This window comes from Rhea pennata, chromosome 3 (assembly GCF_028389875.1).
Source record: "Rhea pennata isolate bPtePen1 chromosome 3, bPtePen1.pri, whole genome shotgun sequence".
Lineage (NCBI taxonomy): Eukaryota > Metazoa > Chordata > Aves > Rheiformes > Rheidae > Rhea > Rhea pennata.
In genome coordinates this window covers 126,880,873-127,023,316 of record NC_084665.1, presented here as the reverse complement: position 1 = coordinate 127,023,316, position 142,444 = coordinate 126,880,873, and the positions used below count along the sequence as shown (strand labels likewise).

The window sequence follows — 142,444 nt, the reverse complement described above, 5'->3', positions numbered from 1 at the left end:
ACAGTAAAAATTAGATCATTTTTAAAGGGCACTTTACTCCCATGCAATCTGTGAAATCCCACGACTTCAGAGGCCTTTGTTGTTTGACCCATATTGTATTGAATTATATATTTATTTATTTACACAGGAAATTCCATTTAAACATAAGAAAGAACTTTTTTGCTGTGAAGGTGGTCAAACACAGGTTGCCCAAAGAGGTTGTTGAGTCTCCATCCTAGGAGATATTCAAAGCCTGACTGGATTTTGGGTTTGAATATGGTATCTGGAGCAACCAGCTCTGGGAGACCCTGCTTTGAGCAGGGGGAGGGCATTGCACGACAGCTCTTGATGTCCCTTCCGGCCTTGACAATACCATAATCCTGTGATTTTTTGTAAGATGGGGCTGTTATTTTCACACGGACATCAGATAGCCTGAGGAATATTGTGCTGGGATTCAGAAATTATAAGGCAGGTATTTCCATCTGCCTTAGCTGTCGCAACAGGTGGAGAGAAATAAATGCCATTAGGGTGGGAAGTGATTCATTCCAAATCAGGCATCTGATACAGGTCAATGAATCACACCTTAAAGGTGTCCCTTTCTCTCCATTGACTGGAAAGAGAGACTAGGCACAATCTATCTCAAATGCCAACATCTACAAAACTAAACTCTTACTCCTATTTTTATGCCAGGAGTTATGTAAAGCTTTGCATCCAGTGCCTGGCCCATTATCCCATATGGGTGAATGTTACCTGAAATGTTGCCTTGAATGTCACCTTAAATGTTTTTGGTGTTTTCTTTTAGAGTAGAGGAGAAAGAAAGGAGAAAAATCAGGTTATGCCATGTCTGCCAACCCTGCGTCTTAGATCCCTTGTGTAACTCCAAAGGCTCTAGATACCTAACCTTAGACAAACAAATCTGTCCTTTGGCATCAACACAGAGGGAGATGAATCACTCTAGGCTCCACTGAGAGGACTAACTAGATCTTTGTGGGCTATGTGATGATGGCAATGATGTGGATGATGGCACACGAGTAGACACGTTTGCGTAGACACCAAAATGAGTTTACTTATTCTTGCACTGAATCCTTCCATTAGCTCATATGTAGTCAGTAAGAATTAAGTGTCCTCATTTGCAAGCTGAAACTGAATACTTAGTAATTTCAAAAATATTCTAGTCTGTTGTAAGTCAGAACTTAAATGGAGGCAAATGAAGTGTTTGTGACAAAGATCTTTGAGGAAGTTTAGGAAAATCTACGAGCAAGGTTTCTTTGGATTGCTCAACACTTTGCTCAGGCTCCATTCAAGCCCTCCTTTGAGTTCCCCCTGTGTAATAGTTCTATCGTATGAACTTATGGACAGGACTGTCCACAGTTCAAGGCAGCTCAAAATTTAGACATCAAATCCACTAAGTAAAATATACAGGGAAGCGATCTGTAGTAGTTTGCGCTCATGGGTTGAAATAGGCTCCTGCTAAAGTTTCAGTGCAGAATACCCGAAAATGAAAAGGTTCTCAGTCCTCCTGTAAAGCCTGATCGAGATTCCACTGGAACCAAAGGAAAGAAATTTGTTGACCTCTATAGACTTGGCATCAGGAACCAAGAAAATTAGGGAAGCTGTGAGTGAAGGTTTGGACCAGAAAGCAGAAAACTTGATCTCTGTACTTGTCTCTCTTGAATTGTCTTTGTTCATATCACTCAGCTTCTAGTCCACAAACCACTGCGGTGCCTTAAAGATCAGGTGCTGCCATGTGAAAAATGTTGCTAGTTGCTGTGCTTTAAACTTACATGCACAGACTATTCCAAGTAAATGCCACCTTTGTCTTTATTTTTTATTAAAATGTTTGTACTTGTGACAAAAAGATTGTGAGTCTGCAAAGCAGTAAACTTTTGTTTACTTGTATACTTCATTTTTCCCCATATCACAGGAACTCCCTGTCACAGTGGGATATAGATCATGTACGGATTGGTTCAAAATAATGAGGTGTTCCTTCAATTAAAAATGGCTCGTACACATTCCTCTAAGCCCTATGTGTGGAGACCACCATGTGTGAGGTGGAAATAAAAGGACATCCTCTCTTCTGAACCATGACTTTTCTGTCAATTTGGTTGCTATGCAGTTTGGAGGATGGATTGTCTCCTTGAATGTTACTGTAGATTACCTAGCACGACAGGGCTGTGATCTCAGCAAGGACCTCTAGGTGCTACTGCAACACAATTAATACTGTAATTGTCATCTCTACCTAACTGGAAGAAAGACAAACATAAAAGCTCTAAAATAAGGAATCTGTTGCTTGTTGCAGAGAACATGCTATCTTCAGGTTCTTCCCAGAATACACAGAAGCTGTACTCGGAAGCTGAATACACATACCAGTGTCTGATGAGGTTAAAACACAGGGAAATACTCTTTGCTTTTCCTCTGCTGGCTACTGGCCAACCAAAGAAATTTGAAAGAGAAAGACAGAAAGGAGAACTAATGCAAGATATAGTTGAGATCACAAGTCTATAAGCTGATCTGCCTTCCAAAGGAGTGCTGAGATGCGAGGGAGAAACAGGAAAAGCTTGTAATAGACACGTTCAAGAAAGGCTAACGGGCTGAGTTCATCGCCTGCCATGCTGACTCATATTGCCTTGTTTCCTTGTGCTCTTTCATCTGTTCTCTTTTGTCTTTCATTCAGATTTACAACTCTCTGGAGTGTGCACAGCCCTTTTACTATGTAATTGTACCACACTGAGCACAGAGGGATCCAGGCTCTGAGCTGGGCTATCCCAGTTTAACAGCAATAAAAATTGCATTTCATTTATGTAAGGAATCCATTTTCCCTTCCTCCCTAGATTTAGAGGGAATTAGAGAGTGGTTCTTATGGGGAGTGGCTTTTTAAAGTTATGCTAATCTGTTGGTCAGAGGGTGAATCACGGGGTGTAGCCACTCCATGCCCACATACATATTAGCAAATTAGTGGAAGAAAGGAAGGCGGAAGGTAAAGGTTGCTTGACCTCGCTTTCGCTAACATGAGCATGGGCAACCCCCCCCCCCCCAACACACACCCTACGAAAATGAAACGCCCCATTTCTGCCTGTGGAGAGAATGGATCTGATCTCCAAATTGTAGCACCCAGCTAATTAGTTCAGAAAAGTCTACACAACATCCTTTCCTCTCCCATGCTGGAGCTCATCTAATCTCTAACACCTCAAATCAAATCTAAGGCCCCAAAATTCACAAGCAGGAAGCAGGACAGATGACAATGTTCTAGGCTCCTGCGAGAGCAGAGAACCTACTAAGTGTAAATGACATGTTGTTACCACTCTTGTTAATTATATCATTGAAACATGAGCCAATCCATTGCTCCAGATTCTGTGCTGTAGCTGAAATACAGCAATATAAGACGATTTGTCATACCAGCACCTCTCAAAACATCAGTCTCTACTAGAACTGTTCAGACATGGGCTACAGGAAAACTTTTCCTACAAGCCTGTCTAGATTTCTGTTTTGGCCACTGTGTAAACTTGCATGAAAAATGATAGCTTTGGGATCTGCGATTTGGAAATCAGGCCATGTAGCACTCAAGCAGATAAGTAAAATCTGCGAAAGGTAGAGTACTAATGCACTGTACTTCTTTCTTAGTCAAACACTGGCAAAGATTATGTTTACCTATTACACTGCTGTCAGCTTTTCCTGGAGTACTCACAGACACCTTTCTCCTCTATATGACACTTTACACATACATAAAATAAATGTTCTGCATTTGGCCCTGGAAGTGGTCTGGATGAACCTGTCCTTCAGCAGTCCGTGAGAAACACTGCAATCAGAAGGTTTAATGGCCACTGGAAATCATTTGGGTAGCAGCAGAAGATAAACACTGCAAGGAAAATGGGAAGGAAGAAGAAAGACTTTTTTTTTTTTTTAAGGATTGTGAAAAAATCACAACAGTTTCTGAGAAACAGGTGAGGAGGACAAAGAAAAGGGAAAGGAAACAGACTGACAGCACAGGTCAGCTTGGAGGACAGGCTGGTAGGACCATGTGAGGGTTGCCATGGTTACTATTTCTGCAGATGATGAGACCATGGATCTCTTTCTGAGATGCCTGCTGAGCACTGGGTTGAGCTGGTGCTGACTCCACATCAAACTGACTTCATATGCAAGCTTTTGATGGCCTTTTGCTTGCCAACCCACCCCATCAGCTCAATATGAAGTCTGTCACTAAAGACTTTTAAAATTGTGAATCTGCAAGACAAACAGTCTCAAATTTGCTATTAAGTGCACAGATTTTAACATCCCAAAGAGGAAGGTATTTATTGGAAAATTTCTGTCACAGATTTTCCATCTTCTGACATGTTGAAATTTCTTGCTAGAATCTGAGGCCACCAGCCGCACCTTTGGCATCAGGTCCATCCAACATCAGCATTTGAAAATCATGAGTCAGGCTAATATTCACCCCACCCCAAGTACCTGTCCTCATCCTCTCTGAGTGCAGGATTAGCTTAAAAATTGACAAATCTTTGAAAAATGCTAAGCGTTCAGTTCTGATAAGCTTTGTGGTGACTGAGTCAGCAGGAATGATGAGTTCAAGTTTTACTCTGTGACCAGAAGTTCTCAAAACTTACTCTTTTTATATAGAAACTAAAGGTGTATCTACACCATGTATAAGAAGTTACTCTAGCTGGAAGCTGATAGGGGGAGCACAACCTAGAGGTAACAGTAGTGTGAATGCACCACAACCAAGTATGTAAATCCTACTGCTCTTAGATCCAGCTTATAAATCCATATGGCATTGCACCACAAGCATCTTCCAGCTTGAACATCTGTGCATTATGCTTCATTGAGCACTATGGATACAGGCTAGGATGCTCAGATAATCATCTGATTAAAGAATCTCAGAGCATGAAGAGAAACAAATCAAGTTGGAAACCTTAGCTTAACTGGGGGTTTTTTTCTTACTGAGGTCAAAGTTTTCCCCCCAATATTGTTTATAGCACAAATGTGAGAGCTTGCAACATAGTGAAAGTAGCTCCCCTGACTGTAATTGAATTTGTTTCAGAAAAGGTGTGTCAAAAGAGAACCAGAACTAACTTACTAAGTTGCATCAGAGACTTTTGCATTCTTCATTCTGAGCCCTAAAGAAAAAGCAAACTGATGAAAATACAGAAATGTTATCTTCTCCTTTCCCATTATTGGTAAAAATGTCAAAAACTACCTTTGGAAAACTAGAATTCCCCATGAAAAAGCTCTGCTTTTCCAATGGAAATCATTTGCAGAAACAACGATTTTTATTTAAAGAAAATTCATTTTCTTTTCCAGGAGAGGGTGAAATTTTTCTGTTCTTGGTACCCGCAGTAAATGAACAAGTTAGAATCATCATATTCACAATTACTATTGTATATATTCAATAGTATTATTAGAAAAGTCTTCGATCTGGATTCAATTCAAAAGAATTAGAATGTAATTACACTTTACCACATTAGTACTGAGAGAACAAAATCTCCTCAGGCTAAGGGAGTCATTTGCATTTGGTATAAGTTAGATAAGAAAGTATCAGATTTGGTATAAGTTAGATAAGAAAGTGACTAGCACAGAGTCCTTTTAGCTACATCTTGTAAGGCAGTAGGCCAGATGATTTCAGGACATCTCAAAGGTTCATAAAATACACCTGGATATGAGTCTTCTTATGGATCAGGTTCATGGAAAGTTTTGCTGAGGTTTACAGATCGCTTGTGTAAATCTTGTTGGAGTCATTGTGGTTTTGGCACAGAACCAGAGAATATTGAATCTGAAACCTGTGGTTTGTTTTTAGACTATGAGTCACATGCACATGGTGGGTGGAAAGTTGTACAGCTCACTTGATAACAATGGTTTGAACCAAATGAGGGTCTGAACTTAGCAGTTCTTCATACCTGAAAAAGAGGACGAGACCAAGCATCACAGTGAAAATTTCAAATGGGCATGAGAAAATTAACTATCCCAAGGAAGGAAATTACCATTTCTCTTATCTTATTACTTAAATGTACACTACATTTTAAATGGGCATATTTGCCTCCATATATACCATTTCCCTCTTCCAGTTCCATCAGGGTCTCAGTGACACCAGCCATAAAGACAGGCAATTTCGTGGACAGCCCAGACATGAGCAGCCTAGACGATGCCTGCGGGCAATCTACAGATGTCCTAGAAATGGCTAAATGGCTATTTAAATCTCAGTCAGGAAATATGTCAGACAAGCCTGTTTCCTGGCCTTGCACCTAAGGTCACTGTAGATGCAACCATTATTAAGGATGATTTAGTACTAATAGTTTGTCCAACAGCTTTACTAATAACTAAAAATAAAGGTTCTGTATTTGCTAGTAAATTATGCAATGCCAGATTCGAGGCACTGGAATAGTTTTCCATATTGTTAAATTGTTAGAATAGTCTTTGGTGCATTTAAGGCCTGGATCAACTGTCCTTCTCCCAAGCGATTCCTAGGCAGAGCTGGGAATTAGCACAAGTGAGGGACCTTTCTCAGCAAGAAGTTTGGACGTGGCTGCCCGGTTTTAAAGGCTGCGAGAATTAGACTCTGTTTTGGAGACAACACAGTAGGGATACGACCAGATCCTGCCGTTTGGTCTCAGGGCCAGAGAAAGACACAGAACAAAATCAGGGTCCATACCCTAAGGAGTTTATACTAGCTGATCTTTTACATTCTCAGGCTAGTGGTGCCTGAAGAAGCATTCCGTAATTCACGATTGCCCTCCAGATTAGCTCACACAGTAATTCAATGATCCCTTGAGGAAATTTTGTTGTGTATAGTACTCGTTCTGCAGTGTTTTCTCTTGTACAGTTTAAAGGAATAAAGGGCCTTTCTGGTCATCTGCTCTGCCTTTCTGCATAACAGACTAGATCAGTCTATCTATCATCAAATATAATAACTTATGGTCAAACTTGAGTGCGCCTAAGCAAAAAACATCCAAGTCTTGGCCTGACACCAACAAACATAAAACTGGCCGCAGCCCTTGGAAAACTCTTCTGCTAGGTTGATAAATCCCATTGGAGAAACTCATGACAATTGCTACCAGTAGCTGTAAACTATGTAGACTATTTGCCATAACACAGTGTGGTTTCAAACACTGTACAAGAAAGAGTATTGGATTTTAAGGAAGAGTTGGCTTTTGTTTTTATTTAAGATAGTCAGCAAATGGATGAGCTTGTGATTCAAGAGCAAATGCAAGAGCCAGGACAGCAGGGGCTGGTGTGCTGGCCTCCTATGGTTTAAAGAAGTCCTAATGATCTTCTGTGATTTCTTTTTTGACACAAAACTGATGTCTCTAGTAGAAACTAGATAAGCTGCAATTTTCAACTATCTCATCAGCAAGAAGATCTTCAGTTGTAGAGTCCCATGTCTTACGTTTGCTGATATTTAAATATCTGTAGCACTTTAGGAAAGTGTACAAAAACTTGAGATATATTAATTTCTCCTAATTTCAGTTGACTAGTCTGAGTCAGTCTTCTTGTCTCTCTCTATAGTCAATAAAAAGAGGCAATCACCTCCCACAGGCAAGGGGAATGTCTTAAATGTCTAATAAGCCGATCAGATTTGGATGAAATGAATACAGGCCTATCTGCCCCTCAGTGTGCAAACTTACTTGCACAAATAAAAAGTTTCATTGGCAAGTTAATGGTAAGTCAATGTTAACCTAACTAACAGATACTGAAAACCAGTGCTTGTCCTGTTTGTAAGCTGGAATCACAGAAGCTAACACTCTGACCTGAAAACAGCAACATATTTAAGCTGAAAATTTAACTGCTGTTTTCTAAATTAAAAGCTTTAAAACTTTCTTTGCAATGCCATATTCATCAAATGACTAGTTGGATTTAGAAACTGACAACAAAAATCATTTTTATGTTGGGAAGAGGGATTTTTGACACTACTGAAATCAGTGTCCAAAAACTCAAGCTCCTACTCACTTCTGTCGGTTTAGCTCTTCATTCCTAGTAGGCATTCTGCCTGACGAAAAAAAAGTACAAAAAAACAGTCTTTTGCTTTCATTGGCACAAAAATCAGTCTGCATGCAATATCAGTTTCACCTGATTCAAAGCTTCAGGAATTAGAATAAAATTAGAATAAAAATTCAAATGTGCAGATTCCAACAGTACTACTCTGCATTCCACTAACATTGGAATCAGAATCTTTCAAATAATATTTCTACTGACTTGAGTTTTGCCTAATTATTATTCATTAATTCTGAATTCATAGCACTGAAAGAGTCTTTGTGGCTGAACAGAAATCAAGGCCCCATAATACTAGGCACTGAAGAAATAACCAACGAAGAGAATGACCTTTCCACAGGAAGCTCATGAAGTACAATTTTGAAAATATGCAAGAGGTGAATAAGCAGACAAGTGGGAGCAAGAAAAGACAGAGTAACAGTAAAATAAGCATGGTCAGTGGACCATTGACCTACAATAAGACCCTTCAGCTTGCTATCAGCTATCTGTCTTGAGATTCTACCTAGCTGCCCATGACCTTCTTCTGACTTTTTCAATGAAAAAAAGAAGAGATAAAATATTCAGCTCTTCACTGGCTTCATAAAAACACTAGCATTTCTTCCTTTTTAGGTAAAATCTTAGGGTAAAGATAACTGGGGGAAAAAAGTAAAAAAAAAAAAAAAAAAAAAAAAAAGGAAATGAAAAAATGAAATCTACTAAAATAAATGAGACAAGATTTTTTTCCAAAGAATAAAAAGTACTGATGTGCAAAAACCTATGAGACTTTTGGTCCAAATGTGTATTTCTCTGTGAATTACAATTAAATCAACCTAAAAGTTTAGTGGAAACATTTGTGGATGAGGTGATCTAATAAAAGGAAAAAAAACCTTTTCTTCTCTGCTTTTTTCAAATTATTAGCATATGAAGAGTGTACAAAACAACAAATCTGTTCTACAAGTGTCTCAATTTACACCTACATAAGGGTATAATGAGAAACCAAAGTCTTGTAATTTTGAAGGGTTCTGGGTGTATCAAAAAAAGTTACAGATTTAAAATTGAGGTGCTGGGACAATATATACCAACCATATTTTCAGTCTCACAGATGATTTATCTTATCTTAATATTCAAGTTTAGATCTTGAGATATACTAGAAGAACAAAACAAAAGGAGATTGGAGGGGCAGCACTCCCAGGCCTGCAAACAATACTTTCATCTGCTGAAGAAGAGATGGATTCATCTGTAGTACAGGAAATTTTCCTTTTTACTGTTCAGTTTTCAAGAGATCAAGTTAAAACTAGCAACAAAAAAAAATGTGATTCTGCTATTAAATGCTGTGACTCACATTCTAAGACAGACAATTATAAAGTCAATCAAGCAGTAGTCCAGATATACAAGCTATTACATCGCTATTCAGTAAATCTGTCAAATCATGGGAACGAACGTCAAAAGTCATCATCTACAATTCTACCTCTTCCTTGTCCCCTGAGCCCAGCAATAGTGGCCTCTGTGTCAAGAAGGCTTGTGACAGTACACGTAAACAATGATAACAGAAGATAGCAATACTTTAGATAGCAATAAATTATTATTCAAATAGAATAGTATCAGAAACAGGGAAATACTCGAGAAATATAAAGCATCCAAACACCTTTGAGCAATCATGGAAGAACAAAAACATGATTTCATTTTTACCAATAGAAAAAGTGCAGATGTACCTGTGAAGACAAGACGTAGTCAAAATTAATGTTCAGCACCAGCTGAAGGAGGTTACTTCAGGAAATCCTCCAGACTGCAGTAAATTCACAACATTCAGAAAAATCTGGTAAAAACTCTGGGACACAAGCACTATTGCATAAGGAACTATTCACAAAGATTTTGAAGATGAAGTATAATAAAAATTTGACAGAAACAGCGTAGAAGATCCTTAAGAAAGTAAAAGCCTGGAAAAAAATCCAAGACCAAATGACATTTTTTTGTTTGTTTGTTTTAATGTTTTGCAACTGAGACTATTCAGGAAGTTCTAACAGGAATGACCACTGCATAAGCAGTGAAGAACAGTTAAACTGCAAGAACTAAGTGATTAAAACTAAGGGAGGCAAAAAATCACTCTGAAAGAGTCTCCAGTAAAGATATGAACTATCATGCATTTTCTAGCTGCATGGAAGCTGATAATGTTGATGAGACTGGACTTACAGTCACCTAGTAAGAAATAGACATTCCACATAGAAGTGAAAAGAGTACAAATAAAATTAATAAGGCATTGAAGATGAAGTATTGATCAACAAGATTATTATAAAAAAATTCAGATTTAAAAAAAAAAAAGAAATTGCAAGGAAATATGGATAGATTACCTCATGGTGCTTGATTCGCCCCTGCTTTTCTGGATATGAAAAACATGGAGAAAAACAAAATCTTGGAAATGGTCTCTAGGGGAGCCCTAGAACTCACTGTGGAAAGCATTACCCTCAGTCAAATCTTATATGTAGATAATTTTAACCTATATGGTCTGTCAGAGAGATAATATAGCTGCAACAACAATCATCAACACCTTTTTGAGTGACATTCATGCACAGCAGGGACAGAACCATTTGCATCAGCAAAGGTCACATCGCGGGTGTGGATAACATGCTCTAGGTGACCCTGCTGAGCAGGGAGGTTGGACTAGATGGTCTCCAGAGGTCCCTTCCAACCTTACTGATTCTATGATGAGATCGAAGCAATAATGGGCAAAGCTATTGACATTGTATCTCCTGAAGAGAGCTATGTAGCTTGGCTCTTAAAGTGGGGCCCCACTGTCAGCAAAGATGTTGGCATGCAAAGCACAGCAGGTACCATCAAGTTCAAACACTTCACAGTGAACACTTCTAGTCATTTATTAGCTATGACATACCGGTTGTCTTGTCAAGTTTTGACATGTTAGAATGGCATATTGGACTCTGGAAGAATAGAGATCTTTTTAGACAGGATGACCAGGAAGCAATTCAACACTGCAGAGCTGAAAATGCAAAAAATAACTGTATGTCTTGATGGAAAGAAAAATGGATGTTGAAGGATACTGAAGATATTCTGTTTAGGGAGTGTGTATTTATTGTATATCTCAGGTAAAATATTACTCTTTGCAATGAGTAGAAGGAAAAGGAAAAGGCTTGGTGATGACAGCTGTCAATGGAAAATTGTGGAAAACTCAAGAGTCTGAAGGAGAACATTAGGACTGCATTAAGAAATAAAGGGTGAAACCCTTCTTGGAAATGTGGGTGCAGATTCTCCAAAATGGAAGTGAAGAGGTAGTTACTAAGTTATACGAGATTATTGTCTCCATACAGCCTGGACAGGACTCCGAGTCTTGAAAATCAGAAATATCACTGACTAAATGAACTACTTATCCCTAGATTATAACATATCTTGGTCACAAGGTTGTGCTTTTTTTCTCTAACTCAAGCTGGCTACCTTTGTACTGCTGAACTAAGTAGGGGCCAGAGCCCATTCTTCAGCGTAGAGGTCAGCTGGTGCAGTCTGGCCACTCTGACATTGAGTGGCAGCATCCAAATTGCCTACAGGAAATGGTCCCAAGCCCTAACTCTCAAACTGTGTCTAGGAATTGTTTGGGATACTACTTCTCTGAGCCAAGACCGAACCAGGGAGGATGTTAACAATTTATCAGCGTGAAGGAGAGAGCACTAGCGCCCTGGTCTGACACTTTTTAATTTAGCAGTGTAACTGTAGCTGTAGAAGGCATAATCTAAAACCTACCATCCTGTAAAAACCTTTCAGGACTTCACTTTGCAAATAACAAGACTGATGGAAGCTAGAAGACCAGAACCTAAATGACTCCGAAGGTCTCTAAGGCAGACACTTACCTCTGACTAGCTCCAACTTCAACTGACTGTGTTGGCTAAGCCTCAACAGTTCTATGGGAACTTGGACACATACCTTGTTTATAGGCACTGACATTTAAACACTGAAGCTTAGATATCCGAATCTGGAGTGAATCCAAGCCTATTAAGTTACAGTCATTTAGAAAGCTACCTAGAAATTGTCTATTTCTTTCCATTGACTTTTGAAATACCCTAGGACATGGATTCCTCTTCCCTACACTACACTTGTCTACATGTGAGCCATTTCTTCTACTCTCCCATTATAGTCCACAGAGAACTCATCAACAGGGTCAAAAAGTTTAGTAAGCAGTCCAGCTCACGCTAAGGTAGGCACCTACAGCTGATGAGCAGCTCATTCACTAGCATTCACTGTTTTGGGTGCTTAGATGACCTGCTCACCTAGGAATACACAGACTTTAGACACTTGCACTTAGAAAATCCCACATGATGGAGACCAGTTTAATCATCTCGGACTTAGAAAACTGGCCTTTAGGCAATTAAGTTAGAGGCTGTGAATTCTCTTCCGTTTTGTTTATCCCAGGCCATATTCGGGCTGCCTGCAGCTAACCTTCTTGTTTTGTTCCTGGGCCTTTTCTAAATCCGCAGTTTCTGTGGGATTTCTCAACTTCTCGCTCAGTAACGCTCAGTGACATTTCAGTTTCACTTGTCTGGCACATGTGGAGTGGAACCACCACTCTCTTAGTCTCTAAACCAATAGGGTTAGGAGAGCTGTAGCAATAGGATGCTTGGGAAGAACATTTTCCTCGGATCCTCCAGCTGAGAACAGAGCCTCTTTGCAGAGTGATGGGGATGGCAGAGAGCACTGGGATATGACACATTGCCTCCAGAAGGAAAGCCGGCTTAAGACACCATTATCCCCTCCCTCTCTCCTTCTTAGTTGCACACTCTTGTCCCTGCGCCAGGTCAAAATGATCTGGGTTAAAAATAATCCTGCATTTTTTTTTCTCTCCTAGAGAATGGGTTATTCGAACCCAAGTCATTTCAGTGATCTGGTTCAGTGTGTGATGCTACAAATGACTGGAAAAATCACCTCTGAGGAGATGGCACAACGCATTGTAAAGAAGGGAAATATGGCAAGCAGCAGGGGCAGGATGGTAACTGCTCCACTTGGCTGCATTGCCAGAGACAAGGCTGGCTAAAGGTGAGACCTCTTCAAAAGAAATGGAAGCACAGGTTACTGTACAGGTTACAAGGAGATGGAGAAGGAAAAAGGAGAGTGTCAGCTTTATCAGGAAATCCTTCTGGGAACAGAAAAGCGTTCTGTATATGTTCTGTTTTTACTATAAGCGTCCACCACAGTCAGCACTTTCATCAAATCATCTACAGAAATGTATCTTCTGATCCCATTCATACTCTAATCATTTATGCATTTATTAGTTATGTTATCATAGTGCTGAGAATCCCACATCATGAGCAAGACCCCATTCTGTTAGGAATGTGCCACTGGAGGACGTGACCTAAGGACTGTCTTATTTGGTGGCTTCTCTGTTGTTAGGTACAGAAAAGTTAAGTCAATGTTGGAACATAACTGCCTGGGAGAGGGTAGAAACTCCATTACTGAAAGTTTGTAAAAGCAAGTTGAGCAAACATCTAATTGAAACAATGGAGAGGGAGTCAATCTTACCTAGAGGCAGGAAAATAAATTAGATGACCTGTGAGAATCTCTTTGCATGATTTCTTTCATATATTTTCCATGAATCTCTAGCCAGGTTGTGCTAGATGGTGATATCAGTACAAAGGACATTTGCATTTCCTTGTCCAGCTGGAGTAATTAATACAGTCATAATCACTGCACCTTCCCAAACCACAGCTTTGGCAGCGTGAATGTGCTCTGGAGGTATATTTTAGGAAGCTCTGGGAACCACTGGCGTGCTGTTCATCAAGGAATTGCAGCTCTATACTCCCCTTCTTCAGGACTGTACAGAGATGAAACAAGTCATCACCCACCCATGCAGCAGAACGAGTTTTGCTGTGTTCTCACTCGGGTGATCAGATCTGGGTTATATACCCACCTGCAAAAAATTTGAGCCTTTGGACTTCTGTCAGAGGTTGCCCCCTGTTGACCCAAATCAGTGTCTGATGCAAGAAACTCTCGGATGGCTGGACATGATCCTTTTACACCACCCCTCGGTGTGACATGGAAGTAACTAACGCAACATTAGCTGCACAAGCCCAAAGGGTCAAGGTAGAGTAAGTAAATTACTAGCACTGAGAGCTACAGAATTTGCATCACAGGGAATGCAAACAGTGATGTGATAATACCTGTTTGACCAGCGGACCAGCACCAGGTATCAGAGATACTTGCCTTCTTTCCATCAACAGTGTAGAGCTTCTTCACTGGGAATTGCAGGATTTCTGAAATCTCATCCAAGAGTGTTTTGAAGCTCCTGGCATTCCTGCGGTTCAAGATAATGGAGCGCCGGAAACCAATTTCTCCATTCTTAAGCAGGGTGATTTTCTTGGGTATTCTGGAGCCATGCTGAGTGAAGGGTGTGGAATAATCTTCAAGCTTTCCCTCCTGAGCTGCTCTCCTCAAAGTGCTGGAAGGACGGCCATTTCGTGGAGGGCCTGGCCTCTGTCCAGCAGAACTAATGCTAATAGGCTTGACATATTTCTTGTCAGAGCAAAGGTAGCATCCTCCATCCTCCAGCTGGTCTAGCTCACTGATGCAATGTATTCCTCGTGGGGTGGTGATGGTTCGTACTCCAAACGGCAGTGGGACCCGATGGGAGAGGTCATCCATGAGTGCATTGAAGCTCTTGAAGCTTCGCTGATTGATGGCCATCTTCACTCCCCCAAACTGAGGATCTCCACTCTTGAAGAAGGTTATTTTTTTGGCTGGGGGAACCTGGGTGATGGTACTTGTCCGAGCTACGGATGGAAGGGCTGGCTCATAGTTGTAGGAGCTGGTGGTGGACAGGTAGTCAGCAGGCACCTGAGTCATCCTGCTTGCTTAAAGGTAACTGCGAGAGAGAAGCAAAAATAGAGTAGGGTTTCTTTGAGTCATGCAGAATCAATGCCTTATTAGCATGGGAGTAGAGTTTGTTTTCATAACACAAATTTTACTGAGTATGCTTAAGCAAGAGTAGATTTTCACACACAGAGTTGTGAATGTGCTAGCTCAGGTAGATAAATGCAGCAGCGAGAGCAGTCATAACCCTGCTCCTCACAGTTAAAGTGGCCTTTGACAGCAAGAGTTCGGTCAGCCTCAGTAGCCCTTAAAGCACAAAAAGGATGAGTCAGACCTCAAGCAAAACCCACAAAAACTGATATTTGTGTATTTTTGTCCTTTTGAACTTTGTGTCTCCCTTGTTTATATTTTTGGGGTTTTCTCTGAAAATATCAGAGACAATGATTACTTTGCTTTTATTTTTACAAGCAGGGAGCTGAGATGCTCAAGTAACTCTTTAGCCCTGTGAACTGGAGCAGAATAAAAAAATGTTAAATTTATTCATGAAATGGTTGCACATTGCAGCACACAACCACTCCTGAGTGATGGTTGCACTGAGAGGGCAGAGTACCCTGATTTTAGAACAGATGCACGTGGCTGTGCTGTAGTGTATTGAGGCAAAATCTGGATGAAAATCCATGTCAGTTATGCTAGCAAATACGGCAAGAAATATTTCAAGATGACAAATAGAACTGCAAAAACTGGGCTTACAAAACAGTTGGAAAATTTGAATTTGGACAGCTAGGGATAGATATGAAGAGAATAATATGTCTAGTTTGTATGGGAGTTGCTGGCGTCTTGTGTTTTTAATGATGATTTGGCTTACATATTTGGATCTGAAGGCTGAAGTCCAGATTTTGGAACCCCACTGTAAGAAAACTGTTAATATCTTTACCATTATGGAAAAAAAGCGGAAAAGAGACTGGGCTCTACTCTTTCTTGCTTGGTCTTCTCAAATGCATGTCTTTTAAATCAATGAATAATAATAAAAAAAAATCATACACCACATTGAATGAACAACGAGGGCAAAGCATAAATTGCTTTCTTTTTGACATGGAAAGAAAAAAGAACACTGCTTACAACTGCTAAGACATTGGTTATAGTGAACATGGCAAATATCAAGAAAGACAGGACAGTAGGATCATTAAAAAAAGAAGAGTGAACCTACTTCAGTTTGAGTTAATTACACTAATTTAAATAGATTCTGAAACTGCATTTAGAGACTTCAACTTCTGATCAGAAGTTACTGCTCACATAGGGGCAACAAAACATTTGAATTATTAGTAGGGAATACAGCAGGTTTTCCTGTAGCTGGCAGAAGGCTCTGGCCACAAGCGTCTACATGCAATTTATTTTCCAAATTATATTCTTAGTTGATAGCAGTTTTCTATGGCAACTTTGAAAAAGTCTCCTAGAAGAAGGAAATTCTTCAGTGTTTCAAATGAGTTAGAAGGCAATAAATATATTGCTAATAACACATTTCCTTCGGTTCATTCCTGGTTACAGTTCTTGCAACAGCTGAATGAGGTCTTAGCTTCAAGAAAATAGTCATGCAGCTCACAAATTACATTTTGGAGGACTAGTTCTTTGACCACTGTAATTAATGGGAATTTTGTCACTGATTTTCAGAGGTGCAGCATTCATAAAGCAGTAAATTTTATCTGATTTTATCTACATTTTAGAGCAAAACTATTATTTTCTTACTATGCTACTCTCAAGTGAAATATTTGTGCACTTTGTAATATGGCAAATTCATTTCTGCAATAATTAAAAGTTTAACCTGCGCTAGGTGAGAAAAGACATTAGGGACCATTTGGAAGATGATTATTTTGACAGATCTCTCTTTTTTGATATCCTCACACACTGACACAGATTTTAGTATGATTTATTCTTTCCATGTAAATATTTTGCCAAGCGATTATTCACTTATATATTTTCCAGTTAAAGGTCAATTCATCACTCTATCTTCCAGGAGAAAAATATCTCATTTCTCTGTTTTTCAACAGCATTCAAAAGCGTGGCCCTAGCTTTGTCTCCATGAGTCCCACATTAGCACTTTTAGACACTAGCAGCATACTTTCCAAACAAACCCATTATCCAGACAAATTGTGGTCTCTGGACCAATGGTGGTGTACGAAATGCTGGCTCTGTTCCCAGAAAGCTAACTGCTTCCTAGTGATTTATTCTACTTTTCTAAGTTGTTAAATCACATTAAAAGAAGTATGAAAAGTTAAAATGTGGGGCAAATCATAAAATAGTTTCCTAATAACCGTTTTCTTTAGGAATAATTACACAAGGCTATTAAGGGATCGACTGATACACAGGAACATTGTCCCTTAAGTCTTGGGTGATAGAGCTGGTTACTCACCCAAGCCTAGATGCTCTATCAGCCTTTTCATGAAGCACCATTTAGTGGGAGGAAAGAGCCTTGCAAGAAAACATTGCACAAAATATGAACAGCTCCCACAGGGAGAAGTGCAGTACAGTCAGTTTCAAGGGTTGAGATGGGAAGGAGATTCTACTGAATATCTGGCAAGGCAACAAAAATAGTCTTTTTGCACAAGTATACCTTTTTACAGATACCTTACACCGAGAAGCTTCAATGCATATTTTTTGTACTTACATTGAAATACTTCATGTCTTGTGCGCAAGATGACTTTTTCTTAGAGAATAACCAGTAGATAAAAAGAAAAAGAAAACAACAACAACAAAAAAACCCCAAGAAAACACCAACACAACCAGCCAACCACCTCCGGGATCTAGTGCAATGGACAATGCAGGGGAAAGCATTAGCATTAACACGCTGTCAATCAAACTGTCCTCAAAATGACTGACCATGGCTTGGAGGGTTAATCAGGACTGTGTTGCTAAGGATAGAAAGAAAAGCTAACTAATCTGCTGGAGAAGGCTCTCAAATCCACTGGGGCTTTAAGCACAGTTTGCCCAATCCTTCTCTTGCTTGTACGCATGTAACATGGGTGTAAATCTCACTCAGTGACATTCCTTTTAAGTCATACCAGTATAAGTGAGAATGGAATCAAGGCTAAAGAGGTAATGCTTTCCACTTGTATAAAGGCCTGTAGAGCTCTGGTTAACTTCCATGAGCCGTCCACTCATCATATACCTTGGAATCTGATTTGTCTTTTAGGTAACTCCAGAGAAATCAAAGGAATGATGGTAAGGATGAACATAGTTCCTGAAGATCCTTAGTTACTTCTTAGTTGGCATTAGTCACCTAGCCAGGATATGGATGGCTGAGATAGGTGACAGTTTTTAAACAAAATATTATCTTCTCAGGAAAGTCTAGATCTAGAGTCCTGATCAAAACAGTTTCAAGTTCAGAGCAGACACCAAATTGAAAATTCTCAGGTGAACGCCCAACAAAGCATCATTAATATTTGCGGGTGAAATAAGGAAAGAGATGCAATCTTTTAATGACAAGTACTGCAAAATGATGTATTCTTTCATAATTCACCTATGAGGCACTCCTGCTTTCTCTTATGTTTCCTTTCTTCACAAATTAAAAAAAAAAGGAAAAAAAAACAATCAATGAATTGGACTCAAACATCAAATCAGTGAGAAACCCCAGTTTTTCTTCTTGTTTTCCAGCAATATTTATTCATTCCTTACATAACCATTACACCTGTGCACCAATATCACTTAGAGCACTAAACACCTTCTTTTCTAGAAAGCGATTACTTATAGAGAGACCAAAGTCATAAAGGGCTTTTATTGGAAGAGCAGGGATTTGAGAAGCTTTGGGATCCTTGACTCAGAGAAGCAAGGTCACATCTCTGCAAGCTTGTGTTTCCTATCAGAGGTCAGCACGTCTGCTAGAGAGTTTATAGGAGAATTTATAGAATTTATACCAGAAAGACTGAACCTTCTCTTGGAGACCTTCTACTCTGTTAGTACTGTGCCAGGCAGGCAGGCTCTATTTTTCAATTTCCCACTACAGTTCAAAAAGACAAAACCATAGCAGGCAGGCAAGGAAGTCATACGCTTCCAAATCCTGTCAAACCTCTGCTCAACCTCCAGTGCTCTCCTGCCCCTCTCTCAGCTCCTTCCTTACCACCCCCCTGCTCCTCCCGGGTTCTCTCCTCATCTTGCCAGACTGAAGAGATATAACCATGTCCCAGGTGGTAGGATGGTGGGATGTGCTCAGCAAGAAGCTAAGCATCATGTGCGACCATGCAGTTAGGCACCCGTTATGCAAGCCCTTAGCCAAAATCTCCCGAAGCTTCCCGTACATCAGCAGCATGTCTCCTCGCTTCAGCCTTCACCTTCTGTTCCTTCACACAAGGCTTAGCACCCAGGAAGTTTTTGCAACTTTCTTTCTGCTGGGGACATACAAGAAGGAAAGATATCCAGGCACGTCTCCAAAAAATGCTTGAGTTCAGGCAGGGGAACTGTCAAAAGACTTTACTGATTGCATTTAGCATCAGACCCATACCTTCTATTTGAGATATGAGAAGCCATTTAGGAGAAGCATCCAGACTTGACTTAAATACTTTAAATTATCAAGGGTCTTCTTTGTCCATAGGCAACTGTTCCAATAGTTAATCCCACATACCGCTAAATGTCTGTGCCTTTTCTGTAGTCTGAAAATGCCTAGTTTCCATTTTTTATGTTTTTGTTGTTAAATTACTGTGCAGTCTTTTACTGGAAGCTTCTCTTCCCACACAAGTAACCATAGCTGCCATTTTTAGACAGTCATTTCTTCCAGAAAGAACTGTTTCCAGGCCACCATTAACATTTAGAATGGGGCTAGCTGAAAAAATGCAGGTGTGCATTCTTGGGAAATCATGAACAAGATTATTGCATTTGAAAATTTTCCCATAGAAGGTGGGAGTTGCTGGCCAGAGAGATGAATCATTGTTTCATAAGAGCTAACCATTTTTTTTAAAAAAAGGAACCAAGGGGATGGCTCATTTCATTTTCCTTTGTGCTCTTTAGGAGAGAGAAATATTTTTAAATAGCAAAATTATGTTATTTATAGAGAATATTTAGGATCTGACCAAGTCAAATTATTGAATGGAAAGAAGACAAAAGTTAAAACATTTAATTTATAAAGCAGAAAAACATTGAATTAGAAGGGAGTGCATCCATTTGCCTGTGACTGTATAATAGATTTTCTGGGAAAAAATAGGGCAAATTATGTATTTCCCCCCCAATTTATTTGCTATGTGAAATTACTGACAAGTTTTACTAATCTCTCTCTCTAGGGCTTGAAGTGTTTCATCGTCTGGAAGAAGGGTTTTCTGATAGCCCACATAGTCATTCTGCTCCATGGCTGAATGAGCTTAAAAATATACTGTTCCTCATGAAACAAGTCCTCATTAGAGCTGGCCTTAAACATGTGCAAATCCATCTCCTTGTAGGAGCAGTGCATCAGGAACCACGGCCATTGCGACCGTCCCCTGAACCACAGCAGCAGTAAGCTGGAAGACATGCTCGAGATACAAACTTCTCTGTGTTGAAAGTAACCTGGATTGGATGACACTGGCACAACTTGTACCATTTCTCTCTACCGTTCTCAGACAGGAAAATGCACCCATTCGCCTAAGAAACTTGGGATTCATTGCATCTAAGACCATTTATTTCTCCCCCTTTTCTTCCAGGACTGAGTAGGGAATTTCCCATATGAAGATCTCCTCTACTCCAGTTACACTGTGTCCATGCCCCATTCCACATCCTGTCCTTACAGGTAAGGATAGTTACAGTCCGGAGCAGAAACAAACATAATGCTAACTCTTCTTAAGTCCTTTTCTGGGACACGCATTTATCCAAGCTCTCATGTTGGTGCCCATGCCTGTGATCGGGATGTTTTCTTATTCAAAGGAATAGTGCAAAAATCTTTTTTTTTTTTTTTTTTTTTTTTTTTTTTCCAGAACAAAAATACCCCTGCAGATGGACCAGCAAGGACAAGCCAGGCCTTGAGGTAGCTTGTCAGAAATCCTCATTAGTGACCTGGATGGTGGACAGAGTGCACCCTCAGCAAGTTCGCTGGTGATACCAAACTGCCGGGAGGAGCCAACAGGCTGGAGGGCAGGACTGGGGTTTGGAGGGAACTCAGCAGGCTGGAGAAATGGACCGACAGGACCCTCAGGAAAGACAAATGCAAAGCATGCATCAGGAACAGAAAAACCCCATGCTGCAACGCAGGCTCGGGCTGACTAACAGAGAACAGCTTTTCAGAAATGGATGTGGGGGTCCTGGTGAGCAAGAAGTTGAACAGGAGTCAGTGTTGTGCCTTCGTGGCAAAGAACTGCACTGCAATAGTAAGTAAGTGTAGTAAGCAGGCCAAGAGAAGTCGTTATTGCCTTCTAACCAGCACCTCTGAGATCACATCTGGACACTACATCCAGGTTTGGGCTTGCTAATGCAAGAAAGATGTTGGTGTACTGGAGTCTAGCTACGGCCATCAAGATGATAGGGCATGATAGGAGCACATTATGTACAGCAGAAGGGTGAGAGCTGGATTTATTCAGTCTGGAGAAGAGATGACTTGGAGGGATACGTATCACTGTTTATAACAATCTAGTGCATGGCTGTGGAGAAGAGCAGACCAGACTCTTCTCAGAGGTGCCCAGTAAAACAGTAAGATGGAGCAAATCAAGTGACAGAATGTAAAATGCCATTTAGATATCAGAACATACATCTTCATGAGGGTGCTTAAAGACTGGGACTAGAGAGGTGGTGGAATATCCATCTCTGGAGATATTAATAACGCAACTGGATAAAGCCCTGGGAAACCTAATCTGGTGGGCCCAGTTGTGAGCATGTGGTTGGACCAGACACATCCAGAGTCCATTCCAGCCTAGATAATTCTGTGATTCAGTGATGTCAAGGCAACCTGTCCAAAGCTTTCTGCACTCTACTTTGCTCGGGCTAGTGTGGTATTTAAGATCCAATCAAGTGCCAATTTAATCTGATACATCCTTTATAGCACTCTGAAACATGCCATCCTCAGATGAATTCTGTGAGCTAGTGGAATATTTTCCACTTCTAATTAATTTTGTTTATCAGTTCTTCCTTTTCATGATTACACGATTTACTTCCAAGAAATTTAAATATTCATTTATAAAGGTAAGGCAGATCCTAGTAGATGCATTTTTTTCTTAAACAAACAAATTCAACGATTGCTTTTTCTTTACTTTGTTCCATATTCACTTGAAACAATTCAATCTTCAAAGCACCAAACTCCAAATTTTATTTCCAGCTACAGTCTTCAGTGTAAAGGATTACATTGCACTTAACCTAGGTAATCAAGAAGCTCAGCTTTTTGAGGGATATAAATCAGCATAGTTCCAGTGATTAGATTCACCTACTGTAAATCTCCTTTCAACTCTAGATGCATTATCTAATTAATTTTCCAGAAACAAATCAGAAGTATGAAGAAAGAAAATCCTCAAACTGCTAAAATTAAACAATAATTAATTCTTACTTTATAAAGGCATTTATTCTGTAGAAAACATCTCTACAGTTGATCCATCAGTCTTCATTGACATAAATGAAGAACTTGAGTGCCCTCAATGTGAAATACACAGTCTTGCCAAGAGTGACCCTCATCATGTGATTAACAGATCTTTTGCTGAAACAGAACCAGGGGTTTAAAAAACAAACAGCAGAAAAGACAGTTCTGCTGTGTTGCCATATACTGTTTAACAGCTTGCTGTGCCCTGCCAAAGCAACGGCTCTGTGATACAACCCTGATTACGTGCATCTCTGTGATGGGCTTGGATAGCGGCATTCATATCTGGGTGTTTCAGGCTGCAGATAGTTCGGGAATGCTCAGATCCACCAACAGTTCATAAATATCAGTATAAGACACATTTTTTTTTTTTAAGGGCTGTTTCTAGTGCTGTAGCACTGGAATATTGCTGTTTTAAAAATCCAGGTTTTTAGATGATCTCCACTGCACTTACATTTCTGGGAATTCTGAGGAGAGTAACTTTGCTTTTCCATTTGAGGTAGGCTTGAGGCTGCGTGTCCAAGCTGATCCGCATATTTGTTCCAGGAGGCTAGTAAATAGATGTTTTATCACAGACAGATGTAGCAGCTCAGCAGGATTTGAGCAGCTCTCCAAATTCTGGGCTAGAAGTCTAAAACTACCACAACTGACTGCATGAAACCAGCCAGAACCCAGAACCACACCTGCAGCACAAGGACCAAGTATGGGTTTACCAGGGTGCTAGCAGTTGAGAGGCAACTGATTTTTTTCTGTCATAGTGTATTTATTTATTAATCCATTCGCCTTCTGTCTATAATTCTTCTGTCCTACAGCTGTGTACTTACCTTCTCCCTCAAAGTTTGTCTAATGATATTAGAAGACACAATCTGTCACCTGAAATGACTCCCTTTTTGTTTACTTTTGTTTTGAGCTATTATCCAAGTCTTTTCTTCATTATTTGTCCCAGTTCATATCAGTTGTCTTTGGGGAACCATGCAATTTGTGTCTAAGTTTATTTTTTAAAGTCCAACAGACCAACGTGATTAGCCCAGCTGATCTGCGTGCTTTTCATTTTTTTCAAATATTCCTCTACTTATTCTTTATCAATAGGTTCTTTTGTACAGTGATTTCCTACCTCACTTAAAATCCTGTCCAAACTGCTTTCCTATAGTTTTTCTTCTTTAGAAGAGATTTTTTTTTTTTAAGAGGAGTTCAATAACTCAGCCAATTTTGAGTTGTTGTCCTCCTTTTTAATTTATTAATGAACCTGCTTTTTCCTGCTACTTCTGCTTTACCCTGAAGAGTTACAGCCTTTCAATTTTCCTTATTCGTAATTTTAATTCACACCAGTGGACCTTTGGCCTTTAATCAAGGGTAGCACTGCTAATATTGGTACCTTGGCCAAAGTGTAAATTTGTTGATTTCTGCAACTTATACTTGCCTACACTTTTGACACAATAAGCTGTTCTTTATTTTCCCGTGTATTGAACCTCAGTGCCAGATTCTCAGGTAGGATAAGTCAGTAGGACTCCATTGAGCTCACATGATCTCTTGAGATTAGCACTTGCTGAACATGTGGTCCTGCTGGGCACTGTGCAGGAGCAGAATGGACAATACTTTCCCTCCAGCATCAGCTGCAGCTTCACTGGCAGGTATTTTCTATACATACACTCCTTAGATATGTTGGGGCTATTCTGGAGGAGGAACACAGTGTTGTGGTGGGATACTTGCCTAGGTAGCTTCATGACCCAGAGAGATCTAGAGAGATCACGTGTGACAATATCACGGGTGGAGACTAGGATCAGCCAAGGCCTGTGTGCTGTGGGACAAACTATCTGGGCAGGATACTTTGGACTGGATGTGGATGTCTGATGTCCAGACCCGAGATAGTCACTCCACGCTCCCTTTGGAGTCATCAGAAAGATACCAACTTTTCTCAGCTAATCCTGAACAGGATGTCTCAGATGAAGTGTATCTTAAAACTATTATTTCTCTCCTATTCATTAAGTTAAATGAAAATTTTTCCTTCATCTATTTCTTTTCCTCTTTTAAACCAACTGAGAGAATGTTTTAGTGGAAGAAAAGCAATTTAACATTAAAGCTTTCAAAATTTCATAAGCAGAATGGTTTAGGATTTTTTTTAAGCTCATCAAAAAAATAATCAGAAGGGATGAAATATTTAACAGACTCCAAGTTTGAACCTGGTTAAAAAGAAAAAAAAAACACTTATAAAAAACCATCTCCTGTTCTTATTAAGATCCCTCTGCTACTTGAGCTGCAGCTGAGACCCAGTTCTTCTCCATACTAATGGACACCTAGTTTGTAGCCTTAGTCTACTATGTGAGAGGCTAGCTATCTTTGTTGTCTTCCTTCTGCACCTTCTCTAGATGCTCCAGTGCTGCTGCTTCATCCTTATTGTCTCCTCTGCTGACATTGTGCTCCCCTGTGCTGTCACCCTCTCTCATGACATCCTTCTCCACCGTCATGGTAACTGGGAGCAAGAGTAATGCTCTCCTTTTTGGGCCTTCTTTATTCTTCCTCTTCCTCTGAGCTCTTTCCTGGCTGTTGGCATGTCAACACTTTTCTGCGGTTGAAGAACACCTCCTTATCTTCACCATAAACTGTTCCCACCCTCAGCTCTCCTCACTGCAAATAAGCAGTATGACACTCAAGCTCACAATCTCTGTGTCATGTGCAACACCTACCTCTCCTTCACACCAAACACTCACATCTGGATCATTGCCAGATCCTGCAGATTCTTGGCTGCAATCTCTCCAAAATTTCATCCCAACTCCTACCATCCCTTCCTGCTAAAATATCAGTCTTTTTTTTTTCCTGAGTTAGACTATTTCAACCTTTATAAACTTTTCTCTGGATGTGCCAACTTCCACAATATTATCCCAGGTCCATTCAAAATCCTGCCTACAAAATTCTTCTCTTGTGGAATCTGCTTTTTTATCTGTGGTTCCCCATGTTTTTACATTCATCCTTACAAGCTTTTGCTGTTCTGATCATCTTGACCTTCCACTAGCTTGCTCCTTTCTCTCTTGAAGATTGCCACGCTTGGATGATTCAAATCACAGCTCAGTTGCAGAGGAGGAAGCTTCCAGATACTGTGGTGATAGGAACTTGTGAAAGTGAAGGGGGAGATACAGTCCTCCTTGCTGCTGTGCACCTCATATCTCTGACCTCACCCTCATAACATAGATCTTCTAAAATACGTAGGAGTCAATGCAAAGCTTGTATAATAGCGCAGTCATCACAACTCCTCGTCACCACCATTTCCCAGTCTACATCTGATCTTGACCTGGATTCAGATGTGAACAGTCCCATTTGTCCTGTCTCTCACTCAAAGGCAGATGTGATAAGAAATAGCAAGATTATTTATTAAGAGGCTTTGTGTATCTTTCAGGAAGCTTAATATGATAGGGTGTTGAAATGGGCAAATGAACCCTGAACAGAAAGGGAATAGATGTGGAAGACAACTGCAAAACATACCCCGGATTATTTGTGCTAAATTCTTCATGGATTGGCCTCGTGCCATGTTTATCTGACTTTGGTGTTCACTTTGCCTGAATAGTCATACAGCTGAACTTTAATTGCAAGGGCATTTGCCAAATGTGTGCTCGCAAAGGTGCTCCGGGAGTACAAGTCAGAACCTACTCCCTGCAAGACCTCACATCCAGATCCTAGTGGCTTGTGCAGTCGAACAAAGACAACAATAGGTGACTTGATGACTAAGCCTGGCCCACTAACTCAGAGGAATTTTGACTGAAAATATCAAGAAAACAATCCACTGAGCAGAGGAAATCTGTGAGCAGTTTGTATGGGATAATTTCAAATAACAAACTTTGATGCTGCAGCGAATGTTCCCTCAAATAGGACAAAGGGAAATTCTGCCAAATTGTTATAATTTCTTGAACGAACTCTGGCGGCTGACAGTTACCTTTTATATTTTAGGAAGTATCTCATTATTTTAAAATACAATTTTAGTACTGAAAGTTACTGTAAATGTGAGTGTTTCTTCCTTATAACTTTAGATCAAATATTCTAAATTTATAAGTCTGTAGGTTATTTTTATTACCTTCCAGAACCTGATTGCTTTTTCTGGGTTCTGGAAGACATACTCTGTTCTTCTACCTCTCCCAGTGTTACCCAGTGCCATCTCAGCAACTGGAATTGAGAAATGTATGTATTTCTCCATAAGGCTGCAGAGAATCCAGACTTTGCTCTCAGTTTCATTGACTGCATCAGGCTAACTATGTCTAAAAACACAAATTTGTTTAAAGAATAGAACTGACACAATATAGCTCTGGGACACACATTGTGTTTGTCGAATAGGAAGATACCATTTCTACAGATTTATTGCTTTTTTTGGATTCCAGCAGTGCTCCAAGGCTGCTGCTGAGACGTCTGACGGTAAATGCACATGTTGGGACATCCACGCTGCCAGTCAGGGTGCTGTCAGGAACAGACCTGCCCACCAGTGTACCATGATCAGGCATGCGTGCACAAAGAGGTCACCTCAGCTGTCTGGATGGTGCAGCATAAGCCAGGATCTCTTTGCTGAGGGAGGCTGGGCAATGTCAAGCTGCTTCTGGGCATGTCATGACCAGGCTGTCAGTAGATACCCAACTCTGGCTCCATTCAACCACATTGTGAATAGTAAGTCCCAGCTGGAGCCTGGCACACAGCCCAGAGGTAGGTAGAAAGCAAGCAGGGCAGGGAGCCTGGAGAGCTCGAAGTCTCTCCCACTCTCAAGACCTGTGTGGACACAAACGTGAGTGACACAAACATGAGTGACAGTCACATGCCCAGATACGTAATGCAGATAAAGGCTTTATATATATATGTATATATGTGTGTATATACATGTGTGTGTGTGTGTGTTGAGGTACTGACAAATCAAGTGCCTTGTCCAATATATTGGATAGCACTGGCAGCACTAGGGATCTTCATCTCCTTGATCCTGCTACAGCGATTTACTCTGTCTCACCAAAGTGAGTAGAAAAATAGGGTTGGTTTCTGGCAGAATTGCGTTGTTTTCAAGCGAGCTGCTCTGAAACAAGCATGGAGGAAGTGGCAGTGCTATCTGAATAGCCCTTCCCTCCTGCTAAGCCTCGAAGCATGTGCACGACACCGCTCACGCAATCCAGGCCACCAACGTCAGCAGTAACACCTTTGAAAGCAACACAGCAAACAACTTCCATGCCCTGCAGGATGAGGAATATCAAGCCTAATGTTGGGCAGCTACAAGCCTGCAGGACACTGACAATTTTGAGAAGTTTTTGAGAAAAACAGCAAGATAATTAGGCTGTTGGTTAGACAAGAAAAGATTGAAAGCACTAAATACACATTCTTTGGCCAACCAATGCCTGAAGGAAAATAAAAGAGCTGGCAGGAGGGAATGTAGAGCCAAGGAAGAACTAGGATCTCCTTTATTAAGAGCACTCACCCCTTGTAAATGAGTTCAAACTGCAAGCCAGGAGGTAAGCTAGGCAGTGCTACAAAGCTGAGGGGAAGGTGGAGTGTAGGCATTAACACAAATGGTTGAACTCAAGGCTCCTTCTGAACCAATGTGGGTTTTGGCACTGGCTGCAGCTGGGTCATGCTTTTGTCCTGTGCTTCTCATTCTCTACATGGTCTAAACAATAAGGTGCTAATTCTTCTCAGGCACACAGAGGAATAGCTCAACATTGGGGTGGGGGCCCTGGAAAAAAGGGATACAGAGAAAGCAGAATTACTGAATGCTGCCTTTGCTTCAGTCGTCACTGCTAAGGGCAGCCCTCAGGAATCCCAGAGCCTGGAGACAAAGGAGAAAGTCTGGAGAAGGGATGATTTTCCTTTGGTTGAGGAGGAAAGGATTAGAGACCTTCCAGACAGGCTAGACATCCACAAATCCATGGGCCTGGATGGGATGCACCCATGGGTACTGAGGGAGCTGGCAGATGTTGTTGCCAGCCCGCTCTCCATCATCTTTGAAAGGTCCTGGAGAACTGGAGAGGTGCCTGAGGACTGGAAGAAAGCCAATGTCACTCCAGTCTTCAAGAAGGGCAAGGAGGAGGACCCAGGCAACTATAGGCCCGTCAGCTTCACCTCCATCCCTGGAAAGGGGATGGAACAGCTCATTCTGGATGTGATCTCCAGACATATGGAGGAAAAGAAGGTGATCAGGAGTACCCAGCATGGATTCATCAAGGGGAAATCCTGCTAAACCAACCTGATAGCCTTCTCTGATGGAGTGACTGGTTGGGTACATGAAGGCAGAGCTGTGGACGTTGTGTACCTTGACCTCAGCAAGGCTTTTGACACTGTCTCCCAGAACATCCTCCTAGAGAAGCTCAGGAAGTGTGGGTTAGACGAGTGGACAGTGAGGTGGATTGAGAACTGGTTGAAAGGCAGAGCTCAGAGGGTCGTCATCAGTGGTGTGGAGTCTAGCTGGAGGCCTGTGGCTAGTGGTGTCCCCCAGGGTTCAGTACTGGGTCCCATCCTGTTCAACTTTTTCATCAGTGACCTGGATGAGGGGACGGAGTGCCTCCTCAGCAAGTTTGCTGATGATTCCAAGCTGGGAGGAGTGGGTGACACACCTGAGGGCTGTGCTGCCATTCAGAGAGACCTGGAGAGGCTGGAGAGCTGGGCAGAGAGGAACCTCCTGAGGTTCAACAAGGGCAAGTGCAGAGTCCTGCACCTAGGGAGAAATAACCCCAGGCACCAGTACAAGCTGGGGGCTAACCTGCTGGAGAGCAGCTCTGCGGAAAAGGACCTGGGAGTGCTGGTGGATGACAAGCTGACCATGAGCCAGCAATGTGCCCGTGTGGCCAAGAAGGCCAATGGTCTCCTAGGGTGCATTGGGAAGAGTGTTGCCAGCAGGTGGAGGGAGGTGATCCTGCCCCTCTGCTCAGCCCTGGGGAGGCCTCATCTCGAGTACTGTGTCCAGTTCTGGGCTCCCCAGTCCAAGAGAGACATGGAGCTACTGGAGAGAGTCCAGCGTAGGGCTACGAGGATGATCCGAGGGCTGGAGCACCTGCCCTGTGAGGAACGGCTGCGAGAGCTGGGCCTGTTCAGCCTGGGGAAGAGCAGACTGAGGGGGGATCTGATCAATGTGAACAAGTACCTGAAGGGAGGGTGTCAAGGGGATGGGGCCAAACTCTTTTCAGTTGTCCCATGTGACAGGACAAGAGGCAATGGGCAGAAATTGAAGCACAGGAAGTTCTGCCTGAGTATGAGGGGGAATTTCTTCACTGTGAGAGCCCTGGCACAGGTTGCCCCGAGAGGTTGTGGAGTCTCCTTCCCTGGAGATATTCAGGGCCTGCCTGGATGTAACCCTGTCTACCATGCTCTAGGTGACCCTGCTGAGCGCAGAGGCTGGACTAGATGATCTCCAGAGGTCCCTTCCAACCTTACTGATTCTATGAGTCTATGAACATAGTGCAAAAGAATATAAATAGATGTAATGAGATAAAACTGGGAAAAGGGGAATCAAGGTCATTTAGATTGGAATAATCCACAAGTGAAGTATTGGAAGCCCCTTCTCACAGGTTGCTTAAAATTAGACTGGAGGAAAACAGACATTTTTAAAGGCAGAATAGGCTTCAGGAGAGAATTTTTGCACTTTCAAGAGAAGAGAGGAATGAGGGTATACTTGAGCATACATTCGTTCCTCGTTTACATGTCATGGGCACAAATTAATAATAACAAAGTTTGTAAGTTTGTAGTAAGAAAACTCACCTATCTGGCGAAATGATTCGGGTTTCCCCTGAATAATCGTAACCATGTTTAGAAGGACATAAAACAAGAGATGAAAGAAGTCTGATTAAAGCTCCGAAAGCCACAAGAAAGAAGGAAGATCTAATGAAGTAGGAAAATGCAGCAAGAGATAGAAAGGCTATCTTGTGCCTTCAGCTGCTCTAAAGAGCTATTTTCGGAGGAGGTGACAACTGTTAATTAATAATCAATCACCATCACAACCAATAATTCATAGTGATTAGAGATACACCAAATACACTGCAATGTTCTCAAGTTTTTGAAAGCAAATACAGGTGTTTGCCACAACCCTACAGGAAGAGTTGCCACGAAGCAATATTCCTCTAAAGCAGAAAGATGAAATCAGGTGGGTTTTGAGCAAAAGCTAACTGAGCATTGCTGCAGCCCTTACTTCAATGGTTCAGTGAGCTGCTGATCTATGTCTTGTTGTAAATTTATACCAGTACTTTTCCTCCCTTACCTACTTCTGAGCAGTTAATCAATCCCTAAAGATGTGGGGCCCTGGCATCATGAATTTCGTAACACGACGTATAAAGACAGTAAATGCAAGACCAGAAGTTGGAGAATGACATTCAGTGCACTGTACTATTTAAGAGGTCAGATTTGATGATCTAAATGATCCTCCTGATATTAATTGCAGGAATCTACATTCAGCCTAAGAAATGAATTCATTTTCTAATTATAATTCACTCAAAAACAGTCAAGGGTTAATGACCTGAGGCCTGAATCAGCCAAAAACCACAAGGCCTCCTTCTTGGCTTGTATTTAGAATTACTAAGGGAAAAAAAGAAAAAAAAAAAAAGCCTTAAGAGCTATTTAGACCATACAGAAGAAAATCAGAGCAGAAGTTTTGGTTCAGCTCCCAGCAGGGACAGTTGTGAAAGTCACAACAGCCTTCCCATAAAGGACCAGTGTCAGTGCAAGCCTGCAATCAGCCTGGCTCCCTGCCTGGGCAACACTGCTTAATACAGGAGTCCCCTCTCCGTGCTCAGGAGCCTATATATCTTCTTATGGGCTTCATCCACCCTTAATCTTCTGCTATCCCCAAGTAGCAGGAAAGACTTTAATTGACAGCACCAAGTTATTTCAGGAAAAACAGAATCCAGCTCTTGGCAGAAAGGGCACCTGTTTACTTGGGGAATACCTTGCTAAGAATTAGATTTGGAGCCCACTGATTCCAGTGCAAAGCTTCCCAGGGAAAACAACAGCCTCAAAATTCTCCAGTAATATCAGCATTGCTCAACAGAACAAAATACCGCCATGCTATGGCTTGATCATATCAACAGCCTTCCCCCATAAGCATAGACTTCATTCAATGTGGGCACCTACTTCTGCCACACCAACCTCAACGTATCTTGCTTTCCTAGTGGGAAACAAAGGATGGCAAAAGAGAGGACAACAGAGCCACTGAAGAAGGCAATCAATATCAACTTTAAATCTCCTGTGGCTTCCTGCTTTCCATCTATCCAGCATCTTCCTTATTAGCTCCTCTCCCCTGCATTGATTCAGAGCATGAGAAGCCTTAATAATAAGCAGCACATAATTCACACGTGTCTACAAACATACACATAGGAACACAGAGAGAGAAAGACTCAACTCACCACACTGAAGGTAATCCAGGAGCATCACTTTGCTCAGGTCAATAATCCGTATCAGGCCCGGCCTCCCCTGAGCGTGCACAGACAAAGCCAAAAGCCAAGCAGAAAGACCTCCTTGTTTAATTCTGCCAGCCCCTACGAACAAAAGATGGAGCACATCGGCTCCCTCGCTGCCTGTTCAGGGGGACAAGCCCCAATCACCCTTCCTAAGACTTTACATCGCTCCCCTCCTGCAGCTCTCCCTGCAGCCTTCTGCTCCTGTGCTAAACCACATCTCCAGCTAAAGAAACAAGTGGGCTATTCTACCACTTTGAATTGGATTAAGATGAGTGGAAAGGAGCTTACAGCTGGGGACCATCTGCAGCAGTGGTAATTACCTAATGAGGTTATAAAGATGTTTTTCTTGTTCCTTGCACAGATCTGTTTACTGAGAAATTTGCACCAGCACATGTATTGTGGTCTCTGCTACCCCATAACCCTGACTCAGTGCCTCCTTCTACTCCGTATGCATGTATTCCAGCCACAAGCTTGAGCACAGGGAAAAGGCAGGCTTCTTTGCCTGAAATACCGGGTGGCAAAAGCTTTCTTGCATTTTTGTAATCACAAAGCTCATATTTAATTCTCTGGCCTATGATACGCAGTAAACAGATGAAATGATTGCAAAAGCCCCTCCCAGTCTGAAAAACCTCTCTGAATGGCAAAACTAAGAAAAGAAAAACTCAGTCCAGGACAAACTTTCTTATATTCCATAAGAGGATCTTAAAGAGCACCTAAAGAATGGAAGAATCACAACTCCAGAGAAGTGGGGGAAAACATTATTCCTCATTCACCAGTGAGAAAAGCGTTATAGACTAGCTCAGGGATTTTTTCCACAGACCCCAAATGTCCTGACATCTAGCTCAATCAGTTCTCACTCGGACCATGCTTCCTTGCCAAAATACTGTCTTATATTTCTTACATAAAACCATTCTTCTCTGCTATTTTGTGTTCCTGTTAAAGAGAAGCTCCATTCTGCTCTCACAGCAGCTACCTTTAATTGGGGGTAGTGGGAAGGAAATAAAACCTTCCTTCAGTGCCCCATTCCCACTTAAATCATGAATAAATCCTCAAAGATCAATTATGGAAGGCAAGTCCCTGATGTCAGCGGCTGTTTTAGATAGCCTTCTTGGTTTCAAGTGCGATTGCTTGGTTTTTAATTCAGCTTAGATAGATTGTATATGTGAATCATTGCAGAATACCTAGTATTCCTACACATTATTTCTGCAATCAGTCAGAATACAGGACTGACCACTGCTGCGTGCATTGGACTGTACCATTCTCATACTGGGCACAATTTCTAATCTGTCCTTTCCTGACTCCCTCCTCCTACTTTCAGAGGAAAGCAATCTAAGCCAACATTTTTCATTTGGGAGCATTACCTAGTGGCTGCAACACACTGACCTAGGAGACCCCAGAGGATGGTGGTTTTATCTGACCTACAAGGCTGGTGTGCTCTGCAGTGTCTGGTGGCGTAAGCTGAAGCTCCCTTCCACCTTCCTTACCTGGGCTTCCTTTCTGTTGGACCAACAGAAGAAGACGCATGACTGAGTTTCATCCCTACATTGCACTGAGATACAACACAGCTAGAAGCTACCTGTGAATAAATATTTAGAAATAAATGACCTGACTGAACATGAATGTCTGCACTACAGACCCTCTCAGTTAGCAGCCTGCACTCCCTACTAATCACGCTCTGTAGGCACAATTCATCACACGTTACGGTTGACATCAATAATAGTTCAGATGCTGCAGCCCCAAGCATGCCTACTTTTCTCCAGGGAATCAGGAAGGAATAACTCAGATATAGACCTCTACCTCATAGACATCTAGAGTTAAGTGAGATGGATTCCCATTATCAGCCTTTTCAGCCCTAAGGTAGAAGTAAGGGTAAACATTTCAAAAACTTTTTCATATCCTAGAGTGAAATTTATTAGCTAACTGCAATTCTGAATAATTATTATCCACTAATTGATACTACTATTTTGGTGGCAGCCAGGAGTCTGAATTGCAAATCACAGCCTCTGTTATGCTTTACCTACAAAAACTTTGGCAATACCCGTCTTTTTCTCAGAAGTATGATGTATTCTTTTATTTTAACAACGTCAGATGCCTCCTACCCTCACCTTACCTGCAGATCAGCTTATGCCTAGTGACATCAGGCTGGCAAATCTCAAAGAGGCAATCAATGCCCTAATTACAATAGAGCCCAGAGAGACTCCAGTCACCAGTGAAGTAACTTGGATTTGTGCCGAAGTACAAAGAAATAGCATAGTTCCCCTTGGAGCTTTTATTATTATTATTATTATTATTTTTATTTCTATTTGGGGAGAAGGGGAATAAAATGCAAATCTTGCAATTTTATCTGGAGGAAGGCAGACACCTCCAGGCCATCTACGTTAAGGTGAGCTGAACTATACTCCAGGCACTGTTGACCAGATCTCTACCTGCCGCTAAGGAGATCAAACACAAATCATATGCAAGACAAATACTGTAAAAGCATAAAGAATTCAAAGTCTGAACTTACACAATGAATCCCACCCTTACTCCATGGGAACTGCAGCCCTAAATAAGTAGTCCCATTAGTTACTGCCTAATTTCAGGTGCTTCTATTTCTTCTCCATCAAAGGAGATCAAAGGCAAGTTCTCAGTCAGGTCTGAATTACCCTTAAAGGTGATTAGTGCCCCACTGATTACAGATCAGAAGCTGCTTGCAATGTATCCTTCAAGGGACATAATCTGAGCAGATTCTGTGTAAATTGCCTAAAATAACACTCCAAAAGAACAGACCAAAAGGGTAAAAAAAAAAAAAAAAAAAGAGAGAGAATTTCCTTTTGTGTATTATGCCTCAGCTTCTCTCCTCACTCTGCCCTCTCTGAAACTTCAGTTGCATCTACCGTGATGTTCAGGAGGACAGCTGAGGAGCAGAGGTCATGCCAGACATGTGTGAGGACTCCACATGGTGCATGCAGCATGTAACTTTAGACCGGTGTCACGTTCAGTCTCTTGAGGGATTGATGCTGTTTGTCATCGGAATGAGGGGACTCTCTCGAGCTTTAGCCTGTGCGAAGGAATGGCTTTGCAAGATAAAGCTGCACAAGATCAGCTTTACCTTATGCTGCAGCAGTTCTTTGGGTTTTTTCCAAAAGAAGATTACATGCCAAGTTGCTCAGAGTGGGGATTTCCAGCTTTTTTCTCCTCTGAGAGTATTGTAAAAATTAATCATTTATTATCATTAATTGCACTTTGGTAGTCTCCTGGGCCTATTTTACCTGTAAATCTCCAAGCAGCTTCAATACATTAATGAAAATGGACTCATCCCCAGAGGAGGCAGAGAATTTTTTGATTAATTTTTGGGGAGAACATTTGGGAGGGAAAGGGATTTTGGAAAATATGTTAGATTCGAGGAAGCATCTGCTGGAGAAGTTTCTCAAATTCAGGATTGAGCCTCAGTTAAACCTATAGAGAAGAGAAAACACCGCCTGTAGACAACTGTTAACCCAGATTCAAGCCTTTTTTTCTGAATTACGAATCACCTTGTAGGTCCCTGTTCCACACTCACAGACTGCCCTGACCATGTTCCCTCTCTGGCTAAACAGTCCTATAAAATCCCAGCTTGACATGAGCCCCAAAACACAGCCACAGATTATTTTAGTATGTTTTTCCACTAGCTGTACTGACAGCAGCACCATAAGACTAATCAGCAACATCTTCCCTGCTTCATCTACACCGTGAGCAAAAAGGACATGAAATAACCTACTAAATACGACAGAGCAGCAAGTCATGTAGCAAACCCAGAAGTCCTTATTTCCCATCCTTAGTGTCTATTAATAAACACTCCTTGCCATACCATGAAATTAGGCTCTTTTCTCCAGAAGACTGCAGAAATTTGCTGACTGAGAGCTATAGACTAAGCTCTTTGACTCTCATAAAACCTTCCTTACATTTAGATATTATTAGCACTTGTTTCTAATCCATTATTTAAAGATTTAACACCTTACAACTGAAATTGCTGAAGGCCTTAGGTCTCACTCAGAAAAAGGGAGTACAATTGGGATTATATTGAGGAAATCACTTGTTCTCTGTTCATAGAGGAGTATGAGCCAGCACTCTTCATTTCCAGCAGATGCTTAGCACCTTCTTAGGTCCTCCACTGAATACGGCCTCGATTTCTCTGTATAGCCCTGTTTTTTATAAAGTGGAAGAATATTGTTTCCAGCCTCTCAAACGTATTCATCAAGAGACAGTTGTGCTGCCCAGTCTGCAGAGCAGAAGGGAATGAATATAGATCTTCCTGATTTTCTCAGCAGTCATTTACTGATCTCTACCAAAGTAATTTTCAGAACTAATAATGCTCATTGGCTACACACATCTATGGCCACATATCAATATTGTATAATATTAGGTAGACTATACTTAAGGTGCCGTTTACTCAGATGCTCCCAAATGTGGATAATTAACTTCATCTAGGAGTACTATGAAGCCTAGACATTATTAAGAATATATGAGGACCTCCAGAGAGTCTAGAAAATTGGGAAATCCAACTGCAGGTAGATCTCTGCCCTAGTTCCAGCAGATCCCTCTTTCTAATTGACACTAAATTTATTTCCTTGCCAAATCTCCCCTCTTTCCTTACCAAACATACATTCTGCTTTAATATTGCAGGGTCACTTCAAACAGCTTTTTAATCTTTTCTTGTGTTGTTGTTGTTTTATATAAAAATAGAAGCACCTGAAAAACAAACAACCTAGGAAGTTGCAGTTTGTCCTGAAATGGAGCTGTATAAATGCACTGAGCTATCAGTGAGTGAGAGTGAAACGAAGTCACTTAGTGGCCCTCTGCAGACTTTCATGAAAGAGCTCTGGATTTTCACTGCTGAGGGTCAAGGAAGAATTTAAGCCTTCGGTATTTGAACGGATTGTCAGGTGGTTAATTCAAGCAAGAGCTAGAACAACAAATTAAATTGCTCCAGTGGCATAGATAGAATCAAGCACATCAAGTGGAAGTGCAAACGCAAACAAGGGTGTCGCTACCTCCAGAGTAGGAAGCACGGGGCAGCTTTCTGAACCCGGACAGTCTGCTTTTCTGAGCTGGGCCACAAGCAAACGTTGTGCTGTCTCCTCTCCCTGGTAGACCAAAATAGACACTGCAAGGTGTGCAGTGCAGAGCCCAAAACCACAGGGCTCTGCCTGAGGCCCTGCATTTCAAAACACCAATTGCGTTTGAATCACAGGGCTGCGAGAGCACCTCGCTTTTGTCCGTTATAGAGATAAGTGGTGGCTGTGAGATGCTCATGCATCTCCCCAGACTTCACCTGCTGCCCAGGCACCTTTCTAAGAGCAGCCCCAGCCTCGCAGGGGCCCATTGACCACAGTAGGGGACCTCAGCAGAACCCTCGGTGATCAGAGGCTCTCCTGGGTGAACCGAAAGGAGAGCTGTAGCTTTGCCAGGCTTTACTGTGCTTATCTTATCTCCACTGGAAGCCAGCCTCTTGCGTGTCTGCACAGGTTCCTCTCGAGTGTGATGACACCTCCAGGCAGAGCCTATGGGCAGATGCTCAGGGTGATATCGCTGCCTCAGCTGAATACCCCCAGCTCGCTGCTCTGTGCGTGTGTGTGTGTGGTGGGCTCTGAGATAGGGATCTTGGGTTGCTGTCAGGCAGCAGCTGAAGTACCACAAACCTCATTTCTCTGAGAGGAAGGCCTTAGGCTTTCATTCAGTTGCACCTTCAATAGATAATGCTCAAGTTTTTTTTTTTTTTTTTTGTTTGTTTGTTTGTTTTTTTCAGGGCTGGGTTTTTTACACTCCAGGGTGCTCTGTCTTGTGCTGGAGCAGTGTGTGCAATGCACAGAGTGATGGGAGCAATGCAGAATGCAAGGGCGAGAGATGATAGCCCTTCCCTACTAATCTCCTTGCACCCAGAATCTGTATGAGAGAGAACTGCCTTACATGCTAAAGCATTAATGTATTAGTGCTAAGAGCATTAGGGACTCAATTAGTTCTGTAACCTCCACACCCACCACATGACCATGTTTTAAAGGGCTCCATCCCTGCCTGTAATTATTCATCATCTTATGCAGCTATAAGAACACACAACCATATGTCAGCAACAGGACTGATGTCTCCAGCTCTTCCTGCATGACACAAGCTTCTTGCAGGAATCAGATGCTTTGCAAGTGCTCGTGGCTGATTCCTATGGCCCTACCAGAACAATTCCACCTTGAGATCTTATCTTCAGACCCAAGGTAGTCTCTGCAAAGCAGAGCTTTGCATGGCTAGGTTGTTTCCACAGTCTTTTCACCTGCTTTTATCTGCGTAAGCCTGAATCCATCCCACCAACCGTTAGGCATGTAAGGAATAGAGATGGACATTCCTTAAGGAAGGTTTGGTGGGATGAATTCAAGCCATGTAGAAAGGTGGAAGTGGAGTATCCCGTGTGAGGAAGGCTCCTCTATTCTGAGGAGTGATACAGCCTGAACTGGAGATGGCCTTTGACCCATGCTATCCTCCAGTCTGGGCCTGAGACTTACTTGGTCTGGACCAAAACCAGACCTGGGACTGTGCCAGCCATGTAACAGTGTAGGCAGATCAGTCCCCTCCCATTGTTTGTGCCCTGGTGTTGTTTAATTCAGTAGTCTCAGCCTAAACACTTTACTGGATTCAGAGAAAAGAAGAGGAAAAAGCTGGAAGCTAAGAATGAAGAAGGAGCTAGAGGTTGTTGAACCTTGGGGAAGAGAAAAGCTGACTAAGATTAGGCTTTGAACTGCCCAAAGGGGTGAAAAATATTACAGAAACACTTTCCTGAGGAGCTGTGACTGCATCCCACCTGGGAAATCCCAGTTTACCTGGAGATGGGGCTCGCAGATGGTCATACTGGACATGCACTGCCTATTGCCACAGACATTGATGGAGCTGGTGTTCTTCCTCCCTGGAGCTGACACAGCCAGCTCCTCCTGTGCAGTGGAGGTCTCTGCATCCATCTGAGCCCTAAAACTTTCCAGATAGGGAGAACTGCATCCTTGCCCACCTCACTCCCAAACTTTTACCTTCTTGGAAAAAACCTTTTCAGGCAGAAATTTATTCACAGCTCTGGGGCTTGGGATATTCAATGGCAAACTTTAAGGGAGTGACTAGGCTGGGAAAGGGACTTGCTCTGGCTGCAAGGGAAGGCTGGATTGCCTCCATAAACATTGCTGGGAGTAGAACCATGGTGCCATGGTGCTGGGGAGACGGGCTGTGCTACCTAGCAACCCACTCTGGTAAGGATGGTGCTCTTATCAGCTGTAGGAGTGAGGGCAGTTGTCCAGCTTCAGGTAAAAGTAGTCTTTATTCATACAGATATTCTAAAATAGCCTTGGAATATCAGGAAGTAGATGGCCGGGGGACATGTAACATTGCTGAAGCCAGGGGAAGTGACCTGAGTTTCTTCTGGCCTCACCAAAAAGGGAAATGACTTTAAACTCCCTGACAGGGCAACAGGCAGCATCCACCATGTGTCCTTATGGGATTTAAAATTCATCCTCTCAGCTGATTTGCTGAAACTCTGCTGAAACTCCAGACCTTTCTCTTGTTTTTTTCTTTTCATTTGGCTTTCCGCTTTCAGGGAGTTGTATGGTATGTATATTTTTTACCCCTGGAAACAGTAGCAGTGTTTTCTAATTGGGATATGGATCTTGGCTCTAGCTTCCCACTGCCTCCCTGCAATGCCAAAAGCCCCCTCATAACCACAGAAGAAGCCATTGCAAAGGGACATGACAAGCCTCCAAGGCATTGGTGTCTGTGACACGGTGGATATCCATGCTGGGAGTTGGCATGGTGGCAGCTGGCATGGTGGCAACCACGTGCATGGAGCCAGACTAAACTGCCTATTATTGCCTGCTAAAATGGAGCCAGAAAGATGATCTGCCAATGCTTTTCTACCTATCATGCTCCATGCCCTCAGGATTAGGATGAGGATTATCCTGTCCCCTTATTGCACTTTTCCACAAAGGAAGTGTGGCCTGATGACCTCCAGTAGGCCACAAGGAAGGAGACAGGACTGAGATCCACCTTCCTCTCCTACAAAAGCTGGGGTGAGCAGGGGCAGCCCTAGAGTGGAGTGTTTGGCTTTCAGCAACCCCAAGCCCTGAGGCTTGCATAGCCCCATGAATAAAGTCAATGTTTACCTTGTCTGTCCCTGGGAATCTCCGGGACACCGTGAAGCAGCTCCTCAGGGAGTCTCATCTGACATGTGGTGTAGGCTTTGGAGGCCCAAGCATGCTGCTCTGCTGTGCTCACTTTCTTCCTTGGTGCTAGCGGGAGGAAGGGCGCCAGCTTCTGCGGGAACTCCTGGGATGGGAGCCTTTCGACGAAGTCTGGGACCTGCGGCGAAGCATCCGGCTGGACATCCTCTACAACAGCATCATGTTTGCCGCAAGGAAAGGCCTCTCCTGGGCAGCAGTGGCAGCAGTGGGGAAGATCGCGGAGGAGCTCCTTGAGGAGATGAAAGGTGAAGGAGGGCTGAGCTAGTATGACCCAGGCTGAGCTTTCTGTCTCTTCTGTTTGCTGGAGGAGGGGGAAAGCTGAGAGACTAGCATCCTGAGATCATTAGTAGAAGAAATAATCCAAAATGCATCTTCCTTTTGTTCTGAGCACTCAGTACTTTGGCTGCACCTACAGCATGGTGTGTAGCATGCTGGATCCAGCCCTTAGGATGGCCTCATCCCATTTGGATAAGGAAAGGGGTATGACTTCAGGCTAGCATGTGAAACCCAGAGGTGTGTAGCAAACTTTGGATCTTCCCAGCCACTGGAGAGGAAAAGATGCCTGCAGAGGGGTTTTGATGTAGAGAGTGTAGGATGGCTAGCACAAATTCCAAGCTGTAGCAGGCAGACATTGTTTCAGAGAGGGAGTACAATTTGCATTATGTAAATAAAGGCAGAAAAATCCATGGCAGTTTGATAGCTGCCCCAGCTTGGGAACAGCCCTGTGAGAGAAGGGTTTATTCAGAGCTGTGGTTACTGGGGACACCAGAAACAGTCATGTTCTGCTTCGCTCTGGGCTAAACGTCTGGGAGCGCAGCCCAGCAGAACAAGTCGGGTAGGGTTGCTGGCGTATTCATACTGGTGTGATTGGTATGAAATCATGCCCTCACCCTACCTCCCAGTGAGCTGCTGAAGAGCTTCCCTGTTTTGTAATAATGATGACAACATCCATCCATCCCCTGCCAAATGCGGATTTGAGTGCAGCGGGTAAACATACTGCACTCCTCTGTGCAGCTGGCCAAGGGCAGACTGGCAGCAAGGGGTCTGCTCCCAGCTCTATGTGTGCCTGTGGTTCACAGAAGCGACTTGACTCAACATACACAAACACCCAGTACTGAGGTGTATGACAACCTGCTCCTTTGGAAAGCTTATCAGTAGACATTTTCCTTCTATAGAGAGGATATTCAGCCTGGAGGATAACATGTTACTGTTCCTGCTAGCTCAAGGGGCTACTCCTTAGCTCAAAAAAATGAAGCTTTGTGCTTTGGTCTCAGGTTCCGTCTAGACACTTTCCTCTATCTTTGTCTCTACCTTTTCAAAGTATACCTAAACTGTAGCAGAAGAGAGAAGTCAAGTCAAAGACTAAGACTTCTGTCGCTTGTATGGCAGCAAAGAACATTATTTCTGGTTTTACTTACATCTTACATTGTTTTAGACTTACATACTTTCTTGGATATCAGGTCTAGATACATATTCTCCATTAAAAAAGGGGTAAATCTAGAATAATGATATTAAAGCTGAAGGAGCTACTAGAATTTTATGCCACCAAAATGAACCCGGAATTCAGCCCCTCACTTGCCTGTAGATGTTATAACCATGTTCAGACATAATGGTCTGGCTAAGAGTAAGAAATTGGCTCTATTGTATGGAGGTTTGTGGATACCTGGCTATGATACTGCTGCAAATCTCAGTGGAGATGGGTTACTCTTGGTGAACAGGTATATCCTTTACCAGGGATGTGAATATATGGGGATCTTGAGGGCTTTACCCTGCAAGAACCTCAGTTTGCATTGTTTTAGAGGTTTCAGAGTGGGTAGAATCACTCAGTAGTTTAGTACTTCAGAATATCTGCACTGTTGTGGCCATTTATAACCATCATCAGGCTGTTTGTTTCTTTCCCCCACTAGCTGCCAAGAAATAAATTAGAGTTAATACTTTGCTTGTTTGCTTATGAGATAATAGTCACTTCACACCATTGGGTGTGTCTGGTGTGTGCTCAGCACAGCTCTGAGCAGTGATGGGTAGTCACCTTTTATTGTGGAGCTTGGTGTGAACTTCCTTAAAGTTTCCTTTACAGGCAGTGTTGGCAGAGAAAGCCTGCAATTTGGGACTTGTCCTAGGCTCTTGACAGAATTGCAGAGTGCTATAGTTTGGAAGGGACCTCTGGAGGTCTCCGGCCCAACCCTCTCATTCAGAGCAGAGTGACTTTAAAGTTAAATCCAACTTCAAAGTTATAACATATTGCTGAGGGTCATGCCCTGCCATATTTTGAATATCTCCAAAGACAGAAATCCCACTGCCTCTCTGGTACCTCTTAAAATTTTTGACTGTCATCATGGTGCCTTTTTTTTTGCCCCCTAATATCTAATGGGGATTTCTGCTGTTGCAGTTGGCGTCCATCGATTCTTGTCCTTTCTCTATGGACATCCAAGAGTCTGGCTCCACCTTCTCTATACCCTCCCATTAGGTGGTTGAAGACAGAAATGAGATTTCTCCTCAGATGTTTCCAATTAGGACTCAACAAGCTCAGCTCACTCAGTATCTCCTTGTAAATCCTGTGCTCTAGCCTCCTAGCTGTCTTGGTAACCCTCTGCCGGATTCTTTTCAATTTGTCAATGTCTTTCTTGCGCTGGGAAGCCCAAAACCAGAGACAACATTCCAGATGCAGTTTCACATGTGCCAAATACTTCCATACAAGGGAGAATAAGTCTCTGCTGTTTGTTACACTTCAGAAGGTGTGAAAAGGCTGATTTTCCTTGTGGGCTGTTTTTCCATCCATCTCCTTGTCATTTTGAAATTCCTTCTTACTTGAACTGATTCAGGCAGGAATCTGACCTAAACTAAGCTAACAGAGAAAGATGTTAGATCCTTTTATCCTTCATTCTCCTACTGAGAATGAGAAGGATGGAGTAGGTAATGAGAGAAAGCAGTAGCAAAACCACATCAACACAGCTCAGCAGGAGATGCCCACATAACAGATGAGTGAGATCTTCTTATCTTCTGTCCAGGACGGAAAGAGAACAGGGAACGGTACTATCTCCAGGTACGAAGTTTTGCGTGACATGCATCTCACTCATCTTTTGGAGGTGGTCCATGTCCACCACACTGGCAAAGAGAGATAATAGAGCTTCATGCTGATGCTTGGGTAAGCCTGCTTGCCCCTGGGGTTTTTAGTGTACCTATGGAATGAAACTAAGATGTTGCTAATGCAAAATTCATCAGAGAGCTGGTGCATCTGGCTGAAGGGCACTTGGAGCCCACGGGACCTAAGCACCATATTGAAGGTGCAGAACTGAAGCGAATGCCCTAATCTGCCCTGGATTAGACCCGACATAGGGAAGTTTGGCAGATTTGGTCTTCTGACACTCATGGAGCTGTTTACTCATATGATAATGCCGGACCTGTTCACACAAATTACGGTTGGCCACATTTGCATAATGCTGATTTCAGAGGTGAATTATCGTCACAGTCAACTTGTTTCTACCACAGACTTTATCCATTCAGCACATTTGATATGGGATGAGAGCTCAGCTTGACGAATTTGCTGCAGAGTGGATTTTGAGGGGAAGGAAAAAGGAAAAGGGAAGCACAGCTGGAGAAGTAGCTGAGCATTACTGTGTAATTGCTTCTGGATTGCTAGATTTAGACAGAATTTAGCAAAGGGTTAATAATGGAGGTGGAGATTTTTGCTGCCTGCTGACTCTTTTGATTAAAGGATGAGTTTAATAATAATTCATTACTTATTTGTTTTGGCAAATAATACAACTTCAGCCATGGATCAAACAACCCCCAAACCTCACTGTGCTTCCTAACCCAGAGGTCTCACAATTTGGCTATCCTCCTTACAGAAATGTAGCCTTTCATTACTTTCGTGACACTATACAGGATCAGGGCAGTATTTTTTTAGCTTTCTCTTTGAAATAAAAATCTATTCAGGACATCCACTTCTTCTTAACAATTAGATTAAATTTTAATTAAACATCACCAAGAAATTAAATTTCCCTGTGCAATGAGCTGGGTCAGGAAGGGCCATGGGGTGTTCTGACAAAGTTGCAAGCTTTTCTCAACTTTCAAAGGGGAGGGATCGATGCTGATTCGTTCATAATCAGCCCACTGAATAATGCATGTGACACTAATGATAGCGTGAAGTCCTGAGAAGAGCCAGAGTATACCTCCACAACCAATTTTTTTGAGGGGAGAAATGGAAAAAAACTTTCAGTTTAAGATGACAGGATGGAAAGTACAACTTTGAGGATTTAGTGAGTGCCTGACAAATGTCTGGAGTGCATTTTCATGGATAATTCAGGAATAGCCTTCTGTGCTCTCACTGTATTACTGCATTTTCTCCTGTCTCTCCCCCTTGCAGAAGTACTAATAGAAAATAAGCCCTGAGACAACTTGTGCTCTCACTGAATCCAAACAAAATCAGAGACCAGCAAAGGAGGAAATCAGAGGTGCAGGTTACTGGAACAGAAAAAGGAGGCTGTGGGGGATCAGAAGCAGTGAGACCCTGCGAGATGTGGGGCTCTAAAGAGAAATTCCTCTCATATTGCCCCTACAGGCCTAGAGATTTTCTCTGATTAACCCCTGCTTAGCTGCATTTTTAAACAGAGACCCTGAGGTTAATGGCTGCAACCACAGCATATGCCTTTGGTTAAGCTATAATTTTAAGCCAGGCTAAACTACTCAATATTCGAAGTGAAGGAAGGTTTTTCCTGCCTTGCCCCGTCTTACAGGATGTCTCCAGGGTGAGGGACATTTCTGAGCTGGAGGAGCAAAGCCAGCTAAGGTGGCTGCAGCACAGAAAGGGCTATGCCTGGCAGCAGCCAATGTTGAGATGAGATGAGATGAGATGAGATGAGATGAGATGAGATGAGATGAGATGAAAAATCAAGTTTCTGAGTAGTGGAAACACAGCTTTTCTGGTTCATTCTCTGACCTTGCTCCTTGCTTTGCTGGAGGCCGAGGCCAAGATTATATCTCAGGGATGAAGCCTATTTTAACTGGCAGTTTGAAGAAAGAGATGGAAATGTGGGTTTAGGGGCAGACTGTGCTTTCCTCCTCCCCCTATCCCAAACTTGGGAGCAGCAAGTGGAGGCGGTCGATTGTGCAGAGTGGAGGGGCTCTAAGGTACTGAGCGAACAGAGGCAAGAGCAGAGGTCTGCGCTGTGTACAGCCATAACGCGGAGGAAGAGGGAGCTGAGATGAGACCCACAAAAGTCCACGAGGGTCATTTGCTTAACAGTGAAAGTCTGATGAGGGAGCAATGGGCTCAGATACGGCCCATTAGGGAAAGGACTTGGAGGAGTGCAGGAGGGATTGAGGGAAATCAGGAGTGTGGGAAAGAGAAGGGTGGTTGCAATTGTATGGTCAAGAGGGACCTACCACAAACTTCAGAAGTGGTTTGGATGGGGCAACCTGATTTTAGAGGCTGAATGAATACAGACATGCAGATGCTGCCAGCTGGCCTGGAGGTCAGACAGTCAGTTACTGTTGCAGCTTCGCTTCCTACTACTAGCAGAGCCAAGGATGTGTCCCAGCCCAGGACGCAGCCTGTAGAGGTATGGCCACGTATTGCTGCAGCCACTCAGTAGCTCCCTGTAGCTCTTCCTTAATCTCAGTCCATAGCTGAAATGACAGGAGTGGCACCAGTTAATTCCATACAGCTTTGTCTCTCTCCTGAGAGCTACAGTCCTGCTTTTCAAGATGTGAATAGGAATTGTCCATTCCCACCTAGCTTCCTACATGATTTCAGCTCCTCCAAGGCTTCCTGCAATTCCCTGCTGCTCAATGACTTTTCCCTACTCTTCCCACATCTGGGGCATGGTTCCCAATCACATCCATCCATATCATGCCACAGCTGTTCCCTATGCAGTGTGGTACTGTACTATAGGCCATGAGTAGATTTAAATACCAGAGGGATCAGCTTCCCTCACCCTCTTCCCATACCTAAGCAATTTCATCGATGTCCATCCACTCTGAGTTTACACTACTACATTAGGATTGGCTTCTGGCTCCACACCTTTGCTAATAAATGGGCTGTGGAGCAGATGCCAGCGTGGATGTTATCCTGGGAATCAAATACCAGACTCCACCTTGGAAGTGTCAAAACACATCAGCACCGCATAACTTCAGGCTCATGGGAGGTTATACTGAAAGAACATTAAAAGTGTATTAAATATAAGCTCTTTGTGCCTTAGTGAGAGGAATGAATGTACCAGAAAGCAGAATTTGGATCTTAGCAGACCTATAGGCTGTGCTCTGTCTTCTCAGTTGCTCTTGCATAGCCGTGCAGAGAGGCCCATGTCCCTTGCAGATAGCTGCCCATAACTAGTGTGACCACAACCTGACCTGCCTAAGCATTAACTTCAACAGCTTCAGGGAGCTCAGGGCCTTCAGAATCGGCTTGAGATCTCTTTCTGCTACAGCTATCCTTTTCATTCAGCATAGATGTGCTACTAATTCTTTGTGCTACGTGTAACTTTCCTGTGCACTTCCCTATGTCAGGAATGTCGATGTCTCTTCTGCCTGCTCCTTTCCGGCAGGTCTCAGGGCACAATCACAGCACCTCATTCCATTCTGTGTAACGCAGCTGTAAATCCAGGGGAACTCTTTGTGCTTCGGTGGATCTACCTCACATGGCTGTAGTGTGATTAAGTGTTAAGGGAGGTACAATAAAGGGGTGGAATAAGCTACAGCTGGTGGGCCAGAGTTTACTTACAGTGAAGTAAGTAAGAAGTTCCACTGAATCTTAGGGGGTTACACTCAGTGAAACCTGCATGTGGTTGCAGTGAGGCCATATCCCAACATATGTTGACTCAGTGTTACCAGCCTGCTGGATCCTCAGTTTGTGAGGATAAAGGGCTTCCTTTTTGCTCTTGGTACAGAAGCTGGCGTGTGGCATTGCTGGACCTTGGCTGAAGTCCTCTGGCAGTTCAGTGAAAATAACAATATTTACACACGAAGTAAAACAACAAGGGTGAATCATCAAATCTGGGTCTTGTTGTCCACCCTGCTCTGGGCTCTTTATGTGATATTGGGATTCATTTAACCTAGCTTAAACATTGTCTAAGTCCAACCATGCTACTCTAGCCTCCTTTTATATGTTATGTAGAATACCCTAAAGACTGGAGAATGAATGAAAGATGCTCTTCCAAAGGACAAGTTGTCTCATTTTAAGGCATCCAGACCACCTCTGAAGTGACTCAGTCCTCCGCTTTGGCTAGGAAGAGCTTAAGGAAATCGGCTCAGGCTTGGATTTTTAGGTTGGGGAGTCCCATGGCACCAGCACTGGTACAGCATCATTCACACTTAAATAGCTAGCGCAGATCTCGGCATAGTTTTTGCTTGGGCCAGCTAGCACTGACAGAGGCAATTCCTGCGCAGTTTGGGAGTTAGCACCGACCAAGGACTTTCCTAGTAGGCAATGTGGGTGTGCCATCCTGACAGGGAGTTTAACAGCATGGCTGAAGTGAGATCATAGCAACTTGGCCAGGGAACGGGCTTGGCAGTATTTAGGTGGCTAACAGATGTAACCCTAAGTGGCTAAATATAGATGGAATAAATAGCATCCCAAATTTCTTTGTGATGCTATGATTGATGTTGAGGCTTTTCCTACCACTTTCACCACCTGAACATCTGCCAGCACTGTGAATGGAGCTGTAGTGTAAATTTGAGGGAGTATTCTCTTGCCTTCAGTTCCTCAGGTATAATATTAGCAGTCATGATAATAAACAGTAGTGATGAATTCTTTCTCCACTTGCATCGCGAGCTGTTGTGCCGATTGCAGAGCCAAGTGCTGCAGAGACAGGCTTATATTGAACTGTGCACCTTGAACGAAGACTGTCCCTGAGCCTGGCTGACACTTGTGTGTCACTATGATAAGGATTTTGTCTCTTCCTTGTTGTCCTGCTGAGAAATGTGTGCAAAACTGCTGAATTTTGGGAGTTATTTATTGCAGAGTTTCTCCTGATACATGCACAATGGATGTAGGCTCCTCCTCTGTGTATGAACTCATATTTGCAGAAGGTTGGTGGGATATTCAGATGCTTTGCTCAGTAATAACCCATTCTTGTTCATCTGACGGGGTCACAGAAGGATTTGCATGCTTGGGCAGACTAAGGTGCACACAGTCAGCTCCTCACCGTCACTCCCCTAACACCATTCCTGTGACGTGACTCATTCGTGGACATCAAGCCTGAAGAAAGCCAGGGAGATGTGCCTCCAAATGAGAACGCTGGATGTCAGGCCCCCAATCCTCTTGAAATTCAGGTCTTTCAGACATTTCCCATCAAAAAGCGTCAAGGGAATAGTGCACTTAATCACCACATCAGTTTATTCAACACGGCTTCTCTTCCATTCCCCAACAGGCTTGGTTGTGCTTTTGCCATGTGTTACTGGAAGGACTGTGGATCTTTCTCAATAGTCAAACATCTTCATGCCAATAACTTCATCTCCCAAGGCTCAACCTATTACTACAGACATTCCTCCAAAAAGGCACCAATCTCTCTCCAACTCATTATTGTCAAATTGGAGGAAAATGTAATAACAACGTGCATTCACCCAGCTCTTTAGGATTTTGTGGAGTATAACGGATGCTAAATAATTAAGCTTCCCTGTTCCCTTAAGGGAAAAATTACCATTCCTGTACAGCAGACATGTTAACCAGCATCCAGGGAGGTTAAGGGACTTGTCAAAGGGTATGTAGTGATTTGGGGGCAGAAGCAAGACTGTAAATGTCCTGTAAAAAGTCCTGACTCATTCCATGGGTAATTACTGTCTGCCATTAACGTAACTCAGCCTGCAATGTTAGGAAAGAGATCACTATTTCCTACTATCTCCAAACGTATGTAGTCTCCACACCCGAGTTTTAGTATATGCCGATTCTGTAAATGTCATTTGATGACTTGGATGAAATCAATAACCAATTAGACAATCTGAATTGCTCTCTCAGTTTAGAGTATCATAATTCTTCCTTTGATAAAAAGTAGCCTTTCAAAAAACATTCTCATAAATTTTTCATTTTTGTGAAAAACATCTCTTCTCTGATCCAGTTCTGTTATGTTTAATTGAAAGCAGTAGTCTATCAGTCTTATGTATTTATTGAAACCTTGTATTTTCAGTCAGTAAGAAAAATTGTTCCCCAATCGAAGTCAGAGTTCTTTAGCAGGCTTTATAATATTGTCAATACATTTTAATAATCTGTAAGGAATATACTTAAAAACAATGAAATGAGGAGAAGGACAGCTTTCTGTTTGGAAATACTGCAAAATGACAGTGTGGTGGGAATCTCGAAATTTCCTCACAAGGCTTCACTGGCTGGTGTTGCCTCCAGTGAACTCTGCACAGACTGGGAAAGGACTATGTGATGGAAACCCTATCTCTACCTCTACTGATGTTATATTGAGTCTCTAAATACTACCAAACTGCAAGGTTAGGTGTAATAATTTAAATTCCCTTTCACTTCCCCTCAAATACTTCCCCTTCAGACTGCGTGCGTTAGGAACTGTTTCCAATATTAGAAGAGGCTCCCATCAGAAACCTTAGGGTGATGTAGGAGCTTTAGCTCCCAGACAATTTCTGAGAAACACACCCCAGCAATTCCCTTTTCTCTCTTGACTATAAAGGCAATCTGGTTCTCAAGCTGATGTCTGCTTTATAGACATTAGAGGTGGAATTCAGCTCACCTGCTTTTAGGTGTTTCCATTGAGTTTGACTCCTACTCCTGAACTTGAGTACACAAATATCCCATCTGTCCAGGTTCTTCCCTTTCTCCCTGCCAAATAACCCAATCCTTTAATCTTATAAGACACCTCAGTGCTGAAAGCATCCTCAGTTTTACAGGATGAGAAATTAGGATGAGAAAGATGTGGCGATTTGCCTAGAGTCATGTAGCAGGTTATGGCATGACCAAGAATTGACGCCTGGGAGCCTGGCCAGTCCTGAGTAATTGTGCGTCATGGAAATGTCATCCTGTGAGGAGCTCATCTCAAATCTTGTCTTGCAGATGAGGCACTGCTCATAGAGTTGGCTTGTGTAGATTCTCTGATGGCTAGTAATAGAGTTGAGCGTGTGCTGTGGCCCTATGCTCAGAGGGCAAAGTGTCTGAATTCTGCCCAGATGTATTCAGATGAAATTATCTGAGCTTCACATCATCAGGACTTCTTCCACTTTCTCAAATTGGATTGAAACTGGCCAAAAGATTTAAAAGTAATGGGGGAGGATGGAATAGACATGGATAAATAGTGAGATTGCAGAAGCCACATTTCCATAGGAAACCAAGTTATAAATATCCTTCTTCACATACGTACAGTAAAAGCAGTTCCAAAGGAATCTTAACAGAATGTTATCTCTAAAATTAAGTTCTTATGGCTTGATCTATTTTTTTTTAAGGCTGAGAGTGTTTGCTAAACAAGAAAGGTTCAGGGTTGGGCATTTTATATTTTCACTATGTTCTCTTTAAACTACAAAGACTAAATTGTCCTCAAAACTGATACATCTGAGTAGTAAAATGAATTTTAACTTGGCGAAGATACTCTTAATTGCAGCTAATGAAAAGAGATAAGAATAGTGCATGAAAACTATCAAATTTTCCATTTTCTATTAATGTTCTGCAGGAGTCTGGGTTTTGCTATGAAATATGTTACGTTTAAAAAAGAAATATGCATCATTTCTTAAAAAATTCAAACAACCTCACTCTGACAGGTCGATCATCATTTAAGTTTTCGTTTATGTATGTGGGTCATTAAACAGGAGAGTAAAGTGAAAAAGTTCTATAAAATCCGTTTTCTCTTGAAGCATGTTTAAGGAGAACTAAGCTAAACCTGGAATTTTCTTTAAGTTTCTTTTTCTTTTGCTTAGAAGGATGTTTTCTGCACGGAAATCATCAACGGAAAATGTTTGACCAGCTGTACTCTTATCTTTATATCTGGAAACACATCCAATACATGGAAATCCCCACCTCACTTGAAGTTTCGAGGAGGTGACTGGATTTTGTGCTCATGCTTATTTCAATATGAGTAAGTGTTTTAGCATTTGCTTTTGTTTGCTATCCATCCATTCCAGTAGAAGGAAAAATACAGGAGAATTTCCACTTTTCCCATGACAGTGCACAGTCACTCTGCAAGGACCAGATATGTCTCTGCCTGTAAATCTTTGCAGTTCCTCAGCCTTAGCTCCTTCTTCTGACTTCAGGGAATTTTAATCTGGAAATTAACTTCCAGCTAGCAGGAAAGAGCAGAGGCCTTCTGGATACATCTATTCATCAGAGTCAAGACATGGGCTGGCCACCAGAGCTTCATCATTCACATTGTTGTTAACATAGTCCTTGGATTGACTTTGACCTGAGCCCATTGACACAGGCCCTAAGAGTCCCCAACCATGGGTCAGGAATTAGCATGGGCCAGGGGCCATTCCCAGAAGGTTGCTCAGATGAATCCACCTTGTTCTGAAGAAGGTTTAGTTGGCCAGACCAGGCCAGTTCACCACAGAGGCAAAGCATGTTTTGTGAGAAATTATCTGGGTTCATCCTGGAGTGGTTTTCTTTCTCCTGAAGATAATGATTCAGGTACACCTTCATACCATGCAGTAAAGTAGTAGAAGGGAGTTGTCCTTGGGTGAATGTTGAGCTACCAAAATGCAGGTCCAACTACTTTCCAAGTACTTTACTACTCATATGCCTCTAGGCAGAGATTTCTGGGTTATTGTGGAGAATCTGTAAACAAGAATTGGTTTAACAGTTCTTTGGAAATAGCAGCCTCCCACCTTCTGCCCAGCCCAGATAGAAATTGCAGGAAACGAAAATAATAATAATAAAGGGGAGGAGGAAGTTAAGCTACTTTTTCCCATGCTGTTTCACAGAATTGGTAAGGTTGGCAGGGACCTCTGGAGCTCATCTAGTCCAACACCCCTGCTCAAGCAAGGTCACCTAGAGCATGTTAGACAGGGTTGCATCCAGGCAGGCCTTGAAGATCTCCAGACAAGGAGATTCCACAACCTTTCTGGGCAACCTGCTCCAGTGCTCTGTCACTCTCACAGGGAAGAAATTCTCCCTCACGCTCAGGTGCAACTTCCTGTGCTTCAGTTTCTGCCCGTTGCCTCTTGTCCTGTCACACGGGGCGACTGGAAAGACTTTGTCCCCGTCCCCTTGACACCCTCCCTTCAGGTACTTGTACACACTGATCAGATCCCCCCTCAGTCTGCTCTTCCCCAGGCTGAACAGGCCCAGCTCTCGCAGCCGTTCCTCACAGGGCAGGTGCTCCAGCCCTCGGATCATCTTTGTAGCCCTACGCTGGACTCTCTCCAGGAGCTCCATGTCTCTCTTGTCCTGGGGAGCCCAGGACTGGACACAGTACTCGAGATGAGGCCTCCCCAGGGCTGAGTAGAGGGGCAGGATCACCTCCCTCCACCTGCTGGCAACAATTCCTAATGCACCCCAGAAGACCATTGGCCTTGGCCACAATTGCTGGCACAATTGACACATTGCTGGCTCATAGTCAATTTGTCATCCACCAGCACTTCTCTGCAGAGCTGGCTGCGTCATTTCAAAGAGAGAGTACCAAAATAGTGCATGTTGATAGCTGCATGGCTCTTGAAAGCTCATTTAGGCTTGCATTCACTCACCTTTATGCACATACAAAGTCTCTAAATTAGCTGTGTGGTTTCTCTCAGGAGTCCATGGAAAGAGCTGACCACCTCTGAAGAGTTAATAAGATCTTAAAGCAGGAGACTCACTCCTGGAAGAACCTCTCTCTTTTCATTAGGCTGAACCCAGGTCTCAGGAGCTGTTTTAATCTCTTTCCAGGTCTAACCATTTCCCAGGCCCTCCAAGTCTTCCAGGACAAAGTCTCAGCATGTGAGCCGAAGTTGAGGCCACTCAAGCCGGGCATTTTGTGTGATTACTTTCTCAACACGTACTTCAAACATTTCCACCTCTACCAGTTCCTGCTGTGCCACAAGAGAGCAGTGCAGCAGAGCTATGCCACCCTGGAGGTTTGTGTGCCCCCACATCCCCTTCCACTGGAGGCTGGCATGGATGTAGAGGTTGAAAAACACCAGCAGCAAATTGCTGCCTTGTCAGCGGCCGAGACCCAAAAACGTACCAATGTGTTGCACCTCCGAAAGATGCTGAAGGCGGAGAAGGATACCATCCTGGAGAAAGTGTACAAAAAGCTGGAAGACCCAAGTGAGAAGCTAGACAGAGAGGTAAAACCCCCTTTTAAACTGAGAGTGATACAGTTGGATGCAGCACTTAAAGCAGGCCGAAAAGGTTGGGGGTGGCTCTAAGCCTCTGCCATCAATTCGCTCTCTGACTCGGAGAAAATCACTTGAACTTTATATCTCCTTATTTTCCAATATTTCATATATGAGGCTGAAGGAGAAGATGAGACATGCCCAGTGGAGCTTGTCTTTGATATATAAAAATTAATTTATTTCTTTTGCCATCCCATACTGTTGAGTATGGTTTTCCTCTATGTTTTATATTTAATTTAATTTGATTTAATTTTATCTAATTTTATTTATTTTAATTTTTTGCCAAGCTTTGACTGTAGAAACTAATCTATCTGAGGATAACTCTTCTAATTCCTCATTACAGCAACTCCTGCTTATGTCCCACAAAGAGACTATGGTGCAAGATCCTGCCATTCTTCAAAGAGACCAGTGATATCAGTAGGAGTAATGGGTGCATAAAATCTATAGTATTTGGCTTTTTTTTCATGCAGTCTGGACTATATTGACACTTCTGGTTTTAGCTCATGCCTCAGCCACGAAGCATTGATAACAATTTTTTTTAAAAGCAAAAAAACAACAAAAAACCCCATGTGCTCAGAAAAGAAATAAAACCAAAAAAACGGATGCACATACACACACACACAAATACACACACAGACCTGCTTCAGCTTGCTTTACAGGTTCTCAGCCTGGGAGCAAATCACTTGGGAAATTTAATTAAACTTTAATGAGATACTTTGATTGTTGGGCTGTATGCCTGGTGGAATTAATGTACAATGAAGGGGCGCCTCGTCATGCTGCTGGCAGTAGCTGGCAAGTTCATGTAGAGCAGAGCATGTCATCCTAAATCACCTTTTGAACTCAGGAAAGCAGCAGGGAAGAACAACCAGGAAGCTCTAATGGGTTTTTTAATTACGGCAAGTCCCTTACATGTCAGTCCCATACATTGAAAAAAGGAATTCTCTCTAAGTTGCTTTGGGGGCTTTCAGGAGGCTGGAGAAGGCAGGGCTTGCAGGGTGCTGTTGGTGGTGCCCTGGGTTGAGGGTTTTCTTTTCTTCCTCTGGAGTCAGTAGGGAAGGGCTGGTTCATAATGTAATGCTGGTTTGGAAAGGACCATGCAGCCTCATGAGATTCATGCAACCAATTCCCACTTCTCAAAGCTGGGCATCTGCCTTGAAAGAAGATGCATCATGGATTTGCTCCCTCCCCCGGATCCCAGAAGTCCCTTCCAACCTTAATGGTTCTGTGAAAAGCTGTTGCAACAGGTTGGACCTGTGACTGCCACCCACCAAGCAAATGGGGTTCCAAAGAAACAGGGGCATTGCACACTCACCATGGTGTTCTGCCGCACAGGACTCCTTATGGAGAGGATACTTGTTTGAAAGAGACATCCCCCTTTTCAGTATCTCGGGGGGTGAGTCCCACATGCTGGAAGAGAAGAAAGCTGGAGGGTTTACAAAGGAGAATCATAGGACAATTCAGGTTGGAAGGGACTTCTGGAGAGCTCTATCCCAACTCCTACCCTTTGCTTAAAGCAGTGCCGACTTAGAGCAGGACCGTGTTGAGCTAAGTTTTGAATAATCTCCAGGGGTGGAGATCCCATGGTCACTCTGGGACCTTGTCCCCACACTGTACTTCCAGAATTTCACTTGCTTCAACTTATGTCTGTTGCATTTTATTCTTTCGCTGTGCATCTCTAATGCACAGAGATACTGCTTCTGTCCTCTCTACAGCCTCCCATTAGGTACTCGGGCCTTCTTTTCTCCAAACCGAGCTCTCTCAGCCTCTCCTTACATATCACGTGTTTCAGGAGAATTTTAGCCATTCTGGTAAACTGGACTCGTTCCTGTTTGCCAGTAAGAAGCACCTTAAAAGGAAAAATCCCAACCTTCTGGTGTTTCCATTTGCTCCTTTAGAGACTGGAGACCTTAGTAGAAGAGGTGATCAGAATCGAGGCAGAAACCACACGTGAGATCTTCCAGGCTGAGATCCAAGCCACCTTTGAAATCCTGGAGCTGAGACTCCAGAAGAAGATACTGGCCTTGAAGTCACCTGTTCCTAATCTTCCACCTCTTGTCCCTGCTGTCCAAACCAAGAAGGCACCTAAACCTCGTGAAAGGAAGAAGAAGAAATGAGGATGTGTCGGTTTGTGTGGCACCTGGTGGAAATTCTCCAGAAATACTCTGTGGCCATGGTTCATTCTTTTTGGGTCTCTGAGTTGACTTTTGGGGCACCCCATAAACACCATGCTGCTTTATTCTCACCAGATTAAATAAAGTTTAGAGAGCCAAAACCAAATTAGTACAGCAGATAAACCTTGGTGGAGGCCGACGGTGGGGATGGAGGGACGAGACTTATTGTGAATTCAGCTCCAGGAGCTACTTTTTAATTTCCTCAAAATTTCCCCAGGCAACAGCTAGGCTGGCCCCAAACTAGTAACAGAGCAGGACAAGCCCTCTTTAACATTTTATAGTGTCCAACCCAAGGCAGCCCTAGAGATCCAAGTTTGGAAATATAGTGCCGCTCTGCACTCACTCATGTCAGCACTGCATTGAACAGACACAGCAGGGGAACTGGGCAATAGTGCCTTGCTGATGGGAAAGATGTTTTCCAGCTCCAGGCCTCACTTCTAGCCTTCACCAGCAGTTCTCACTGAGGGTAGCTCCTGGGAGGACACTGTGATTATTTGGAGGCCCAAATGTGAAAGTTTCACAAAGGACTTGTTATTCCTTACTTTATCAGAAACCTCCAGTCTGGGGCATACTCCAGTCAGGCTACTGGTGTCATGCCCAAACTCCTGGCCAAGTCAGAATTAAGTCAACTCCATCTCCTCCTGACTCTCAGCTACCACAGGGACATGGAGTCATTGGCATGTCTTAGGGCTGTGAAACTGTAATGAAATGCCCTAATCTGCTCTGCAGACCCACCCGGACCTGCTGTGGTAGGTTGTAGGTTGTAGGTTGGTCATCCACAGTACCCAGACAAGATCCTTTCCCTTCTTCTAGTCTTTTTACTCCATATAAATGAGCTGGGGCAGTGCTGGGAGCAAGTCCTCGGAATGGTTGTTTAACTCAAAGCACAGCATGAGCTCCTGAAGTCTAACTTAGCCAGCCAGATTGAGGCACAACACAAAGTTATGCCTGCACATGAACAGATATCATGTACTATATTCTTGGAAATCAGGAGGTCACTGAGCCAACATTACATTAATATAATGTCATTCACCCACGGTCTTACAAAACTGAAACTTCAATGCACTGACGTGGTGTCGCTGTGAGGGACAAGCCATTCTATGTCCTCTGTTGTTCTTTCAAAGACCTGTCCATTCCTGCCCCCTCTCTCCGGCAGCGAGGGTAATCCAACTTCTCCACTGTTAAGGATGTGTGACTCCAGCATAGTTAGGATCTTGCTGTGCCAGGTGCTGGATGAACACAGAACTTAAAGTGTCTGCCCAAACTTTGTTTCTTTTCATGGTGCCAGTGCTTTATGATGCAGCCTTTTACTACCTGTCACTCCCATTCAGTGTCCAAACCAGGACTGCTCCACTGGATGGACCAGATATGTGTAATGAAGGAGGACATTTTCTCCAGGACCCCTGCCTTGTTGATTGAAGACACAAGAAAGTATGAGGTGCATGAAGTTGGAAGAGTACTGATGTCCTTTCTCAGTGTTCAGACAGGCACAGGCTGCCCTGAAGAACCAGTTCTCTCTTTACCTCTGCTATTCAGACTCACCATAAGGGTTGGTAGGGGCGAGTTTGCTGGAGTCACTGGCAATAGGTCTTTTATTTCTGGATGCTCATCTAGTGACCTAGGTTGCTGGGCAGAGGATGGATCGGTAGGCATCCGCATCCTGCACTCACTGACAGTTCCTCTATGTCTCCCTAGCTTTTCTGTGAAGCAGGGAATAAACCAACACCTTACTTCACGGTGTCCAAGGAAATGGCTAGGTTGGTGAAGCACCAAGGTACTGGTGGGGTAAACATTAGGGAGATATCCCCACCCAAATCCTCTGCTTTTGCAGCAGGGCAAAAAGAGTAAGCAAAAAATAAGGCTGGAAGTTGAGCAGTAGATGAAGAAAGAAAAAAGTCCATCAGTCCAGCTCATTACCTCAGGGCTGTGGTCTAGGTTTAGGCATTCAAATAACAACTCTGATATGGTGTTTTAAGTTGGGAGATCTCTTATCAGAGTAAGCTGGGCATGTCCAAGAAGTAAATCTCACCTTAACGCCCTTATCGGACTTATCCAAATCTCTGCAATCACTGGCGAGAGACTCGGAAAACTCAATTAAATGTTAAACATAGAGTGGCTGCATCCAAATTTGTCTGTGAGCTGAGAAGGGCAGTGGTCCCAGGGAAAAGAAAAAAAGAAAAAGAGTTCACACATGATCCTGCAATGTGATCGTGCAACGAATGCCTTTCACTGCATGATCACATCACGAGATCTCATGTAACTCCAGCTCTCCTGGCATCTGGAAGGAGCAAGGAGGTTGCACAAACATGCTTGAGCCTGGCATTTCCTAATACTGAAGCACTCAGCTTTGCAACTGCAATACACTTCAGCTACAGTGTGCATGGGGGGAGGAAAATGGGAAGGTTTTTAAGGTTATAAAGACCTTAACAGACAAATCCACCCAGATCCTGTCCTGCGACATTGTCCAATAGCCCTAGTCTGCATCTATACTCATAAACCAGTAGGCCAGGATCTCTTCTGCACACATGCCTTTCCAATTGCCTTCCATTTATTTATAGCACACTCTCCGGCATAATTTTGGCCCAAGCCAAGTAGCACTGACCCAAGCAATGTCTGGTAAGGTTCTGATGAGAGTCATTCCCAGCTGGCACTCTGGATGCTATTATCCTCTTTTGGAGGTTGAGAGAGTTTAACACTAAGGATGGACCAGCTGGGCTCAGGCCTTAGTAAGAGGCCCTGGCCTGCTTATTTACTAGCATAGACGTATCAGTGTGAGCCACCAGGACCTCAGGGATGGTTGTGTCACCTGGGCAGCAGTAGGAGGTTGTCACCTCCTGTGGACCAGCTCTGTAGGAGACAAGTGGGACATGCACTCTGCTGAGGCCTTCACCAGTCTGTTTTGACAGCTGCAAAAAGGGAAACCGGGGACCCTACTTTTCATAAGCAGCATTTGGTCTGCCCACTCCTCTGGCTTGGCCTCTCGTGGGCAGGCAGATCCCTTCTCCATCCTGTGTGATCTGTCCCCATCCTGCCTTTTTTCTATTAACAGTCCTGGGCCATACTGTAAGGTCTGTCATCTTCCTATTGTCCCATAGATCCCAGACTCGCTCCCTTCCCTTTCCCAGACCAGTCTGCACTCCAGAAGCTCCTTTCCACTAGTCCAATCTTTCTTCCCTCTATCTTCCTTCTTATCTAATATGTCTCCTTTTGAACATACTCTATTTCTTCACAGTCTCCCAGCCCTAGTCTTCACTGCCAGATCATGGTTGCTTACACCTACTCTCTCCTTCCATGGCTGCTTTCCTCAGGCTCTTTCACCAGCTAGTCCTGCTCCTGCCTCTGGCACCCCAATTTCTTGTCTCCCATCTCCCAGACCCCACCCAGTGTCCCTCAGTGTCTCCTCCACCCGCTCTCTTCCTACATAATGATAGTTAGATAAAGCTGTTGAAACTTATAATGCCTAAGTCTTCAGTACCTTTCCCGAGTGCTTGACAACTGTTCCTGGAGTGAATAATGAACAAATCAAGCCTCAGTGCTTCTGAGGTAAACTAGCACCCAAAGAGGAAGACTGAAGCTCTTCAGGCTGGAAAATAAATGACTATGGGGGTGGATATGATTTATGGTTACAAAGTCATGAGTAACCTGGATAAGGTAAATAGGGAATAATGTAACTTGATAAAAAAGGCATGAAAGGAGTGTGACAAATGGGAAGATCAAGGATCCTCACCCCATGGAGTGAGGATCTCATGGGTACTAAAATTTTGAACCCACAACCAGGCAAATGTGTGGAGGAAAAAATCTCACCAAAAGTGATTCAATACAGAGATCCGATGTCTGCACTACAAAGTCCAGAGCTGAAAGATGTCTGAAATGGGAGAGTTTCTGGGGTGAATTGCTTCTTTGCTCCATTCTTATGCTCATCTTCAGATGCACATTCCTTACCACCATCGAAACAACGTCATGGGGCTGCACTGGCCTTGGGTCTGGCCTGATATGACCTTTTTATGTGTATCATCCCTCCTGCAAATGAGAAGAGCAGAGCTGAGAATACTGTCCTCTTTGGGCCAAAGCCCATGGTGCTCCTACGTTCAGCCACAACTAGCTCTCAGTTCTTCTCTACTCTAAAGGGTGCTGAGTTGTGATAACCTTTGTGTGATGCCCAAGAAAACAAGTCTGTCACTGACAACAGAGAATTAAATAGCTAGTCCCAGTTCAGGCGTGTTGAGGAGCCTGTTTTAAATTTAGTTCTTCATTGGCTTGCCTGGATTTTGGCTGATGCCCACATGGGCAGCATGGAGGCTCTTCATGCGACTCTTTCTAGGGAAGCCAATCCAGCCTTTTTTTGCTCAATCCATAGAAAAACAGTAGCAGCATTTTGTTTACTGATGCAAAAAGATAGGATAAAGGAGTGATTTTGATGTTAAAATAAAGCCACACTAGGTAAGGAGCAGTCCCCAAAGTCAGGAGCAGTCCTCAAAGTGGCTGGCCTGGGAAGCTGAACCCCGCTCCCTGCCAGGCAGCAGCGGAGCTGGGACCTGCCGTTCTCTTGGTGCCTGGTGTCGGCCAGCAGTTGCTGTGCTCCCTGGGATGCTGGGGCAAGGAACAACCGGGATCGTGACTCAGCCCATCACGTGAGCGCCTTTCCTTCCTGCACCGCCAGCCTGGGCTTCTGATGTTTTGTTCATTGTGAAGCTCTGGGGGCCAAGCGCTGCGGCAGGCACAGGAGCTCCTGGAAATCAAAGGCAAAGAGTAGCATCTTGGGTCTAGGGAGCCTGGAAGTGTCCTGGCTGGCTGGGGAGATGGGGGAGGCTTTGGGGTGCGAGTAGAAGAGAGTGCAAAGGAGGTGGGAGAGCTGGTGGGAGGGCACAGGTCAGGTCTCTAGCATGGTCCTTTGTAATTCTAAGCACTCCCTGCATGCAAAAGCAGCATGGCTCCTCTGGTGCCCTTCACATCAGCAGGTCCCTCTTCCCACCCCGCAGTGGTGCTGGGGCATGCTGGATTCCCAGGCTTCTGAGGAGGAGGAAGGGAAGGGCTTTTCCCCTCCCCGTCTTTATTTTCAGAGTCTCTTTGACTCCTCTCTCTCTCCCACAGGGAGAGCAGCTGGAGCAGCTGACCCCCAGCTGTCCTTCTTGCGTTGAAATAGAAGTAAACAGTGGTGGGGAGGCCCCTGAGGGACTTTGCTCTTGCAACCCATCCTGGACAGGGAATTCTCAGATCTTCTCTATTGTTAGATTTTTCTCCTCTGATGCCTAAAACAAAACTCTCAGTGACACTGGCAGGTCAGAATTTCTCCCTCTTCCCTGCAGAAGCATTGCCTTGGGCACTGTCTCTGTGATGGGGTCACCTCCTGGTTCTGAAAACCCCTTGAGTGAGAGACCTTGGAGATTCAACTCAGCTCAGGGTCCATGGCTTGCGAAGACAGAGTAGTTCCCGGTCTGTGGTCCTCAGGGTAACAGCTCATTACTGGAGGCTGACCTTCATCCAGGTGGATACCAGTGGGGCAGGGGCAAGTGACCCTCTGGGACTGGCCAAGCGGACTGACAGTGCAGCGACTTCAGATTGACGTTGATCCTGAGAGTGCAGAACCAAGCCTGCAACAGCTCTGGGCTCATTCCACCAGCTCCTTCTGCCTTTACCTTGGCACCTTCCCATCCTGGCCCTGAAAGGGAGGGAGAAGCACCCCAGTCTGCCCACAGACCTCCTACCTGGTGGTTAAGACCTTCTCCTGCAACACCCTGTGCCTTTGCCCCTGTTTTCCCATTCCCCGTGTTTATTCTCTTGCACGAAGCCCTGGGGGAGCCATAGGATTGTTTGAGGGGAGAAGTTATTTTTCCTTGACATAAACAGCCAGGCCTTTCCTCGGCCCCTTTACTTGAAACGTGGAGGTAGGACCTGGACTCATAACATCCGGCAGGAGGGGCTGGCCTTATCTGCCAGGAAACACTCAGCTCCGGATACATCCTCCCCTGCTCCCGACACCAGAAGCGGCTCCCATTGGCAGTGCAGGGCAGGAAACCACTCAGCAGCTTGTCTCATTCCCTCCTCTGGAGGGCCAGGAGGGAGGGCCTGATCCTGCCCTCCAAGCACTGAGGAAAGCACTTGCCAACGGGAACAGACGTAGCTCCCCACGGAGTGCAGTGGGGTGTGGGAGCGGGAGGAGGCAAGGAGAGACCAAGGGAGAAGGTGCACACGCATGAGCAGAAGGTCACTGTCAGGGGCAAAAGGGAGTTTGGGGGAAGTTGAGAGCATTTGGGGGCCCTTCTGGGTTCTGTCACCGATTCGTCTCTTCACCCCCTTTCCTGCCACCGTTTTGCTTCCTGGGTATTTGTCTCCTGGTTTGAACCAAATTAGCAGCAGCATCTCGAGTCCTCCCACGGGATAAAGAGCCGTCATGCTGGGGCTGCAGAAACACTGGCTGAAAGACAGCTCATGTCCCAACCTCTGAACCAAGCAGGCTCTCTCACAGCTTTCCCACCAGCCTGGACCCTCTCTCTCTGTCCTGGCAAGGGATAGGGACACTGTTTCCCTTGCCGGCGGCTCTGCCAGCCCCCCATGTCCCGAGAGCGTGCCCTTGGAAGTGCCCATCCTGTCGGCAAACGAGCTGGCACCAAGCACTGGCCCTAGTGCATGGTCCTTGCTCTTGCTACATCCAATGTTGCTCTCTGCAACAGGCAAATCCCTGGTTAAACCACCTCCTCCCAGGATTTCCCCCTCCCCCCCGCCATCTCACTGCCAGGGCAATATGGGGCCAGATGTTGGGGTGAAGAGGCCCTTGTGGACAAACCGTTCCCATCAGGCGTTAGAACAAAATTTTGGCTTCGCTGCCTCCGGGGCTCAGTGCTGACGGCGAAGAGGCACCACCTGCTCCTTGGACTCAAAGGAAATCACCCATCCCAGGAGGGCTAATGCATGACAACACGCAGCAGCGCCCGGCTGGCCCGGACCACAGCGCTATCCGGGAAGGTGACCTCATCCCAGCTCCTGACGGCCAGCGCCGCGACCTGGGCTCTGCGCCAGCCCTGTGGGGCCAGGGCTGGGGCCGGGACAGGCCAGATGCAGGGGGATGGAGGGCTTGACTCCTGGCCACCTCTTGGCCCAGAGAAGTCCTGGCCTTAGCCCGAATCTGGCAGGAGCCTGACCACAGCTCGAGATCATTTCAGCTCATCCTGCAGCCCTAGTTTGGTCTGCTGTGATTTTCCTGCTGGTTCCCAGCCTGTCCTGGAGAGCACAGCCCACAAACCACAGGACTCTCCAGCCTGTGCAGATACCACCTTGGGCTCGTGGTTTTGGGGAACTAAGGGGAAAGTGCTCCCAGGACTGACACCGCATGAGCCCCACTGCAGCCAGAGACGTCCCCGTGCCAATAAACTATCATGGTTACCAGCTCTCTGATAGAGGACAGCTGATTTCCAAGAAAAAAAAAATAAATAAAAAAATGAAATGCTCCTTCCCACCTCTGCTGGACACTTACTATGATTTTGACAACAATATTTCTCTTCCCAGCTCCCTGCTCAGCTGGGGTCCGGTGGGCAAGGCAGGGCACAGACACCGTCCTGCTCACCCCGCTACCATCCCTGCGTGGAGAGTACTTTCGGGATGCCCTTTGAGTTTGCCCTTCTCATGCTGCTCCTAAAGCATTGGATTAAATAAATAAGTAAATAAATAAATAAATTTTATATATTATATATGTATATATATTATTCTGACTTGTACCAAGCTGGGGAGAAGTCCACGCTGTTGCGTTGGCCAGTGTGCCAGAGAAGGGGTGGCAGGCTCCACTGCCAAATCTCAGCTCTGCTCCCAGTGTCCCACCAGCCGTGGGGAGGCGGGACCCGACTGCTCCCGACACTGGGTGTGTTGCCGGATCCGGCTGGCGAGTCCTGGCTCCCAGGGAGCCGCACCTCGCCTTGGCTTCGGCTCCGAACGCCCTGCGGGGCCCCGGCTCCCGGTCGGGGCGTGCAGCCGTTGCTGCCGTGCCGAGCGCGGGGTGACACGTTCTCGCCTCACCTCCCGTGGCTCCGGTCTGGACAAGTGGGGACAGATCCCCCTCTCAGGAGTCACACGGGGTTGCAGGGAGGAAGGGGGGGGGCGGCGAGCTGGTGCCTGGCATGCAATGTGGCTCTGGAGCTTTCTGACACCAGCAGGATGCTCTGAGAGTGGGCTGCACATAAAAACCCTTTTCCCTGGGAAACTAGACTCCAGACTTCTACTTGTCTTCCCTGCACATGTGGCGTGCCCCGGGGTGCAAGTTGCACAGGGACTTTGGCATGTCTGTTCCCCAGCTTCATGGGAACCTCCATATCATAGCTATGGGCTGTTGCAATCCCCCAGGCTGAGCTGGGCTGCTGCTGAGAGCAGTTGCAGCCAGCGCTGGGGCAGGAAGATCCCGTAGGAGGCTGCAAATGCGATAGCCAGACTCCAGCACTGCGCTGCCCTTGTCGGGGGGGCACTGGTAGATGAGCTCTCTTCCTCCTCCCTAGGGCAATTTAAAGGCTTTTTGCTGTGCTCTCAGCTGCCAGGAGATTCCCTGGTGTGTCCCTGCACGGCCTTCATGCAGTAGCAGCTGAGGAGCTCTCATTCTCCACACGGGCTCCTCTAGCAATGAGCTGCAACCAGCCCTGTCCATCACAGCCATCAGGATCTCTGTTGCTTTAGATCTGGATGCATAGCTCCTTGGCTATTAAACAGCTTTTAAAAATCCCCAGTGGCAGAGGAGACACCCTCGTGCAGTGGCTCAGGTGCTGTGAGCATCCCTTGGCTCCGGGACACCACCAAGACCTGTGGATGGAGCAACAGTCGGGAACAGCAGGATTTCTCCAGTCCTACACCTGCATGTTCCTGTGTGAGCTGCTTAACATCAAGATGTAAAATGAGTCCACCTCTGCAGCAGAGCCAAACATTGCGCCCCTGGCTCCAGTCCCAGGCAGTGGTGCTGGTCTGACACCATGCAGGTGCAAGGGCCATCACAGTCTGGGAAACACAGACGCACCCGTTTAACAGCAGGACCTACAGAGGGATCCCAGCTGCACATGGCTAAGTGTGGATTTGGGTGTCTGACTGACGGACAGTCAGCGAAGGAGGTGGTGCGAGTTCTGGGAGGGCTAGCTCCACGGGAAGGGGCAAGAGCACAGGACCGGTGCCTGTGTCCATGACTCCCCGTATAGTCACCTGCTTCCCATGTTTGGTGACCACAGGCTCCTGGAGTCAGAAATAAGTGATTTCTTTTCTGTGGAGGTAACCCAGACCTTTGGGTGGACAGTATGGTTGGGTTGGGTAACCTGCAGAGCCCCCTTCCAGCCAATGCACTCAGACACTCATCACAAGGTGCCTTAGGAAGCTCACTCCTCGACTTTTTCCAGGCCAAGTTGGCTGGGAGGATACAGCCTTTGCAGTTGCTTGTGGGTCAATGGCTCAGCCTCAAGGACTGCAGGGACAAAACTAAATCTACCATCTGATAACATCAGGTTGTGAAGTTGGTCCACAAGAAGGACCACAAGAAGCTTTTCTCCCAGTATTTAGGAGGCCAGCTCTACCCGTGCAGCTCTTTGCTAGCTCTGCCTGAAGGCACCAGCTAGCATCCACTCGCTCTCCGGACCGCCAGCCTCCCAGCTCCTGAATTTCACTTTTCTCAAGACACACAGCCTTGACTTGCATTTGCAGCAAGGACCCTTCATGCGGTCCTGGCACCGCAAAGCGATCTTAAAAGGGGCACCAGCACGTACCATGGCACACAGCCCTAACTAGTGAGTTAAAAAAAAAAAAAAATCATGCTCCAGAGACTGGCACTCTCTCCACAAAACAAGCAATATCATTTGTGTCCGTGGGCACACTAAAGGCAAATCCCATATTAACCTCATGGTGCACATCTACATAGCATCCAGCTTTAAAAAGCCCCGTGACGAGATGACGGAAGCAGGGCCCAGCCCATTGAAGTGATTTGCTACCCCTCAGACGCGCCGTGAAAAGTAAAGGTATGCTCAGCTCACACCTTAAGCCAGCTCATTAGAAAACAGTCCACAATTTGTAAAGATAACCACAGATCTTTTTTTATTAAAAAAAAAAAAAAGGAAGTAGAAAAGTTTGGCTGAAAACACCAACAAAAAAAATAAAAAAATAGCACTCGCACAAGAAATGTTTCTCCTTTGAAAACTTTGTCAATAGCTACAGCAATTTAAAATCATAAAACAATCATTGTATAAAAACACATTTATTTAAATTAAATATTTTATGGAAACTCGTATCCACACTCATTCAAAATGCATAGAGTCACACACACAAAAAGATAGACTGTATTAGCTTAAAACCTGTGAAGTTGTGGGTTTTTCTTTTTTTTTCTTTTTTAAGTATTATTTACAATTATTATTAATACACATTCAGGACTGAAACCAGGGGAAAAAAAAAAATCATAGCCACGCTGCTAACTAATCATTACCAAGTGCCATAGAGTAAACACTAAGATTAATCATGTCATATAACTGATTTAAAATAAAGCTTCGTCTTTATGAAAAGAAAGGGAACTCTAGCAATACAAAATCCGCGGGGGAAAAATAATGGAACGTATAAATCAATGTACAGCTTTATTACACGTGATAATAGGCCGAAGTTAGAGGGGGCGTTGGGCCCCGCGTCGCTGAACAGCAAGTGTTCGCCTTCAGACGGTGTTTGAGAAGAAACGCGCCTGCTACATTATCGCCTCTTTTCCAAAGTGCTCATCCCGATAAATTTTCCCAGCTGGGGAGGGAGGTGGGGGGGAGGCCGAGACACGGACTGAAGCTCGCGGCGGTGCCTTGTCTCTAGTTATTTATTTATTTTTTAGCGCGCCGGGCGAGACTCGCTCGTCCCCGCACCGGCCCCCCCCCCCCCCCCCAACCCCGTCCGCCCCGTCCGCCGCTTCCCGCTCGGTTCCCGGCGGGGGAAGTCGACGGCGAGCGGGTCCCTCTCCCTCGCCCCGACGGCAGAGCGTCGCGGCGGCCCGGAGACCCCCCGCGGCCCCTCGCGGGTGGGCGATGTCCTCCCTCCCCCCCTACCCCCCGGGGGGTTGTCCCTCGTAATACTGCCGGGTCTTCCCGCCGGCCCGCCGGCCTAGGAGACGCTGTAGTTATTGTAGTAGGTGGCCGTGGCGTCCGCCAGGACGGAGATGAGGCTGGTCTCGGAGGCGTGGGAGCCACCGGCCGGCGCCAGGGCCGCCGGCGCGTGTCCGTTGAGCAGGGCGCCGCCGTGCTCAGCGTGCCCGGGGGTGTTGAGATACTGGTCGAACTCGTCGCGGTCCATCTCACCCAGGAGCTCCGCTTGGCTCAGCTGGTCCAGGCTGTCGAAGCCGTGGTGCTCGGGCGGCGGCGAGAGCTGGCCCAGGTGGGCATGGAGGTTTTGGGGGTGGACGGGGTGGAAAGCAGGCGCATAGTAGCTGGGAGGAGGAGGAGGGAGGGGAGGGCAGCCGGAGGCCGGAGAGATCATGCACGGGCCAAGAGTGTGGTGGTTGCACGGGAGCGAAGCGGCCCCGTACTCCGGGGAGAAGGTGGCTCCGGCCAGGTGGGAGCGGTGATGGTCCTCGGGGCAGGGCGAGGAGAAGAAGCTCTGCTCGGGGTCTATGGCGTCCAAAGGAGACATCTCCGGCGGGGTGGGCAGCCCATAGGGGTAGGTGTCCACACTGGTGTTGCTGCCACCTCCAGCACCCGCCGGGGCCTCCCGGTATCCCCGGGCAGGCGGCAGCCCCGGGCGAGGCGGGTACTCGCTCGGCCCCTCTTTCTCGCCCGCCGCCCTGCCGCAGGGCCGCTTCTCCGGCACGGCGTTCTGGTCCCGCGCCAGGCTGCCCAGCAAAAAACCCGGGTCCACCCGTTTACAGATCCGCTTGACCTGCTTCTTCCGCCGGGGTCGGTATTTGTAGTTGGGGTAATCTTGCATGTGCTTCACCCGCAGCCGTTCGGCCTCCTCCACGTAAGGCCGCTTCTGCGCGAGGCTCAGCGCCTTCCAGGATTTGCCTGCAACGGAGAAGGAAACTCCCCTTAGTGCCTGCGGCAGCGGTGGTGGCGGCGGGAGGAAGGGGGCTGCCTGCCGGGACACGTAGCTGAGAGCCGAGGAGATGTCCCATGGCTGGAACGGGGCCTCCTGTTGGCCTCACGTGGAGGACACGGAGCGTGCAAACCCGGCAGGAGAACGAGACGGCGCCGGGATGGCAAAGAAGGGGAGGATTGAAGCGTGAAGGCCAGGTCTCCATGCCACGGTAGGTCCACCTAACACCCCCCTCCCACCTCCAAGTCTCCAAAAGAGGTTGGGACACAGCTGAGCCCTGCCACCACGGTGCTACACTGCTCCGAGGTACCAGGGCAAAGCAATGCCACTCTCCAAAAAACTCCAAAAACCGAACACACAAGATGCGCCCAACACACGTAACGGCCCCACAGACGAGCGGCGCTGGGAGTGTTTGTATCCCGCAGCGAGGTTATCCCAGGCTGTTTCCCAGGGCAGAAGTGGGGGGGGGAGGTTAGGAGGATACGGAGCAATGCCTTTGGTGCCCTCCCATCGCCAAAGAGACTGCAAAAATAACACTAACAAGCAGAGATTCTGCATGGAAAACCCAAACCACTAAAGAAAACACCACAAAACTGTCCGGGAAAACACAAACTTTGGGCAAGAGAGTGGACAGTGAAGCTGTGTTGCAATGCAGGATGCTCTTTCTCAAGCTCTTTGGGCTGTTTTTTCTCTGTTTTCCCTCGGTCTCATATAAGAAATTGGGAAGGGGGAGAAGTGGGGAGGAGTGGATGAAGGGTAGGGAACAGGCCTGTCCTAAAAATGGATTGTGACTCCTGAAGAGAAGCAGCAGAAACACCTCCTGCTTGGCCAGGTGATACTGGGGTGGGCTGGTGAGTTTTGAGGAGAAGTGGGTCAGCAAAGAGAAGCCAAGCAAATGTGTGGGTCCCTCCTCGCACTGCTCCCTGGGGCTCCCAGACACTGGGAACTCAGAGGAGGTCGGATGGGTGCACAGTGTCTGCCCCAGGGTGCTGGACATCCAGCAGGGTTTGCAAACCCAAGGGGTGGCAGGGTGCCTGCAAGGGTGCACTTCATCCAGGGCCTGCAGCCCGGCTGGGGTGGCAGCCTGCAGGGTGGCTGGGTGGGCGCAGGTGTGCCTGTACCCTCCGGGTGTCAGATCAGGGCAGGCTTTGCACCCTGAGGGGTGGCCCATGGGTGCATGGGTGCCCACCTCTGGGGTGCTGGACCCAGACAGGGGCTGCACCTTGTGGGGTGGCCGGGTGGGTGCACGGAGCCAGGCAAGTTTTGCAACCTAAGGGGCAGTCCAGGGCGAGGTTTGCAGTGTGCAGGGTGGCCGGGTGGGTGCACGGCGGCCCACCCATGGGATACCAAGCCTGGGCAGGGGTTGCACCCTGTAGGGTGGCCAGGTGGGTGCATGGTGTGGGAGCCAGGCAGGCTCTGCACCCCACGGGGTGCCACGGGTATCTGACCCGGGGCAAGCTTTGCACCCCGCAGCGTTGCAAGCAGGGTGCACGCACCTGGGAGGTGCGGGAGCCGGGCAACCTTCGCACCCCGCGGGGTGGCCCGCTGGGTGCACGGGTGCCCACCTGCGGGATGCTTCCCCCGCCCCCACCCTCCTTCCCCCTCCCCACATAACTCCCCCTTTCCTCCCTCGCCGCTCCTCACCGAGCATCTTGCTGAGCTCCGCGTTGTGCAGGTCGGGGTTTTGCACGGCCAGGCGCTTCCTCTCGTCCTTCGCCCACACCATGAAGGCGTTCATGGGCCGGCGGATGCGGCTCTCGGCGGCGCCCTTCTCCGCCGGCGGCCCGCGGGGGGGCGGCCCCGGCGGCAGCCCCTCGGCCGCCCCCTCCAGCCGCTCCGGCCAGGGGTAGGTGCCCAGCAGCGCGGCCATGGCCCGGCGCCGCTGCCCGCGGCCCGGCCCGGCGCGGCCCGGCCCGGCCCGGCGCGGCTCTGCCCGCTGCGCTGCGCTGCGCTGCGCTGCGCTGCGCTGCGCTGCGCTGCGCTGCCCTCGGCGGGTGCCCGCACAGTCGGCGGCTGCCGCCCGGCCGCGCCGTATTTATGAGCTCCGCGGGGGAAAAAAAAAAAAAAAAAAAAAACCCAACAACAACAACAACAACAACAAAAAAAAAGCCCCAACTCCTCCAATGACACCCGCGGCGCTCGCTGCTCCTCCTTGTTCGCAAACTCCGGAGCCCCGGCCGGGGCGGCGCGGGGCAGAGAAAACTTCTCCCCGCCCCGCAGCCCCGGCGAGGCGAGGGAAGGGGGGGGCGACACCCCCAGAGCCGGCCCCCTCCTGTTTTCCCCTCCCCTTTTTTCCCCCTCTTTTTTCTTTTTCTTCTTCTTTTTCTTTTTTTCTTTCTCTTTTTTTTTTTTTTTTTTTTTTTTTTGCCCGTACAGAAGGAGCTGAGCTGGCCCGGACCCTCCCTCCCCCCGCCTCTTTGCTCCCCCAAACCCTGAAACTTCAAGGCAGGGAGAGAGGGAGGAGAGCCTCTTTCTTTCTTTTTGGCAAGGTGGAGCCCCAAGTCTAAAGGAAAAAAAAAGGGGGGAGAAACACCCCCGGCGGTGGGGAGCCTGCAGGGGAGCGGGAGGTCAGGCCGTGCCCCCTACCCAGCCTTTGGTGAGGCAAGGGCTGGTGGTGGTGGTGGTGGTGGGCTCCGCACTCGTGGGCGACCATCCCCTTCTCCTCCTGGCTTTGCCCACGTGTGAGAGTTTCCCCCGATTGCCGGGTCCCCCCACGCAGGATGGACACCAGGACCTGCTGGCAGGTGGCTTTCCAGCCGGGTTCGTCTCTGGAGCGAGCTTTGCCGCACGGAGCAAGGGAAGGGGTCGGGGATGTTCCCAGTTGCTCCCAGTGCCCTGCAGCAGGGCGCTGGGAAGGTGAAGGGTCAGCCCAAAGGCACCTTGCGGTCTTCTCCTTGCTGCGGCCTCGGTGGCGTTTGCTGGAGACCTCCCGCCGTTTTGCCAAGCCGCCCCAACCCGTTTGGGATGAAAATGCCACCGACGCAAGGATATTTCCAAGGAATCAGCACGAAACCTCCCCACACACACACTTTGGTGCTGAGAGGGCCGTGGGCAGGAAAAACGGCCCCGAGAAGCATTCCCAGAGCCAGAGGTGGGCTGAGGGATCTCCGGGGGCACCAGGAACCCACCGGTGATCCTGCTGCCCTGACCCCAGCTCGCTGCCGCGACGCCTGTTCAAGTCCCTTCGCTCCTTTACGGCTCTGAGCGGCCGCCGCGCAGGGGCCGCAGGGCGGCTCCGAGCAGATCGCGGATTTCCCATCCGGGCTGCCAGAAAGGCGGCGGGACAGGGCCCGGCGCGGGGAGGCGTTTCCTCGGGGGTGGCGGTGGGGGGGGGGACGACGACGGGGTGGGGGGGCAAAACCAGCCCGCTCGCGCCCGGCCCTGGGTGCCCCCGCGCTGACTCCCGCGCTGAGATTGCGGGTGATGGCGAGCGCGGCCGCCCAAAGCGCCAGCTCTTGCGGGGGGGGGGGGGGTCAAGACCCGTGCCGGGGTTTTCCTGGGTTCTCCCGCTCCTTTCGCACGGCGGCCGCATGGATTCGGGGCCTTGGAGCGAGCCCAAAGCTCGCCGCAAGTCACCCAAAAGGGGCGACTGCCCCTTTCCCGAGCTTCGCTCGAATTAAAGCCCGGGCGGAAACGACAGCATTTTCCAAAGGAACTGATTAAATCTATCAAGCTATTTACAAGTGGGCTCGATCAGAGCGCTGTTATCTGGGAATACAACAGGAAGGCAACTTCTCTTAAATCTCCAAGGCGCGGGAGATTTCCTGAGCTCGGGACAGATTTATAAACCCTTTGCACACACGTACACGCAGCCCGGCACATAGCGCCCGACGCGCTGCCCGACGCGCGTCTCGGAGCCGCGGCGGCCCGGGATTCGGGCAGCCGGGTCCCTGGCCTCGCCGGATACCCCGTCTCGTGCCTCGGGGTCGCCAAACCCTCCCTCCTCCCCCCCCCCCCAAAAAAAACGTGTCTCCCTTTTGCAAAAGGGAGTCGCTGCGGGCGTTGGCGGCGGGGGGATTCATCCCTCTCCACCTGCCTTTTTATTTTGCCCGTCAGGTTTTTGCACGGAAACCTGCAGATCGGGACGCCTGGAAGAGCCGGGTTTGCGGGAGCAGAATCGAGGTTTCGGTTTAATTCCGTAACAGGACACCGCTCCGGCCTTGGTGGTGGCAGGGCTAAGCTGAAGGCTGAACTTTCCTTCCTCCTGGAAAGCCAAGGGAAGAAAATCCATAATAATCCTCCCCCCCGGCCTTAGTAGGTGTTGAAGTGCACCAGAACACCGACTGTCTGAAGCTGCAAATTTTTATGCTATATTGGGGGTGACCCTGTACTGTTTTCAGACTGTCGGGATGCACGAGGCCTGCGTGTAATTATTGTTATAAAAATACCACCTCTATATTTGAGGCCTCGGAGGCCGGAGAATTGTTGGGGGGAGCGTAACACATCACTTTATGGGGAGGGGAAAATAATTAATTGCACTTGAGCCCTGTTACACGACACGTGGCAGCGATTCCACCCCGCCGCGCGCTCCCAAGGTGCATTTAGCAGCGTGGGATGGGAGGTCCGGGAGACGCCGGGATGCCGGAGAGCCACGTCGAGCTCCCGGCTCGGCTGCAGGTGCCGTGAGGCTTTTGGAGCCGAAAACTCACCCGGTTTTCCCAATTTAATTCCCTTCCCGTCGTGGGGGGGGGGGGGGGTGGCGGCGTTGGCTGATCTCCCCCCCCAGGCCGTGGCAGGAGGGGACTCGCGGGCGTCTCCAGCTTGCCGAGATGCGCGCCGGGGCTGCTAGACGGTTTCCGAAGTAAGGAACGCAAAATGTTACTCGCTTTGGGTTTCGTCCCGCTCGCCAAGGCAGCACCTTCCTAGAGGCCCCCGCGCCGCATTTGGAGCGCTCTAATGCAAACAATAATACACAGTTGCACTTGTTTTTTCTTTTTCTTTTTTTTTTTCCCCTTCCCCCCCCCCTTTAGCACCTGGCATTCTGATTGCATTAGTAAGATGGGTTTCATTTTGCACCCTACTTAAAATGCTGGTTAAACCTGTCCTGGAGCAAGCGCCTGCATTACATAAAGGCAGCTGGGGCCACGTGAAAATGCCACCTTTTTAACTGCGACCGTATCAGGGTGATCGGGGCAGTCTGGCAAACTCATCTCTGCTTCTTCTTCTTCTTTTTTTTTGTTTTTGGCTTTTTTTTTGCGCTTACCTTTTGTGATATTCGGGTGTAACGCTTACGCGTATCTGGGGCACGGGAAGAAGCAGAGCTCTCGCAGGGCTTTGGGAGCAGGGAAATTACTGCTGAGGCTCCACGCTGCAACGGACGGAGCAGACAAAAGGTGGAAAAAAGCTTTGTTTTCCCCATTTCGCGGATGGGGACCGGGGCAGTGAAACTCCCGTGTGGGGGCGGGGGGGTCGCACAGAGAATCCAGCTTTCCCGCTGCACGGGCAACTCCATCCTCTGCCAAGACCTCCCCCCAGATGACTTTTGGGGTGGATCCGACATACGGCATTTTCAGGCAGCTTGCAAACAAACAGCAAGTCTGTTCTCACGGTGATCCCCCCTACCCCACCCCCCAACGCTTAAAAGCCATTAAAATGCGTGAGAAAGTGCAAAATCCTAAACTAGCTCAATATTCACACGTTCCTGAATTATTGTCGAGGCCCTCGTCCCCCGCGGGGAGGCAACGAGCGGGGGTCCCGCAGAAGCACCCTCTCCGTGCGGGGCAGCTCCCAGGCGCTTTGCCGCCGCGGAGGCAGAAGAAGCGGGTCCTGGCCCGGGTTCCCCTACGCCTTCCCCGCGGACCGCCACTGGCATCACATTTATTTGCTCGCAGAGGGAACCGGAGCTCTCCCCTTGCGCACCCCACAGTGAGAAATGAAGGCGAAAGAAAAGATTACGCCAAACCCTCCAGCGCGCACGCAGTCGCGATGCTGGGTATTCCTTGCGTTGCTCTTTTTTGGAAATGCAGTTTTGTTTTAACAGCTCCCAAATGAAGGAGGTTTTATTTGGTTAAAGGGGACTGTCAGATTTTCCCTCTTTCACTTTAAAATTCATATTAAAAAAACAAACAAAAGGGTTTAAGATTAAAAAAACAAATTCTTAAGTGACTCAGAAGCAGAATTTTTAACTTCTGCCTTGCTGAAAAGACAGAGTTGCAATTTGGAACTGGGACAATCTTCCCACTTCTGCCACCCCAAATGTTTTCTACCATATTCACCTGTCCCACATCATCAAAAGTTTCTGAAGTCTCTGCGCGGGACACGGGCGGAGACGACAGTCTGGGTTACTGTCCAGGCACTCGGTGAGCACCGACCCTCCCTCGGGGTTCCTCGGCCACCAAAGCTGCGCGAACGAGATTTACAGCCTTCACCGTAGCAAACCTCGGTGTGCCTGGAACTTGGGAGGAATTGAGCAGAAGACCGCTTTGGATGCTAGCAGTCCGCACGCAGCTTGAGGACACGCTGCTGTAAGATCTTTTTTTAAGGTAGGCGTGATGCTATGCAGTGTTTCCAGTCGACTTTGTCTGGTTTTCCTCTCTTCTTGCAGCTTCCTTCCTCCTCTCAGTGCTGGCAGGTTTGGAGGTTTCGTGACGTAAATTGGGCCTTTTGAAGGTGGATGCTTTGGGAACTTCAGTCTTGTGTGTTTAAACAAGAGAAAATTGGTTAATTACATTGGTGCATGCAGTTAATTTTCCTTGCTGTGAGTTTATTATTTGAAAGCAGCCAGCATCAGAACGGTCTTCTTGCTTAAAGGGAAACTGCGTTTCTCGAAAACCACACTGCACTGGATGGATCCCCAAGGACACTTCCTAAATTTCACAAAGCAGCCGCATTTGAGGTAGCATCTAATGGACTAAAATTCCCACCGAAGTAAAGCTACGAGGCTCTGAGCACAGATCTTAATGGGTTGTCCTGAAACTTGACAGCACCACCTACCTATGCTTTGAAATAACCCATGACCAGCATAAAGCAGGAAAGCTAGCGTTGGAAAGAAATTCAAGGAACGGCATTTCGTGATTCGGGGTCTTGCCCAGCGCCCACCACTGCAATCTCCTGTCCCTCGCACCAAGGAAGGCTCTGAAGAGTAAGACACCGTTAAATCAAAATAAGCATATAAAAGCCTAAAAGGCTCATGGAGAATTTGGTCCAGTGCTGGCAGCAGACTACTTTTACATGGTCTCTGCTTTCCAGGGCACAGCTTCGTGCTTGTAAGTAATTGCAAGCACAAAATCTTAGTATATACATTGCCGCTGACACAACTGCAAGTGCAAATCACGCTTGGCACATAGCAGCTTTTGCACCCGCAGCTAATTTCAAGGCTCAGAGCAACGAATGACCCTCTGCCCGTGACGAATGGAAGCAGCTCACCAGCGACCACCGTCCGCGTAAGGCCCCGAATGTGTAAAAGCAAATTCCCTTCTACGTCACTGATGACTTGGGATCACTAAAACGCGTTAGCGTCTGTGCGCTGCGAGCGCATCGCTTGCAATTTGGAAGCGAAGCCGGATCGGTGACTATCGTTTTGCTGCGGGTCTGGGTAATTTCACTTGGAGGTACATTAACTTTGTGCTTCGATGTATGGGTACGATGTGCAAATATGCAACAAAAGACCCTGCTGTTTAAAAGTCCTGTTTTCACCGAAATAAAAGCAAAACATTTCTTCTCGCTTACGCTCTTCTCATTTCGCCATCTGGGTAATGACGTAATTCACTTCACTACGTAGTATCTGCTAAGAAGTTCTTAGCAAGTAATGCAAAATTTCTTGATTACTACCCCACAAAGTGCATTTTTCCCCAAATTTTAGTCTGTTATGCTTTTTTCCCCCCTCACAACCCATACTCTGTATATGTTATTTCTCTTTGAGCTAGATATTACCAGCACATTAAAATAAACAAAATCACACGTTTCCTGGGCTAAAATGAAGTTCACACTTCTTCCTGCACAAGTAGAGAATCTTCTATTTGTAGCTGAAATTTAAATCTGAACCAGACTCAAATCTTAGGTGTACGGTGCTTGACTGCAGTAACTCCATAAATTTAAAGATTTATTCCTGTTTTTATACTTTCTACAACTAAAACTGGAACCTGGCCAAACACTTTCCATAAGAATTAGCACTTAGAAACTCTAAGAAGATTAATACAGCGAACAAACAAACAAGCCCAGTTTCGTTTGGAGAGGAAAGCCTTTTCCTTTACTAGCACCGTTTTAATTTGAAATCCCACAAAAATTGTAAAGCTTAGCTGTCTAGGAGTTAAAACAATATTGGAAACAGTGAGCTTTTGGCTCTTACTGACGAGCAAAAATCTTAATTTGTGGTGACCAAGAAACTACAGGGGTTGCTTTGAAGGAGACCCACAGTACTTTGGATGCTTCCATGAAACATGACAGATTATTCTGCTGCCTTCTTCCACCCAGAAGATGTTTTTCACCTCAAGCGTGGAGTTTATCCAGCACTCTAGAGCAGCCTCACAGTGTTAAGTGATATATTGTTTAAGGAAGCCAGGGAACAAGCCCAGCCATAGCACCATCATGATGGCTAATATTTGTATAGCACCGAAAAGCAAACGCTACAAGGGTTTAAAAACACAGACAGGCCAGTGTGCAATACACAGAAAGGGATCTTGAGCTCTCTTACAAATAGTGTAAAACCACAGTAATTTTGCTGCAATAAAGGCACATGCCCCGAGGGCAAGAAAGCTGTATTTCACATGAAGATGTCTTTAAAAAATGAAAAGTCCAGCTGAGCTGCAGCTAAAACACTTGAAGCGTGGGGACTGTGTGCTGTCCACTATGTTTCTCTCGGTGGCCAGTAAAGACAGCTTAAAGAAATTTGTTCAGTGCTACATCTGCATCTTGATGGTGTTTTCCAAGCCGTGTTAAGGAACGGAGGTAACACAACTAAAAAACGTACTCATTTTATTCAGAGAAACAGGACAATGGGATGTTTTAGATTTACAGCTATGAAACACAGCCAGGCCTGAAGTCAGCAATGAACAGTTAATGGATTCAAATCCTGGTCAGCTGCCCGGGATTACACCGTGATAACCAGCTGGGTTTCAGGGTTGCGCTTTCAAGTTTCCGTGGCCGAGGTGAGATCAGAACCAGACTCAAGGATGGCGACTGCTTCTTCCCATTGCATGACTTCACTCGTCTCTTCTGGCAACTCGTAGCTGGATGAGACGAAAATGCTGAAATGAATCCTGATTCTTTAAACCCTTAAATAAAACTGCTTATGTGAGTGCTGAGTTCCAGTATTACTTATTTCCAGGTCTGCCATTAGAAACAGGCTCTAATTCAGTTATAAGTTTAAATTGCAAGATTTCAGTGCTTTTAAAATCTATTTGGCCTCCCAATTTCACAGAACAGCTTGCTCCACCAAGGTTATGTTTTGAAGGCCGGATCCATCAGCGAAGGTATCATGAATGTTGCCGGGGAACCAGAGATTTAGATATGGCTAATAAAGGCACAGCTCCTAAAGCTCTGTTGCAAAGTTACAACAGCTTGACAATAGTTAACTACTGGCTAGGGAAAAAAGGGAGTTATTTTGTTTCATTCTTTAATACTGACACTCAGGCATAATCTTTTAATTAGACTAAGTATTTGGAGAAGAAACAGTGTTTATTTTATATATAAAAGGAAATCAATGAAAAAAATTACATACAACTTTGCAAAACCTCTGTTTCCACAAGCAGAGCTGGGCTATCACAAGTGGAAACAACAGTGGCTTTAAGAATAAAGGCAGCATGACTTTTTTTTCTCTCCCTGGATTGAAAAAAATGCAGTCAGTGCGATGCCGTGGACAGCAATTTACTGGCTCTCACAATTATAACCTACCAAGGCCTTCTACACAGCAGTTAAAACTAGGCCTGATCTTGCTTACTGTCATGTTACATGAACAGGGTCACACCAGAGTGAATCCGGGCTGAAGGCAGCACAGGGTCTGCTGCGTTAAAACATAGCTCTTGCAAAGTCAGTAAGGGTGAACAGTTGGCCATGCTCGAAGAGACAAAGCTTAACTGTTTTTACTAAGTTTGCTCTGCAGACATGAAAAAATCTTGGCCCTGTGCATGGAGACCTTTTTAACATGGCTTTGACGTTCACACTGGCCTCTCACCGTCTTCTCACCCCCTTGAAAGAGCTATATTTAAACACAATCTGTGGTTTCAGCTCGGCACCGAGCAGCACGCTCAAGACTGAGTTACAACCTGACGTCTGGCTGGTGTGTTTACATCGCCTTCTCGTCCAACATGATAAAGTCCAAATCATCTCAAAGTCACAGCCTGACTGTTAAATGGTTAAATCTGCTTGCAGTGTTTTTTCTTCTTTCTCTGTGTTTCTGCAGTACACTCATCTGTCTCCTCTTTTTGTCTTTTGTGTTTCTTCTTATGGCGCTTCTTTTGCTTTGCCTGATCAGAGTCTTTTATGCTGCACTCTTCCTCATCAGGTATTTCCACATAAACCTCTCCACTGCCTGTATTTTCATAACAACTAATGCTTTCCCCTTCATGTTGCTCTTTTTGTTTTCTTTTCTTTTTTCTACGGTGACATTCCTCATACGGAGCATCCAGTTCCTCTCCGTTCAAGCTACCTAGCTGATGTTGTTTCACTTCTGGTTTCTCGTTGTGTTCTGAATTCTCTGCCTCTTCCCTCTTCTGCTTCTTCTTTTTCTTTTTGGCTTTGGTTTTCAGCTCTTCTGAAGGCTCTAAGGCTTCATCTGCTAGACAAGAATTGTCTAACTTTGTTTCAGTTTCATTTTGGGATGCCTTCAATTTTGCCATGCGCTTGGCAAAATATTCCTGTACAGTGAGAACACTCTTCACTGTGTTGGCACTTTCTGCAGGCTCAGATAGCCAGGGGTCTCTCTGCTTCTCTTCCTGAGACTCAGAATTGGCAACATCCTCCTGCAGGGAAACAGAACAAAGAGAAGCAGGTGTGAGAGTCACAAATAATGCCTTAAACATAAGGTTATTTCTTTGCATGCTCACAAGAAAAATATTTAAAGAGCTATTTTGAAAATTAACAGAAGTATAGACTTCAGCAGAATTTGAGAGGCAGCCCTTAATGCAAAAGACAGTGTAGTTTTAGGAAGAAGAAGAGGTGGCAGTATGGAAGGCAAAGAGACAATATAGTACAGTACTTTAGGACAGGGAAGGGGACTTGATTCTCTGGTGCTCTGAATTTCTTACTGTTCACGTACACTTGTGCAAGTCATGCAGATTATATATAATACTATAAAACTCAGTGTATTATATCTACTTTGCAAGGGCACATGTCTCTACAAGATATAAAACAACCTGGAAAATAATATAATAAGATCTACTAGCCTGTGGCATAAAGGAAATCCCATGCTTAAAATACTTCCACAGCAAAGTGCAAGAACTTAAGATATACAGAACAATCCAGCACTGATGCATCTCCTCCGTCTTATCTGATCTTTAGAAATATTTGTTTCATAGCTGGTTCACTGTCATTGTGTCCTAGATGTTGTTATTTAAATATGCGCCATTTGATCACAGAACAGCTTCAAATGTTATCGGATGGCAACAACATCATAGGTTAGATCTTACAAGGTTTCTGCGTACACAAAATAAATAGCTGCTGAACTGTAGCTGCAGGTGAAGATCTATAAAAAGAATCTAGTATCTACAGAGTAAATATAAAACAAAAAGCAAACTATAGCCATTCAGCTGAATAATGCAAGTATGGCATGAAGAGAGTTGACTCTGAGAAAGCAAAAACTGCAACGAGATGAAAATACATAACTTGTTAAATTGTCTGTGACTTGCAAAACAAACAAGTCAAAAAGGCAGCTGAAATTCAGACTTGTTTACATGGATATTGAAGCACTCAAAAAAAAAAAAAAAAGAAAAAGAAAAAGAAAAAAAAGCTCCTTGTGGCATATCCCTTTGCTTTGGCAAAAGTCAAAAATAGGCTCTCTGGACCTCTCCCAAATTTTACATTGCTTTCTTTCAAGTCATGTATGAATCGCAGGTAACTGGGCACACCCTGCCAGTGGGGAAAGATGAGCAGGTAGGAATTGTGCCCAATCCTTAGCGGTGTTTTTGCCTACAGGACACAGGTCTTGAACAGAAGGTAATCCACAGCTATTCCTGCCAGTTGTGGGGAGCGTAATGGAGATACTACACTTCTCCCATTCATAAATGCGTATACAGATAAAAGCATCCACTATACCCGTGCATCTTGTACGTGAACTGAACTCACTATAAAACACAACCAAACCAGAGCAGTCATATTTTACACCCACATTCACTGGCGTAAACTATTACGCAGGGTGAAGGCCAGCAGCAAACTGGCAGATATAAAACCACTTATCTCAACACTTTATAGTTATTGCATGATGGTGTAGATAAGTGATCTGGCTCTCTTTAGGGCATCATTAAACTTGCTAGCTGAAGTGGGTTTTATTGGAGTTTGCAAGTAAAGTTTTGCAGCTCTGACTCCTTACAGATCAGTAACCTTTACTCACATGAGCAGGAATGAAAAAGTCTGTGTCATTAGTGATGCATTAAGAGTGGCGATTTCCTCATACATCTGCTTTCAAGAGAGCTATTCCAGTGGAACGAAAGTAATGCTACACTTGAGATTCTAGTAATGTTTGTGCGGGCACTTACAAAAATTAGGTACTTTTCTTCTACGACTACCTTGCAGGGTATCTTGAGGTAAGTTTATGCAGTAACTGAAACTATTTGACTTCCATCAAAGAAGTCTGCAAAGAAATGATGAACACGTGGAAAAAATATATATATCTATGCACACACACACATATATAGTCTACACTTGAAAGGGGAGCTGTAGCAGAAGTTTGACAAGACAGAATCCACAGAATAAATGGTCTGAGCTATGTTTACAGTCACTGTCTTTCAAATAAGATACATGTCCCAACCCAAGCCTAAGCAAGCAGCGTTACTGCAGATCAAAAATAGATGCCCTGCTAAAGCAAACTTAAACAGGTTGCTTGCTTTTCCATTTTCTTCTATCCAGAGGAGGATTTTGACACCTTATATTGCAAAATGACAAACAGTCTCCCAGGTTTCTTGCCACAGATGCCAGCCAGAACTGTCTCGCTCCCCACCCCAAGATGTAAAATGTACTTGCGACCAGAAGGCCAATTACCCTCTGGCCAACCAGGAAAGGATTTTCTCATTCCCTTGGTGATTTCCAGTTCTGACAACTTAATTACTGTAATTGAAGGCAAATATTACTTGAACTCTACACATTTCTCTTATAAAATACACTAGGCATAGAAAAACGTTCCTTTGGTTAAGCTGAGGAGTTCAGAAGGTATGTATGATCCCAGAAAACAAGAACCCCACTCAGAAACTCCTGTATTGATAAGAATTTTAATAACCATGGGCCACTGAACACAGAACTAGCAGGGCATGGAGACAAGCAAGGAGGTGCCAACCCTGGAAAACCTCTCAGTTTAGGAAAAACTTATGCAAAACCATAAATCATCTGGAAGGGCTGTTAAATACCAGAAGTGTTCCCCCTCCCGTGATGTACCTGTCCAAGTAGCCATGGGAACACTGTTGAGCTCTAAACATAGTTTTTCTCTGACCTCTCGACAGGAGAGACACAGTGCTATGCAATTCCTTCATTATCTGCCCCAACACATACGTACACACACATAGAGGACTCAACAAAGAAAAATAAGGTAAACATATTAAATGGGTACTATGTTTTTGCAGTCTCTGAAAAGCAATTAGTTTTACAGGATAATAGAAAGAAACACTCTTGAAGAGTGTTCCTTCCCCAAAGAACGGATGATTCCTTCCCCAAAGGACTGATGATCACAAAAAAGGAAAAGAGCAATCGTGTTGTAACTGGTTGGAGGCCTGAAGACAGGACTTCGGAGGAGATTTCTTTTCCCAAACTGTGAGGTTCCACAATTGCCAAGGAAATCAGGTGGAGAGGATGAAGTTTAAAGGAGTTGTGAATAGTAGCCTCTAGGGAATTGGCAGAATGGACCCATGCAATAAAAGAGGATGGCTTGAAACATGGTGTGAAATGCAGAGTGATTGAGAGGAAACAACAGGAAAATTCAAGGAGAGGCTGGGAAGTGCAAGGGAAAAGGTGAAGGTCAGTTGTAGCCAGGAGTCACCTGTAAATATCATCTGTTTATGTAATTGGTTCAATGTATGGAAAATAATCTGAAGGACATAAACACTGCAAGTACCTTGCAGCTTTTTTCTGCATGCTTTCTTCACTTAAAAAAAAAAAAAAACAATGCCGATTTAATCATTAAGTTAGTACAATAAACCTATAGAGTGAAATCCTGGTTCCCTTGATTCCTGCAGGATCAGGATTGCATCTATAAGACATCATATTCCCAGTACATCACAGTATCACACAGAATCACAGAATGGTTGAGGTCAGAAGGGACCTCTAGGGATCATCTAGGTGACCCTGGTCAAGCAGGGTCACCTAGAGCACCTTGCACAGGATTGCCTCCAGGTGGGTTTTGAATATCTCCAGAGGAGGAGACCCCACAACCTCTCTGAGCAACGGGTGCTCTGTCACTCTCACAAGAAAGAAGTTTCTCCTCATGTTCAGATGGAACTTCCTGTGTTTCAGTTTGTGCCTGTTGCCTCTTGTCCTGTTGCTGGGCACCACTGAAAAGCATCTGGCCTCATCCTTGACGCTATCCTTTAAGATATTTGTATACATTGATAAAATCCCCTCTGTCTTTTCTTCTCCAGGCTAAACAGGCCCAGCTCTTGCAGACTTTTCTCACAAGAGAGATGCTCCAGTCCTTGAATCATCTTTGTAGCCCTACGCTGGACTCTCTCCAGTAGCTCCATATCTCTCTTGTACTGACTGGGGAGCCCAGCACTGGACACAGTATTCCAAATGTGGCCTCACCAGGGAGAGCTGAGTAGAGGGGGAGGATCACCTCCCTTGACCTACAGGCAGTGCTCTTCCTAATGCACCCCAGGATACCATCGGCCTTCTTGGCCACAAGGGCACATTACTGGCTCACAGTCAACTTGTTGCCCATGAAGACCCCCAAGCCCTCCACAGAGCGGCTTTCCAGCAGGTCAGCTCTCAGCTTGTACTGGTGCATGGGGTTATTCTTCCTTAGGTGCAGGACCCTGCACTTGCCTTTGTTGAACCTCAGGAGGTTCCTCTCCACTCAACTCTCCAGCCTGTCCGGGTCTCTCTGAATGGCAGCACAGCCTTCTGCGGTATCAACTACTCCTCCCAGCTTGGTATCATCAGCTGGTATCATCAACCTGCTGAGGAGGTACTCTGTCCCTTCATCCAAGTCACTGATAAGTAAGTTGAGGAAGACTGGACCTAGTACTGACTCCTGGGGGACACTACTGGCTACAGGCCTCCAACGGCACTCTGTGCTGCTGATCACAACCCTCTGAGCTCTGCCTTTCAGCCACTTCTCAATCCACCTCACTGTCCACTTCCCTAACCCACACTTTCTGATCTTATCTAGGAGGACGTTATAGGAGACAGTGTCAAAAGCCTTGCTGAAGCTAAGGTAGACAACATCCACTGCTCTCTCTTCATCTGCCCTAGTTATTTACTGTAGGAAAAAATAAGGTATAATGGCCAATTACATATAAAAATGATTCACATCCTAGGTGAAAACAGTTTTGGTTAACAGTAGGAGTGAGAAGTCGAACATGTCTCATGACAGTTAGACATGTCATAAAATCAAATGAATTTGAAACCCAAATGTCTTTTAGAGATTTAAGAGCTTAGGTTGTAGAACTAAGGTCCCAAAAGAAAAACTGCATCTCTTGTGCTACTCTGGGAATAAAAGCAAGATATGACAAAGACTCACAAAGAATGTTAGTGCAGAAGCAACAGAAGGAGTCTGGATAAATTCAGTGAAGTTTCCCTCCTCTTGGGACAGCAAGTGTTTCTTATTTTAGCACTTACAGCTTAAAATAGAAGAATCAAAAGATCTACAATATAGTCTAAGACCCATCACATATGAAACTACTACTGCTTAAGTAATTTCACATTGTTCTTTCCTCATTTGCAAACAAGGGTGTACTATGTTACAAACAATTTTGTTAGCACAAATTCACAAAAAAAGGCACAAAAAAAGTGCAGAAGAGGTGAGCATAAAAGCAGAAGAAAGATAAACTACAATTTTAATAAACTCACTTAAATTAGAGACAATAAGGTTGATGAAGCAAGTACTGGCTATACCTCCAGCATTGCTGTCTGTCAGAAGGCAATCACATGATCATCCATGGCTTTAAAATGCAACCCCTCTTTCTTTAGTCTTGCTAAATCATGGTGATTAGTTACTTTCTTGTTGAGAAACCATAACAATAAGATTAATATAATCTAGTTCTATTCCTGCTGCTCCAGATGTTCACTGCAGGGCCACACCAGTATGACCCTAATGCAGTGCACACAACTTAACAGGCAAGAACTGAGGGCATCCCTGTATCTTTCCAACACAGCTCTAGCTCTAATGGAGAGAAATACAGAAGATTATTAATAAAGAGTCACTCTGGAGTTTACAGACATTAAGGATGACAGAGCCTTGCTTTAAGGAGTTGACAACTTAAAGTTAAGTATGAGCATAAACATTTGGACTGAGATCAAACAGACAAGAGTGAGCAAGAAACGTAGGGTAATGCGTTTAAGCAGGATTAAAATAAATACATACATAAATAGGGCCCCATACCATGGGTTCGAAGTCAATTCTAGCATAAGAACTGATACCCAGGAGGCCCTACCAATTTCAATTCAGTTGATTAACGATTGGTATACTGCAGACAGCATCTTATGAAGAGCTAATGATAACAGCTTTCCAGTACAGAAAAGGCTGTTCCAGAGAGAAAGGCGACAATTTTCCCGGCGCTTATGATGAAGAGGACAGGAAACAGCACATGTAAATCACTAACATGAAACTTTGCTAGCAGGAGAAATCTTCTAACCGTGTATATGGTGAAGCCTGCGCCATTGGGAGTCTTTAAAAACAACTCAGACAAACACCTATCAGGCAATTGTAAGGTAGAGTTAATCCATGCCTGGACTGGGAAATGGAGTATCTGGATGCCAGAAGCATTTTCCAGCCCTATAATGCTTTAAAAACCTAATATAGGGACACCTTGTGAGAGAGCTACAAGTTCCTGGTAACAAAAGATGGTTTAAATGAAAAAGATGAAAAGCAGCAACAGTAATGAAGAAATGCTGATCGTTCAGGTTCCTTCCCGTCGTTTCCTTCCTTCACGGACCCTGGCATTTTAATCACCCTGATAGCTCAGGTAGCCACAGTAATTTTTAATTGTGCTATTACTTACACTGAGTGCCAATATAGCACAGATTCCACTTACAGGAAATGGGATGAAAACCCTGAATGTTGAATACTTGGCTGGGCTGCATGACATGATAGCATTTTTTTAACAAGTTCTAGTTACTTTACAGAAGCACTTTTCTGTCTGACTCCATTAAAATAAATACCCTGAATACCTCAAAAATCACCTGCTATCTTGCAGTTGAATACTAACTACTGCAGTCTACACGAGCTATCAAGTCAGCTCTGTCCCTTATCCAGTAAGCAGACACAGAGAGAGGTTAGGAAATAATTCACAGAAAAGGAGAAGGAAAAAAAAAACCCTTAAAAAAATCCAACTCTTCTTCAGAGAAATATGAGGATTCATTTTTGCTACATCTTCTTCCATCCGCAACTACAAAGAAAGAGCAGTCAGGCTACGCCTGTTACGATCAAAAGAGTAAGGAATTTTATTGTAGTAAATCCCTGCTTACAATAATTTTCGGCTTATTCATAAAATCATTGATTGGAAGCGACCTCTGGAGGTCTCTAGTTCAATCTCCTGCCTGGAGCAGGACTACTGCCAACACGAGATCAGGTCGGCTGCTGCTTTTCCTAGCTGAATCAAGAAAACCACTAAGGATGGAGGTTCCACAATGTTTTCGGGTACCTGTTTCAGTGCAGCACTGTATCTTAGAGAGGAGGTTTTATTACTACATACCAGCACTCATTTCATTCTACTGTATAAATCTATACCTGCTTTGTTTTCAAGTACATTTACATTATATCTGCTGACTCCATTTTTTATTTGAGTTTTAAATTCACTGGTGATGTGTTTCTATTAGAACTACATTGAGTATCTCAGACTGTCCTGTAATTCTATTTTATATTTTTGCCAAAAGCTCATCCCATATCTCAGCAAGTGGCCAGTTTCAGCATTTTCATTTATTTTTATAATTCACATATTATGACTGCTAAAATAAAAAGTCGCCATCTCACTTGCTGGATGCAATCTCTAGGTATCCAAAATGCCATTTGCTTGTCACATAAACAATACATTTTTACTGCTGTACCACGTATTGGATTCCAGCCTGTTTCCATCAGTGAAACAGGAGCCACCCAATACCTTGTAATACACAGCTGAGTTTTGCCTAAAAACAACAGTATAACAAGAAGCAACAGGGTTGCAAAAGTGCAACAGATTAAATTCTGGCCAGAGTCTTGATTATGATGACAGTCACGGGGATTCTTTCCAGCTGTCATTATCAGATCCTGGTCAGTCCTCCAGCTCTAACAGCTACAACACCTATATTTCTAATGCAAACTCGGGAACCCTGACATTGTGCTGCACAGAGAATACAGAAACTTCCTCCTACTGCTCTTAACACTTTTTAGGGGGGAAAAAAAAGCATTAATTTCTCTTAAATGTGAGCAAACTACTGCAGTGAGATCCCTTCATGAGCAGAAGGTAGACTGTGAAAGGCTAAAGGAGAATACACACAATGAGATAACAGTCGAGAGGAGACTGAAGGCACACAGGGAAAGAGTTAAAAAAAAAAAAAGTCAGAACACTGCAGAAAAAGGTCCTTTACATAGCTTGAAAGAGAGGCACTTAGATATACTTGTGACATCTCATTTCATTCTAGCTACAGTGCTGAGGTCAGCAAAACCTCTCTTCCTTTGCATTTCCCCACAAATTACATCTGTGTGTGAGACTGAATATAAACAAAACTAACGGAAGAGATTTCCCTTAGGATCTCTCTATTGGCACGATGCAGAGATCCAAACATAGTGACTTCATCTTCCCAGAAGCATCTAAACCATTCCTAACTGCTCTGTTCTCACCTTGAATAACAGAGGAAGCATGGTCCGGCAATGGGAGCGCAGGGCCGGGAAGGTCACGTTCCCTGCTCTGAAATGGCACCGGTGGGAAACCCTGGAGAAGGAGTCATTCCCTGCAGCTATGGCACAGGCTATCAAAGAGCAAAACATGCCTTATCAACGATATTAAACTCACAGCAGAGATACGAGTTCCTAAAGTGCTTTGGGATCCCTGAAGGAAAGAGGTATGAGATGTGGAAGGCACCTAGCAAGTACCGAAAGAACTTAAGTTTTTCCGTATGTGAATGTGTTCTGGAGGTAAGACACTTAAGAACAAATAGGCACATCACACTTTTTAGGGGGGCAAGATTATAATCAAATCATTGCGGACTGATCTTTTCAGCCTGTACCTGTACTCTGAATGTCAAAGTCTTTGAGTGTTATGAGGACAGTTATGCCAGTACTGTAGGTATTATTCATGTGGCACTAACACTGTAAAATACACGCAGCACTAATCAAATCCTTCTTCATGCAGTTGTTTTATTACTGTCACATCATTCCCTGAGCACTTTTCATTAGCTCTTTGTAAATGTATGTGGTTGGGAGAGCTGCTGTTCCCTTCTAAAAGCAGGATTCAGAAAATCAAAACTTGATGATTGAAATACAGATTCCTTCATGTACCCTACAGACACAGAAGCAGCTGAATGGACGAGATGGGAAATAAAAAGCGGGTTTGGTCAGCCCAGCTGTGAATACAAGCAAAGGTACTGGCAAGGTGTATGAAGACTTAAGATGTCAGGATAAGCCACTCAGAGAAAAGAAGCCATAAAACCCTTGGAAATGCCCAGAAAAGAGGTCTGGTAGCAATTCGAAGAGGAAGCACAATCAGCATCATAGCTTGCATTCTGGAAGAGGAAACCACGTATATTCTGAAATCTGAAAATAGTATCTAATATGTAAGACTCCACTTCTATCTCTTTGCTAGTAATAAATGTGGAAAAGAATGTCTATGTATAAAGAATGCTTCAAGGGGCGTTTGAAACGGTGAGTTTAAATGGCCAAACCTTCACTCTTTTCCCCTTCCTCTTATAAAATCCTTCTGAAAAGGAATACGTACACTTGAAACTCTTCCGCTTATTTGCTCTGAGAGGGTAATATGCTAGAGAACTGATCCACATAATCAAAATCAAGCCAGACCTCTGTGCACGGGTACAGACATTTCCTGTTTTCCAGTCCAAGCAGTAGTAGAAGAGCTGCTGAGAAATAACCTTCTTGTGTCACCTTTTAGTCACTTATTTGTTAAGTGTGCCTTCATCATGACTTGGTTCCTTTTCTTTAAGCAGGTGTGAAAAAGTATTCATAGTACAGGAAAATGAATCAGAACGTAATAATTTAGAGCGACACAGAGCATAAATACCAGCAAAGTCCTCCTGCCTGAAAACGTGCAGTCTAAAAGACAGATGTAGAAAAGCAAAGCAAACTGCAAGAACCAGAGAAGAGAGCTGACATCTGAAAAACAACTGCACTGATGTGCACCCACATTTTTTATTCTCTCTTGTCTTTAAGGGCCTTAAGAAAGATCACTCATGTAGCGTTCCTATGGTTCATATTTGCATGGTACAGCCCTGAGTTCCACCTCCACAATAACCATGCAAAACACAATCTTTCTGCTGCCTTCTTTCATAATTTTCCCCAGGTTTTCTCATCGCTCTCTTTAGTTTCGGTGCTTCCTTGTACGACTGTTTAAACAAGTCAGCTCCTCAGATCAATTCAAAGTATCACCCATCCTCTCCTGCCACAAACCAACCCAACTCTTCAATCGTATGCTTCATAATCCTATTCGGTTTTCAAATATACACGAGTGTTTAACTAACCACACTGCCCGTGTCCTACCTTACCCTTTCACTATCTGGTATGTGTAACATCCTGCCCTTGTTCTGTCCATCATCTGATTGTAAGCTCCCCAGGGAAGCAATTAGCCCACATGTGAGCACTGTATAACATAATTAACAAATAATAACCACTGAGAAATGTAGGCCAAAAAAGCCAAGTTATCAGAGCAACATTTCTGCAGAGACTTGTATTGTTCTGTACTCACTTGCTGCTTTAGCTTCCAAGTTCCTGGAGGCACATATTATACTCCACGCAGCATAAAAGCAAAAGTGAGCACAGCATTTTACAGAAGGCATAAAATGTTCTGACTTTATTTGCATTTACAGGCTTTGCTATTTTTCCACCTTCATTAACATTACTAGTAGTGCACATTTACACAGCACACTGCAGAATTGGAGGTGAAATGCTTATAATTTGGATCTAAATTAACTTTGGCAACTAAAGTATCAAAAGAAGAAAAGAGGGGATAAATGTAACCATGAGCAAGATGCAACACAAACTCTGATGTGACATCATTTATTATGGAAAAACTGCTTGAGGAGGCAAAGACAGAACCTCTATTCTTAGTTATCCATTCCCGCATCCTACTGCATGGGAATGTTTGCAATTGTTGCTGTCCTAACAGGAGAAGCCTAAGAATGTTGTCTTATTTCAAGAAGAAACTGAAAATATTTCCCAGTTCTGAGGCTTCCTACTATGGGACTGGTATTTCAGCTTCTTGTGCTCTTGCTAGAAAGTGTAAAGACCTCCATCCCTACAATACTGTCTCTGCCCATATAGTACTGAAAAGTAAGTTTGCCCAAAGGTGCCAAAGCAAGTAGACAGAGGTTTCTTACAAGCTTGAATTATGACTTCCCCTTCCATGCAGGCCTGGTGTGAGAAGGAAGTAAAAAGAAGGATGAAAAAAGGGAAGAAAGGGAGAAAGAATGTTTTGAGTGATCACTGAGAAGAAGAAAGATGGTGTTCAGGATATACGGAAGGAGAAAGAGTGTTCAGGAGAAAGGAGGGAGAAAGGATGCGAACGCATCTCTGAGTTTCTCATTCCTGAGTTTGCCAGCAATGGAAACCATACTCCAAAATACCGATTTTCAATTCAGCAATATCAGATCTTGTCTTGAAAAAACAAATTAAGATGGTAATTAAGAATAACAAGTCAGATTATTTCAGAGGCAAAGCAGGTGGAAGCCTCGTCAGGGAGCAGCTGAAGCTACTTCACAGGTATCTATGGAGACTACAAGTCCCAGCATGACCTATGCAGCCTTGTACTTGGAGCAAGACAGAGCATGTCTGCTGTGACCTGTAACAAAGATGATGGCTTTTCATGGCCAGTTTGTGAAATCTGCAGTCTTTGACAGAACTTTGGCCTCTATCAACCTATAGAAAAGCTAACCTGTTTTAATTTATTTAAGCGAGCCATTTGAGGAGAGAATAGCTTAGATTAGCCTGTACAGTATCTATATTACTGAGGCCTGCCTCAATGCCAAAGCAAATCTTAACTATCCAAGTGAAGAAGCCAAGTGTTGTGCTTAGAAATTGATAGCCATCCCTATGATGTTGAGATATTTTTTTAAACTCCCTATTATTCAATCAAACCAGGTAGCCAAATATTTCAGTTATCAGAAGATGGTGGCCAAAATTATAGAGTGGAAAAGATGTCCTGAGGGTATCTCCAATTTAACACACTTCTTTTTATTAATGCTACTAAATTTGACATATTCTCTGTTCTCAGTCATATCCATTGCCACGAACATCTAATTTCTCATCTGCAGGCTTGTCTTTCACTCTGTTCAGCAGGCTGCTGTCCCTTCTCAGTTCACCTTGAACTCATTGTCCAGCTTAGGAAAAGATATCCACACCCTTGTACCGTTAATTTTTAACATACCCTGGCAATCATGGTCTTATCTCGGATTTTCTACTACCAAAAAGCTCATAGGCCATCCTATTCTGAATTCCCAAACATTTATGGTACAAACACTTAGTTTTTTCATGTTTCACATACATCCCTATCTAAGCTGCCCTAGTGCTTTCATAACCTTACTCCCCTGGGAGTAAAGAGCCTCGCTCTTCACCTTCAAACCTCTCCTTAGACCTCATTTCCTTTGGTTTGCTATCCACAGCTGACCTCTGTGTTTCTGCTTTGCTTTTCTTGCCCCCATGTGATGTCTGCACTTCACAAACCATAGGCTTCATTTCACATCTTTCTTTACAGTTTCCCTTCATTCTTACTTTGTTTCTTTTTTGTGATGGTTGCTCCCAAAGCTCACCAAGGTCAAAATTGTAAGAAACATATGTCTTTCATTATTGTAAGTTTTAGCCTTATGGTGCTGCATAAAGACTTAGGAGTAATGTCCAAAAGACAATGAGAAAATCCCTGTGCCTATAATTCCAAATAGATTTCCTACGATTTTATTATTAACACTTTATGTAAAGTGTGCCCTAAAGGGAGTGAAGTGCTCTATGGTTGCCCAGTGAACCACACCAAACACACAACCTGTGCCTCAAGGGACTTGCAGGTTAAAGCCATGAGTGGGTACAAAACAATACAAATAATTACCAAATAGGCAATCCCGCAGGGAGTGTGCACGTTCCAAGCTGGAACGTCTCCTGGCATAAGAGCTCTGAAAAAGCAGTGGGAATTGGGTGCTTCTCACAGCATAATAGCAAATTGCTCAAGGAATAAGCAGCAAAATGAAGAAAAGTGAAAAGACTCGGGAGAAGGTGTCAGATTAAAGGAAGAGCCAATTCGTTCCCAATGCTCTACCGTCTATGGTTAAGAAAAGATGCAGAGGCAAACAGAACAAGTCGCAGCTGCTGTCTCCAGCCCCTAAGCCGCATCCTGGGAAGTTGTCTTCTGCTGAAGAGAGATGTGGCATCAGTCGGGGTCTCAAACCCCCGGTGCAAGACTTGGAACAGTTTTCACTTGGATGTTCTAAGCTTACTGAAAGAGAAACCAGATGTCAACCGGCTCTTGCTGGACATCGAATACCGAGAAGGTGAAGAAAAGAAAGGAAGAAAAAAGAGCTCTGCCCACCAGATCCAACTGGTCTAGAATCTAGCAGGAGTAGAGGCCATAATAGGTTTACAAGATTTTTTTTTCTCCAGTTAAGGACAATTCTGTTTTTCTTCCATTACTTGAGTCTTCTGCTAATCCCTTCTGCTCCCTTCCTCTCGAGAGTAGCTCCACCAGCAAGTCAGCCAGCCCCAAATCGCAGCAGTGACTCAGCAATGCCAGCTCAGTTTTATTTCTTATCTTCATTACCCCAGATTTAATGCTGTAAGTAAAGCCGGGGAGGGTGGAGCTATGGAGTTTTCAAAAGAGTCATTCCACGAAGAAATGAAGGTCATGGCTATTCCAAGAGCTGCATATTTCGTTGAAGAAAAAGTTACAGTAGTTCTATGAGCAAAGGAACTTGGCTTCCTGTGGCTTTGCACCTTGTGGCTCGATGACCTCGTCTCTAATGAAGTGTAAGTTGTGATCGAAGCTGTTCCTGTGGTTAGGGCATTCATAACGTCTTTCCTCTGTGTGGATTCTCTGACGCCTAATAATACAGTTGAGCCTCACTGGGAAAACAATTTGTCCTTCCTCTTTACGTGACCATTTATTTTCACACAGAACAGGGACTTAGTATTTTTAAGTTTGCTACTTCCCTGTGAAATTTGGTTGAAATCAGTGGAAGAAGAGGGAATAGACACACAGTATAATCATATACACTTCACTTCCCTGAAAACCAGGTTAAAAATTAGGTAGTATTTTAAGCAGTCGAAATGATAACAACAAAAAAAGTGATGTTGATTAACAGATAGTAATGCACTTGAGTGAAAATTTAACAAACAATAAAACAAAATAAAAATTAGAAAGTCAAGCCTTCTGTCCATATTTCAACACTCTATCCAGTCTCCTAATGCTACTGATAGTTCTGTGCATCTCAAATGTTAGACATCTTTAAAAGCAACTACAACACTGATTAAAGTCACCCATCAGTAAAACGAAGAGTGCCACCACTGCTTAACATTAAGCACGTTCCCATCATCCTTGAGCTGGTTTCTCAGACATATCTCCTTCACGAGAACATGATTTCTGCTACAAGGTAGATGCTGATTTACCATGGAAATAAGTCTCAATGAGAAGTAGGAAAACACTAATGACAGCATAACCCACCACTAAAGACAATTTAAAATAACTATCTGACTTTATACTGAAGCAGGTGAGCGGTGGTCACAGAGTCTGTTCCCACACCTCTGCTGCAGAGGAAACCACCTCTGGAAAAGGGGAAATAACATAAAACTGAAAGTGGTGAAGGTAAACTGCAGACAGCAATTATTAACACGACTATTTCTGTGGCAATCAACACCTCCTGAAGAAAAAAAAGTAAAAGAAGAAAAAAATCCATGTAAAGTCATAGGTGGTAAGAAGCCAGCACACCGCTAAAGAGAAGGAATTGTTCAATTATTACTTTGGATATGAGTTTTGCAAATGCAGGCACCAACCTCCATGTTACAACCTGTTATCAACCGCAGCATGCTGAAGGGATTAAAAGCTAATGTTGCACCACTATTGCTCTTAAAATTCTGTGCCAGGCCAGGGTCTTCCAATTTCTCAGTTTAATATCCATACGGTTGCAACATCAGACCAACTTTGTTTGTTCCTAATGAAAGAGGTGATTCACTTCCTTTCAAGGAGCTGCACCGTAAAATGTTGATTAGAGTGCAAATTGCCCCCAAAATTTAAAGCTGAGGGAAAAAGAAAACAAAGTGAGGCGTAAAAGAAGATGGGAGTCAAGGGGAAAATCAAAGCAGAGAATTCACCAGGAGGTAGAGATTTTATCAAAGCGATTGGTTCATTAGGCACAAAATTTGACTGTCTATTAACACGGTACAGCAGTGTTTTTTGTTAGTGAGTTCTTCAGGGCAGACACCTTTGTCTTTATACTTGTAAAACACCAATTAGTATCTTGGGCAGACTACAAACAAATCAACATTAAAACAAAGCAGCAAAATAGAACCATTTGTATATCCTGTTTAGCCTGGAGTCACTAGGACAGATTCAGTTCTCTAGAGAGAGCCCATATTCTCCTCTTCCCTAACTGCCTTTGCCCATGTGTTCTGCACGTCTACAGTAGTTAAAAAGTACAAACTTTGATTTATCTATATGCTTCAGTTCAGCAGGAGTTCATCACAGGATGCTGCTCTGGGAATTCTTATTACACTTTTTGTGTATGTGTATTCAAGCTAGCTTTAAACCACCCGTAACAGCGTAACTGCAGCAGCAGAGCCCTCTGCAAGCTGCGAAGCCTGCTCGAGACTCTGTTCAACATTGTGCAAGCCAGCCCCAAAACTGCTTCCCTAGCATGAAGCTGAGGGTGCCTGCTACACAGCCTCTGAAGGGACAGAGGGAATGTCTGGAAATTTAAGGCATGCTCGAATGGTATTAGAGGACTATATTGGGTGGATGGAGCAAAACCTGGCTCAGTTTTGTCCACACTGTTGATTGAGAAGGGTCCCTGGAGCAAACAACCTCCAGAACTGCAGAGGTTGGTTGTCTTGAAAGGAATTACCCATTTCACTTCAACAGAAAGCCTAGGAGGGAATGTATATTGATGTGGATGACTGGTGACTAGGAGGGAAAAGGAGGACCAAGTACATCAGCAAAGGCATGTCCAATCGCTCAAGAGAATTTAATAATCCAAAGACACAGCAAGCTTCACTTTCAACCTGCCCTACCCAATACTGCATTACTGCACACACTTTTCAAACTGGATAAGCTATTTAATATTGCGTCAGCTCCCTACTATATTCTCAGAGGGAAGACCAGGCACACAGCAAAATGTGTTGTTTTAGGGTCATGGTAATGGTTAAGATGCTACATTACAGATCCAGAGGTCTAAGTCTGACCCTTCCCCTGATTCACACTAAGGGCTAGCGAGGTTGAAGTTGCTCTAAGTAGGTAGATAATTTCGGCTCACAATTGAAAAAAAGCTGAAAATATGTCAGCCACATTTTTGTCTGCTGTGCCAGAAGCTATAAAAACACTAACCAATACCACAAGCAGGAAAGTCTGATTTGGGATTTACAGTTTCTAGAGCAACTTCAATATCAAAGGCTGGAAGAGAAAAATTATCCTATCCCCACATTCTACTTCCCATGCTAAAGAAATAGTGATCTTAGATAGCAGCAAAAGAGATTCAATTTAAGAGTTGGGAAAGCCTTCCCTTGTTCAGCATAGTCAAGCACAAGAACAGGTTGTGCAGAGTTTGTGGAGTTCTTGTAAGGCAGGCACTCATTTGGTGTTTTTTCAAGCACATCTGTCAAGAATGATACAAGCAGAGCCGATTCTACCTAGAGAAAAGGTGGCGGACTGGAGGAGTCCTTAACGTCCATTGCAAACATACTTCTTAGGAGCAAAACCATATTAATTTACAGAAACACAGACTTCAGGAAAGAAGTAATTCATAACTGCACCCTACAAGCGAGTGATGGTTTTAGATCACTCAGAGATTTGCTGGTGGATAGCAGCTTGGAAACGGAAGGGGGGGATTTAGAAATCTCACAAAGGAGTTAGATATTCACATAGGTTCACTTCTGAATTTTGAAAGAATTTGGCCACCAGAGTTATTTCTCTGCAACAATTACAAGACGCTGCTGCCAATGTTAACATCAGAAGGCAGATACTGACAGGTCTTTTTTGCCCAGTCAGATGCCTGTATTGACACTCATTTAGACAAGCCAGTACAAACACGCATAAAAGGACATTTTTCTATAGCAACAGCTTCTCAAGTAACTAAGGAATTTACTGACAGTCATAAAATCTCTGGCAGGCGGGTGGCAGACAGTGGGGTTAGCTTCCCAAATGTCCCGGGGCACGGAAAAGCTGATGCGACTCACGTAACAACGGTTCCTAACACAGCGCCGAAGCCGAGGCAGTTTGAGGGATGACTGACACCCTCCCTGAGCTGTGCAGTATGCAACAGGAATTATCAAACCCCAGTAACGTGTCCTTTCGGATGGAGGCCAAGCGAGGTGGAGGAAGAGTGATAAATTACAATTCCAGGTCAGGCTCCTCATGAGAGGACAGATATTTTTGCTACTTTTGCTTTGTAGTTTGGAAAAAAAAAAGGGGGGGGGGGCAAGTTTCCTTACACAACTTTGCATAACAGTTATTGTCCAGTTAATAAACTCATTCAGCAATAAGCAGTATCCTTTTCACGGGAAAGCCTCAGAGTGCTCTATCAGTGTTAGACCTAAACAGGATTAAACTGATGTGAAGGAGGAGAGCTTGCTAGTGGCAAAGAAATAAAAATAACAAAGAGTGCAGGGAATTACTGCCCAAATTTCCAACTCTGCACCTTGTGCCGCAGCTTACACCACACCATCTAACCAGAAGCACTGTAATTTTCCGGCTAGTGCAGGAGGTAAAACTGATTCATAGAGAGGAAGCTGATCTAATTTTGCAAAATCTAGGGGGAAGGGAGCTGCGCACAAGGTGCGGTACGTTCCCTTGCAGACTAGGATCTCCACACCCAGTACTCAAACCAGTTTCCAGTTTTCTTGTCTGAAGAAAGGGGATGCAGCTATGAGCTTGGAGCTCCCAGCTCAGATTTATCTCCAGCTCAGAGGATTAGTCTCACCATCCCTCCAGTTGGATTTTGAGTCCACAGTTACCTTTATATATATATATGTATGCCTTTGGTCTATCATTAATTTGAAGGCAGAAGAAAAACTTTAATCTCAACAAATTTAATCCAGTTTGAAACTCACAGTGTTTCAGGAAAAGATTTTGTAACTTTTACCAGAGATGTATTTGTCTTTAAAGTAGAGCTGAATGTAACATGAATCCTGGAGAGCTGATATCAACATGGGAAAGATAACCACGTGAGAAGTTCCAGGGGATGATTTTTTAAATATCAGAAGAGAAGTCCTGGACAGGTAGCTGACAGTCTGCTAGAGATGACAGATTAGCCAACTCTTCAGGGTGCAATTTGCATCTAATTCATGGGAACTAGAAAGCTGAGATTATAATGAGATCAATCATAATATATTCTAGGGGTCTCACCCATCCTGTCCCTCAAATGCCCTAGAGCCAGTATTTACTTCCTTAGCTGCATTTAGGAAGCTACTGGGGGGTTGCTGGGAAGCTGACTGGAAGAAGGAGGGAAGAGAGAAAAGTTTGCTGATTTTCCAGTCAAAGCCAGCCTGCATCAAAGTTATGTGACTATGAGGTAAACCTCAAACTCCAGACTAAACCCGAAAAGTTTTGAGATTTAATGCTAATAAATCATAGAGCTCTCACATTTACCAGGAGTAACTTTAAAAAAAAAATCAATCTAGAGGAACCGTTCTGCATCCTGAAACAAAGGGAAAGGATGAGATCATACCTATTTCTTCAGCCGTAGCAAGGTCTCAAAGCTAACACACAAAACAGATGAGGAGACTCGCTCCTAGCAGGGCATGCCAATGTTGTAGCAATAAATACACATTCAAATAATAAGGCTGCACCTTCAGCTGATGTGGCAGCATGCTACGCTGCTGTCAAACCTGGACAAATTTTATTAGTTCCATGATCATTCAGTAACTGAAGACCTGGCGCCACACTTACCTGAAGGTAGACGTTAGAGCGCAGCTACTATGCAAGTCTTGGGTTGCCAGGCAGGCAGTTAATTAGAAGAGAATTACTGTGCACTTCCACAGTCTCTTTCCCACTGCGATCTTCTATGTTGAACTTGGCATTACCATGGAGTACTTGGGCTGCTCCAGTGGGGACACCAAGGCCCAGAAAGCAGCGAAGCAACCTGCCCCAAACCTAGTGTCAATGGGTGATGTTGGACTCCTGGTTTTGTTCCTGGATTTCCAGTCCTAGGCTTTGGCCACTAACATATTCTTCCAAATTTGGCCAGAAGAAGAATTGCAATCTGGGACTTCTTGTACCTAGCTTAATGATGACAATTAGGGAAGAAACCTAAGAGTAGAGCATAACAGAGGTGAGTCTGCCGAACCAATTCAGAACTGCCCATGTATTTTTCCAAGGATTAGTTCCTAACCCAGAATCACAGCACTGATCCTAGTTAAGATCTTGCGGTTCAGTCACAGAGGCCTGTACAGTCCTGGTGGAAGGTTCTCATTCATTTCACCTTTTACTTAGACCTTTCACTTCATTTCTAGGTCAAATAAAGACCACACATAACAGAAAACCTCTGATGATGTTACATAAAAACACTCAGTGCTCAAATAACTCCTTTCTTGAGGACAATTTCTATCTGACCTTGGCTCCAAATCTGATAGCACAATCCTAATTTTTATGAAACTGTCTCTTAGGAAAACCAGTTAAATCCTTTTTACTTAATTCACCTCCTGACAGAAGTCTAAACAAACAATCAGGAGTCATGGTGAATTTATGCCCCTTAAAAAAAAAAAAAAAAAAAAAAAAAAAAAAAGAAAGAAAAGAAAAAGGCAGCACAATGTATACAGAGTTGTCTATTGACCCAGGAGTTATCAGAATTTTCTCTTTTTTTGCTGGCACAAAAACAGCTTTCTAAACAGCCAGTGACCCACTTTCACCTAACTGGCCTCTAAAGTTGAGAGAAGATTCATACCCTCTAGATGTTAGAGGCTCTGTTTGAAGTCACTGCTGTCAGGAGATGGTCAGTTTACGTCTCCTGTCCTAGGACAGGAAAAGGATGCACTCTCAGCTCCATGTGTTGCAGTGAGATAAGCACAAAGATTTCTGTCCTATACCCTTATCAGCTTTTCCTGCTACTCTCCAGAACAGACACCACCAAGACTGGCAGTAAAAATTAAACTTGCTTAAGCAAAAGGAAAAAAAAATCCTCAAGTATTTCTGATAACTGTTTGTAAGAGGTTCACTGAACATCCAGAAGGCTGAAGTTTTGATAGGATTTTTAAGTGCACTCAAAACTACCTAAAATCTTCTATATCCTCAGTATAATCTCATCTCCTCCTCTGACACACCTGGAGTGACTTACATTTTAAAACTTATCTCCCTAGTTAAAATAGCAGTCTTTACTATATGAAAGATAGAAGCACTCTCCTTGCAAATAAAACCAATTAATTGGCAAAAGGTATGTCTTCTATACAGAGAGTATACCAATATATTTAAATTTCTTTTCCAGGGTTTCCCTTGCTTGCTTTTTATTCCTTTTCTTTACTGCTTCCTCCTCTTTATGCCACTTCTGACCCTCCACCTCAGTTTCTTAGTGTGCAGAGGACAGATTAGACAGATACTTCAAGGACCTCAGTTTATCTCCTGTCCTGCTATCACTTGTCTACATGAGGCAAATTATTTCACTTATGGGTGTTTCAGTCTCCACCCTGTATAAAACTGGTGTTACCTCTTGTTAAAACACTGCCATCCTTAGATGAAAATGATGCAACATCTCAGCATGTTGGTCTAATAAAGGGATTTCACAAAGTTAGAGGGTTTTCCTAACCTGATGGAATATGGGATTGTGCAGAACCCTTTGCTGCCCAATTTCTACCACTCCAGTGGGCAAGCAGTGCTGCCAGGATCATACACACACACATATATACATATGGCACTTTTTGACATCCAGTGAAACAAACAGTTTCATTTTCCAGAGACTGTGAAAACCACTTCAGGAGTGCAAGCCCAGGAATAAGATCTCACCATCTCTGGCTCTATACCAATGGCTTAAGTGATAGCAAGTAGCATTGACGCTCATCACCCATGACTAGATAGATGTGACTCCCAGGTGCCTAGTTAACACATCAAAACCACTTTAGGAGGCATTCTCAACTAAGAATTAAACATACAGATGACAAATAACTTCTAGATACAAACCAAGTTCTCAGGCTCTCTCTAAAGCCCCATCTTCATCTAAAAAATATACAAAAACAAATATAAAAACAGAGTGTTCAACATATACCCAGCTATCACTGCCATATCACGTATTTCAGAAAAATCAGCTGTTACCCTGATGTTCCTCCTCAGCCCTCAGTATATGGCATTATTACAACTGTTGACCATCTACTGTTGCCTTTGTGAAATACCAAAACTCAATCCATTCTTGTCCAGAAAGGAAGGAAAGCTGGTAGCAGTATGGTCACTTTATATGTTTAAATAATTTTATAAAACACACTACATTTCACTGCAGCAGCTATTAAATAGACATACATGTCCTAAGGTGTCATAAAAACAGGGGACAATTTCACTACTTTGTGAGAGAGCAGAGACAGACATGCTCCAGGAACACAGCTGGGTAGTTCCCTATTGCTAATTTCTAGACTCACTTCTGCTACTAGTTTCTTGTAGAAATACAGACAAGATACTTCAGGTAAAGTTTAAAAGAATACTCAGATTGTACTTTTAACAGCATACAAGATCCTCAGATATATTAAACTTTCCAGGTGACTAAAGACCTACCTACCTACACAGAAGAACATCTAGAGAAAAAAAAATGAATGCAAATCACAGAATCACAGAATTGGTAAGGTTGGAAGGGACCTCTGGAGATCATCTAGTCCAACCGCCTTGCTCAAGCAAGGTCACCTAGAGCATGTTAGACAGGATTGCATCTAGGCGGGCCTTGAAGATCTCCAGAGAAGGAGACTCCACAACCTCTCGGGGCAACCTGCTCCAGTGCTCCATCACTCTCACAGGGAAGAAATCCCCCCTCACGCTCAGGCGGAACTTCCTGTGCTTCAATTTCTGCCCATCGCCTCTTGTCCTGTCACACGGGACAACTGAAAAAACTTTGTCCCCGTCCCCTTGACACCCTCCCTTCAGGTACTTGTACACATTGATCAGATCCCCCCTCAGTCTGCTCTTCCCCAGGCTGAACAGGCCCAGCTCTCGCAGCCGTTCCTCACAGGGCAGGTGCTCCAGCCCTCTGATCATCTTTGTAGCCCTAGGCTGGACTCTCTCCAGTAGCTCCATGTCTCTCTTGTCCTGGGGAGCCCAGAACTGGACACAGTACTTGAGATGAGGCCTCCCCCGGGCTGAGTAGAGGGGCAGGATCACCTCCCTCGACCTGCTGGCAACACTCTTCCCAATGTACCCCGGGAGACCATTGGCCTTCTTGGCCACAAGGGCACATTGCTGGCTCATGGTCAGCTTGTCATCCCCCAGCACTCCCAGGTCTTTCTCTGCAGAGCTGCTCTCCAGCAGGTCAGCCCCCAGCTTGTACTGGTGCCTGGGGTTATTTCTCCCTAGGTGCTGGACTCCGAGTCACTGAGTTATAATCAGGATGACTCTATATGAGCCGTCACGACTCAATGGCTTACATGAGCCCGCAATGTGCCCTTGTAGCCAAGACGGCCTATGGTATCCCGGGGTACATTAGAAAGAGTGTTGTCAACAGGTGGAGGAAAGTGATCACCCCCCTCTACTCAGCCCTCTCTGGTGAGGCCACATTTGGAGTACTGTGTCCATTGCTAGGGCTCCCCAATACAAGAGAGAGATGGAACTACTGGAGAGAGTCCAGCGTAGGGCAACAAAGATGAACAGGGGACTAGAACATCTCTCGTATAAGGAAAGGCTGCAAGAGCTGGGCCTGTTTAGCCTGGAGAAGAAAAGACTAAGAGCGGATCTTATCAATGTATAAAAATACCTAAAGCAGGGGGGTCCGACTAGATGTTCCCCAGAGGTCCCTTCCAACCTCAACCATTCTGTGAGTCTGTGACATATTGGTTCATCAGTGTAAGTGGGTCTTTTCTGCCTCTAAGTTTTGCTTTTAAAATTAACGTGCTCCTCATATAGTTTACTCTTAAACCTGACTTAGTTTCTTCACTAAAGAAAAAGCAAAACCAACATTTCCCTACCTCCACAGAATACCAAAACTTCATCTGTGAATCTTAATGAAATTGATTAAAATTTTCAAAAGCAAGAACTTGATATAGGCAGCATTTCTCCAAATTACTCTGCCATTTCTCTCTAATTCTACTATAATAAAAAAATTTACTCAACAAAATAAAAATATGAAATCTACTGTACTGAAATCAAAATTTCTTGGCTAAAAGTTTACCTAAAAAAAATAAAAAACTCTAGAGATTTTTAAATGTGTTCTATACATCTTAAATGCTTTAGCTTACTTCAATAGAGAGTAAGGGGATGTTTAGAAGCAGAAACACGTCCTTACAATCACATGTTGAAAACTTCATGAGATGTAAAGCAAGGTACTTCACATATAGACTTTTGCCCATTAACTCGCAAGTTCAGAGGCTGAAACGATCCTTGGGCATGAGAAAACGTATCGTGATGATACCAAAAATGTAAAGGACTCATTCAGAATGAATCAATTATTTTAAGATTAATATGCAACCAACAATAGCATTATACACTATATTCTGGATAAAACAACATGTGTATGTATGTGCATGTGTCTGTGTGTGTTTATCCTTAGATATCAGACAGAACAGGAAAGGAAGAGCTGAAACACTTGTCCAGAAAATCCTCAAAAAGAAAACACAGTGAGGCCAAATTTAGAACCTTTACTTAGCTGTAATATCAAAGGCAGAGTTGACTGTAAAAGCAACCAGCTCTCAAGAATGGCAAAATAAACTCATGCAAGTCTCAGGAGAAAAACATTGATCAGAGACTGGATATTGTTAACCACTGCTGTTTCGGTTAAGTGAGGTCTTTTTTGACATTACCAAGATAGTCTTGTCAAAGAACAACAAAAATGAAAAGCAAAAAAAAAAAAAAAAAAAAAAAAAAAGAAAAAAAAAAGAAAAAAGAAAAAAAGAAGAAGAAGAAGAAAAAAGACAGACAACAGCCATTTCAGGGGGATCTGTTTGGCAAAGCCAGATTTTCTGAGCTAGTGTCTGAAGAAATAAAACTCTGCATGAACTTCCGAATTTTTTTTTTTGTCTCCTTTGGAAAAGCATTATAGGGTTTTTTGAAAATATTTTTGAAAATAGTCTGAATGGCAGCTTGCCTCTTAATCAAAGCAAAAGCCTAAAACACTTTAAAAAGGTTTCCTGATGAAAAAAACAACATTTCATGCTCAAGTCTAATTCTAATCCTGGTTTTCTATACAGTGTAGATTTTTTGTTTACATTATGTAGAAGAGAATTTACCTCAGACTCTGAAAAATATTGGATTTGTTCTCTTATAGTAACCATAAGCACAAACTTATGCTCAGAAATAGCATGCAATTAGACAAAAGTGTGGCATCTGCCCATTTCTGCCAAAAAAAATGCTTAAATGGGTCAGTAGCATGCCTTGAAGTTGCTAATATTTCACCTGGGGAAGTCTACCTGGAGGATTTAGTGAAAGTAATAAAGTATGTGTGTCGACATGACCTATACCATCGAATGGATAAAATTGGCTTCAGAATTCACCCTAGGAGTGCCAAACTCCCGTTGTCTAGATCTTCAGAAGCTTAAGTGATGTCAAGCAATTTCCCTTGGCTTAAAGTAATGCCAGCAGACAGACATTCTGACGCCAAGAGAGGATGATGGCGAGATAGTATGTCCCTCTCATTTTCACAAGAACTCGAGGGAACTGCTCCCATATCTTTTGCAGAATTAATCAAGATAAGTTAATGTGTGATAACATGTATCTGAAGCACTCTGAAGCGAAGAAAACTTCAGCAGCTTCTGGCTCTCCGGGACTAACTTTAGCAGCTCTCCAAGAAACACAAAGCTTTCCTTTTCTAACCCCATCTCCTCCCCAAAACGGAATTCATACTGTGGAGTCTGAGAAATTTTGAGAATAGAAGTGTACGGTATGTCGCAAGCATGGGACATCTTGGAATACCCCAATATACTATTGATGCTGTTGCACCCTGGAACAGAACTTTCACCTAAGCTGCAAATATTCCTCCCTCAGTTGTTCTTAAAATACTCCACAATAATAATACATAAATAGTATCTGGATAGACAAGCATGGATGTTTTGGGATATTTCAGAGTGGTATAGCCTTTTTTTTTTCTTTTTTTTTTTTTTTGTTTCTGCATTACAAATGTGAGGTATTTTACATTAAATGCAGAAGTCAGAAACTATTGGAACATTTGACCTCTGTGGAAGATAGAAGATGAGAAGAACATTTTAGAAATATTTCAATTGCGACCAAGTAAATCAGACAGGAGTGTCAGGAGGTAACCACCTCTCCACACGCATATGTGCTTTCTCTCTGGAACCCAAGTGTTGCTCCAAGTTGACTGCTGCCTTTACAACCAGTCTTATCTTTCACAGGATATTCCTTTTTCATCTTCCAAATGCTCTTTTCAGAAAACCAGAATGAAAGAAATAGCTCCAGTTCTACCTCCTCAAACTCGTTAGTGTTCTGGTTTGCAAGACACTAGAAGGTGGGCCATGGAATGATTGCAAAACCCCCCAGGTACAATCCTTTCCCACTCAGCTGATAAAGATGAGTCACTGCATGCTGGCACACACAGGCAAGAACCCATTCCCCACAGCAGTCAGTACCTAATTAAAAAGCTAACTGAAACAGTAAAATGAGGGTTTTGTAAGATAATATAATTTTGCTTACTTCAATATAAACTACTTTTGTACCTCGCTCATCCCCAACTGCCAAACACTTGGACATGAGATAGTCTGCAGGATGTTTCTCTCAAAGGGACTATGGTCCTTTGATTAAAAGCTTGAGAAACACTGTCTTCCCCAGTGTAACACAGCAATTAACACAGTTCTCAGCCAGTTATCAGTGTCTAAAGCCTCTTGTATCTATGTAGCTTTATTCATCACAAATGAGGTACTTCTGCAGATTCAAGAAGTCTTTTAGCCACAAGACAGCAGGAATCACATGCTAGCAAGCAAATATCTGCATCAAGTGCTTTGAAGTGTTCACAGGGAATTCCCAACGAGTGCAACAAATTAGATCTAATTAATAAACCACACTTGCAAGACATGAACTGTCTGTACATTTGTGCTTACAATCACTTTTAGGCACATACAAGCGTAGATGAGGCCGTAGGCAAGCACCAGGCATGTGTACATTACACACAAGGACGCATATAAAATGAGTTAAGATAGCCAAAGATGTCCAAAATACCACTCAGTATTTTTACAGAAAACATTATTTGAATGGAGAGCTTTCATGCTCCAGTTTCTCACCCGCACCATTCAAAAGGTGACACATACAAGAAGCATTCCTGATGGCATGGATTAATAGAGTAACTTCAGGGGATGAGTTTCTACCCAGGTATTTGTACCATTTCCCATTGTGAGTGAGCTTACCGTACTTATATAAGAAACCATAACCCCAAAAAGGCAAAAATGTCAGTACATCAAAAAAGAAACCAAACACGAAAATGAAGAAAAATTCCAAACTTGTCTGTTTTCTATGCAAACAGACAAGCTGGATATTTAACAGATTTCCAAAAGAATGGTGACTTGACCAACAAGTTTTCCTTAAGCATGATTTCCCTAACAACATAACAACTTCTCACTGTATAGTTATGAATAATATCATCTAAAAGAAGGTATAGTTCTTTAATTCAGGAATATATGGAAGAATGAAAAAACTCGCATGAATAATCAAACAACAAAGCAGCCAGACTGATATCAAAATCACTTTCTTCTTGAGTATTTCAGAGTTATTCTTGCCATTCACTAACAGTAAAAACCTAAAACCTTTCAGGTCTAGGTGTATGAATCTGGATTTCTAAATCTGTATTACAAGAGAGAGAACTTTCACAAGAACTGAACACTCTAAATAGTCACAAAAGTCTGTGCATGCTTTATGGGATCACCATAAACCAGATCCACATGAATACTTAGGTGTCCAGCTCTCACTGGTTTCAGCACCAATGTCCTTTTGCACACTGATACTATTTCAATTATGTAACTACATGTGGTGTTGTTGCACAGGACCTCCCTTCATCAAATGAGTAGGAGAGACTTGTTTGGAGATGGATCAGGGCTTTACAGTGAAGGAGGCGGCACACTACCATACCCTGTTTCATCTGGTGCGAAAATGCACGTAGCAAAATGAACAAGAGAGCCCAGGGAAGAGAAAGGATGTTTTTGTGGTTAAGATAGCTGAATACTGACTGAAGGAATTAGATTCTACTTTAGTCTTGGCCATGGAGCACATGGTTGAGCCTTTCATTTCTGTTTCTCTTTTTATGGGTGCCTGTTAAAAACCTCAATGAGCTCATTCAGAGCTTTACTTGAAGTTGACAGCAATAGTACAGTGAATACATGCAATCCTATATAATCTGAAGATACTAACATAAAAAAGCTGAGATGTTTCAAGTTGCAATTCTAAAATTAGTGGGTATTTTAAACAATATCTATACTATGTGTTACAAACTGAGCAGCTGCACCCAAAATACCTTCTAAGAAGAGATCTTGTCCTGTGCTAAACATGCCTGGGCATTGCTTGCAACTGTTATTTGGCCAGGGACTCTGCTCTCAATTTAATAGCGTGGCCAAATGGAGGCCAGCAAACAGGCTGGTAACTTGGCCTTTGAAGTTTATTACGAACAGATACAGCTTTTGAGCCCTAATCCCCATTACCAAGCAGGGACTGCACCTTTTCCATCTCACAACAAAATTAAGAAGGTCAGGTCAGGTGGTGGGGGGAAGGAACTCTCTTTGCCCAGGTCCCTTCAGAGGTTGACTCATTCTGCAACTTCAGGTTATAACTATTTGTCTTCAAGAAGTACCTGATTTCTTCCCCAGAATATAAAGGAAACACTGAAAGGAAAGGATTTAGATACTACTGTAGCTAAGAATATAGAAAGCCAGCAAGAATATTAATCCTGTCTTCTGAGCAGTGTTTGAACAGTATGTAGTAAATAAAGCCCAAGGCCACACTTGAAATGAAAACAAAATACTCAATAGCTGTTCGTTATATAACTGCTATTTCCAGAGGAATGGACAGTAAATAATTAAGTAATTAACAACTATTACTGCCTAAGTAATCTTACTGCAGAACTGGGGGAGAGAGGGGAGTCATTACTTGATCCATCTCAGATTCAACATTTTTTAATTCTGAAGTACTTACACAAACAATAATATTGGAACTAGGTCTGGTATAATACATTCTGCATCTAGAAAAGACATTATACAGTGTAGAAAGAGCATGAAGTGAGTATCAAACTCCTAATTGCAAAAGAAATGTGTTATATAAAGGCTTCCAGCAGACACAGTTTGACCCACTTCAACCCATGCAGTCTAAAGGCACAGCCAACTCTCATCCACGCTCGGCAGCCAGCTCCGCTCTCTATCTGCAGGAACATGCAATCCCAAGCCTGTGTAAGCACGAGCATGAAATTCAGCTGACCGTATACTTAAACATCCCTTGTGCGACATCCACACGTGTCCCATTGTATGAAAAAACAAACTTTTGAAGATTTTTGAAGATTTTTAAAAGTTCAAGTGCTGACATAGCACACTCATGAAATGTAACGTGAAGTTTTTAAAGCCATTGGAGAATTTTCTGTCAATCTCCTCTCAAAAAAAACCCAGAGAGCCCCCCTCCTCCCAAAACAAATGAAACATACTGCTTGCCACCTAGTAATGGTGAAACGTTTTTTATAATTTTGAGTATAATTAAAGTTCAAATGTACATTTTATTAAAAACTATTTAAAAAAAAATATATTGGATTATGTTTAACTCTTTCCACTATACAACTGATTTATTTCAAATACACAGAAGCTACGTGTGATCTACTAAATACAGCACTCTTAAAATCAAGGCAAGCAACGCAGACTGCACTGAAATTTAGCAAGTCACCTGATATATGGTATATTAGAGCTATAATCATTCTTAAAAGTAAACGTTTCATCTTGTTTAGCTTCTGAAGGGATACCTTTTGTCACAACTGTTTTGGAGGTGATGGGCTTCTATGGTTTCTCTTATGGTTTCCAGTTCTGAATTGACCAAAGCCAACATTTTTTTTCTCTTTTTTTTTTTTTTTCAAATAAAGCCAGTTATCCCTCTAGGCAATGACATTACCTACAAACCATTCCAGACAGGTGCTGAAATCAATGTTGTAGGGCTTGAAGAACAGAAAGTCACTGCCCACTCAGACGGTTCAGACCTGCCTCTCACCTGGAGTTCCAGTTAGACTCCTCAGAGCAACTGGATGCTCCAACAGTTTTGCCAATACACAGCCCCATTTTCACTGGGGTTAGCCAGAACAAGATTAGACCGCATTCCTGTTAGCCAAGGCGGGCCGCAGCGATCTACGCTTGTGCAACTTCCGTAAAAAACCTACGAGTATCCCGGTCTGCATGCAGCTAATGTGCTTTGCAAAACTGCCTGCAGCGAAAAAGAGCGGCTTGGTGAGCAGGTCTCCAAAGCCTGGCAGCCCCCTGAAGAGAGAGTTCAAGGGCACTGGCTCGATACTAAATAGCCCTCCTTAGGATCAGCCTAAAATACCCGAAAGACAATTTCCATTAACAAGCATTCAGGACAGCTAGTCTCTACTGCAACAGGGAAACTCCTGGTTGCTAGGAGAAGCTTGCATGTGAGACAAGGTCTGTCTTGCAGTAAGATTTAGGTGATGGAAATCATTTCCTTGTGACAGACGGAGGAGAATGGGACTAGTGACCGTTGTAAGAAAACCACTCGCACCTTACAACAGCTCAGTGACTTGTTTGCACAGCGCCAGATAAAGCAAGTAAAGCAGGAAAAGAAGTTATTCCTCTTTATTTGTCAAAAAAAGAAGAATTAAAGCTATGTTAAAATGTTTTAAAAGTATTTAAAATGGTTTTAGCAAAAACTCGATCCACCCTACAAATAAATAATGTGCCTGTGAGGCAATACCAATCCCAGTAATAAGATCTTTTTTTTTAATTCTCCTGAAAAGAAAGATAGCAAATAATATTAGAATAAAATATAGCATACTGTATTTATGTTTTTCAACAGCAAGGAAAATAGCTTTGTGTTTAGGTACTCTGAAAGATGATCAAGTGGCTTGGGAAATTCCCAGATATGGGGGTGGCAAAATATTTTTTTCTAGTCTCTATATAGCAGAAATCTTCTCCTCTAGCAATTTGCAAAAATAACAAGGGAAAGGCATTTTGGTTCCAATTAGGGCTAAACTTAAATTTCTTTCAAAAAGATTACTTTAGAGAGGTTTTGCTTGTATGAGAAGCCACTGTCTAGTGTTAAGAGCTCTGAATGAGTCTCAAGATATCTAAGTTCTCCCCAAAACGTGCCACTCAAGAGAGCCTTGGGAAGCCTAAGCAATTAACACAGCATGCCTCAGTTTCCCTTAGCATAGAGGACCACCAAATACATTACAAGGATATCAGAGAGTTAACTGGTTAATTCTCCATGCATTCACAGTTTCACTGCTTCAGCAATAGTCTCCAGTGATTGCTAATTAACATATCTTTGATGACCTCTTTCTTAGAGAGAGCCCAACGCTGATGCACCATGCAAATCTCCTTTAACGTGCCAGCCATGCAGCTCCGATCCCCCTGCTGATGCTTGCTGAGAGTATACCACAGTTCTGGCCAGCTTTAAGATACTGTCCCCACTTCCCTCTCCCCCACGCACTCTCATAAAAAAGTTTATTTTTTAAGCTTTGGAGCATTTGGTACAAAGCAAAAAGCAGCATGCTACATCAAAGCCTCTCTATTATCACTCCCTAGTGAACTGTGAAAATATAAATTCAAAGCTGACAAGCTAGTTAGATTTTTAACTAAAATCTGAGTGCAATTAACTTTAACCATGCCACTCTGCTACTGTACTTCTGGCACCAACTTTGAGAAGTGGCCCAAATTCTTCTGAGGAACAGAAAGACCATTTATCTACTATATTTATTCAGGGCAAGCCTCCTCCTTCATGTCAAGCAGGGAATGTAGTGTTGCTGACGATGACTGGCAGTGATAAAGGAGCTGGTGTGATTTCCAAATGAGTAATATGTCCTGCTTTTCCAAATGTTAGAAAAAAAGTGAATAATATGCCCTCCTGAACAACAACTGGGCACCGATTCTGAGAAACACACTGGGGAAAAGGTGCCTGTAAATTACTGGACATACAAAGCTATTGCCTTAAGAAGGCTTCCTGCTTGGATCTCCTACGTACAGCTATTTTTATTTATAAAGACACACAAAGTAATTGAGAAAGACAGAGAGGAGGATCATCTTTCTATGGTGAAGTTAAGAAATGACACCAGTTTACAGAATAATTTGTATTCATGTGGTTCCTTCCGAGGTTCCTTGAGGTTCTACGTACGTTCTGTGCTCTGATCCATTTTAACAGTACCAAATCTGTAAGATAGAAACTGTAACAAACATAATGCATTATCTAAGCATCTAGATAGAATTGAAAAACTATATATTTTTTTTATCTATCTATATCTATAGATAGATAGATGGATAGATATTGAAAACAGTGTCCAAAGCTCAATCTGTTCCAAGCACTTACACTTAATGGAGGCTTTGAATCTGGAGGCCAAAACCGTGATATTCAGTGGAGAGATGTGACACTCAAAAGTACAGGTTATTCCTAATATGTGCTAAATGGCCCTTTGCTGGTGCTTTTCTCTTTCCCCATTTCTCAGATGTTACATCATTAAATTCAACCTCTCAACTGGGATTAATCCCACTCTACTTCAGGCATCTAGCTTAACTTTGAAACAACTGAAGAACGCTATCTTGAATCCGTACCTATTGGCAAGTCTCCACAGCAACAAGATAACCTGAAGGATGAAATAAGAAAGCTGAGTGGGTACCTCTTTCACAACACCCTGAAGATGATTGTATGTTAGGGCCCTTAAGAGATAGCAAACCTCATGACTCTCCCTTGAGAGCAACCTCGTGTTTTCTTTCAAGGACTTCAGACCCAGAAGAGAGAGAATTCTGCTACCAGCCTGACAATACAGGCTCCAAAGAAACCGGTTACTAAGAAGCAGAAGAGAGTTGTGTAGCTTACAGTTCAGAACTTTTAAGCATAAAAGGAAAGCTTCTCTGAAAAATAAGCACAGAAGTACTTTAGAGACGTTATCGCTGACTTTTGTTACCTGAAATCAGCTTCAGCTATTTTTTCCTAGTTGCCAACCTTGTTAAATCACTGAGAAGGCTGCTGATTCCTGCCACTTCAGCCATCTCTGCTACCTTCCCATTTGTGTTCTTTCAAGAATTTCACCTACATTTTTCTGGATTTTGCCCCACAGTGGTCTGCCTCAGTGCTAGTTCAAGGACTTCAACAGGTAGTGCTGGTGAATCTTGCTCATGTCAGCAGAACCAGCTCTCTGCACATCTCTCTGCTGAAGGTTACTGTTCTCCCTATAGCGCAAAACCAGCACTGGAAAACATCTACCTGTAAATCAGTCACTAGAGCAAAGCCACTTCACTCATGGGTTGAGCTAGGAAACCACTGGAGTGGCTGCGGCATTTGTATACTATTTTCTTCAGTTGACTGCAGCAGGGCAACTTGCTGGGAACAGGAAAATCGAAACAGAAAGATTTATCCAAGCTCTTCTGTCCTCAGGTGATGAGCATTTTATTCCACTAATACAGGAGAGAAAGAAGATTCATGATCAAATGCAATTTAATTCTAAACTGTGATTTGAACAACATCTGCAAAAGCCCTGCAAAGCTTCTATACTGTATGACTTAGATGTTATCAAGCCTGCAGAGGCACCAGACTTTGAGGTATGGAAGGCATCTTGGAGCAAAGAGGTGATAAAGCTACTGTGCCACCTCCTATAAGCCATGTTGCAAGTTCTCTCACCCAGGGCCAGCTCTGTGGGTTAATGCAGAGGGGCAGCATCACCACCACACTGGAAGGTTCCCAGAAAGCAAGCACAAGCCAGGACTGGGCATAAAGCCATTTATTGTTATCAGTGTTTTTGTAAAGTCAGTTGCCAGGAGTGTAGCAAGTGTTAAAATCAGAACACCCAGACTTTTGTTGCTGAAGAGCGAGGGTTATACCGATGGGCGTCTCTTGGAGACGCCCATTTCCCTATGACAATGGAGGAAAAAGGAACAGGCCATATTTTGCGCCTTTGGATGGGATCCATCGCAGTTGCTACACACAGCATTCCTTTGCCATTTGGTAACTGAGAAACACTATGCTTATTAAAAAGGGAAAAAAAAAAAAAACTGTGGTGCTCTGGTCGGTAAGCACTGGTCAGAGGAGGTCTGCTGTAATGAATGGATGTCAGAGAGTCAGCAGCACAAATGATACATTAAGTACTAGCTGTCAAAACACGGGCTGCTACTTCACTTTACAAGAAGCAACCAATTATACAAACACTCCTGCAGGTAGATACTTCTTCACTTCTTGCTTGACCTCGACTTTCCAAGATTCACAAATGTGACTAGCGTAACATACCCTCACCCTAGGATGTGCAAGTAACTTGGTGCTCTGAGGCATATTCCCTCCTCCCATCCAGATTTTATGTAAACAGTTCTGCTTTTGCAGGTATTTCAGAAAAGCTGGAGACAGTCACGCTTCAGGAATCTCTGAAAGTTTAATTAAAAGCTGCAATGTTCTAAACCCACAATATAGCTTCTACAGGCACTGTGGCTCTGAAGTTCAAAAGGTAAATAGGTAAGCACATATAGTACACTTCAAACAACTCTTCTAGTTCTCCAGAAGACACTCTCATGAGAAACTGCACATGCATGATATATGCTGCATTTAAACACTCCCACTTATCTAAAGATTTCAGGGCACTTTCTAACAAAGAACTACACACTTAACACAAATTAGGCTAATACTACCTACATGAGGCAAGTGGATCATCTCTAAATTTAGTGAATGGGAAATCAGAGCACAGAGAAGAGTCTTGACCCAAGGCTGCACAGCAAGCGAGTAGGATGACGAGGAAAGAGAAGTAAAGAGCACTTACTACAGCCTCATGGTGCCTCACCTGAACTACATTCCTGGGGTCCACTGCAGGGTGATGTCCATTATACGCAAACCTCATGCGCAAATCCATGTTGGCATAAAAATGCCAAGGGGCTGGGAGAGAGGAGTGTAAAGAGCAGTGATTAATAGAAGGCTTAACAAGGCATAAGTTAAAACAGGGACATCTTGACTTCTACCTCGCCAGTGTGCAAGTTCCAACAAAAAACTTCCTCCTTCAGTTGCTTGCTGACGTGTAAGATTACACAATATTCTCTCATCACCTCAAAGTTTGGCCCAGCACTCTCACTGCTTTTAAGACAAAATGTAAATGAATGCCTAAGCTTTCAGCATTACCACAATCACAAATATTAAGAGATTGATAACCCGGCCGCACTGGCCAATGCTGAACTGATCCCCAAAGAACAGTCATTCTTCAATTCTTTGGGGTAAGCGTTTTTAGGTAGAAGTTAACTTGAGAACTGCGTAACCCAACAGTCACGTTTCATTTCATCACTGCCCCAGATTTAAGCTAAGTAGCACCAAAAGGTTTACATAAACAGACTATTATGGTGGTGTTGATGGAGCAATTTGAGTTTTGAATTGACGCTGTAACTGGACAGATTGAGAACATAGAAAAAGAAAGATGAATAGAAAGCATAATAACTACTGTGCTAAATATGTTGTTCACTAACTAAGGACTTGATTTGAGGAAGAGCGGAGCCAAGCAAGTAAAAAAAGGATTTGAAGCTGTTAGATAATTTGAGAATTATTGCATTAGCGGAGGAAATAGCTTTTGTTTGAATGTGACAGCAGCGGTACATAAACTTACTAGCACCTGATATGCTTTGCATTAAAACAGAATTCAAAAAGTTATTTTTGCTTTCTGTGGCACTTCTCATACCAGATTTCTGAGTGTATCATCAATACATTAATATCTGCAGAAATTCTATTTATCTAACTGTATAACAGGTAAGCCCAGGGAATATTCCAGGCAGCTTTAAAAGTATGACTTGAAGAAGTGTCTGGTAAAGGACTAAGGTGCTTTCTGAATCCAGGTAAGAGTTAAAGGAGTAGATTAGAGGTGGGAAGAGTGACAAAAATACTCTTGCTTAATTACTTGTGCTGTTCTTCTTTTTCTCTTAGAAATCAATGAAATATATGACCTATATGAAATATACACATTCAGATTAATGAGAGATAAAACAAATACATATATAAAAGGTTACCTGAAATGATAAATAACTAGGACTGGATGTTTTTTTTTTCCCCCCTTTAAGATTTTTTACTCTATTAGGAGACATAGTGGTCTTCTGAATTAAAAAAAAAGGGACCTAGTGCTTTTTGGATAAAAAAATATGATCTAAACCAAGCATGTTTGTAGTAATTCATATTTCTATCATCACAAATATATGTCGCAAAACACAGAAGTTATCTATTTTAAATGAAAAACAATTTTTAGAATACTTTCCAAAGAAAAATGATTACTTTCTGAGAACTAAAAAACATTTCCTAATTAGCTTTAGCCTGACGAGCTTGTTGTACTATAGTAACTTTCTTTGTAGAAAGTATTTAGAAAAAAATCTTCTTTTTTGAAGTATTCAAGTATTGATCAACATTTAACTTCTTCAGTATTCTGGAAAATAGGATGTTAAGTAAAATAGTATTTTTGATCTTCTCTCATTTGTTAAAACAGAATCCGTAACACACAGGGGGTACAGGATCTAGTAACCTGGTGCCAGGTTCAACTCTGCTCCTGTCAACAACATGGCTCAGTACTCAGAGGCAATCAGCTCAAGGTGAGAACACGGCTGATCCAAAATAAAATTCAGCAAAACAGAAATAATAACGAAAATAAAGAACTAATTTTGCAGAACCTTTCAACCTCTTGGTTAGCCCCACTTCTCACTCACAGTCCAGTCCAGTCTCTTTGGTCAAACCATCCCTGGTGTTGTCCCTCTCACAGAAGCTTAGTGTTCGGTGGTAAGAGCCAGATCCAACAAAATATTAGTGTTTAACTTTTGCTGAGATCAGTGAGAATTGGTCACCAAAATAGCCTTGGTGAATCTAGGTCCTGAGGCACACCAGGATTTCCTACCAGGAGGTCAGAGATCATCTACATTGAACTTTTTGGAGGTCCGTCACAGACTGTGCAACAAATTTGCACAGAAACTAATTATCATAAACAGCATCATCTTGCGCTCAAAAGCTACAGCACACTTCAACTTGTCTTCACTAATACCCAGTAGGTTCGTATTACCGAGAATCTGCCAAATCAAAACACTTGACTGCACAACCTATTTCCCCCAAGGACAGAAAGAATAAACCACACACAACTGACAAACATCACATCACGTAATCCAGTGCTGGGAAGGGTTCAGACACTACTACATGCATGGAAACTTCAGAATCTGCACAGTATGGTGCCCAAACACTTTCCAGTCAAGCAAATCTCAGGTTTGCTTGAGCTTTTCTCCATTCTCTTTTCTAGTCCTTACTTCAGCTGCTAGACTCTTGCTTTCCAGCTCTTCCTCCCCTAAACACACAAGCCAGCTTGCACTGGCTTAGTGGTCAATGTTGGACAACACTGATCCTAGCATCAAAACTGTGTTCCCTCCAACAAAGCAGTCTGTGCTGACAAACAGCAAGGCACCATCAAGGCACTGGCAACTGGCATATTTTAAGTATAATGCTAAAGAAAACAGAAACTACAAGTTACCTACTATTCTGTTGCATGATCATCTTACATCTCCATCATACTCTTCCTCTTTTCTTAACTTAATATCATGAGCAGACAGCCAAATTAGTGGCATGAGTCAGCAGGTGACATTTGCTTTTATAAAAGGCAGTAACACAACCATTCCATAGGAACACAGTGGGATTAATGAAAGCTGGCAGAGTGAGGCTGCAGAAGTATGGAAAAACACAGACAAGGGATTTCTTGACTTTGTCTTACTGCTTTGATAAAACTCAAATGAGCCCAAATTAAGTCCAAAGTGCCAAGCTTTTCAAACACGCCAGGCATCTCAAAGTTACCCTAGTGAGGAAGTTTACCTTTAAGTCACACTCCAGCATTAGATAATTTTCCAGATGACAGAGAAAAAAGGTAAATGCTCACAGCTGAAGAAAGAATTCAGTAGAGAAGTCAAAAAATGGAATGGAAGTAGAAAAAATTGTTTCTTTGATTCCAGCATATTCTCAGGTTGAATCATTTACTTTCTTCCAACTTATGGTTTGCTCAACCTATCTCGACTAACTAGCAGTTTCATAATCAGTTTGATGAGCCAAATCCAGAAGACACTCTTGATGAAAGTTTAGATGTTGTTTTACAACTAGAATTAGCAAAAAGAAGATCACACGATGAGCATCCTTCTGCCAGGATAACTGAATGGATCTTATTTTGTGCAACAAGTATAATAAAACATACTTTCTCATGGATAAAATAGGCAACATCTTCAAAAATAAATATAATATTTTTATATATTTATATATTTATATGAAATATATATTTTATGCCTTGATATCTGAGAGAGAATATATGCTACTATTTGCTTATGTATTCCCACAATGGTATTACTTCTACAAGACACCAATCCCAAAGGCCATGCATCTCACACTATCTCTATTCCTCGTGCACATCACCTTGGCTCTGCGCTACACGGCAGAAAGAAAGAGTATGCAGCACATGCTTACACCAGGATATGAGGGAAAGCAGGGCAGGTAGAAGCCTGCTAGATCAACCGGTTGTCACAAACATGTCCCCTCTGCACACCTGGCTTTAACATTTACAGGAAGCCACCTGCTTAGTTCACACTTCCATATACAAATCCTGTTGTGATAGGATCAAAAATGAACTTTTTCCGTGTTTTGAACTGTTATGCTGGATTTTTTTTTTTTAAGGAAAGTCTTTGATCAGCCAAATATTTTTAAAAGGAAAACCAGCTACAAAGGCGTCCTATAAAAGTACAGGCCCATAACAAGAGCTGTTTGGTAAGAAGGGATTACACAAGATAAAATTAAGGTTAATTTTGTTCTCCAGTAGCTGAGCCCATATTCCTAGGTATGGGCTTGTTACTTTCTCACACTACATATGCTGTAATAAAAAAAAAAAAAAAAAAAAAAAAGATTTGTTCTGTGCATACAATTAAATAGCTATGCTTTTTTGCTTTTTCTATCATCACTGCTTTATGGTTTCTTGTATGGCTGCACTGCTTTAATCTTATTATACATACCATGTGTAAGAGTGGCTTTAACCTCATTTACACATACCACGTTTAAGAGTGGGTCCAGATCAAATTTTTATGCAATTTCATTTAGAACCGCAAAATTTAAGGATTTTTCTCCACTTTATTTACGTTTCAGTGAAGAATCCTGCTCAGGAATCATATTTGCAGGGTAAGCTGTGATTCAGCATACAGATGACAAAATTCAGCATAAAGATGCCAAGGGCCAATACTAACTGAACTGGGCAAGATGAAGCCTTTTGCTAACTCAAATCTGCACCCTGCTCCATATATTTCACCAGTTATTTTGCTAAGGCTGTTTATGGATGCCAGTTCTGTCCATGCAGTGTTGAGGACTGGCTATGACCCACCAAACAGTCTCAGTGTACTAAAATTCAAAAAACAGAAGAACAACAATCACAACAAAGTTTTGTCTGAAAATGCTCCCAACCTAAAAAAAAAAAAAAAAAAAACCACAATGCAAAAAGCAAGGGCAGCAAAAATATTCCTCCAGAAATGCAGTGCAGCTTTCACACATGGTGTAGTTAAAAAATGACTAAGTTTTCTTGATATATGAATTTGTGGGTAAACCATTTATCAACGACCTGTTTACCTGTGCAGCAGAGTCCCTCAAGCCGAGGGCCATGTCATTCCCCTTTGACTGATTAATTAGCCAATAAGGGGATATTTTTCACTGTGAGGCATGATGGTTTATTCCAGCTAATGCGTGGTCTCTAATGGCAACACATTAAAGCCAACTCGGCTCTTTAAGCCTATCGAAGTGACCAAAAGGGAAGGAGAGAAGATAAATCAAAAGAGCTCCCCCCAGTTTTGTTTCAGTCCCTAACAACCCCCCCAAGGAACTAATGCTAGAAACAAGCCTCTTCACCAATGAAGAGGGAAAAAGCACCATTTCTTCCAGATGGGGAGATGTCTCTTCCTCTCTCTCTCTGCTAGTATCTGAACAGCAATAATTTATCCTCAGTTGATTAACAAGGTGCTTATAGAATAGGCAACAAAACATCAATACTTTGTTCTTCTTCCTTTTATCAAAAGCATGTCTAGGACATCACGCTAGGTAAAGTGATTTTTACCGGTGTTCCTGGAACAATCTCACTCGCATAGAAAAGTATGAAAAATACGGCCCTAATTAACACCTTGAGCCTAATTCAATATTGTCCTGACCTACTATAAATGTTGTTGCAAGTTACCAGCTCAGAGCAACAGCATTTTAGATACACTTTACCCTAATTTGTTCTGCAAAATGAAGATTTGCTCTACCTGTACTGCTCTGTGTACACTGAGGGTATATTTAGCCTTCCAACTATATAGTCATGCTGACTATATGATACGAGTTTGTATTTCTACCCTATACTGCACATCCCATCAGCGCTGGCAAAGCCCTTGTACAGAATCTGTGATTTTAAGTAAAAGGTCTATCTGGGAATTAGCAATCCAAACCATGCACTACAGGAAAACTAGAGAGGCCACAGAAGTAACTGCAATATTACAGATTTAGTAAAAAGCACTTGCTAAAGGTAATTTGAATGCAAGCGATTCAAATGAACAGAAAAAAAGAATGTAACAGGTGAACACAAAAGCCTATTGATATCCTTTTACATTTATGCTATAGAAGCAGAGAGCTCCCACTGAAGTCAAGGAGAACTATGCCACTGTTTTTAAAGGGAGCAGAGTCTAATTATTTCTTAAATTATGCATCTAAATCTTGTAGTGGATAAGCTATGCCAGTCAAAGTAGTAGCAAAGTGGAGGCTCACAGAAACCTTTCTTAATCAGAATCAGGTTCCTGGGGGTATTAAATGTAATTAATTATACAATTAATGTAATTAAAGCGTGATTACATTGTATCACAGACTTTGCCATTAGCTCACCAGTCTCTTTCCATGGTCCACCCCCCCCAAAAAAAAAAAAAAAAAAAAAAAAAAAAGATGCAGCCTTCACAAGAATGAACTGGATGATTCAAGCGGATTAAGCAGCAATCACAAGTTTACAGGAAGTTTTTAAGTCAGCTTTTGCACTGAAACAGCATGTCCAGAATATGACTTTTTGGATAGGCTGCACCTCACTGTAAGATGTCCTCTACAATCAGTGGAAGAAAAGCAGATATCTCCAGGAAGAGTTCAGTTTTGCACATTTTTATCATCTTTGGACAGAGTGAATTCTTCCCTGTGGGCCCCTATGCTTTACCACTATGAGGAAGTCTGGAGAAGATGCTTAGATCTTATACTAATAAAGCTGCATGGGATATATCCCACGTTTTGTTACCTAAGTTTTCCTTTCCCTTGATTTTTGGGTATTGTTATATTTACTTTTGCCAAAGATACAAAAAACATTACCTCATGCTGAGCTGAAACGGCCAAGTCATATTCAGAAATAGGCACCACGTGCTTCTAAATTTTCACACCAAATTTGACAAACTCTATAGTCTACGAAAAATTAAAGAACTTCTAGTAACAACTGCCTCTAAATGCTAGTATTCTCTCTGAGAGATACTGTATAACAAAGAAGAATGAAACACTGTCTCAGGGTTTTCCCACCTTCTTTTTCTTTTTTTAGAACACACTGGCAGCAATTACATTTTTACTCTAGTTTCTTAAGGAAGCAAGGTTTCCATGATTATTCTGCCCAAACATGCATACATCATACATTCCTGTCCCTCCAGTAACTTTTTAATCCAACCTGATAAAAGCTTAGAGATTTCAAAGATATTAAGCCTTCAAAATATTTCACAAGAACAGGCTGGACATTGACGGACAACAGATCAGAGTGCACATGGACAGGGATTTCAACATGAGCTCATCTCCTTTAGACACCACAGAATTCAAGCAGAGCACAACCACAGGAAACCAAGCTTCATTACTGGGAGATGTTTTATCTAAACCAATTCATCTCTCCCTATTCCAAAGGGTCTAAAAGTGTTACATTCATTTTTTCTTGGCTTCGTTTCCTAAGGAGCTGGGATTTCCCTCAGGAGACTCTTCCATGGCCCCACTGACATCACTGCGAGGAAGCCTGCTGAAGAGCTTGTGTCTTCCTTTTTCTAATTGAAGGTCCTCGCCCCCAGTCCCATTCTTGGCTTTTGCCTACCCTGATTACTATCCCTTCCCTTCCTCTGTTCCTCCCTCCTCCCAGCCCCCAGATATTTATAGGCAGCGAGGTCATCTTTTTCTGCCTCTTTTCTAAGATGAACGTATCCAGTTCCTCCACTCTCTCCTTCTAGGACATGCCCTCTAACCCTGTCGCCCATTTTACTGAGTCCTTTTGGACTCACTCCAGGTTTTTGATGTTCTTTTTCTATTCTGCATTTCAGTTCCAAATACCTCACGCTACTTGCTGTTTCCAAAGCAGAATAATAATAACCCAAGTTAATTTTTAACTAACTTTCCTCTTTCGCAGTTGTTTGTACCTTAAAAGTGATGAAAAATAAGCCCCAGTAAATTATTTTTTATGCTACTTCTACAAGAGACTTTTTCTTCAGGTAGGAAACATAACAGACTGAAGTTGTGACTTACCTAAAAGTCACAACTATCAAGCCCACAAACATTAATATCACCATTCATGTTTTGCAGAGAGAAAGCTGAAGTGTGGGGAATTACATCAGTTTACCCACCGCCTCGGTGAGCCAGGGGCAGAGCCAGACTCTAATGGATTTTCAGTTATGTCTCTTAAGATTAGCCAACAAGTTTTTCTGATAAGTGCTGGGAAATGCAAGTCAGTTGAGGAAGTTCTGCAAAATGTGTCAGAAGACAATTTCCTGATTGAAAAAAAAAAAAAAAAGAAAAGAAAAAGCAACTGGGTGGTTAGTTACATTTCTAATGACTAACACAGAAGAAATCACTACTAACTTGAGACTTTCGGACTACTTGGATTAGATAGTTTAAGGGAACTTACGCACGATTACATCCAAGTTACAGAAATTTGGAGGAAGCAGATGACTCACCAAATGGCCTAAGACATGGAAGTGAGATGGACACAAAACATTCAGTTTTCTATGCATCTCATGCTGAGTTATTACAAATTTGCCAGCAAATCAGATCTACTCCCCCAACCCCCGAGGCAAAATCAGTGCCAGAACCATGTTGTTCAACAACCAAGTTAGGACTGTCTGTAACTCATTCCCAAATCCTCAGTCTCACTCAGGAGTATTTTCTCCAGTGATAAGGCTTCATCAGGAAACACAGCTGGATGGAGGAAGGAAATTCTGAGAAGCAAAAAAAATACTGGGGGTTCCAGGAAGTTCAACCAGATAGGAACTAATGGAATTTGTTTTTCTGTCTCCCCAGCTCCCAGTGTTCCTAAACAAGTCAGAAAATTAGAGGGAAAGTTTGTGGGGGGAAATTCTGGCAGATCTTACCCTGCAAAACAGGTCCCCACTGCAGGTCTCCAGAGAGCATCATAATTACAATTCAATATTTTCGATCAGCTACTCACTCTGAGAAAAAACTGCAGACGTTTCCAGTTCAGGTCCACTCTTAAGCCCAGCCATTGTCTTCTTCCCACCTTTTTTTTTTTTTTTTTTTTTTTTTTTTTAATTTGTATTTTTTAGAAAGGTCCCTGTATAGTTTTTTAAGGAGGTTTTATTTGGACACATGATTTATCAAAAATTTTTAAAAAGTTACTTTATGTTTAACATTCAGGAGAATTAAAGGTTGCAAGTGCCTAACATTAATAACACATATTCCAGCACCATTAAAACAATAGCTAAAGTAGTGTCTTCATTTTATTACTTCTACAGAAACTCCTTTTAATCCTTATGGTGAATAGAATTTTCTTCCCTTTCCAATTCCACTCTCTTGCAATCTTTACAACCCTCTAGCCAACTCCCCTTTCCTTTGATAAGGTAGATAATCCATATTTCAACATCCCCACTTACTGCATGGGTGTCAGTGTGACACAGAGAGCAGATCCATCCGCTCGATCAGTTCTGGGCTACTGAGCCAGTTAAAATGTGGGTCCAAGATCAGCTCTCCAGTTAAGACAGTTCGGCTTAAACTAGCAAAAAAAGGCTCCTGCCCGAGATTCTGCATTTCACAGGTCAAAACCATAACGAGATTGCTGATGATCATACTAGGAAAGACTGCATATGATATTCAACAGTGTCTCTTTGACATCCTCTATTTGTTGACACACCATTTATCGCAGCAGCAGTTCAGAGGGGACATATTTTTGACATGTACTTCAGAGTAGCCCACGATTATCTTGCTGGGCCAGTGTCCTGATCATGTTACTTGGCATTGTGTCCTTCCACTCATTTCCATTTTACCATAAGCATAGATAAAGTTCCCCCAGTTTTACTCTTTTTTTTTTCCTTCTTCTTCAAGCTTGGTATAACCTAGCCTATCAATCAGATCTAGCACCACAGTGCTGATTAGCATCAATATAATACTACTGCCAAGTTAGTTCTACAAGTTACAAGTTAGGTCATTTGCACATATGAAAAAGCTCAGAAGCAGTGGATGCGGCATCTCTTATAAAGTAAGAGGAGCTTCATAACCTCATAGAAGAAAAACTTGGCCTTAATGCCATCAGACAATGACACATATACTTGAATCTTTCGAAAACTTTCACATCTGTGATGCACAGAGAAATGTCAACGTCCACCCAAACAAGTCCATTTATAGTATATGCATTCTATTGTTTCAAAATGTTCCCTGCTCCTTAAATGATCCGTTCCATCTATCCACTTAATCTTCTTACAGGCTGAAATTGGAGGCTTTCAAGGCAGGGAGATATTCAAAACCCAGCTGGACAAGGTCCTCAGCAACATGCTCTAGCTGACCCTGCTTTGAGCAGGTTGCTTGGACTAGAGACCTCCATAGGTCCCTTCCACGTCCACAATTCTATGATTCTGTGAAAAGTAGTTCCTGCATGTTTGCATAAAGTTATATCCGAGACAGTCTTGATCCTTGACTAAAACAATTAGAAATCTGGGGAAAAAACCTACAGTGACTATCTTTGTCAAAAGCTCAAGAGTGGAACATCTCTAGTGAGAGCTGAGGACAGGTCATTCAGTCTGAATCAAATCCGTACTGAATGCTCTAATTGTATCTCTGAAAAAGGAAGAGGAATCTAACATTTAAGAAGGAGCTTTGAAGACAGGACTTCAATCTACAGAACCAATACATAACAGACATTTCCATATACCTTCTCAGTTGCAACTATAGCTAGGAATGTGACTAAACTCCTTAACAAAAAGATGTTTCATGCTCACAAGAGCAATGTAAGCATCCCTGTTGCAATAAAGCTTTAAAAATTGGATTTATTGATAACAGCAGTTCTAGCACATACACAAGCATGGAAGCTGTCCTCATCTGCTCTGAACAGAGATGGCAGCATACAATTGTTAGTAGCTGCAGAGCTGGAGTAAAAAGCAACTGCAGACTACCACAGCTTGAAGGCATACCCCAGGGCTCTGATGGACACCAGGACTCTTCCTACGTTATCTCTGCACAGGAATAGATAGGAAAAACTAGCTTCCATGAGAATGACAGCACCTTCCTGCTCCTGTCGTGCTCTCTGCCACATCAGGGAAATGCCCAGTGTCTAGGGATTTCAAAACCAAATGCAAATAAACACAACGAACAGCACTGCAAATCCTCACGAGGCTGTTAGTGCCATGTTAAGCACCAGGCTCTGCATACCAGAGAGGGTAGGGAGAGTTCATAGGTGCAATGAAATGAAATTGCTCAGAGCTGAAGGGCTGAGCAATGCATTTTTCTTCTGAGCAAACTGCACAGATCTCTGATCCATGAAGGAAAGAAGAGAGAGAAAAGGAGAGGGAAAAAAATAATTGTGCTGCCTCTGGCTTTCTCTCCTAGTAGCTGCTTAGCAGCAGACGGTAGCCAGAAGACGACAAGGCAGTTCCAAATTACATTACCTCCCGCCTATATTTGCATGTGGACATGCAAATATACATGCAAATATACATGCAATCTGCACACTGAACAGGGAATAGTCTGTGACATTTTGCCAGAACTTCAAACCATTAGCTTACTGTTCATTTAGGGAAAGAGAAAAATCTTCACCTAGATCTTCAGCCACTAGATTGGTCAACAAATCTGCAAAATCTTACACAAGTTGCTACATGCTTCATGAGGAGGCACAAACACACACGATCTGCAGTGTCTTCTATTACCTGAGGAACAAATGCTCTGCAGGATAAAGTCCCTGAAGATACAACAGCACTTCCCAAATTTATAATTAGTTTCCAAAGATGGGGATATGCAGAGAAAATAAGATCTATTGTTTGGCCAGCCGGTGGGCAAAATCTACTGCCCTAATCATAGTTTTGTCTTCTATTGATTTGCATCAAACCCCAGTTTGTCTTGTTTCATATTGGTCTGGTAGTAAGAGAACTGAGAAGTATATCCATGGACATTTTGGATGATCAGAAATGTTAATCAAGGGGAGTCTGTTGGTGAAACCTTATTTACAGTATTTGAGACCTCTTAGAGCTCTCACAGACTTCCAAGTCACCAAATGCCTATTTCAAGACAGCAATAAGTTAAGATCGTTTCTCTGTGGCTGATGGCCTCTTCCCAAGCTCTTACCTTTCAAGCCAAGCCATGTGACTTATAACAAAGATTTGTACTGTCATCCACAGCAGCAGACAAGACAGGACAGTTCATAATTTGTCTACGTTTCTTTCAGCCTCCTGGTTTAATTAATTGTAACTGTGTTTTTGTAGTTTAGAGAACTGTACTCAGAAAACTTACTTTTCCGTGTCCTACTAATAACTTACCAACTTACACCAAATTTACTGCAATTATAGCACTATACACAATAGCAGCAAAATCGAATCCTTCAAACAGTGTAATCCAAGACATCCAACCGAAATAGTCTGTATTTTGGATCAACAAATCTTTCCTGTGAAGAATCCCTAATGAATCCCTCTTTGTCCTTCACAAGCCTTGTCATTACAGTAGCATTTAGATAATCTACAAACATTTTATTACCTGCACTACTATCCAGGATTTCTTAGAAAATTATCCCCCTCAACCCTCTCCTCCCACAAAATTCAGTATCACTGGCTTCCAGTGGAGTGCCTTCCAGAGACAGGATCCACCTAAGTGAGGCAAGAGCATCTTTAACAACAGGCTGGTTAACCTGCTGAGGAGAGTTTCAAACTAGGAATGAGAAAAGAGGGAAAGGACAGCCAACAGTCATGTAAGGAGGTGGAAGATCACGTTGGCAAGCAAAGTGTATGGGGTGATGTAAACAGTAGGGACCTCGTATTCAACAGAATAGGGCTGAAAGGGGCCTACCCCAAGCATGTCCACATAAACAAGTGCCTTCCACACAGGGATAGCTCTTATATCCATTCTGGGAAATCAGCACAAGCGGGCATCTCTTTGAAGTGTCTGTATGCTAATGCATGCAGCATGAGGAACAAACAAGAGGAATTAGAGGTCTGCCTTCAGTTGCAGTTATGATCTCACTGCAGTCAGAGACATGGTGGGATAGCTCACACAACTGGAGGGCTGCAGTAGATGGAGACAGACTCTTTAAGAAGGTCAGGCTGGACGGGTGAGGAGGGAGAGTTGCCCTTTATGAGAGAGAGCAGCAGGAACGCATGGAGCTCTGCCTGAGGATGAATGATGAGCCAGTCGTAAGCTTATAGGCTGGGATTAGAGTGCAGATCAACACGAGTGATATTGTGGGTGTCTGCTACAGACTGCCTGATTAGGAGGAAGTAGATTATGCCTTCTTCAGACATCTGCAAGAAGCCTCATATTCGTAGGTCCTTGTTTTCATGGGGGACTTCAACCATCCTAATATCTGCTGAAGGGACAATTCAGTGTGGCAAAAGCAATCCAGAAGGTTTATGAAGGGCACTGATGATAACCTCTCGATCGAGGAGCCAAAAAGGTGAGGACTCTGCTGGACCTCATACTTACAAACAAGGTAGAAATGCTAGGGGTGTAACAGTTGGGAGCAGCACTGACTGCAATGACCATGACATGGTAGAGATCAGGATCCTGAGAGGAAAGAAAAAAACAAAAAGAAGGATCACAGTCCTGCACTTTTGGAGAGCAGACTTTGGCTTTCTCAGGGAGCTGCTTGGAAGAATACCATGAGAGACCACCCTGGAGAAGTGTCCAGGACAGCGGGCTGATATCACCTCCTCCAAGCTCAAGAACGGTCCATCCAAACAAGCAGTAAAATAAGCAAAGGTGCCAGGAGGCCTGCATCAACGAACATGGAGCTCCTAACAAACCTCAACCAGAAGCATAAAACATACAGGAGGTAGACACAGAGAGAGCTGACACAGAAGAATTACAGAGACACTGTCTAAGCATGCACAAAGCCCATGGGGAGTTGAATCTGACAAGGAATGCAGAGGGTGACAAGAAGGGATTCTACAGATACATTATCAGCAAAAGGAAGACTACTGGAAATGTGGATCCACTGATGAATGTGAATAGAGACCTGGGCATAAAAGACATGGAGAAGGCTGAAGTACTGAACACTTTCTTCACCTCAGTCTGTTCTACTAAAACCAGCCTTCAGCAATCTCAGGTCCCTGAAACCAGTAGTAAAGTTCAGGACAAGGCAGACTTAGCCTCAGTGGAAGATGATCAGGTTAGGAAATATTTAAACAAACTGGAAATGCACACATCTACAGGGTCTGATGAGAAGTGCAGCAGGAGCTGACTGATGTCATTGAGAAATCACTCTTGATTATCTTTAAAATCCTTAAAAGGTCATGGCAACTGGGGGAGGTTCCTGAGGACAGAATTAAGCAAATGTTACTCCTGTCTTTAAGAAGGGCAAGGATCCAGGGAACTACAAGTTGATCAGCCTCAATTCTGTCCCTGAGAAGGTGATGGAGTAAATAATTATGAAAAACATTTCCAAACAAATGAAGGACAAGAAGGAGTGATTGGGAGCAGTCAGCACAGACTTACGAAGGGGGAATCAGGTCTGACCAACCTGATAAGACTTCTAGATGAACTGAGTGGCTGACTGGTGGATGAGGGGAGAGCAGTGGATGCTGTTCATCTTGACTTTAGTAAGGCTTTTGACACCGTTTCTCTTAACAGCCTTATAAACAAGCTGATGAAGTACAGATTAGATAAGCTGACTGAGAGCTGGACTGAAATACAGTTGAAGTGCAGGCTCACAGGGTTCTGATCAGCAACATGAAGACCAGCTGGAGGCCAGTCACCAGCAGCATGCACCAGGGGCCTATACTGGATGCAATACCATTTAATATCTTCATTAATGACCTAGATGATGGGACAGAGTGTACCCTCAGTAAGCTTGCAGGTGATACAAATCTGGGAGGAGTGGCTGATGGACCAGATGGGTGTGCTGCCATTCAGAGGGAACTTGACAGGCTAGAGAAATAGGCAAAGATGAACCTCATGAAATTCAATAAAGGAAAGTGCAAAGTCCTGCACCTGGGGAGGAATAATCCCATGCACAAGTACATATCATCGGCTGACCAGCTGGAGAACACCTTTGCAATAAAGGACCTAGGAGTCCTGGCAGAGAGGCTGGTCATTAGCCAGCAATGTGCTCTTGTAGCAAAGGCAACCAACAGTCTCTTGGGCTGCATCAGGAAGAGTGCTGCCAGCTGGTCAGGGGAGGTGATCCTTCCCCTCTTCTCAGTCCTGCTGAGACCACACCTGGAATGCTGTGACAAGTTCTGGGCACTCCAATAAAAGAAAGACATGGACAGCTGGAGACGGTCCAGTGGGACCATGCAGATGATTAAGGCACTAGAGCATGTGACATACGAGGAAAGGCCGAGAGAGCTGGACTGTTTAGTCTGGAGAAGAGAAAGCTCTGGGTGGTGGTGGGGAGGAGGATCCTATCAATGTGCATAATTATATCTCCGCAGCCTCTCTGGATAAATATCTCCATCCTTGGAGATATGTAAAGCCCAACTGGACCAAGTTTTGAGCAACCTGCTCTAGCTGACCCTGCTTTGAGCAAGTGGGTTGGACAAGATAATCTCCAGAGGTCCTCTCCAACCCTTCTGTGATTCTGTCAAATTAGAGAACAATTTTCAAGAGTACTGTGCAATGAGAATTGCGTTGAGAACACAATATACACTCCAGAAATTTCAAGTTTTTAATCTGTGTCTTTTCCTCTAACTGTCAGAGAGTTCAGAAACCCTTTAATCAGCAGTCTGTACATGTTTTCTTTTTCCAAATAATGTTTTGGACAAAATAGTCATGTCCCAATGTAAATCTGACATTTTGTATACTAATATACCAGGCCTATTCTCTAAAAGCACAAAACGCTGAAAACATGCTATGGCAAACCTTGATCGGATTATATATAAACTTGAGGAAAGAATCTTTTCATTTAGTATTTTTTATTGTTCAGCCCATCTTTGAACTGATGAGCAAACCTCTGAAGTCGCTCAGCCTTTCCCAAACTTTGTGAAAATAAGGGCTGTGTGCTGTGATTGGCTAGTTGCTGCTAAATACCAAATTCTGTATTTGTAATATTTATGAAACTTTCAGATCAAGTAAAATTTATTTAGTGTGCACTGTATATTCCCAAACAGTGTAAAATTAAAATAATGGAGATTCCTAACTGATTCCAAAAAAGTTCTATCACAGTAGTTCATAAAAGAGTTTATTAAATACACTCTTATTTTCTACGCGTTCAGAGCACAGCCCTACATCTGGAACCTTCACACAGAAACACTGCGTTCACAGGCAGAAGATCCCTTGTTTTTGATGAATCATCTTGTTAGCAGAAAGACATTTGAATATGTTTTTGTTAAAAGGTAAAACATGCAAACATTCAGGCGAAAGATGAAGCCTGTTGTTTACCTGTGCCTTCGTATTCTTCTGTCGCTTCCCAAAAACGCAGGATAGATCATCTTCACTGCGGGAAGAGAGATCCTTACCTGGTGGACGTAAGGGAGGAAAAAAAGGACAAACTTCACATTTAGTGATGATATGTAAATTTGGTAACATAAACTATGACCCATGGAATTAGAGAAATTGTTTTTGGAGACAAAAAAGGAGGAGAATGTTAAAGACACTTAAAGACGGCTGTCCATATGCAGTAGGAAATGTATGGCTCCACCATGCAGTAGGAAAAGGCTGGTGAGGGCACAGCTACAGCCTGCTGGTGTCACTCCACAGGGAAACTTGTATTAAGTCCTTGTTTTCCCCCACTATAATTGGCAGAGAAAACCAGGGAAGCAGTCTGCACTACTCTAGAGGGAAAGAAAAGCTGTATGCCCCTATACACAGGAAGAGTTCAGGAAGAAAATGCATGTCTTGGGGCTCTCCTGAGATTTCCCTATCTCTGACAAGGTTAGTCTCCTCCAGATAGTGAAAAAAAAAAAATCTATCTTTGCTCAGTGGGGACATTCCTTTGATTCATGAAACTGCTTCTGAAAAGCAAAACTCCCATCTCTGCAACATACTGGGTTATCCTGACCAAAATAATTTAAAGGTGAAATAGAATTTCTCTGATTTCCAGTAGGAGCATTATTCAATCTCAATGTTACGTAGCTGGTCAAATACCAGACATGGAACTAGGAGTGGAAAGAAAAAGAGTGAAGTAAAAGAGTGTGCTACAATATTCTGAGATGTCAATAAAAGTTTACTTGGGCTCAGAGAGCAAAAGCCTCTATATTCAGTTCTCCACAGCTTATCTAATAAAATTCTAAAAAAAAAAAAAAAAAACCAAACTAAACCAAAAAAAAAACAAAAAGCCTCACCCACCCAAAAAAATCCAAACAAACAAAAAACCCAACACAGAGTAAAATTTAAAAGGAAAAGCATAGTCCAGACAGGTCAACTGATATTACTCAAAGAGTCTGCCAGGATTTTATCCTACTCCACTTGATTGCCTGATTCCAAAATCACTGACCTCAACCAGACTAAGCAGTAGCAATGGACAAAAGAATCAAAATCTGGCTTTTCCACCTGTTTTTTCTTCTCAGAATCCTTAACTGCCAGCAGATGGTGAGCAGATAAATGGACTTAAAGGAGAAAGCATCATCTGAATTTCTAATGTCTCACTGCAGTAACCTTTATGAGATGTCTTTACCCAAGTGAGCCAGATGATACTGGTATCTCTGCTGTTTACAGCTTTATCTTGGCCATGGCTTGGAACATGAGACTTGCATTCTTGCTACTCTTCCTTTCATCTCATACTTTCTTCACATGCCTTTATTTATTTACGGAATGCAATCTCCCTCTTTTTTGCTTTCTTAAACAGAAACCCAACTTAGCTGACTGTCCAAGTCTTTTGCAGCATCAGAGTGAAACTGCTACTAGAAAAGCAGCTGAAGTCAGCATCTTAATCTTGTATTGGCGCAGATTCACTAGATCCCAGTGTGGTTGCTAATACTATGTGTGGTGCCTATGCTCCTCCAGCAGCAAGGATGCAAAAACAGCACCAGAAACGGAAACTGTATTTTTTAATCACTGCTGCTCCCTTCTCCCGCTTTTGTGTTGCGCTTGTCTTGTTTAGTCTGCAAGGAAGCAGGATCGGACTTTAACAACATAAGCCACAACAACAACACTAGCCTCTCTCAAAAAACTTTTCCTTTTTCCCTGAAAAAGGACAATTTTCCTGTTTTACACCACAGAGGCTACCGTAAAACAGGGACCTATCTTATAGAAACACTGCAACCAAATAAATAAGGGACATTGTTAAGATGAAAGCTTTGCTCCATATTTTACATGCTGAAACCACATTTCTCTTTTGTCTATTTTTAGTAAAAGGTTAAGTCCAAATCAAAATAAATCCTCCCTGCTACTACCTCAAACAGGCCATGGTCTCTGTACTCAAAACCCTGAACCAATTCAATTGTTTAATGTTGTAAAGTGGTAGGGTCATGTTAACATCTTTAGCTCTCTAGGTTCAATTATTTCATCAAAAAATCCAAGCTTCAATACCAGAATTTGGCCTCCATTCAGAAGTAAATTACCTCTGTTTTAGCAGAGGTATTTGCTATCGAAAAACATTAAATAGAACTTTAAGCTTAATAAATTAGCCATTAGTGGAAAATAGCATGGCTCTGATCCTATCCATATACAGAAAAACATATACACACCATGTGTACATGGTTGTGTGATAATGGAACACAACCGGCAGAGAAATACAGTAAGTGTTTGAACAATGGTCAAAAGCAGAAATCAGGGACAGCTAAGCATTCAGCCATCGTTCTCTAAGAAAGACAAACTCCAGGAGTTCTTGATATAGCTTTTTTGGCTACTGATTCCTGTCCTAATTCACCCAATAAATTATCTGTTAGACGTAGGAGGGCTTTCCTATTCCTGCATTCGGGTTTAATCTGATCAGTGGTCTTATGCACATGATCTCTTAGCAGGGGCTACTGCAGACTGCAGAGGATAGTGCTGTAGAGATGCCCAAGTAAATGTTTTTTCATATCCCCCTTTGCACCCCCTTCCTCACTGCTTGCCCACACGCACATCACCCAGAATATTTATCATTCCTCTGGTTAGCTTATGGCTCCTACAGGCAAAAATTGATTTACTCAATAACATTAGCCAAAGGTATCCAAAGTAGCCCAAAATAGGAAAGGAATAGCGTATTATAGCTTTAAGCAGGTTGCTTCAGGGAATATTTCTAAACTAAGATTTTAGTTGCCAAATGTAGACCTCAGAAGGTAACAGATCATCTTGACATACGTGTTTTTCTAATCTTGGCTAGAGGCTATGAAACAACAAAATTCCTCTTACCTTTCGCAAACTTCATATAATGGACACGTTTCTTGGAAGATTTGGATTTTTCTTCAAGACTAAATCTCTTCTGATCACTTGCTGAGGACTCTTAAGAAAAAAAAAAAAAAGTTCCAGCTCCATTAGAGAAACACTAACCACAGAATTCAAATATCAGTATATTTAACTTTCCACCTCGGAATTAAGTCTCAACAACATAGCACAACATATTACTGAAGAAAGCATGGCAAGTCTTGCCTGAGATATGTTACTGCATGACTTTTTTGCCACATTTTCTTCCCTTCCCATTTCCAACCTAATGTAGTTTGAAAAAGGAGATAGAGGTACTTCAAATCAAAGGCAAAGTCTGATTTAATATAACTTCTATGGTGAGCAGAGACTGATCAGGCCAGGATCTATTGTGCTGTTTATCACAAAACCATCTCCACTGCCAGAGTCTGAGAAAGCTCTAAGAATACAAAATAAATTGTATTCTTCCACACAATAGAAAATAAAACAGTAAACGTAAGTGGATAGAGAAATCAAACAAACAAAACCAAAATCACAGCAGACCGGCCTTCCACTTCCAGCAGTACTCGAAGCGCCTCTATCCAGACGTAGTATGATACATCTACGTAAGGAAATTAAACAGCAGCAGCGCTTTAAGATCCCTCAGGCCAACTGGAACAAACTGCCATATCTATATTATTTGTCTCCTAGCTTCCAGAACAGAAGGCTGCATTTATTTTGCCCACTGGGAATGGTCTATGAACCTCTCTCGGCTAACTCCCAAATTTTGCTCAGGAGTTGCTTGCACTTACTGTTGCAGGCCAAAAACACGTGAAGGACTATTCTAACTATTTAACAGCAGAGAAGGCAAATTTTTGTGCCTTGGCAGGTTAATTTCCAAGTACAAATGAACTCCCTGCATACACAGAGCCTGCTAATCTACAAGAAAGTCTTAGAAGGAGGTAGCCTGCTGTCCTACAAGAACTGCTTCATTGGTGCTGTCCTGAAAAGGAATAGGCACTAGGGGATTCTGTGCTCAATGACTGCAGAAAAAGCTATGCAAGTCTGATGTCTTTTTCTCTCAGTGGTAGCTGATAGGGAAATCAACCCATTCCTTAGGGGCCAGGTTGAGCCACCTTTTTCACATGATTCCACTCCTGAATGCTCTGCAGACCAAGCTTTTTGACACTGGAATTACAGATTTCCAAGGTTTGAGAGGCAGTGCCACTTGATGATAGCCATTGACCTAAAAATGAAATCTGCAGCCTGCACTGGGAGAGTTTACTGCCAGAAAGCAGCCTCAGTTCTGTTCTTGCATTTATACACGAAACCCTAATGAGAGGAGGAAGTACTAGCAAATCCAGTTGTAGACAGAATCTGCACTCAGCTTAAAAAATCCTTTAAAAAAGAGGGGTCTACGGGGAAAGTGAGCATCACAAGGTAGAATATCCTGACCAGAGATGAGGAACTTCGGAGTCTCCTCTCTGATTCACTTGTACTGAAGGGAATATTACACAGCAATAGGTTTCTGCAAGGCTTCTTCCTGCACTTCTTTCTTACAGCAAAAGGAGCACCAGCACCGCCTTGTGCTGTAAAGAGGAATTTCACTACTGAGCATTGAAGTGTACTCATGTTTGCAAAGAAGAGGTACATCACTGTCTGTTCTAGTGACTGCTAATATCTCTAACGAGCTGAGCAAGCGCTGCAGGAATATTAGCACACCCTTTAAAGCGATTCAGTCACTGCAATAAAGTTCCTTGGCATTTTTATCGCAAGTTTGATACAGATGACTATTCCAAAGCACACTACAGACATGGCCAGCATGTTCATCCCATTTTACAAATGGGAAGGAGATACAACCACCATCACTCAGGATCCCAGCAGAAGAGGCAGGAATCAAACCTCCTCATTAAGTGATTGGCTAGAAAAAGTGAAGAAATCTAATGCTATGTAGATCAAGGGTATTTGAATGTTGGCATACAAACACCCACAGGGCCCTTCCTTCCTGATGTCTAATTACAATCCAACTCTGGCAACTACACCAGTTATTTAAGAACAATGAAGTTTTTCAGCTGACTTTTAATGCAATTTGAAACTGGACAATGGCCAAGCATATAACATTTGATCTTGGAGCACAGCTGCAGGCAGAGTTATCTGGATGAGTTCTGCCAGCTTAAACAGTTGCCAAAAAACAAGTTTCGGAGCAGTGCTTGCAATCTGCAAATCGCCAGACTTGATTCTTACTGGGACCTTTCAACTTGCACCCAAATTGATCCTCAGTGATGGAAATCCCTTGTCATAGTTGCTAGAAAGACCACAGAAAAATAACTCCGTACAGCAGAGAGAAATATGGCTTTAGCGGGCCACTTTGCATCAGTACAGATGACCCAGGCAACACAGCATATGTTTAGGAACAACTCAGCCTTGCTCAATGAACCTGCCTCTGTGCTGACTCATTGTGTCCCTGGGCAAGTCATTTCAACTCTCCGCTCATCAGTTAGCAGTTTTCCCACCAGTTACACCTAACCAATCTTCCTATAGCTCAAGTTGGAACCTGGGTAGGATTTATACATAAAGACATACAGGAACTTTTGGAATTTCCCCACAATATACTATTTTACCCCTTCAGGATTTTAACTACAGCACCTAGCACCACTGTGTGGCCTCAGATCACAACTAGGGCTCCACAGCACAAGGATGATTAACAAAGCAATTAAGAAAAAAAAAAAAAAATCTTCAAGCCTTAGGTCCAGAATTTTAATCCTACTTTTCTGGACTGTCATCAATTACAAGTCAAGGAATGAACTTTATTCCTAAAAAACTAATTTGATCCTTCTTGTAATTGACCCTCCTCCTCCTCTTTCCACCCTCCTCCTAGAAGAGCTTCTGCTCTCAATTTGTTGAATTCAGTAGGGTGACAATTCTGCTACTGGCAGCATGTGCACATTCTGCTTTGTCCAAACAGATCCCCTTGATTTAATGATACTCCACAGAGGCTTGTTCAGATATACAGCTAGAGTCTGAACTTGAGAGATGTACCAGTCTAACTAAAGGAGAGACGATAAACCAACTTTGATGCACGTAATTCTTTCTGTAAATTTACACCCACCAGTTAAGCATTAATTCATTAAAAAAAAAAAAAAAAAAAAAAGTCAGACTGTACATATACCAAGAGCTTTTCAAAATTAGACAACTTTATAAATAGATCTTTTTGGGGAAGCTGTTGTTTGCCCACTTGTGAGCTCTACATCAGGGTTAGAAAAATCACATTATACCACACTCAAAACAAAAATGTATAACTCTTGAGCCAAAAGCTAAAACGCAGTTCTTTGAGGGCAGGAAAAGCAGGCATTTATGAAGCCACCAGAGCATGCGAGCCCGACATGACAGTTTCTTAGCTAAAGGAAGGCAAATGCGTCGCAATGGTGAATGTTTTTGTTGTGAGCTTTCATATTCGTTCTGGCTGCTTTTCAAAGAAACAAGTGCTGTTGTAGTACATCCCAGCAAAAGGTCCCCTATGTTGTGGTCCTGGGTAAAATGCACAAATTAAAAATTGTAATGTTTGCTTTCTCAACAGAAAGCCTTTAACAGGAGTCTGACCCAGAGCAAAAACAATACACTAAGATTTACATATCCAATCAGACAGACTTTAGCATGATCATTGATGATATGTCCTTCTGCTCCCACTGATTTTCAGCAGGAGGGGGAAGAAGGGGAGTTGTCAACCTCAACAAGGATACTATTAGCAGCCCAAAGGATTAGGTCCCAGCTAGCCTTTTAAGACAGAAAGAATGGAAACCCTGCTAAGCTTCCAGCATCTGACTGAGCAAAGCATGAACCTACCTGTTTCACCCTGTCCATGGCAATCATTCAGTTCAGCCAGAAGCTGGTTGAAGTCATCCTGATGAGCAATCCAGCTGTCCTGTAAATATCATCCACGTGAACAAGGGACAAGAACTTTCAGTCCTAGCAGAAGTTTTGCTTCCAAAGTACATTTAGACTTTGCACTCTGAGAAGTAACTTAATTGCAGGTTCCAACCTTCTTGGTGGAAGAGGAGCTCCAAAACTCCACAGGTGGCAATGCTAACAGCAGCTTGCTACAGTCACTCTAAAGTGCAGAACTGATAAGGGTTGTGTTTGCATGTCTTCAAACAATACTGAGCTGCTGCTGGCTCTGCGTGCTCTAGTTTGGGCAAGATGTTTGCAACAGTAGGCAGGAAATATTAACATGATTTTCCGGCAACAATGTTACATGAGATGTTGACTCAGAGTCCAGCACCTTTAGGACCAAATTCTGCCTTCTCTATATATCTGAACTTCACTCAGAAAGGTGACTGTTCCAGAAGGAAAGGTAGAAGGCATAAAGCTAAGCTTGGCAGCATTTACAGAAGAAACACAGAAGAAGCAAGCATTTCAGTAGTTTACTAGGAAGCATCCATTCTCTGAACAGCCTCCTGTACTCACTTCCAAATAGCTGCTTTCTCCCAAAACATCCAACAGAGCATAACTAAATTGAAGGTCAAGAGTTTCTGCGGAGATGTTCACGCAGGTGTATGCTGTCACCAAAGGTGACAGCCAATTTCACTAAAGTCTCATTAAATAGATTGTGCTTTAGCTGAAATGGGAGCCACATTTTCTTACCTGGGTCTAGTGCTCACCTCATAATTGATGGCTGCTCCTAACCCCAACATGTTGTTTTTCACATGAACCTTGATATGTTCTGTATTCCCTTGCTCCTGAGCCCCGAGACCCTAAGGAGGATTTAAGGGCAAAAGTGTAATAATTCTTCTGCAGCGACTAAGCAACTAGAGCTTTTGTACTGTAAGACAAGTTGTAATGAAATACAGCAATAAACCACAAGTTACTATTTATTTGCTTGCCTGCAACTTAAATCATTTGCAGGCATTAGCACACACTAGATATTAAGTATTTTTAATTTATTACTAAAGCCTTCAGCGAAATACCATAAACGCTAAAATACCAACAACATTATGTAGTTGGGTGATTACTCAGGAAGCCACCTGACATTCCCAAACAACTCCAAAGTGTTTACTATTTTAAAACAAAATATTACACAAAATGAACGTGTCTTTCACCAAAAACACAGCTGCCATTGCAAAGACAGCTGCATAACAACAGCTATCAGGCACAGGAAAGCTCACACTGCATAATGAAGCTATGTTGGGGGTAAGGGGCAGAGAAAAGATCAGAATGAAGCTAACAGAACCTTAAAAATATCTTCTATAGCATTCACACCCACAACTGAGTAAAGAGATGGGGGCAAAAAAATGTTGGTTTTGTCTGTTCTAAAAACCCTAAGCACTCACATCTGAGGAACAAACTTTGGGCTCAGTATTTTCATTTTTCATCTACATGATTGGGAGTGCAGGGGAAGACAAAGCATTCATCTGAGTTTATACTGAAATGGGGATATAAAACCTTCTGGTACAGCTGTAGCTGTTGTAAAGAAAGATCCTGCAGCCCAAGCTAGGAAACTTATTGTGAGGAAGATGAGGGGAGATGACAGACACAAAGCAACACAGGGCCTCCTTCCACACCCTGACACAGTGTTCGTAACAGCAAAGGCGTTATCTATCCTGAAATGAGCTGGCTGCCTAAAATATAAACAAAACATTTGACAGCACTTTTTCTACTACTGGGTTTACTTTCGTCTTACACACAAACCAAGCACGCATGCACCTTTACATAGCAAGACAGTTCTTAGTCACATAGTTTAACAGTTTGCTCTAAAGCCTAGTGAAACTGATGCCAGTTCCTTGATTTCAGTAGCCTTTGAATCAAATACCACTGGTTGTTTCTGAAATTACAGGCAGGCAGAAGATTTATATGTACTAAATATAAGCCAGTTTTGAGGCAACAGCAGGCTACAATGAGAAATCCAAAGCAGGCTTATTTTTATCACTGTGAGTTTTAATGTATCCATAGAGTTGAAAAGAGTCCTAATTTTGTTCCTTTTAAAAGGGGCGGGGAAAGGAGTTGAATGAGAAGTTAGATATATTGTGGATTTTCTTCGTGTTTCATTGGTGATGCAAGACCTGAAAACATGCTGATATGCAAGCCCAACTCCCAGCTTTGCTGAGACATCTTTGGAAGTTAAACTGCTTTAAAGGGAGAGCTGAGATGTCTTCATTGACCTGGAGAGTTATTCTTAGCGCCAAAGCTAAGACACCTCACTCCCTCACCTCACAGGTATAGGCTAGAGGAAGAAAGGAATACAGCCCACATGCTATATTTCAGCTGTTCAGGGAACACATCGGAAGTAACCTTTAAAAAACAGGTAAAAGATTAAAGCAGACCCTGGGGTTGGTTAAAACAATACAAAAAGCCAGGGAGAGAACTGAAAGGAAGAGGGGAACTTAGTCTTCTCTAATACTCACCTGATTTTATGTCCCTGCTCCTGCTTTTACCGGGGGACATTACTTTGTTTGGGGGGAGTGAGGAATGGAAAGCAAGAAAGCCACAAGTTAGTGAGTATCTGTTCTGTGAGCTCAAGTTTTCTCTGTGTTCTCAGCAGACTTTAAGAATAAATCATATAAAAAGAATATGGCTGTTTACATGCTGTGACCAAGAGTCACCTATAAGTCTTCCACCCAGATCTCTTCTCTTCCCCGTGTTTTTTGTTCAGAAACAACTTAGAGACAACCTTTCAGCCAGACAATTCTCCTGTAAGGCATACCTTTCCTTTGGACCAGCCCATCTTTTCCAACATCTTCTGGCCAAATTTAGATTCATCTTTACTCCAGGCACTGTTTCGTGGATCCACAGACCACTTCTGCCTTCTACGGGCTACAGCAGGAAGGAAACGTTAGGCTCCATTTACACTGTGCTTACAGTGTGCTTATTATTTATTTCTAATCAATTCAGGAGAAGTCCTTCATTCCAAAAAACAGAACCTATGCCAGACCAAACATGTTTTGGGGGTTATTTTTACCAAATTATATATTGCAAAAAAGTCCAGTGAAAATTATTACTATTAATGTGAACAATGCCATAGCAAAATAGCTATGGAATTTATCATTCCTGGGGAAGGATTTAAGGATTGTCATTTAAACTTTATTTTATATTTGGTTTCAATAGGTAAAAGCAGAATAGATGGCAAAGCTGTTTTTCCTAGTTTTGACAAGTGTTTACTGTGCATGCTTCATCTTATCCAGAATACAGAGGATCTATGATTCGCTTTCATAACAAAAAGCCAAACCCCAAATAAAATCTAACCATAGATATGGAATGACAGAACAGAAATCTTTCGAATTTCAGATTTTGGATTTACCAAAAAATGGCTTATTCAGAAATCCTGCAAGAGTTAATGGAAATTACTGCAGGTGCAGAGATCTTCAGGATCTGGGCTCTTCTGTCCGAAATGTACTGCTGAATGAACTACAATGCCCTATAGCCATATACATGTTTGCCTATATCACTACGAATAGCTTCACTGAAATCAAGGAAGAAAAGTTAGTACAGTTAGCCAGTCACATTAACTGTGCACCTAAACATATGCAGGAAGAAAACTTAAATAAAACAAGATGAAAAGAATGGGGAGATAGGAAGATCACAAACTTTAAATAAGATGGGAAACAGAGAATCGATATAACTGATTAATTCAAGACCGTAAGTGTCCACTGAGACATTTTCACAATAATCAGGAAATCAACTTTCCCTAAAATAAAGTATTTACAATCTGGGCCAGAGAGAGAGAATACTATAGTGAAGTTGAATTTATTTTTAGCTTCGTCTTAGTTTTTCCCTACATAAAAATTAATACTACCAACAAGTGTGTTTTGGGTTTTTTTTTTTTTTTAAAAAACATTCTTTTGAAACTTCAAAGCTCTAAATAGACTCTGTAGGACAGTCCCTTAAAAAAGTTTTTACTTTTTAAGTTTGATAAGGAATTCATAAAACACGAAACATCCTATAAAAAAAGATTTTACAGTATAACTGGCTCAGTGCTATGACAGAAATGTATACAGCTCTCATTTGGTTCACTTCTCTATAGGCAAGTGGTTGACCTGTACCCATCAGGAAGCCTTCAGAAAAGCAAACATTGCTACAAACCCTGTGCTGGTAACACAAGCTGGTAAAGTGCTACTGTGGACTGTGATTTTTACATGGGCCCAAGCAAATTAGACTTCTTGCCTGCTCCACTGGGAACAAAACCTCTGGCTAGGTGGTTCGCTTCACTCACTTATTGTAGTGTTTGAGACAGTCAGCTTGGAATTTGGGGCAATCAGCTTCATATGCTTTATCATCTTCCTTCACTCAAGATACAAACTAGGGACACAAGTTTCAGAGGGTTTGTAAGGGGAGTGAGTTAAAATTTTATCAATCAAGCTGGGCACAAAAAGGTTAAGGCCTACTGAAACTGGGAAAATCTTGGCCTTTATTTGCTTTAGTACCTGAGCATGAAACAGACAACATTAAGGTTAATAAAAAGAACAAATTCAATAGAGAAGGTTATGTTCTCCAGCTGAGCAGCAGCTTTCCTTTTCAGTCATATTCCTTAATTAGTGCCTTTGTTTAAAATCTCTCAATTAGCAACAATGCTACTTCACTGAGTCATTAAAATCAAATTGCTCTGTATTTTTTTTTAATTCTTTCCAACATACTCAATACGCTCATCTACTATTTCACTCTCTGTAAATAGTTCCCCAAGTGGTAAGGGTACAATTCCAAGAAATTAAAGTCAATGCAATTCACACAGTTATAAAGTACAATGTGTATCTAAGGATTTATCTATGTAGTAGAGGTAATCCATGTCAAGTGAATGTGTGAATTTAAATTAATTTCCAAATTGAATTGTTTGATGTAGTTCAACTAATCCACTTTAAAAATTAATTTTGATTAATTTTCCTGAATATCTCTCTGTAGACAAGCCCCAAAACACTTTACTCCCAGTAGAATTCCAGTAACAAAACACAAGGAGACTTAACACAGATTTCTCAAGCTTGAAGTTTTAAGAGACCTTCCTCTTCCTAGCATTTTTTAAGGGATTTTAAAGCAATTAGTTCTCACATTTCTGTCACATTAACACAGTCTTATACAATCTCATGTCACATACAGCAATCCTAAAATCATCTACCTTCTCCAAACAAACGATAAAAAAGATAAAAGGTATTTAGCCTAAAATTTGTCAGAGATATTTGCCCACAGAGGTCTTTCAAAAACCTCTCTTCCAGCTAAAAAGTTCAACTCTGAAATTAACACCAATGTTCTGAGTTGCTCTTAGAAAATGATGCTAGAGATTTAATGAAATTCTGGGCAAGCAGCACCACCCAGTGGAGAAAACAATCATTTCTACAGATACTTCTGTTTCTTAACTCAGAGGCCCCACTATTTGGAAAAGATCTATTGCTAAACTGTTTTGCCTGGATAAGTATATGCACCAGACAAGGAACTAAACTATAAATTTTCTGAAAACTAGGAGGCACTCAAGAAATCTGGCTCACTAAATTCAGTCCCCAAAATGACTAAATCCTATGTTTTCATTCCTAAATCCTTCTGACCCACTACTCCAACTTCTAATTTTGCCCATGTTTCTATAGCATCTTTGCTTATGGGTTCCCATCCAAACCAGATCTGTGCGCCTACATACAGCGATAACAAGGACAATAATAAACAGATTGAATTAGTCTTCAATGACCAGGAAAAGAAAAAGATTCTGTCTGTGGACTGTAATTTTTTTATTCCAAGCTATTAAACCAATCAATAAAATTTTCCCCTCAAAATGAGCACCACTAAGACAGACAGTTAATTATCAGTTTATTAAATCTCTGAGCTAAAAATAAATGAAAAATAAAAGCTAACCTTTTGCCCATTTCTGCTATTGATAAATTTTTAAAATTCAAACTACATAAGCACACAGTGATTGGGTTTACCCTTTCTCAGTTTAGTTGTTATTTTAGGTTTCTGAAATGCAGGTGCTTTCACAGTTGTAGTAAAATCAATTAACCCTCCCCTTCCCAACTCTTTTGGGATTAGTTCGAGCATGTGAACTTGATCCAGAATTGCAAACAAAAATACAAGTCTATTACGTGGCCTTACTGCATTTCCAAGTGATGAACCAAAACCTACAGTTCTGGAAACGTGGCTCTCAGTAGTTAGATTTGTTTTTAAGACAATTAATTTCCAAAGGTTTTTTTTTTTTTTTTTTTTTTTTTTTTTTTTTTTTGATTTTCACTATATCTAGAAGCATTAACGTAGCATTACAATACTGAAACTTGTGGCAAATAATAATAATAATAAAAACTTAAAAAATGGTACTAACAAAGTTTACATCTGAAATAATCTGAAAGTTACATGTGTAAAAGCAATTTTATTTGCAACAATTCAGAGCTATGTTTCCCAACAGGAACCACATTTTCTATTCAGCCATTAAACTTATGTCCCTCTTTGCTACATTTAAGGAAAAAAGCCTATTAGATCGTCCGCTCTCATTTTCGGGGTGTCCCGACAACAGTTAATCTTACCAATAAAACCTAACGGCATTAACGGCAACCGCAGAACTACGCTAACCCTGTCACACAGAAACCTACACGAATGCAGTATTCAACTGTTACTGCGCAACTATTATTAGAAAAACTTCTTGTGTCATTAGCACTTTCCATTAATAACAGCAAATACCACATACGTGTAGCTGAAAGGCTTATACATAGTTTTACGTTTACTAGAGAAAGCTGCTTTACAGAAATGCTCCTGAATTTGGAAATCAAGGTGGCAAAAGCTTTTTATTTGTGCTCCCAGGGAGCCCACGTTATCTCACTCAGAAAACTACGCGCCTGAAACCCTTCGTGTTCTACCTTCCCCTTCCCTCAGGGCAGGGTTTCGCCCTGACCCCCGGCCTCGAGGCGCCCGCCCGGGGAGCGCCGCCCGCCCCGGCCGCCGCCGCCGCCGCCTCAGGGCCCGGCCTGGCCCGGCGACGGGCGGCCGCGGGGGTCGTCCCCCGCTCCCGCTACAGTGGTAGCGCCCAGACCGGCACCTCCCCACTGGGATAACGGCTCCTTTCCCCCACCCCCCCGCCGCAGGTGGTATCACCCTCCTCGCCCGGGGAGCCCCGAGAAGCGACTCACGCTCCGCCAGCATCGCCATCTTGGGGGCTTCCCTCTCCCCCCGTCCTCCGGCCGCCGCCGCCGCCGCGCTCGGCGGGGGCCTTCGTTGAGCTCGGGCGCAGACAAAGGTGTCCGGGGCGGAGCCCGCTTAAAAGGCAACGACGCAGCCGGGCGCCGTCGCCAGCTGTGGGGAAAGAGAGGATGTTGACCATGGACCGGTTGGAAAAGTTTTTTTTAAAAACTACGTAGCTTGACGAATGTCGGCCTTTCCCGCGCGTCTCACGGAGCGTAGCAGACAGGCGCCGCCGCGGGCAGCTGAAGCGCTCGCACGTGGCGGAGGCGGAGGCGGTAACGCGAGGCGGGGCCGTGTGGGGCGGGGGAGCGTCTCCGCAGGCGGAGCGCGCTGTGAGGGGAGGGGAGGGGAG

General features: G+C 43.3%; 3 protein-coding genes across 4 annotated transcripts; 1 reads left to right on the top strand and 2 right to left on the bottom strand.

Moving 5' to 3' along the window:
• Positions 1-38,836: 38,836 nt before the first annotated feature.
• C3H8orf74 (chromosome 3 C8orf74 homolog) lies at positions 38,837-55,237 on the top strand. Its single transcript, XM_062573129.1, has 6 exons — positions 38,837-38,888; positions 39,233-39,243; positions 39,925-40,117; positions 52,675-53,075; positions 54,456-54,584; positions 55,019-55,237. Exons 1-6 carry the CDS (start codon positions 38,837-38,839, stop codon positions 55,235-55,237), a joined length of 1,005 nt encoding a protein of 334 aa, XP_062429113.1.
• Positions 55,238-65,485: 10,248 nt separating this feature from the next.
• On the bottom strand, positions 65,486-69,173 carry SOX7 (SRY-box transcription factor 7). Its single transcript, XM_062573287.1, has 2 exons — positions 68,948-69,173; positions 65,486-67,272 (listed from the first exon to the last, which is right to left on the bottom strand). The coding sequence occupies exons 1-2, from the start codon at positions 69,171-69,173 to the stop codon at positions 66,377-66,379; spliced, it is 1,122 nt and encodes a 373-aa protein (XP_062429271.1). The 3' UTR covers positions 65,486-66,376.
• A 7,026-nt stretch (positions 69,174-76,199) lies between these two features.
• PINX1 (PIN2 (TERF1) interacting telomerase inhibitor 1) lies at positions 76,200-142,123 on the bottom strand. 2 transcript variants are annotated; one of them, XM_062573285.1, is made up of 7 exons: positions 142,041-142,123; positions 137,654-137,763; positions 135,615-135,707; positions 134,800-134,878; positions 130,969-131,058; positions 128,074-128,150; positions 76,200-78,201 (listed from the first exon to the last, which is right to left on the bottom strand). In XM_062573285.1, exons 1-7 carry the CDS (start codon positions 142,057-142,059, stop codon positions 77,596-77,598), a joined length of 1,074 nt encoding a protein of 357 aa, XP_062429269.1. In that variant the 5' UTR covers positions 142,060-142,123; the 3' UTR covers positions 76,200-77,595. The 2 variants fall into 2 exon arrangements, with proteins under 2 accessions (XP_062429269.1, XP_062429270.1); XM_062573286.1 differs by lacking the exon at positions 135,615-135,707.
• Positions 142,124-142,444: the final 321 nt, after the last annotated feature.

Coding starts and splice junctions, on each gene's coding strand:
- C3H8orf74 (XM_062573129.1), top strand. CDS start 38,837: ATGGTGCCATGGTGCTGGGGAGACGGGCTGTGCTACCTAGCAACCCAC. Junction 40,118..52,674: donor GCTCCTTGAGGAGATGAAAG/GTGAAGGAGGGC, acceptor ATCTCTTTCCAG/GTCTAACCATTTCCCAGGCC. Junction 54,585..55,018: donor AGAATCATAGGACAATTCAG/GTTGGAAGGGAC, acceptor TTGCTCCTTTAG/AGACTGGAGACCTTAGTAGA.
- SOX7 (XM_062573287.1), bottom strand. CDS start 69,173: ATGGCCGCGCTGCTGGGCACCTACCCCTGGCCGGAGCGGCTGGAGGGG. Junction 67,273..68,947: donor GGAGCTCAGCAAGATGCTCG/GTGAGGAGCGGC, acceptor TCTCCGTTGCAG/GCAAATCCTGGAAGGCGCTG.
- PINX1 (XM_062573285.1), bottom strand. Junction 131,059..134,799: donor CCATGGACAGGGTGAAACAG/GTAGGTTCATGC, acceptor TTTTTTCTTAAG/AGTCCTCAGCAAGTGATCAG. Junction 128,151..130,968: donor TTATATGAAGTTTGCGAAAG/GTAAGAGGAATT, acceptor TACGTCCACCAG/GTAAGGATCTCTCTTCCCGC.